Source organism: Aplidium turbinatum, chromosome 1 (assembly GCF_918807975.1).
Source record: "Aplidium turbinatum chromosome 1, kaAplTurb1.1, whole genome shotgun sequence".
Taxonomy (NCBI): Eukaryota; Metazoa; Chordata; class Ascidiacea; order Aplousobranchia; family Polyclinidae; genus Aplidium; species Aplidium turbinatum.
Window position 1 is genome coordinate 14,704,381 of NC_137472.1, and position 121,896 is coordinate 14,826,276.

General features: G+C 36.7%; 6 protein-coding genes across 6 annotated transcripts; all 6 read left to right on the top strand.

Annotated features, from left to right (window-relative positions):
- The first annotated feature begins 35,094 nt into the window (after positions 1–35,094).
- Positions 35,095–38,838, top strand: LOC145775180 (uncharacterized). The gene is made up of 3 exons (XM_082586419.1): positions 35,095–35,368; positions 37,369–37,814; positions 37,884–38,838. Exons 1-3 carry the CDS (start codon positions 35,095–35,097, stop codon positions 38,634–38,636), a joined length of 1,473 nt encoding a protein of 490 aa, XP_082442545.1. The 3' UTR covers positions 38,637–38,838.
- Positions 38,839–53,075: 14,237 nt separating this feature from the next.
- LOC145780671 (uncharacterized) lies at positions 53,076–63,654 on the top strand. Its single transcript, XM_082592317.1, has 2 exons — positions 53,076–53,901; positions 60,331–63,654. Exons 1-2 carry the CDS (start codon positions 53,076–53,078, stop codon positions 61,002–61,004), a joined length of 1,500 nt encoding a protein of 499 aa, XP_082448443.1. The 3' UTR covers positions 61,005–63,654.
- A 9,862-nt stretch (positions 63,655–73,516) lies between these two features.
- On the top strand, positions 73,517–87,970 carry LOC145780746 (uncharacterized). The gene is made up of 2 exons (XM_082592412.1): positions 73,517–78,326; positions 85,614–87,970. Exons 1-2 carry the CDS (start codon positions 77,477–77,479, stop codon positions 86,741–86,743), a joined length of 1,980 nt encoding a protein of 659 aa, XP_082448538.1. The 5' UTR covers positions 73,517–77,476; the 3' UTR covers positions 86,744–87,970.
- Positions 87,971–91,658: 3,688 nt separating this feature from the next.
- On the top strand, positions 91,659–96,071 carry LOC145780840 (uncharacterized). Its single transcript, XM_082592523.1, has 2 exons — positions 91,659–92,232; positions 94,693–96,071. Exons 1-2 carry the CDS (start codon positions 91,659–91,661, stop codon positions 96,069–96,071), a joined length of 1,953 nt encoding a protein of 650 aa, XP_082448649.1.
- Positions 96,072–107,051: 10,980 nt separating this feature from the next.
- Positions 107,052–107,639, top strand: LOC145780930 (uncharacterized). The gene has a single exon (XM_082592640.1). The coding sequence runs from the start codon at positions 107,052–107,054 to the stop codon at positions 107,637–107,639; it is 588 nt and encodes a 195-aa protein (XP_082448766.1).
- Positions 107,640–118,394: 10,755 nt separating this feature from the next.
- LOC145781012 (uncharacterized) lies at positions 118,395–119,522 on the top strand. Its single transcript, XM_082592753.1, has one exon. It carries the CDS (start codon positions 118,395–118,397, stop codon positions 119,520–119,522), a length of 1,128 nt encoding a protein of 375 aa, XP_082448879.1.
- The last annotated feature ends 2,374 nt before the right edge of the window (positions 119,523–121,896 follow it).

Sequence of the window (121,896 nt, forward strand, 5' to 3'; positions counted from 1 at the left end):
ATATTGATTACATTATGCATTTTGAAGAATTAATTTAAAAAAAACCTAATTTGAGGAATTTAGCCAATCTGGTAACCCTGCGACAGGGAAGCGAAGTGCCTACCGATTGAAAAGTTGCTTCCATGGATTAGTTAAAAGAAACGTAACTCGCGCAAACTTTGCTCTGCTTTTTTTCCTTAGTCTCTCACTTGTTTCTTAGTATAGCAAAAACGAGAGCAAGGGAAGCGATACGAATCTTCGCTTCCGTAAGCTTCCAACTTTTTTAAAATTAAAACCTAGCTGAAATCACACGGTGACATGAGTTAGAAACCGTTCTAATTTGTATTCAGGTAAAGAAATTACGAAACCGTTTTACCGAAAAATATAATTTTCTCTTTTTTCAATTTTGACAGGGGAAGCAATGCTTCCCTTGCTTCTATTGAGGATACGCCCCTGTTGTAGACCTAACTTAGGTACGTGAAGTGTGTGGGCTGCAACATTGCAGAGCAACAGGGTCGTAGCCAGCGCTAACAGAAGGCTCCAATTCTAGACAATGAATCAGTTCAGTAACGCACCCAGAAAAGTTTTTTTTTTGCAAGGGCTAATTAAGAGATGTCGTCCGAGTGATTTGCGACTATAGTGACAGTAACAAATAAGCCAATGCCCAGCCCTTTCATTAATATTTAAAGGCACTCACGGCGCACAACCCACCGGTAGCCGATACATTAGGATTTGTTCTCTCAATCAGATTAAAAGTTGACCTCATTAGAAGTGAACCCCATGCTACTAGCACCATCAGCATCCTCATCCCTACGTCCACTCTTGGTCTCTCGCAATCTTCTATAGATCACGATTTTTTTTGTCATGTAGCCTATGACAAAATAAAATTAGCTTTCCGTTTGTCAACACAAATAAGTGCGAAAACAGCAACTAGCACGAAAACAGTTTGAAACAAAACACTAATTTTGTAAACAGTAAATTTGATGTGGACATTTTTCCTGTTTACAAAACATTCAAAGTAGTTCGTATTTTCAATTGAAGTCCCAGATGCTTTTGTCTCTCAAATGTCGTAGGCTTATGCAGTTTTACATGTCCGTGTGATTCGGCATGGACGTACGGTACATCGGTATGCCACCAGACATTTGACCACGAGAATACGGAAGCATCTGAACTTTAGGGAGTTAAAGAAAAGTGCCATCAAAGACCATATCATGGAGTGTTCTTTTTGCGCAGATCGAAAATTCTCTGCTGACTTATTTAAAATTTTGCGCAAAGGCAAATGCCAATTTGACACCAAAATTCAGGAAGCACTGTTAATCAAACGCTACAATCCAAATTTGAACAAACATTGATTTGCTGGAGGCGCGTCCGTTCCCCTCAACATTTACTTGATGTATCACGTTCTCAGTGGTGCAAATTTTTATGTAGCTATTTATGTAGGTTAGTTGCCTTTTTCTAATGTAACTTTTCCTTTAAGAATTTGAAATTTATTGCATTTTTATAAATATTTTCAGATTCCTGATGAGGGCTTAAGTTAAGTCGAAAATGTTCGACTGTTAAAACTCTTTGTACAGTAAATATGTAGAATATATATCGTTATAATTTTCAGCCCTGTTGTATTGTTGTGTCTTATTCATATGTAGGCCTAACTTGTAAGCAAACGGTCGCCGTCGTCGTGTGAGCGTCTTGGGCCGATGGTTTATCCTTTTACCAACCCAGATTCACGATGTTTCCGGACTACACTGGAAGGCTAGTAGAGAGCAGCCAGTCTTTGGTTTCATCATCCATGACACGCAGACCTTCCACTCCGTTAGGTGGCTTGAAGATGGAGCAGTCATTGAAAATTGATTTGACAAATACTTTTGATTTAACAACAAGCAAACGGTATAAATGGGGAACATACAAAAACTTCATTTTTGGTGACCGGTTTGGGGGGGCTTGATCCCCCTTAGCCCCATGCTGGGTGCGCTGCAGAATCAGTTAATGTAGCAGGCCTAGCCAATGTTGTCTGAAATAAGCTATTACGGCAACTACGTTAACATTATTTCTGTTTTAAGCTAGTTGGCCACAACATTTTTTTATACCCTGACGCAGTAGGTCTACAAATTAGTGGTCCTACCGATATTTAAGTATCGGTGTTATCGGTTCAAAACAGCCAATTTTAAAGCTTGCAACTGTCATGCAAGGCCGATGAGAGGGGTCACGGGAGGTCTGGCGTACCCTTGAGAGCCCAGACCTGTGATTGTTGGGGGGCCCAAAATTGTAATTTTGTAGTTTACGTTCAACGTTCTGGTTATCTTCCAAGTTGTAGCTCATAAAGCGTACTACTGTATTAGCAAATCATATCAAACCTTCCGCTCAGAATATATCTAGTCAATTGTTGTTTTATGCATACTGAATGACCTCATAACGACCATTAGCTACTTCTGATCTATTTTAGTCTACAATAAAAAAAAATACTAACATGAATTTTTCATTACGCAAGGTCAATAGGCTGAGCACTAAGTACTAACTGCTCAGCCTGACCCGAAGGCTGAGCACTAACTCGAAGATTCTCAACCTTTTCATAATCGTGGCCAAATTTTATCCCAAGAATACTCCGTAACTAATTAATGGAATGTCTCACTAGTAAATTTATTAGCCTTTTGGACTACTTTCTATCCTATGGTAGCCTACGTATCAGCTTAAAATATTAAAACCAGACAAAATATAACATGTGGCAAAATGAAACAGGCACACTGATGTTTCAAGAAATGGAGGCGTAGTCTGGCAGCTATAGAAATGGGGCCTGTTTTGGTTTTATGTAGATCGAAGTGAAAATTTCGATTTTCGCCAGTTTGCCCCAATAAATTGTAAAAAAAATAATAGCCTGCCTTCTTAGACATTATAAAGAAAAACTTCAACGTTGGACGCACGGAATAGGGAGCCAATCGAGACTACCTTGACTTTTTAAATGATTCCTCACGTAGACTTTTCAAACTTTTCTTAGAAGTACGGTGTCAGTAGTACCGGGCCCAAATTATTCTCTCAACGGCACTGGTCATAGCCTCCACACTTCAACGATGCAATAAGAATGCGGCTACTGCCTTTCCATCTGGCTCTACGTATTAATGTGAAGACACATCTTTATCTCTTGAGGCGATGAAAACAAAATCCCGAAATTGAATGAATGTCAAAAAGGATTGGAGTGGTGCCTGTTGCCATGCCTTGAGCCTCGAATACCTGTTCTCGCAAAAGACAAGCTCAGACTTTGCATTGACTGTTGTGTAATAGCCTTGGCGCGGCTAGTTCTACCCAGACACGGATTAGCGAGCCAGAAATTCGGGAATTTTCTCAGTGAGCTCGTTGAATTACTAGATGTGTGCCAATAGGGCGATTGCCGATTACTATTTTTCACTGTGTAGACTACGGTAGCCTACTGAGAAAAAAAATCAAAATAAAGTGCGCAACTGCTTGTAATATAGGCCAGTGGTTCTCAACGGGGGCGTTTTGATGTTGTAGGGGGCGGTATGATTACCTCGGCTTAAGGGGAGTGTTTTGATTATTAGGGGGCATTCTGGTTGAACCCATCTACTGCCCAGCGTAACGATTTTGTCAAAGAGCTCGTATCTTCGTGGTAGTATTTCCTACCTCATACCTGGTGGAAAAGAGATTCAGCTGTGTTGTTCTACTACATACCAAACTGCGAAATCCACTTGACATATCCATAAGAATGTTTCTCACTGGCTTTACATCGGATGTGAATCAACTGGCACTTTCTCACTAAGCTCAAGGTTCACACTGACTAGGCCTATACTGTTATCATGCTCGCAAATATATGCTGTATATTTTTGCTTTTCATCAAATATAGGCATATAGTTACTAGTCTCTAAAACCCTTACAGCCTGTTTCACCCAAAAAGGGGGATCTTCAAAAGGTCCTTATTCTAAATCTAATAGAAATAGAATTCTATTTGAATAAGGACCTTCTGAAGTTCTGATAATCCCCTTTTAGGGTAAAACAGGCTGTAAGGGTGTTAGAGACGGGTAACTATAGGCTAGCCTATATTTGATGTAGCCTACGGTAATTCGCTCTGCTTGGCATTGAGCACTTTTTGTAGTATTAATAGTAGGCTGTTTATTGTTTTATATTGGCTTTTCGTAATTAATCGTTTTTGTTGGGGGCGGTAACATTTTGCCAGTTCATGAAGGGGGCGTTTGGCCAAAAAAGGTTGAGAAACACTGCTATAGGCTATTTAATTGACTCTTTATTAAGGCATATTTTTAACTTTAGCAACTATAAAGAGGAATCAACCAAATGTCTCGTGCCTCAGGATTTCACAATCATGTTTCAATAATTATTCATTTTACCTATAACTGAGTCTGAAGGCACGGTTTGCTTCCAATAAGATTTGGACAAATCGTTTAGTACGGTACTAACATATTATCATAACTATTAGCCTACTTATCTTCGCATCATGAAGAAAAAGTCCACACTTTCAAAGTAGGCTATTTCCAAGCTTTTGGATGAGACTTTAAAAACGCTCCAATATGGGGGCTGGCGGAAGCTACTATGACTTACAAAATGATATTAAACAAATTAGTCGTGACTTTGTCATAAGCCGATTTGAATGAAGCAGTTGAACAATATTTATGATTTTATTACAAGTGATAAGAAGGCTATTAAATATTGTTTACTTCCCCAATGTGTAGCTACAAACGACCTGTTTGAGCCTGATGCTGCGTTGCTCACCAGCCTATAGCCTACTGTACGGCAATTCGGAAGCAGAGAAGTAGCCTACATTGATAAGTAAGCTATTAAGCTACTGCAGAAGTTATCCTCTTACACGCCAACCAGACATAGCCTAGGCTACAAAGTAGGCTAATCCTTAGCCTACTCTTTCAGTTACACATGTGGGTTGTGAAAGAACTTTCAGCACGGTAAGCAAAAGTCGCCCACGTGAGGAATCGTTTAAAAAGTCAAGGTATTCTCGATTGGCTTCCTATTACGTGCGTTCAGCGTTGAAGTTTTTATTTTCATTTTCTGAGAAGGCAGGATATTCATTTTTTACAATTTATTGAGGCATAGGCGATAGGCTACTGACGCGAATCAAAATGTTCACTTCGATCTATATAGGATAGGCTACGTAAAACCAGGGGCGTATCCTCAATGGAAGCATTGCTTCCCTTGTCAAAATTGAAAAAAGAGAAGCTGATATTTTTCTGTAAAACGATTTCGTAATTTCTTTACCTGAATACGATTTAGAACAGTTTTTAACTCATGCCCCTGTATGATTTCAACTCGGTTTTAATTTTTAAAAAGTTGGAAGCTTACGGAGGCAAAGATTCGTATTGCATCCCTTGCGCTCGTTTTTGCAATATGAAGAAACAATATGTTTCTCGGCAGCCGATTTGTAGCAAGAATTGACAGCGACAGACACGTGTTTCGCCCATGAGGCTGGGCTCATCAGTATCGCACCGTATTCTGCCACAAATTTATTCGACCACCGCTTTACCAGTCAGTTTAACTCTTATCTTTGTGGAAACAAAGAAAGAGCCAACATGGGCGAAACACGTGTCTGTCGCTGTCAATTCTTGCTACAAATCGGCTGCCGAGAAACATATTGTTGATTGGATGGTCTGAATGGCTTAGCGTGGAAGCTACACCGTTATGGTTGGCGAATCGCAGCTGCTCGCTGTACTAGTGAGTGCTCAGCCTTGTGCTGATAGCCGGGAAGAACGCCCCTTTCTTCACAATGAAGAAACAAGTTTGAAAGAAAGGAAAAAAGCAGCGCAAAGTCTTCGCATTTTACGTTTCTTTTAACTAATCGTAGAAGCGATTTAAAAACTACTTCCACAGTCGCAAAGTTGCCAGATTGGCCAAATTCTGCGAATTAGGCTTTTTTTAAATAACTCTTCAAAATGCATAATAATCAATATTTCTCTAATATCGTAACTTTACCAGATGAAACCATATTCACCATTGTTCAATACATGGTCTATGCTTGTTTAATACTCGTAATGTGTCGGATTAAAACTCATTCGCTACGGTCCTTGTATAGGCTACTTGCTATTTTTTGGGCTACTTTCAGATTTATTTTGGCTGCAATTTATTAAAATCCGCTACAAGTCATAAAATATATGTACATTTTATTATTTTTGATAGAAACAGGTAAACATATCCGTTTTGCTTTTTTGTCTAATATTTTCTTTGTTTTGGCCTTTTTTGTATTATTTTGGCTTTAGGACCTTTTCATAGTCTGGCAACTCTGCTCAGCTGGATATTGTGGAAGTGGGCCATGTAATGAGAAAATCTAGGTAAGTAGGGCACTGTTATGGTTATAATATCGGCCTTGTAACCAAAAGTTTGAGCCAAATGTTGACTCTACACTGGTATCCTGGCTGGATAGACTTTGGCATAAAACAGGATATGTGAGGTCTAGGCTAGACTTGACTGTAGCTGAGTTTTTGGTGTTCTCTAATTTTAACCGCATTTTTTGCCCGTTCGTGTGTGAGATCTACCTTTAATAAGTTAATAGCCAGTTTTCGAAATTAGCGTATTTTTACTTTGGCAAAAATGTTGCCGAGGCCAAACGGCAAAAGTTGAAATTGCCTCGGCAATTGTTGTGAAAAAATTGTACCAAAACATGTGAAACGAGAAGCGAAAAATATAATAGACTAATTCACAACCGCACTGTAAAATATTTTCTCTTCACTGCATAAGTTTTGAAGTTCACGTGTTTACGAGTGATAATATATTGATAAATGCCCTTTTTTGACGGCATAGTAGCTTTCTCCTGGCGATTGATCAACCGTAATTGATGTACTGGAAAGTTGCTTAGCTTAAAACAATATAGAAAAAACACTTTATTTTGGAAAACATTTTGGTGATTTCATATGCCCTTGCAAAACACGGTGGCTCCAAGTTTATTGTGACGTAACGATTTATTGAAATCATCGTCCCTTGGGATCTTAGTTTATCGCGTACGGAAACAACATTCCGTGATTCATGGAAAATATTGTGTTCGATTTGTTGCTTCTTTATTATAATTTGGGAACTTCAAAACATGTAAAAATTTATCTTAAATAAGCCCACTTGTGCCTGAAATATTATCAGACAGTTTGTAGCCAACGTTGGGCAAAAGTTCTGTTCATCTGTGAACTTGGGTTGTTTTGTCAGCCAGTTCGGACTTATCTAGTAAGTCAATATTATAGAATTCGGACAAGCAGCTTTAAAGAGATTGCTTCATGTGAGTACCGTACAAATTGATTGCTAATTTGTAAATTTAGCCTTTGCTACTGTATGTGTTAATAGTCTGACGTATCTAAGCTGAACATATCTATCACTATCAGTTTTGTACGCGCTGTGTTCACTTGTAAAAGGGCTTACTTAATGACACAGCTTTATTGTGCATGATCTACGTATTTTCGACGTATCGTAACGCGTTAATTTCATTTGTTATAGCTGAATTGTAACCGCATTGGAATCCTGTGTAAAGAATTTCAGACTGTTGCTGTTGTCGCAATTCACCGGCTTACTTGGCAAAAATTGGTATGGACATTTTAATTATGTGGAATTTATTGCTGATTTAATTCACACTATCTGTCCGTAAAGCGCTAAAAGTCGACGCATATTCACGATGGATGTAGCAATGTAAAAAACTCACATTAATCATTATTGCCTTGTACTGTAGTTTTAGGCAAATGCGTGATTTGTGCTTTTATGTTATTTCAGAAAACGACTTCTTTTGACTTTTGATCACACTCCTGTTCTGATCACTCGGGATTGTGGTTCGAGAGACTGTTGACAAAAACGTCAAGTATCATTGTAATTTCGCTCCAATTAAATAAACTATTTCCATTTATATTCGACAACAGTCGGATTGCCTTTGCGGTCGAGCCCAGTGATAGAGGATAATATCACACGCACTGTTCGATTTGTTGTGATGTAACAATACCAAAAGTAGCGATAAAGCGAGCGTTAATTTACATTAAATAACTCAGGGGGGGAAGTAAGTTAATTTTGGGTTGATTCAACGTTCGAGTCTGCACAAATCGATCTAATTTTCCTGTTGGGTTATATTGCGTAACAATGCCCAATAAGAAATTTACGTTTGTTTTACATTAATTCGACACCTAGCGACGTTGAATTATCATAAAATAACGTTAATAGCTCAACCAGGTACAGGTAACAAATTAATAGCTCCCTGCCAGAAGATTGCCTCGATTTACGTAGACTATAGGCCTACACTAACATACTTTCGGCACAATTAGGATACTGCGAGCAACACAAAGTCTATTTGATGAAGAACTAGCTGTCAGAATCGAAATCATCAGATGCTATATCGGAGGATGAGATTGTGACATCATCACTGGAATCAGACACATCAAGAGGCTCATCACTTGGCTGTAAATCTACACTGTCTTTGCCGATCGCAATAAAGCGTCCATGTTTTGCGACTTTCGTGCTTTGATACCCATTCACACGCCTCTTTCGCAGAGCTCCATCAGGGTGTTGACTAAGGAACAAATCTATGGCTGCGGCATAACGACTGGGGAAATGTCTAACTCTAACCTTACAAGCGCTCGTGTGGCCTCGGCATTTTTATTGCCGACGCTATTGCGCCATTCATGCATCTGCTTTGGCAATCACCTCGGCAATTGCCGAGGCTAATTTCGAAGACTGAATAGCTGGTTATCTGCTAATCAATTTCATACAAATATTACCCTAAAAGTGTTTCCAGAAAGCACTATAATCCATTATTTGAGTGTAATTTTGCAAAAATTTTCCGGGGGCACGCCCCGGACCCACTAGAAAACATGTGCCTTTGGCACGCTCTATTCCCCCACGAGTTTTGTTGATTCCCTTGCTCAACCAACCAGGATACGCCACTGTTTAAAACCAAAACAGACCCCATTTCTATTGCTACCAGACTACGCCTCCATTTCTTGAAACATCAGTGTGCCTGTTCCGTTTTGCCACGTTATTTTTTGTTTAAAAGGTTAGTGAATTTACTAGACATTCCACATGATAAATTAGTTACGGAGTATTCTTAGGATAACATTTGGCCACAATTATGAAAAGGTTGAGAATCTTTGAGTTAGTGCTCAGCCTATTGACCTTAGGTGATAAAAAATTCATGTTAGTCATTTGTTTTAATGTAGAAAAATAGGTGCTCTTCTACAAGACGCCCTGTTGGTCAACCGGACAAAATGATGACATCATAGTACGTCTCACACATTGGAATGGACTATTATGAAGTAGGAAATGCGGGGTGGAAATGCAATGAAACACACCAGAAGGAAATTGTCTCCCATTTACTGATTTGTTTTTCAATTTAAACAAATTTGCTATCGTTGAAAAGCACAAGCATAGATCTAACCAACTAAGTTAATACCAAGTCCCAAAATACTACTAGCTCCATCTTAAACTTGACCAAATTCAAACCATTATCAAAAGTTTATTTGCAATGAAAAAAACATTAAGCGACAACCAATTAAAAGAACATGTTACTGTTTATTGAAGGGCTAACTTTCATTTTTATACCTCATTTAATATATGAGCAATCGTTGTTTGAAGACAGCCCCCCAACGAAGCTTTTGCCCAATGCATTTCAATGGCGAATCGATCGTCTTCCAGTTCACGCCCTGCGTGATCAATGGCGAATCGATCGTCTTCCAGTTCACGCCCTGCATGTTCACGATAATTAATTGTCTCGCATTTATTCATTTCTTGCTCAATTTCAACAGATTTGCTATCGTTGAAAAGCACAAGCATAGATCTAACCAACTAAGTTAATACCAAGTTCCAAAATACTACTAGCTCCATCTGGTGGCCACCTAAACTTGACCAAACTCAAACCATTATCAAAAGTTTATTTGCAATGATAAAAACATTAAACGACAACCAATTAAAACAACATGTTACTGTTTATTGAAGGGCTAACTTTCATTTTTATATCTTATTCAATATGCGCGTAATCGTTGTTCGAAGACAGCCCCCCAACGAAGCTTTTGCCCAATGCATTTCAATGTCGAATCGATCGTCTTCCAGTTCACGCCCTGCGTGATCACGATAATTAATTGTCTCCCATTTATTCATTTCTTGCTCAATTTCAACAGATTTGCTATCGTTGAAAAGCACAAGCATAGATCTAACCAACTAAATTAATACCAAGTCCCAAAATACTACTAGCTCCATCTGGTGGCCACCTAAACTTGACCAAATTCAAACCATTATCAAAAGTTTATTTGCAATGAAAAAAACATTAAACGACAACCAATTAAAAGAACATGTTACTGTTTATTGAAGTGTTAACTTTCATTTTTATACCTTATTTAATATATGAGCAATCGTCATTCGAAGACAGCCCCCCAACGAAGCTTTTGCCCAATGCATTTCAATGGCGAATCGATCGTCTTCCAGTTCACGCCCTGCGTGATCAATGGCGAATCGATCGTCTTCCAGTTCACGCCCTGCATGTTCACGATAATTAATTGTCTCCCATTTATTCATTTCTTGCTCAATTTCAACAGATTTGCTATCGTTAAAAAGCACAAGCATAGATCTAACCAACTAAATTAATACCAAGTCCCAAAATACTGCTAGCTCCATTTGGTGGCCACCTAAACTTGACCAAATTCAAACCATTATCAAAAGTTTATTTGCAATGATAAAAACATTAAACGACAACCAATTAAAAGAACATGTTACTGTTTATTGAAGTGCTAACTTTCATTTTTATATCTTATTCAATATGCGCGCAATCGTTGTTCGAAGACAGCCCCCCAACGAAGCTTTTGCCCAATGCATTTCAATGGCGAATCGATCGTCTTCCAGTTCACGCCCTGCATGATCAGTGGGCCCACAAGAGGGGGAGACAACCGGTGCATTGCACCGGGGCCCGGTGACTTCTGTGGGGCCCGACAAAATGTCTAAATTCACGCGCTAAAAATGTTGAATTCAACGATTTTGCATAAAATATTGTTGTTATATTAGTTCCGTGTTTCGATTGGGCCCCCTCATGGGTATGCCTTTTTTTAAAACTACAGAATTTTTGAGTTCAGGGGGGCCCGACAAAATGTCTAAATTCATGCGCTAATAAGATTGATTTCAACAATTTTGTATAAAATATTGTTGTTACATTAGTTCCGTGTTTCGATTGGGCCCCCTCATGGGTATGCCCTTTTTTAAAACTACAGAATTTTTGAGTTCAGGAGGGCCCGAAAAAATGTCTAAATTCATGCGCTAAAAAGGTTGATTTCAACGATTTTGCATAAAATATTGTTGTTATATTAGTTCCGTGTTTCGATTGGGCCCCTTCATGGGTATGCCCTTTATTAAAACTACAGAATTTTAAATTTTTTATTTCAGGAGGGCCCGACAAAATGTTTAAATTTGCGTACTAAGGTCGATTTTGCATAAAATATTGTTTTTAATATTAGTTTCGTATTTCGATTGGCTAATCATGGATATTCCTTTGTTTAAAACTACAGAATTTCAATTTTTTAACTTCAGGGGGGCCCGACAAAATGTTTAAATTTGCGTGCTTAGGTCGATTTTGTATAAAATATTGTTTTTATATTAGTTTCGTATTTCGATTGGCCCATCATGAGCATTCTTTTTTTCTGAAACTATATAATTTTCAATTTTTATAGTTCAGGGGGGCCCGACAATATGTTTAAATTTGAGTGCTAAGGTCATGTTGATTTGGCCAGGCTAAGCATCGAATCAAAACTAGCCAAAACGATTGATTTTGACACAGCCATCAGAAATTTTGCTGGTAGAAAGGCGAGAAAAGCTCCTCTAAAACGTATAGGCTTTATGTGAATAGGCCAGTTTCAGAGTGTAGGTTTTATGTCATATTTCATTGTGTGCAGGCTGCCTTGAATTCGCAGTTTTTGTGGTGGTCAAACGTGTCCAACTGAACTTCCTCCTTTGGCTTGTTAAAAATGCAACACCGGGTCAAGTTAAATCATTTGCAAATTTTCATTGTCTATTGTAAACACTAGAGTTGCCAGATTTTTTTCCTCAAAATAGTGAACATTTTGAAAGCGCGCGACTGCATCCTCAAAGCAGTGGCGTAGCCAGGAATTGTAAAAGGGGGGGGGGGGGCGACGGCGTCTTCACCAAAAGCGACACCCAGTGGCGGGGGGTCTGGGGGACCTCCCCCAGAAATTTTTGAAAAATGACTTTGAATTTGTTGCATTGTGAGAGCATTTTCAACAAAAATGTGGGTATAAATATTCCTGTAAAATGGTGCTGTCTGGTGGCATAGCAAAAGGATAAGATCATGTTTTCTTGGGCATTTTTCAGTAATAGAGCTATGTTTTCTTGTTGCTAATTCCTGGCTGAGATATTTGAATGTTTGGTATTGGTAAAACTCGCTCTTTTAATGCAGTTTCTTTTAAAATTAGGCAAACTTTGTTTTAAAGACATAGAGACTGAAAGCATCATTCTCAATATAGTGACGTCACACGCGTGCCAAAGGGGGGTTGTAACCCCCAAAACCCCCTTCTTGGCTACGCCACTGTCTCAAACACATGCCAAAGCCCAAAATACGCGCAATTGCACCCTCTAACGCATGCCACACGCCTAAATGAGTGCAACCATGCCCAAATATGCAAAGAATTATTGCATAAATAATATGCAAAAATTGTTGCAATACGTGATGTTGTCTGACATAACAATTTGGTTCATAAGTGATACCACAGATGAAAATTAATAAAATTTTACTTTCTTGATCTTCTTTAGCAAGTATAGTGCTCTACCACGACCTACTAGAACACGGCCAAATATGTTGCTATTTGAGGAAATTTCTAAGAGTCTGAATTGTTACAATCACAGCTATGACAAACCTGTCATCTTCCCATTTCCAGAAGTAAGTAAAGTAAGCAATATTTGCACCTAGAAATATGTTTGGCTTGTTTAACCGGAGATTAGGTATGTGCTTTGAGCACAGTTTTCACAATAATGATGTAATAAGTAAGACTTTCAAACTGCAATTGCACCAAACAAACTACCTAGAAGTAGTATCGTTTGGTGCAATTGCATGTTGCATTTAATATATCAAGGATTTTTGTGGATTTTATGTTGTGGACTGTTCATTTGATCTGCCAATTTAAATTTTAGTTCTTTTTGTCTTAAGCCAAGTTTAATTTTGCAAGTAAAGTAGGCTATGGCTATTAGCGAAAGATCCTGCTATACAAAAAACCTAACGACTGTATGATGAGACTACCTCTAGGACGCAGTTGAAAAGTCTCACATATTTTACATTATTATTGCATAAATTGTGCTTAACGTATACATTATCTAATCTCCAGCAAAACAAGCCAAAAATATGTCGAGATGCAAATATTGCTTTTTTTACATACTTCTGTAAGTGGAAAAATGACAGGTTTGCAATGGCTATGATTGTAACAATTAAGACTCTTAGAAATTTTCCCAAATAGCAGCATATTTGGCCGTGTTCTAGTAGGCCGTGGCTCTACTTATCAATCACAGGTTGAATCCAGGTAATTGGCTAGCTAGTATCTTGCAGTGTACACAGCATATACCTACTGATGCTAAAATAGCAAGAAAAGAAACCCACGATTAGAAGCGCTAATTAGAACACTCCTACTTGCCTATGTAACTTAGTTTATTTAACATACTTTTCATGCGACTGCTGCCTTCAATAAAGATTTGTTTGCAGAAATTTGTTCTTTAAATTCTTAGCAGCTAAAAAGTATGTTAAAGAATACACACAATTCACTTTTAACAGAATAAACAGCTAAACGGTTTCGCTCAGTGGCGTAGCCAGGAATTTAAAAAAAGGGGAGGGGGGTGACGTGGCGTAGCCAAAGGCGACACCGAGCGGCGGGGGTCTGGAGGCCTTCCCCAGAAAATTTTGAAAAATTACTTTGAATTTGGTGCATTCTGAGAGCATTTTCAACAAAAAATATGGGTATAAATATTCCTGTAAAATGGTGCTGTCCGGTGGCATATCAAAAAGATAAGATCACGTTTTCTTGGGCATTTTTCGGTAATAAAGCTAAGTCTCTATGTTTTCTTGTTGCTAATTCCTGGCTGAGATATCTGAATGTTTGGTATTGGCAAAACTCGCTCTTTTAATGCAGTTTCTTTTAAAATTAGGCAAACTTTGTTTTGAGGCATAGAGACTGAAAGCATCATTCTCAATATCATGACGTCACACGCGTGACAAGGGGGGGGGGTAGTAACCCCCCCCCCTTGGCTACGCCACTGGTTTCGCTCATCTGTCCATATGTTACCCGTAACACTGAAAATTCTCTCAACATTGGTATTAGATACAGGGATAGACATTGCATACTGGACAAATTTTAACAACTTAGGTGCAGTTTCTTTCTGAAAGAAGTTAGTCCACTTTTCCAGCGATGATCTTAACTTATTAGCCACACCACACATGATTGAGTAGCTGGCCTACACAATCTATAAACAAACAGTTAAATGGCCAAACTTCTGGGCTGTTAGTTGCTCAGGCTAGTGGCTTTCAGTTTGTCAGCTACCTAGGCTGTACAGTGTACACTCCACTGTTGGACTTCGTGCTGGCCAAGCCCGGCTTTGGCGAAATTACACTGAGGTAGCATATTAGGGGTTTTTCCTCAAAGCACCAGACTCATGTGCTTTTACTCTCTAAGCAGCAGAAGTGTATAGTCACTGGTTAATCCATTGTAATTGGCTAAAATATATTGACAGAATTGTAGACAAAAATTAATTGTCAAAATAGTGAACATGTTCACTATCACTATTAGCAAAATAGTTTACAGTGAACATTTTCTTAAAATAGTGATTTGTTCACTAAAATAGTGAACATCTGGCAACCCTAGTAAACACTTCAGGGCTACTACTGTTCAGTAGCGTAGCCAGGAATTTTGAAAGGGGGGGGGGTTTGGGGGGCCTCCCCCAGACAATTTTGAAAAATTACTTTGAATTTGGTGCATTCTGAGGGCATTTTCAACAAAAATGTGGGTACGAATATTCCTGTAAAATGGTGCTGTCCGGTAGCATAGCAAAAGGATAAGATCATGTTTTTTCGGCATTTTTCGGAAATAAAGCTAAGTCTCTGTGTTTTCTTGTTGCTAATTCCTTGCTGAGATGTTTGAATTTTTGGTATTGGCAAAACTCGCTCTTTTAATGTAATTTTGTTTAAAATTAGGCAATTTTTTTTTTAAACTGAAAGCATCATTCTCAATATCGTGACGTCACACGTGTGCCAAAGGGGGTGTTGTAAATATTTCAAAATTATTTCACTGTTTTAATTTCAGTCTTAAGCCTGGGTTCTTTAATGTGAATATTTGGATGTGTAAGTTTTAATAACCAATTGATTGATCAGGTTAGGTTGCAGTCATGACACAGAAGGTATTCCATGCATTTTTCTGACATCTTGTCAATTTATGACACTTAAGCAAGCAGTGACAGTTATCATATTGTGTAATCATATTGAACTGGTACAATTTTAGTTGTATATATATATATATATATAGTATTGTTTAGTGTGATATTTTATGAGTTCAGAAAATGGTAAAAAGTATTGAAATATTGTTAGAATTGCTGAGTAAGAGGTCATTAACTGTTACTTTTTCAGTACAATAGTGTTCAAGTGTTTTTTTGGGGTATCAGTATCGTATCGTGGAACTTCTCTGATATACAGTAAAGTATTTTTGAGTTTTTAGGATTTGTTAAATCATTTTGCTATACTGTACATATTGGGATACAAGCAAGTTTCATAGAGGCAGTGCTGGAAAATAATTTTTGACCTTGTAGCAGGGCTAAATGTCATAACAGTCTAACAGAAATTGAAAAAAAAATTGAAAAGATTAGTGAAAGTGTGATGTTTGAGTAAAAAATCATAGGTTTTTTTTGTTGAAGTACAGTTACTTTTAACTCTAGAGTCTAGACAGAGTCAAAGTGTCCTAATTGCAGTGCAACTTGCTTTTTCCAGCACTGAAGAAAGGTGCTGATTTTCAAAAATATGCTTAGTATATATATCAACAAATATTTTTTTTATATTTCTTAAGTTTTCATTTGTTTTCGCTATTTATTTCTTCGCTATTCATAAAGGTAAAAATCCTACAACTTCTCTGGCCAGGCCATTCCAATGCTATTCTTAAATTTCAGGAACAGTGTCAATATTGACTCATAACAGGCGTTGTGTATGTAATGTATGCACTAAGCAGGATGTCTGTGAAGTCTTGATACATAATATAGCCTAGTGATAGATGTAGGTACATTCTGTAGGTAACTTCTGGGTACTGATCACTTGCTGTGAAAATGATGAGAAAGTGACTCTCAATCCTGCTTAAATGCAGTTTCACTCAGACAACCAAAGAAAACCAAAGGAGTGAAAATAAGAAGCAACAGCCTATTGATCTTGAAAAGAACTTTGTATTTCTTAATGTCATGATAGTGTAATTTCTACCATTCATCCTAAGTTTGCTCCTCTAGTGTCTGCAGATTTCAAGGTCAGAAACAGTATTGTATATATAATGTATATTAATGTAAAACTGTATGCACATTGCACACACAGGGGCACCGGAACGATTTTTGACTGGGGGGGGGGGGCAAGATTATGAAAAAGGGCATTTTTGCGGCTGAAAGGCCAATTTTTTTTTAAAGTTTCAAGATAAAATATAGCGATAATGTTCATCTATCAGCTCATTGTCGGGCAAGTTAATAATACAAGAGTCCGGTATACAAAGAACAATCACATACTGTAACCTACTGTGATACAGAATTTTGTGTCATGGATACTATTTTGAGGCAAAAATGAAAGATTATACCTAATTTGGCTAAAAGCGAATAGCAGAAATTGTTATATATATTGCAAAATGTGCAGTAGCTTACATGACCTTCAAAGGGCACCATTGTCTCCCATCCACAGAAAAATTGAGGGCAGGGGGGCATCCTTCCCTCCGCTTCTGGCGCCCCTGTGCACACATATGCAATGCTGTCAGCCATGCCGGATAGTATTGCCATTTCTATCTCTGTGTGTAACTGGTAGGCTATAGCCTATATCTGAGAGTTTAAAGTTGTAAACACCAATACTGCATTCTTTGTGAAATAATGGAGTGTTAAACCTAATCATTCTTTGTATTATATTTTAAACAGATCTGATTTAGAAATAGAAACACTGTCCAGAACACCATATGTGCATTGGCCTTGTGGATTAACGCCCACCGCAAATTTTGCTTCAGATTTGTGAGATATCATGCAACATGTCGTTCTGGGGGGCCCGGCAACAACATCTGCACCGGGGCCCGGCAGGGCTCTTGGAGGCCCTGATGATCACGATAATTAATTGTCTCCCATTTATTCATTTCTTGCTCAATTTCAACAGATTTGTTATCGTTGAACATTTTACTGCAGAATTGGTCATCTGTGCGCAATAATAGCATCAGGCTGCAATAAAACTATTATTTAGTGTTTTGTGTTGTGCGTAGCGTATCATGTGATCTGTCCCTCGCCAATTTGCGTTGGTTATCCTGCATTGAATTCGTGTGTCAGTTGTTGATGCCGGTGCTGTTGAGAGGTGTCGCTTGTAGCTTGCACCTTTAATGCAAAATTTTCAAATTCATTCATTTATTTCTCTTAGATGTAGCCTATAATTAGTCCTGATGAGGACACTATGATTTGGTGTCGAAAACGTTGGATTTAGTAGTTTTTTTTTGTGTGTTTAATAAAAAATGTTAAATCCACTAACGTTACTGAGTGTTATATGTATCTGGTACAACAAGTCAAGCTCTCTACCAAGGCTCAAACATAATATCTTGTCAAAACATCATCAAATTAATCGTCTGACCAATAAGTTTTCTTCATTAACTTTTGTATTCACCACATGCCTAGCAAAGGTGAACGAAGTTACTTTTTTTTTACTCGGGCCTCCCAACAATCACAGGCCTGGGCTCTCAAGGGTACGCCGTACCCTCAGTACCCCCCTCTCATAGGCCCTGGGTCTCCAAGCAAAATATTCAAACACAAACGGTTTTGGAACAACAAATATTCGTGCTTGTACGAAAAGCATACTATGTGGCTTCAGGCCACACCATCACTATTGATGAACACGAATATTCGCCATTTGTTGATAACGTACAGATCTGTTCGGAGGATTTGTTGAGGAATCAGCATCAAATCGGTGGACCTAGCCACATCGTCGCTATCGATGAGTCCTTGGTGTCCAGACGAAAAACGAGGAAATTCACAAGGGCGCCCAGTGCCACAGCAGTGGATCTGCCACAGCAGTGGAATTGACACCACAACCAGAGATGGGCATGATCTTGAAGATCACTTTTTTTTTGGTGATCTTGATCTAAGATCACTTTTTTTTGTGTGATCTTGATCTTGAAGAACAATAAGATCAAGATCACTTTAAAATTGAAGTTTACTTAGTAGATAGAGGCATTTTTTTAGAACTCGTACTGCACAAAGTAGTTAGTGGTAACTACTAACGTTAAGCCACTGTTAATATGATATGTGTCTAACAAAAAACGATTTAAAGTCTCTATCTAACCTGGTCAGTGTTGCCATTTCAAAATTGAAAAAGTTTTCTGTGTTGGTCATAATAAAGAAGTCAACTTCCGTGTACTTTATGTTGACGTATAATAAAAAATGATTTAACTTTGTTCACAATTTCCATGTGTGAATTAAAAGAAATGTTTGCTTTCTTTGACCCAATTTTAGATGCTTCAAAAGTCTAGAATGGCGGTGTTAAAAAATCTGGACTCCAGCCAACTTTGGTCATGCAAAGTGGTTTATTGCAGCAAATCAACCAGACCAAGACTTGTTTACGGTCTGAGTATGGAGCGGTTTGTCTGACCGCAAACCTCTGAACTTTTTTGATAGCAGACAACAGTATCAAGACTATCAAGGTTGCAAGATGGATAAATGGTGCAATAAACATTGACATATTACAGTGAAAGCTAAAACTACTTAGTAAGCCTAACCATGGCCACCTAAAGATACGGCCTGATTTGTCACATTTTGCAGAACTTTCCAGGTTTTTCTAACTTTGGGCGAAAGTTTAAATAATTTTTTGTAAAAATTAGATTTTTACGCTTTCTTTATTCTTTTCCCCAGATGACACAACAGGTCTTAACATCCTCACATGTTGAAAAACAAAGAAAATTTGATTTTGTAAATTTTAGCCAGACTGTTAATTTTCAATAACAGTCTGATTTTGCGTTTTTCAACTTACTTTTTCTCATTTGCTACTGCTTCCCCAAGGCAACAAAAAAGTTTTTTGTCATTAGGAAACCACAAAAAGTAAAAACATCTCAAAAAATGTCAGTCAAGCCCTAGCAGTAGCTGTAATCAAAATCTGCAAAATGTGACAAATCAGGCCGCATCTCCAGGTGGCCATGGCCTAACACGTATAAAAACTCTCACATGAACTAGACAAAAATTTGGTAAAAAATTATGCAGTTTAAAGTTTATTTATTTTTATTTATTATAAATAAAAAGTATACAAACAATTTCAAATTTTGCGACTTTTTCAGTAACTTACTACTGTAATTAACCTCGGCCTTGGGTGTGACGTTGCGATTCTACGCAAACTACGTCAAAAATTGATAGGCCTGATAGCAACAGTCACTAACTTATTACAATTCTTAGGCCAGCGATCGAGTAGTTAAAAGTAAAAGTTAGCAATACCAACTATATACCTTTACCCAGGTTGCTTATAGTGATTATTTTTTACTACATCATTGATCAAAAACTTCATTTTTTTTCAAGTACCGGTACACAAAAGATGATCTTGAAAGTGATCTTGATCTTCACGATCACATAGTTTGGTGATCTTGATCTTCAAGATCACCTATTCTTGGTGATCTTGATCTTCAAGATCACCAATACTGGTGATCTTGCCCATCTCTGACCACAACAACTAGTAAAAAATGCATGCAGGAAATAATGCGATGACGGAAACAACACGCGGACCCTAACAAAACACTTCTCGTTAACATATTCATTTTTTTGCCGCTTGAAAGTCAGACTACCTTTTTTTTTTTTTTTTATAAAAAATGAATTTTTGTAAAAACGTAATAAACGAAACAAGTCACATAGTTAGCGTAAAAAGATAAAACTTGCACAGGTTGTAATAACATTAGTGATAAATAAACTATTAATTTTTTTTTTGTAAAAATATTTACAAATTTGTGAAGTTGACGCAATTACCTCGATGGTCGCAAATACGCACACCGACCCTACATCCTACAAGCGGCTCAAAATATGTAGTGGCACAAAAATATGCATGTATGTAGCGCTGATGAAAGGCACAAAACATGTAAAAAAAGCGGCCAAAAATATGCCTACTGTAGAGTTTTCATTTTGCAGACTGGTATGTATGATAATATAATCTAACAAAAAATGTGCTCATATTTTGGTTGTACTGTAGCACATAACTTGATAGGCTATTGATATTTATAAACACAAATATAAAATTATTCGCGAACCTTCTTGTATCAGTAGTAGTCGCCAATAGCATAATACATTTAATTATTCTCCCTGGCCCTTCTCCACAAAAGCAAGTCTAAACAGATCTATCAGGAAGAGCAAACAATTAAGTTGACGATTCCGCCACGTAACTGAAACTAAAAGATGTTTGTAGGACACGACGTAAATTTAACTCCTATCGTGGCCTATAAGCAAGGGCGTCGGATTGATTTTTGACTGGGGGGGGGGGGGGCAGGATTATAAAAAAGGCACTTTTATTGTTGAAAGGCCATTTTGTTTTAAGTTTTAAGATAACAGATAATGATACAATAAGTGTCCGGTATACACAAAACAATGGCACGGAAGGGCATCATGCTATGTTATAATGATGTAGGCCTAACCTACTGTGATGCAAAATTTTGTGTCGTGAATATTATTTTGAGGCAAAAAATAAAGATTATAATTAAGCTTAGGCTGAAAGCGAATAGCAAAAATTGCTATATTGCGAAATATGCAGTAGCTTACGTGACCTTAAAAGAGCACCATTGCCCTACCTGCCCCCCATCCACAGAAAAATTGAGGGCAGCCCCCCGCTTCCGGCGCCCCTGCCTATAGTCACAGTGGCGTAGCTAAGGGGCGGGGGGCGGCTCTTTCAGACTACGATTTTTGATTATAATCTGATAAAAAAGCGCATTTCATTTTCACGTGCTTTTTCTTAAAGGGGCGGCAAAATCTGAATCCGCCCCGGGCGGCACATTCCCTAGCTACGCCACTGTATAGGCATACTTTATGACACAGGACAATTAACGCTTTTCTTTAAGTTTAATACAAAGATTTCCTTTCCGTTCATACGACTACAAATTTTCAACTGCCACACTTAAATCGAGATGATCTACGACAAAATGAGTTTAAAAACTTTCCCAATTGCAGCCTAGTAGGCTACAATATAAAAAGGTGTAGTTAATTGATAAAGCTAAGGTTAGCTTGAAAACAAAAATCTTTTACAGTTAAAATGCCTCTCATAGAAGGAATTCCTCTGCTTGGGAAGAAATAATTGTCTACTCTTGTATAGCGTTGATTAATCTATAAGGCGACTGATTGACAGCATGCATTACAAAAATATTTTCAAGATTTTCCAACCGTCTTGCTGAAACCCAATAGCGCTGAGACAATTTGCAACGTTAAGCGCCGAGAACAACATAAACTGTATAAGCGACAGATAGCAGGCCACGCTTATTCTTTCTACGCTCCTCAGGAGACTGGAAGGAAATCTTGCAGTTTTTTTTAATCACAACCACAACATTAACACAATCAGTGCCATGTCAAATAAGAAAACAACGAAAGCTCTTTGAAATTGTCTAAATGCTGAGATATTCATGAAAGAACGACGTCAGCAAACAATGCAATGATAAACAATGTAGCCTAAAACAAGTAACGAGATAAAAATATGAGAAAATTACAATAAATTAAAACCGTTTGCTTTCATGCCGAAGAAGCTTGCAGTTCATTGTTTGAAACACGCTAGTATTACAAAATCTTTTTCAGCAACTCTTCACAATATGCAAAAACCTAAAAGGCCTACAATATTTTTATCGCCTAAAAAGAGGACACGTTTCGCCAGCAAGTAGGCCTACAGTGCAAGTTGAGAAAAGACTAGCGTTTTCCCAAAGCAAGATCTATAAGAAAAAATGCACAATGCAAAACGTCCAAAAATGTAAAGTTGGAATTGATTTGCGGGAGTTCACCACCCAAAAAAAATTGATAAATATAATGTTATTTTGGTTACTTTTGGGGCATTTTTGATTGTAAAAGTGCAGTAGGCCTATACACGCTTAGTAGGCCTATCTCTAACCATAGGTTGCAATGTAGGTGTGGCCTAACCAAATCAGAAAATTGAATTTGAATAGAAAGTTTGGTTTTAAAATTAGTCTATTAGCTACCATTTCAAAAACATTCAGTCACGACCACAAACAGATTTCAATAATTTATTTCTTGAAAATTGTATAGCCTAGCTTAGTATTGTGTAGTCTTTCAGTAGGTTAAAACTTCGAAAACTTATTTGAGGTATCCCAACCTTCACCTATAGCATTTTTACGTACATTTCACTTCATAGGCTAACGTAGCCTAACTGAAAGCAGTAGTCTACTGAAATTTGTGCAGATATGTTTTTAGTATTTTTTTGTGAATTATTGTGGGGAGAAATTGACAATAGTTGTGTCTATCCAAGAAGGAATACTGCATTATTATTGAGAACCACTGTAACTACAAGTTGGTCAATAAGGTTCAGGAGCACGCATCTCATTGATGCACGGCATAATCTGTTTTGCAAGATTTTTTGCTGTTTTTTTGTTTTTAAATCTATTTTGCAGATTTTTTCTTGCATAAGCAATTCATGGGCCATATAAATTTTTGTGCAACGAAAATGGGCCACGAAAGAAAAAAGATTGAGAACAACTGGGCTAGCCTATCTCCATGAACACTGAAATTTATCAATTCAATTATTAATTAACTATACTATTTTGGTAACGACTAGAACATCTCACAACTAAGGCGAAAGAGCCATGTCCATTGAGTCCTGCCTTTGTCATGAGTTACCAAGGGGTGGGGGGACTTTTATACCAGTCCAAAGTATACAAGTCCCCCCACCCCATCTTGGTAACTCATGACAAAGACAGGACTCAAGCTGCGTGGCAGCTAAATTTTCAGCTCTTTTGGTGTTGAAATTTAATAAAATGTTTGAAATATTATCGGCAACACTGAAAAAACAGTTTCTAACGCTCTCTCGTTTGAAGCGAGCGCGGAAAATCCAAGCAAAAATTTTTGTCCAAGTTTGGCAGTAAAAATCTCAAAAAGTCTAAATACAAACCATATTTTTTTAATATATATTTTACTTCTCCATTGCTTTATCTTTGATTTAAAAGGTCAACGAGCATCAACGATGCCACCGTTTGCAAGATGTTGTGGTTTTTAGACTTGCACTCAAATATGAGTGCTGGTGGTCAAAGGGTTGTGTGATGTTCTAGTCGTTACCGATCTTAGTGAGCAGTGTTTACTTCGAAATATTGAATTTACTTTGCAACTTTTTTGTGGGACACAAAAAAACTTTTTATTTTCTTAATCCACTTCGGAAACTATGCATGCCCAATATCGCTTGTTAAGTGAATAAAATGTGGTTGAGCGAGCAGAGCGAGCGAGAAAACCAAGCAAAAATGAAAAAAAAACATATTAGCCTATAGGTTAAACAATAAATACTATTAATACTCAGCTTACAAAAAGTGCTCAATGTCAAGCAAAAAAGCTAAGCAGAGCAAATCACATCAAATTTAGATATTAGCCTACTTTCTAAAACCTCTAGGCTACAACCTGTTTCATCCTAAAGGGGATCATTAGAACGTCCTCAATCCTCATTCAAATAAAACTATTTGAATAAGGACTATTTGAATACTTCAAATATTTTATTTGAGCATTTTTAAGTGTCCGGAGTACCAATCATTTTTTTTTAAAAGGAGACAAATCATTTAAAAGAGGACATATGTTAGCCCGACAAAAACCAATGAAGTACCGTAGTGCTACCAGGGCGTGCAAACGCTTTCCCACCTCTCCAATGAAAACTCCAGAAAGACCTGGCAACACTGATTTTAGTGAAGAGTTTTTATGTTAAAACTAAATGCCCAGAAAAACTCTTGTGCCTATGAAATTGCTAAAACACCCTTTACAAAACCCAGGGATATCTAGAGAAGGGAATATGAAGGCTCGCAGCGATTGCCTTATTCTCATGACACTACCAGGGCGGTAGTTTGTAGTGCTTTAAACATGTAGTTTTTTTTAAAATCGTAGAAAGTTTTGTAGTGCAACTGGTACAATGAGCTACAGAAGACAGTTAGCAAATGTTACGTTGAGCATATTCAAAGAATAGGCTACTTGTCTACAAAGACAGTTGAAAAGTTGCCAGTAAGCTGTTTTTTTTTTACCAAAGCTTTTGCAGTAGGCTAGATGTTAAGCAAGTAGGCTATATATATGAGTAGTTGAATTAACAAGCAACCATGAGCATGCTGTGATAATTCAGGCCTGATGCTAATAGCGCAATGCAAGTTATCATAACAAGAGTTATTAAACTACTATCGGCGTCAATTGTCATTTTACGATAAACACAGATTATTTACGATAAACAAAAGCCCTTCTATTGTCAGACCTAATAAAAGCCTTCGTATCCCCTTCTTTAGATATCCCTGGCAAATCCATTAGTAGAGCTCAGTAATTAACACAACACAAACAAACGCAACTGGAACAATACCAAAGTAGAAGAGTGTGGTTAGGTAGAATAGGTAGGCTATGCTACACAAAGAATCAGCAAAGTAAACTTTACCACTGAGGAAAAATTATACTTTTCCAATCTTTCACTGTCAGTTGAGGCAATAAAATTAATATTAAATGAACGCTGTTGCTTATAAAATAATGCATCACGTTGTCAGGGAAAAGAGTGTAATCATTATCATTTATGTTTAATGTTTTTATAAATCGAAAAGCCAGAAAGCCAAGCCGTCATTATATGAATGAACATAAACGAAACACTGCTTAACACTAAAACCCTTTGAGAATTTGTTCTGTCGCCCGAAGTCCTGCAAGTATACGTCCCTGGAATTGGAATGAACTGAATCCGTGTTACCAACAAATATATGTAACATGCTCCCAAACCTAAACCAACAAACAAAAGAACTGACTTGACAAGACGATGAAAGGCAGTTATAAAAAACAGAAGATCTTTCTTGGCATAGCAATTGTTCAATCTTAACCACAATTGCACAAAACCTCCAAAAAGAGCTAGAGCCATCGCTATCTTGCCTGATTTGGCTGCAAAACCGCAGGTGATTACTAAACGAGCACTAAGATTCAATCGAAGCGCTGGAATACTAAATCCATATAGAAGAAATAGTAGAGAAGAAGCGTATGCCATGCAAATTAAAACGTTTAAAGCAGTTTCATTTTTGTCCGAGCTTTCTCTCCATATTTTCATATTTCAAAAACAAGCAGCAATCCAACAGAAGAATACCAAAGCGGCAATAATACTGTAAAATGCAAATAATCCATATATGCTCTTATTCTTGGACATAAATATCAAGTCCTTTGTTTCAAGCGTTGAATCATGTACGGTTGAATTGGTTTGGATATTCATTGCTGTTCAAATACGCAGAAACGTGTCTATAGTCTATCAGTTCACTGAACAAAGACAAATTACAAAATGTGGCCACTTTTATATCACCTCGTTTTCCAGCTTTTATCAAGCAAGTGTTATGGTTTCCATTTTCTAGTCTATTACAGTTGCTAATAGAGCTAATGAATATTGATGGCACAATAAATAAGTTGAATTACTGTTGTAAGCAAGACCCTTATTGCTGGGATGTATTTGACTTGATTGACTATATTGTACTTGATAATATAGTCAATGTCTTTGACTATATTGTACTTGACAGTGCCTTGTAGACCTAACTTATCCGTGAAGTGTGTGGGCTGCAACATTGCAGAGCAACAGGGTCGTAGCCAGAAGCGCTAACAGAAGGCTCCAATTCTAGACAATGAATCAGTTCCGTAACCCACCCAGAAAAATTTTTTTTACAAGGGATAATTAAGAGATGTCGTCCGAGTGATTTGCGACTATAGTGACAGTAATAAATAAGCCAATGCCCAGCCCTTTCATTAATATTTAAAGGCACTCACGGCGCACAACCCACCGGTAGCCGATACATCAGGATTCGTTCTCTCAATCAGATTAAAAGTTGGCCTCATTAGAAGTGAACTCCATGCTACTAGCACCATCAGCATCCTCATCCCTACGTCCACTCTTGGTCTCTCGCAATCTTCTATAGATCACGGTTTTTTTTGTCATGTAGCCTATGACAAATTAAAATTAGCTTTCCGTTTGCCAACACAAATAAGTGCGAAAACAGCAACTAGCACGAAAACAGTTTGAAACAAAACACTAATTTTGTAAACAGTAAATTTGATGTGGACATTTTTCCTGTTTACAAAACATTCAAAGTAGTTCGTATTTTCAATTAAAGTCCCAGACGCCTTTGTTTCTCAAATGTCGTAGGCTTATGCAGTTTTACATGTCCGTGTGATTCGGCATGGACGTACGCGTCGTATGGTACATCGGTATGCCACCAGACATTTGACCACGAGAATACGGAAGCATCTGAACTTTAGGGAGTTAAAGAAAAGTACCATCAAAGACCATATCATGGAGTGTTCTTTTTGCGCAGATCGAAAATTCTCTGCTGACTTATTTAAAATTTTGCGCAAAGGCAAATGCCAATTTGACACCAAAATTCAGGAAGCACTGTTAATCAATAGCACTAATACAATAAGCAGTATAATCCAATAAGCACTACAATCCAAATTTGAACAAACATTGATTTGCTGGAGGCGCGTCCGTTCCCCTCAACATTTATATACTTGATGTATCACGTTCCCTGTGGTGCAAATTTTTATGTATAGTCAATTGGGGTAATGCGCAGCCAATTTTAACAAACTTTGCTCTCATTTGGTCAAATTACACCTTAGACAAGCCAGTTTTAACTTTTTAAGTACCTTGCTACTTGTAGATCAATTGTACTAAGAAGTAGGTCAAGTGCGCCTTTTGTTTGTTTTCGAGCGAATTTTCGGCATCGCTTGCGCAATAATCGCTTAATTACGAATGCGCAGTGCGCGTTGGGCTAAAGCGCACCGCGCAATCGAATGCGCAGTTAGCCTGCATTATAACAGCTTTGTGCCCTTGCAGTGTACCACCAGGCAAAATCGGGAAAGGGAAATTTATCAGTGTTTAGTACACTACAGTACAAGCTTTACATGACAAGCACAGACCTCATTTATAGCACGAAAAGAGAAATGATTCCTCAATCCTCATACACACAAAGGTACAAGCTGCCTTTGCCGAGCAAGCTTCTAACTACGTTGATTCAATGTCAAGAAACACAGAGTCGACAAAATGTAAGATTTTGCTGACGCATAAAATGATTGACTAAACAAAGCGGCGTTCACAAATAACAACACAACGGGCATTATGTATATAGCTACTTTAGCATCAAAACAAATCAGTCAGTTGCCTAAAAAACTCTGTTTATGGCACAAATTACACTGGTCTACACAAAATTTCAGGTTTGAGTTTTGACAACTCATTTTAGCTAATTTTGGGGCGCTGAATCCGAAAATGAACTCAGATTTTCTCTATCACATCACGTTTTTGAGATATGAAATATCCCTAATTTTTGAAAAAAATCAATTTTTGCCCCCCTTCTGTTGTCAAAACAAGGAATTCTGATGCAATAAACACTGTTTTACTTACAATAATCTAGCTTTAATTAGCAAACAAGCATTCTATATTATATTCACACAAATTTGCGTTGTCTTTATTGAAATTTTATGCCTTGGAATAAAAAATAGGCATGCAAAAGAGCAACCATAATAACATCAAACGCTACATTATGCTGACGAACATGTCGATAGGACAGTGACAAGGTATTATCTGAATTATAGCCTACAGTTCACACAATATGCACATAGACATTCCAATGAAGTGCAGAAATTCTGAAGACACACACAGAAATAGCAAAGTGCCAAAATAAAGATTGACTCAAAGGGACTTGGGCAGGGCGAGTTCAGAAACAGTCAAAAAAAGAGCTTTCATAAAATATGAACTCTTCACTTATACGCTTAAAAATGCTCTTTTGGGGGACTTTCTTTTATGAGCAGCATCTGGAATTTCTCTTTTAAAACTCCAGCAATAGTCGGCCATCATATGACAATCCCACCGACCTTGATAACGCTCCTCCATAATTTTAATATCCTGGTGGAAACGTTCACCCTGTTCTTCACTAACTTTCCCAAGGTTTTCTGGAAACTCATCCGCATGGCTCTTCAAATAGTGAACTTTGATGCTCATCCTGCATCCCAAATCTTCAAAACTAAGCAGTAGCTCCATTAAGAGATCTTTATAATTTTCTGCTTTTCTGTTTCCCAAAAAATTTCTCACAACAGCATCGAAAGCATTCCAAGCTCTAGCCTCGAATGGCAACATTGATTTTACAAAATTTTCATCCTTTAACAATTGCCTGATTTGTGGTCCATTGAAAATCCCAGCTCTTTTTTTCTCTTCACTGAGACCAGGAAAAGCATAACATATATACTTGAAACACTCTCCTTCATGATCCAAAGCTTTTATATACTGTTTCATGAGACCAAGTTTGATGTGAAGAGGAGGCAAGAGGATCTTTTTGATATCAACTAACTGACCACGTATGATATTTTTGTCTCCAGGTGTCAAGGTGAGCCTTGGAGGCCACTCTTCTTTGTTCCAGTGCTGATCCTTGGCCCTGCTGTCCCAGTAGCATAGGAAACATGGGTATTTGGTGTAGCCACTTTGTTGCCCCAGCAAAAAGTTCACCATTTTTAAATCTACACAGATGAGCCAACCATGCTCATGGTACTTTAACTTTTCAAGAACGGTTTTGATGTTCTGATACTCTTTTTACATTGTCACCGAATGTCCTATCGGAATAGAACCGTACACGTTACCATTGTGAAGTAGAACACACTTCAAACTTCGTTTGGAGCTATCAATGAAAAGTCTCCATTCGTCTGCCTCATACTGTGGTAATCCCATTTCTAGAAGAAGCCCTTCTATATTGTTGCAATAAACGAAATCATTGTGGGAAGCAAAATATGGAAGCAGTTCTTCTTCTCGTTTGCGATAAAATGTCACGCTTGTACCAGCTTTGAGAAGTTTCCTTTCCTGTAGCCTTGATGCCAATAACTCCGCAGATTGCTTAGGCAAATACAAATCTCTCACTAAATCATTTAATTCCATCTGATTAAACTGGGAAGGCTTGTCTGACAGATCTTCGGGTGCTGGTTGAAAAATTTCACTTTCTCCTTCACTAAACGATGCTTCTGAAGAAGATATAGCCTCTTCATGTAGTTCTGGAAGTGATGTAAATACTGGCAGTGGCTTTTCATCACTGTGAGGAACTGGCCGCAATGCCGAATCCAGATTTGGATATTTCAAACGATGTTTACTTTTTTTGTTATACCCTTTCACACTAACAAGACAAAAATAACAATCGTCAACATGATTTCGTTGCTCTCGCCAAATCATGGGTATTCCAAATTTCATTTGTGAACCTTTTCCTTGCGACCAACTTCTCAGACATTCAAGGCAGGTCTTGCACACTATATGAGGAGCCCAGCTTTTGTCCTAGTCTCCCAACTTGACTTTAAAGTAAGCATGATATGCCCTTTTTACAAACGTGGTAATATTGCATTGTTGAGACTTCAACATGAAGCATCCACAAATGTAACAAAATATATCCGGATCATTACAACATTTTCTTCTTTTGCTGGAAGCAGACATAGCTTGAGATCAAATATAACCTTTCTTTGTTAGTAGTTTTCTAAGAGCAAGTTTTTCCACAGAAACACCACTATACCAAAAACTCTAACCGACTTGAACTCAAACTTATAAAGTATGAAAATACCTTTTCCTTCTACAAACCACTTTTCAGCTTGAACTCTGATGTTGGTATGTACAATGTACATGTGCTTTATGAAACTTCTAAATAAATCTTCCTTATTAAGCAAGAATTTATTACTAAGTCAAATCTACTCCCACCAGCTGTCTTCCTACGATATTCCATCTGCACAGAGATAGCAGCTGACCCACAGATAACGCCTGAGAAGCCAAGACAGGGAGTTCAAGCCAGCATGGAAAAACTCAACGCTACCAATCTCCACTATGTCCTATTACGATTATCATAATAGGAATTTTTTTATTTCAGAGGAAATCTGAACCAATTTATGAATTTAGTGTAAAAATATCTCTATGTTTGAAAGTTTATAGCTGTCAGAAAATAATTATATTTGACATTTTACTGCACTAAAAAGGGTAAAATTGGTCAATTTCATAAAATAATGGCAATGATAGAAAGAAAACTTGATGTGATCGAGAAAATCTGAGTTCATTTTCGGATTCAACACCCCAAAATTAGCCAAAATCAGTTGTCAAAACCCAAACCTGAAAAAAAAGTTGAAATTTGTAGACCAGTGTTATCATTATCAAAATAGCAAATAAAAATTATGGCTGTTTATGGCACAAATTATCAACAGGGGTTATTGTAACGTCCGCTTTGTCTATTTTATTGCAACGTTACAGTGATGTATTTTGTTTATCGTTGTTGACCTTTGCTCTATTTGAACTGTCTGGATTGCTAACAACAACACAACATATAAGTTTTAATTGAGTTTCACGTGTTCTTATTGTGCGTCTTTAGACAATCTTTTAAACACAGCAGGTAACTTTGAGATTTCTTAAATTTGCGACCGTCTAGAGAAAAGCAATTTTGTCAAATGAAACAAAACGATTTACAGTACAATTACGAATTCCCTTTCTCAAGGATTGGTAACTATTGAAAAACGAATAGGTCATAATGGTTGTATAATTCGATGTAAACTGACGTTATATCGTTGACTAATAAGTTATTGATTTAACGAAAACAAACCACAGGTGCAAACACAAATGCGACAGAGGCCAAAACATTATAAAAGAAAAAACAAAAACAGGTGGTTTTTTAGTACAGTAGACTTGCAAAGGAGAAAAAAGCCAAATAATTAACAAACGAGTCACAAATGAATGCAGAGGGCTTAACTAAGAAATTTGGCAGTAACAATTATCAATCAGTGGGGACATTCTCTTTAAATGCTCGAAACAGGAAATAATTTGTTTTCCTTGCTATGACTCGAACAGTGAACGTAACACAAACAATGTGATATTGTAGGAAGATTTAGATAGCCTGGAAAATATGAAGTTATACCTTCCGTAGTTCATCTTAACGCTGAATACCATACTAAACTGTTTTTTGTTTTCTTTAACATTTTTATCCTCTGGAGTGGGAAAGCGAAATGTATCGCTATACTTCGCATTAAGCTGCACCCCCGTGGAGTCGCTGGGATCACTGTTTCCGGTTGAATTACGACTAATTTTTGCTGTAGTTGTTGTTGTGTAAAACTTCAACATCTTAATAACACCGGTAAATTTTTAATTCTGTGCTGTAACTGTCCAAGCCGAGATGCTTAGCTAAGCACGCTTTTACTGCACCGGACAGCAAATCACTCGTTTTTTATATTGATTTAACATCAGCAAACGTTGAAGCAACGTCAAAAATGACTTATTTGCTGCCTGGGGAAACACAACAGACCGAGCCGCTATTTTGTATCACCGTCTGGCTCTCAATTTCAAAGCCTCACGTGGTTGCCACGCATTCACCGCGTGACTGTTGTTGCGGCCAAATGCGTATTTTTCAATTTTAAAGAAACAAAATTACTTCTCTATCATCTTTTAGTTTAAATAAAGGCTTGTGTGTGCATGATCGCTACACGTTGGAGTCGTTTGGATACAAGCGCTCTTCTCTTTGCAGCAGCGAAGTTAGAAATCCGACTTTCAAAGTTAAAATGAAGATAAAATAGGTGACGTATGAAAAGAAAGATTTTAGCCTGGATGCCGTCCAATCCTTCTTTTGACTTGGTTTCCACTAAACAGCTGGGTTGTTAAGCTGTAAATAACCAACTTTTAAATATTAAATTTCTTTGTTTGTTTCTTATAAAGCGCACCGCTGCGCATTATCGCTATTTCTTCTGCGCTGCGCATTACCCAGATTGACTATAGTTATTTATGTAGGTTAGTTGTCTCTTTCTAATGTAACTTTTCCTTTAAGAAGTTGAAATTTATTGCATTTTTATAAATATCTTCAGATTCCTGATGAGGGCTTAAGTTAAGTCGAAAATGTTCGACTGTTAAAACTCTTTGTACAGTATATAAATATGTAAAATATATATCGTTATAATTTTCAGCCCTGTTGTATTGTTGTGTCTTATTCATATGTAACTTGTAAGCAAACGGTCGTCGTCGTGTGAGCGTCTTGGGCCGATGGTTTATCCTTTTACCAACCCAGATTCACGATGTTCCCGGACTACACTGGAAGGCTAGTAGAGAGCAGCCAGTCTTTGGTTTCATCATCCATGACACGCAGACCTTCCACTCCGTTAGGTGGCTTGAAGATGGAGCAGTCATTGAAAATTGATTTGACAAATAGCCTACTTTTGATTTAACAACCAGCAAACGGTATAAATGGGGAACATACAAAAACTTCATTTTTGGTGACGGGTTTGGGGGGGCTTGATCCCCCTTAGTCCCATGCTGGGTGCGCTACAGAATCAGTTAATGTAGCAGGCCTAGCCAATGTTGTCTGAAATAAGCTAGTTGGCCACAACATTTTTTTATACCCTGACGCAGTAGGTCTACAAATTAGTGGTCCTACCGATATTTAAGTATCGGTGTTATCGGTTCAAAACAGCCATTTTAAAGCTTGCAACTGTCATGCAAGGCCGATGAGAGGGGTCACGGGAGGTCCGGCGTACCCTTGAGAGCCCAGACCTGTGATTGTTGGGGGGCCCGAAATTGTAATTTTGTAGTTTACGTTCAACGTTCTGGTTATCTTCCAAGTTGTAGCCCATAAAGCGTACTACTGTATTAGCAAATCATATCAAACCTTCCGCTCACGATATATCTAGTCAATTGTTGTTTTATGCATACTGAATGACCTCATAACGACCATTAGCTACTTCTGATCTATTTTAGTCTACAATAAAAAAAAATTACTAACATGAATTTTTCATTACGCAAGGTCAATAGGTTGAGCACTAAGTACTAGGCCTAACTGCTCAGCCTGACCCGAAGGCTGAGCACTAACTCGTAGATTCTTAACTTTTTCATAATCGTGGCCAAATTTTATCCCAAAAATACTCCGTATCTAATTAATGGAATGTCTCACTAGTAAATTTATTAGCCTTTTGGACTACATTCTATCCTATGGTAGCCTACGTATCAGCTTAAAATATTAAAACCAGACAAAATATAACATGTGGCAAAACGAAACAGGCACACTGATGTTTCAAGAAATGGAGGCGTAGTCTGGCAGCTATAGAAATGGGGCCTGTTTTGGTTTTATGTAGATCGAAGTGAAAATTTCGATTCTCGCCAGTTTGCCCCAATAAATTGTAAAAAAATAATAGCCTGCCTTCTTAGAGATTATAAAGAAAAACTTCAACGTTGGACGCACGGAATAGGGAGCCAATCGAGACTACCTTGACTTTTTAAATGATTCCATATCACAATGGTTCATATTCGCAAAGACACCGATAAACAATAAGCATTCGATGAAAGAATAACTTTTTCGTAACAATTAAGCCAGTATTTACAAGGTTGCAAACTTTTTACACTTCACAAGAGCATTGTCAGCGCATAAAAGAGCTTGCGCGATGCTCTCCGCTACCGCCGTATGAAACACGAAGAATAAGCGCATACAATTTCGTTTGTTTAAACTTAAAAGCATACGGCAATTGCCGCCGCAATCCAAAGGTTTGCTGATTTGGCGACGGCAATGTTTTTGCCGTCGTAGATGGAAGCTAATTTCGAGGGCTGCACGTGCTCAGTTGACCGACTTTGCCGCCTTCTTCGTGCAATTTCGTCTCTGGCAAGCAAATTTTTGCAGTATTTCAGAGTGACATCGCCGATCGCCATTTTGTGAACCAAAACTTTTCACCGGCGAATATTTTCACTAGCCAATCGGACTAGTACTGCAACATTTCTACTAGTCCGCGCAAATTTTCACTAGCCATTGGCTAGCGGACTACCGCTAAGATCGAACCCTGGTTACCATGAGCATGCCTAAATTCTTCCAACTAAACAGTCTTTACGCTGCGAGTCTACCACAAAACGTTAGACGTGCACAATTATTTTGTTTTCCTTTTCATCATTTCAATGATTAATGCTTTATAGTGATAGTAAACAATTTGACAATCTGTTGTTAACGGTTATGTATTTGCAAAGTTGATTTGCTATTCGTACAAAACATGTAAACAACGCAAACTTGAATTTTTCTTCATTGCAATGCCACAATTACAGTGCGAATATTCAGAAATAAAACATGAAAGTTTTTGATTGGAATATAGCTCAATTCAAGCTTCCTCAAATTAGGTTATTTCCAAAGTGTGTTTGTTGTTTTGCTGCAATTATTTAATTGTTTTCAGATGTATACTTGTGATACTTTTTAAGCTGTAATCTTTTAAAAAATATGAATCACCATCCGGGAATTATTGTAAAATTAGAAGATATTGTTGATTTTAGCACAAACGAAAGAACAATCTTTGCTGATAACAAATCGCCTGAATGTTATAAAAGGTTTTCTAGAAAGTCTGCTGTACAAAGTCACAAAGAAATTCATTTTGGTTGTTATGCTTATGAGTGTGATGTATGTAACAAATGTTTCTCAAACCATGGACATCTGAAAGAACATGAAAGGACTCATTCAGGAGCAAACCCATACAAATGTATCATATGTGACAAATGTTTTTCGAAGAGTTCTAATTTGACAAAGCATAAAAGAATTCATCCTGGTGAAAAACCATATGCATGTGATGTTTGCCACAAATGCTTTGTAGAAAGGGGTAATTGTATTTTCTTGTGCACCAATGTATTTTTGAGCATCATGCATGCATTTTCTTGAGCACCAATGTATTTTTCTTGTTTTGCAGGAACTATTTCATTTTTTGTGTTACTTTTTTAGCTGTAATCTTCTAAAAAATATGAATCACCATCCGGGAATTGTTGTAAAGTTAGAAGATATTGTTGATTTTGAAACAAATGAAGGAACAACCTTTACTGACAACAAATCGCCTGAATGTGATAAAAGGTTTTCTAGAAAGACTGCTGTACAAAGTCACAAAGAAATTCATTTTGGTTCCAATGCTTATCAGCATAAAAGAATCCATTTTGGTGAAAAGCCGTACAAATGTGATATTTGCAACAAATGCTTTGGGCAATATGGTGCATTGAAGAATCATGAAAGAACTCATTCTGGTGAAAAACCATACGCATGTGATCATAGGCGCCGACTTTTCAAAAAACCTTGGGGGGCGAGAAAGGTGATGACGTCATAACCGTAACGCTATTTTACTCAATTAAAATAGTCTTTGATTAAGCTTACTGTCTTGTTTATACTGACACCTAGGTCGCAAACCGAATTTATTAAAACCGCTGCTTGAAACGATTAGTTTTACACATGCAGGACGCCTAGACGTAAAAAATTGATATTGTTAGGTCATAATTGGAACAGTTGAAAAACAAGCCGATTAATTTCCTTTTCGTGCGAGGGCATAACAACGATCAAGACAGTGAAGTTATCGAAATAAAACGCAAAAAATCATGATCAGCTATCACTTTTATTAACCTCGTTTTGCTAATTACTTACCTTCAAAGCGTTAACAACGGCGAAGTGTTTTCTCTTGTTTTTAATCGAAAGTCTTTATAGTCGAATACTGTCGGAGTATAGGTCGAGATGTTCGCAAGTGATGTTCACCTCAAAAAGACAGGTTGAACTTATACACGGAACAAGCTGTTTTTTCCAGGCAGTTTACAAAATGAACGCATTTTTGCTGCGGGAAATTGCCGACGTAGATTACGGAAGGTGAAATGGCGTCGGCGGAAGCAAAGTTTTGAATACGTTTATTTGCAGTGATTCAACCTTAATTTTCAATTTTAATGATTTCTTGTCAATTCTAAACTTTATGCACTTGTTGAGCAATATGCAAAGCTCACGAGACAAAACAGCGGAAAGAGCTGTTTTAAGAGATCGATTTTTTTATTTTTGCATGTAAGATATAATCGTTCTTATTACGTAACATTCCATGATCGTTGAAGTCGATGTCAAACCTTAGCGGGCGCATAAAACGATGATGTCAGGTTAGCTGGGTGGTAATAGCGGTAAAAGACGTCGTTAATGCAGGCAATACCTGCAACCAAGCTCATTAAACACCTTTTCTTTTATCGGTTTTCGATTTAATTCTCACACATTGCGAACAAAACAATGCGTTCTGTTCAATCATAATTGATCTCACAGCTTTAAGACCTCGTTGAAAACAGCGCGTCTAATTTAGTTGGTTTACTTAATATTGCCGTGAATAGTTACGTGACTATTCCAACAGCGTAAGTTACACTACGATCTACTTTGAAATTTCCATACCTCATGTCAATCCCAATTCTTAGATGAACCATCGAATGGTAGTGTCGGAATAAGCTATTCGACTTATACACGGGTGAAGGAAATAATACCAATTTTCGGCTCAAAAGTAGGGGTTCGACGTATACGAGATTGACCTATACTCGAGTATAGGCTACACGGTAGTGCAGGAGTGTCATATTTCATATAGATGAGTGTATATTGATGAGTGTATGTGATGTATATATTTTCACAATATTTACATCAATATAGTGCTTATTGAAGCAAAACACGGATGACAGTTTTGAAAATTGCATTTTTTCTTTAAGCTGTATTCACGTAATTGTTCGTTGTGTCGTAGTTTCAACTCGATTAAGTTTGCTAAAATCGATTTCATATTTGAAGTCACAAAAAAATCTAATGGACGCTTGGATAACTCGTGAAATGAGAATAAACATTCAACTTCGCATTCGCTTTTTTGCTACCACGCGTTTTGACTTTGAAGTTGCTCCTAACGCACGGGAAGATAAGCAGTGTGTGACTGTGAACGTGCGCATCTCAGTAATTCACGTTCCAGAGAAAGCCATGCGATCAGCTGCTGTTTTGCAGTCAAGAGCAACGTTAGGCTGTGTTTCGCTTTCGGCATTCTTTAAATCCGTTTAAATGATCTAAATCTTTTTCGCGAAGTATTTTATCTTTGAAACACCACTTGTAATAGACATTTTTGTTGCCCCTCAACCATAAATTTACGGGGGGCGCCGCCCCCCGGCCCCCCCGGAAGTCGGCGCGTATGCATGTGATGTTTGCAACAAATGCTTTGCACATGGTGGTGATTTGAAGAAGCATAAAAGAATTCATTCAGGTGAAAAGCCATACAAATGTGATGTTTGTAACAAATGCTTTGCACATAGCGGTGATTTGAAGAAGCACAAAAGAATTCATTCTGGTGAAAAGCCATACAAATGTGATGTTTGCAACAAATGCTTTGGGCAAAATAGTAATTTGAAGACTCATATTAAAAGAATTCATTCTGGTGAAAAGCCATATGCATGTGATGTTTACCACAAATGCTTTGCTCTAAGCAGTAATTTGAAGCAACATAGAATAATTCATTCTGGTGAAAAGCCATACGAATGTGATGTTTGTACCAAAACCTTTGCACTAAGTGGTGATTTGAAGATGCATAAAAGAATTCATTCTGGTGAAAAGCCATACAAATGTGATATTTGCAACAAATGCTTTGCATGTAGTAGTCATTTGAAGAAGCATAAAAGAGTTCATTCTGGTGAAAAGCCATACAAATGTGATGTTTGTAACAAATGCTTTGGACAAAATGGTAATTTGAAAATTCATAAAATAATTCATTCTGGTGAAAAGCCATATGCATGTGATATTTGCCACAAATGCTTTGCACTAAGCGGTAATTTAAAGCTACATAAAAAAATTCATTCTGGTGAAAAGCCATACGCATGTGATGTTTGTAACAAAACCTTTGCAGTAAGTGGTGATTTGAAGAAGCATAAATTGATTCATTCTGGTGGAAAACCATATAAATGTGATGTTTGCAACAAATGCTTTGGGCGAAATGGTCATTTGAAGAATCATAAGAGAATTCATTCTGGTGAAAAGGCGTACAGCTGCGATTTTTGCCACAAAAGTTTTGCACATAGTGGTAATTTGAAGAATCATAAAAGAATTCATTCTGGTGAAAAGCCATATAAATGCGATGTTTGCAACAAATGCTTTGCACAAAGCGGTAATTTAAAGCAACATAAAAGAATTCATTCTGGTGAAAAGCCATACGAATGTGATGTTTGTAACAAAACCTTTGCACTAAGTGGTGATTTGAAGATGCATAAAAGAATTCATTCTGGTGAAAAGCCATACAAATGTGATATTTGCAACAAATGCTTTGCATGTAGTAGTCATTTGAAGAATCATAAAAGAATTCATTCTGGTGAAAAGCCATACAAATGTGATGTTTGCAACAAATGCTTTGGAGAAAATGGTAATTTGAAAATTCATAAAAGAATTCATTCTGGTGAAAAGCCATATGCATGTGATGTTTGCCACAAATGCTTTGCACTAAACGGTAATTTAAAGCTACATAAAAAAATTCATACTCTTTAAAAGCCATTTTGACACAAAAATTGCAACAAGTGCTTTTCAAAACCTTTAATCTTTTTAAAACCACTGATTAGTTGGTTAGGGTTGCCATGAGCATGCCTAAATTCTTAAACTCATTGCCTTAAGTCAATGCATATTTTGAAAGTAATTTAAGTAAAGGTGTTGAGGATACTAATTAAAATGCATGTGTGATAAACTTTATATAAATCCATCAATTATTCTGTTTCCTATTGATTCTCGTTTCTATGAATTGATAAATTATCGCTTCCATAATAAACTTGATTAAAAGAAATTAATTGCATATATAAATCTTTTAAATGGACTTCCATTCCAGTAGTAAGTGCCTCAGTATAAAATTAATCAACTCGTACGAATTTGATTAATCTTTGAAACAAACTCATCCCTTAGCTATTCATAGGGATGGGCAAAATAGAATAATTAGCTATTCTAGAATATTCTAGAATACTGAAACCGAATATAGAATACAGATATCTATTCTAGAATAATTGACAGTTTTTACCATTGACACATTTTAATGATTTTTATGACTTTACAAAAACAATGAACATCACAAAAATTGCTTATCGCAGTGTAACAAATTTAGGCTTTCTAAATTTTCACCAGTCAAACGAGATCTCAACTTGGTGGCAGTTAAACCTGCACTTGAAAAACATCTCTCTGAAGAAGCAGATGTAGTAGGTACACAAAAATATTTTGAAACTAACTGATAGAAACAAGAAAATTGGTTTTTGTTTTGCTTTCCATCAAACAAGGGCGTTTTGAAGAGATGTAGTGGATGCTTCAACAACGCGAGATATAGGCTATAGGTATCTATTTCTGAAGCAGGGGAAGCCAAATTTGCTGACTCATCTTCACTACTGCAAGCAGCATCTTCAAGAAGAATCCCACAGCTCAACAAGTCGTCCATGTCACTGTACTGGCATAACGGTAGTACAGGCCCGTAGCCAGCCGGGGGCCTCGCCCCCCCCCCTAAAAAAATGTTGCCCCCCTGGCAAAATCCCAACATTCTCGAGCAACAGCTACAATTATAATGATTTTGCCTAATGAAATGTTTTCGGCCCCCCTAAAAAAAGTTGCCCCCCCCTTGCTCTGCAGTAGTACAGTAAAAGCTAAGAAAACAAAGCCAACTACCCGTACGTACTTCTACGGGGAGGGTCGCTTATTCGCACACCCTGTGGTCGACGTTGCCCTGCATATGAGAGTGGGAGCTCACGATGCTGGATCCCCAGCGAAGGCAAGTCGACCGTTCTATTCTACCAGAAACAACTTAGGTTTGTGGTACCGAAATAGAGAAAAATCCTGAAAGCGGGTTAAGCTGTTTCGTGCCACACTTCCGCAAGACTGTGAGGACTACAAAGCGCTACAAAACTACAAGATCTCTTTAATGCGAACAATAAAACTTGTGCGTTTTTCCGACGCCGCATCGCACTGAATCGATAAACAATTCTACTTTCGCTGCAGCGAATTCGTACGAATCAAACGGACTAGTACGAAGTAGATCGTTAAAGCGGTTTCAATTATCCGATTTCATATGCATTTTGAAACCGGGTAGACTCTACAACCGGTTATTCTATATTCGGTATTCTATTTTGCCCATCCCTAGCTATTCATTCAGCACATGTTTTGAAGTTGTGAGTTAGTAACTATCACAACAATAACATTCAAAGTAAAGTGCAGTGCCAGCAACATTTTATGGCCATGCTTAGGGTCGTGTGAGCACCATCTCGGGCCACTTTGTAAAATCCAATAGTGGGTCCTTAGTGGTTTAGTGACTTTGTCTGAAATGTGTTCTTGAACCCAGAATGGCCCGTTTCGGCTAGTTCGATTGGGCTAGGCCGATTGGGCTAGTTCCCTATTTGGCTGCAGTCTATATCGGTTAATTCGTATTCAGCAATTTTTTGAAAATCAAACGATAATCCTTCTGTAATCCAACAAAATCCTTCTGTAAATTCAATGATGTCTTCTGTTTATTTAGAGAATTTTGTATTTACAAGAAAAACAAGTTGAAATGAAATTTAGCAAAAAATGGTTGAACTATTAAATTGAACTCAATTTATTTTTGAACTGTTAATGTTTGCTCAGATAAAATTGACATGCATCCTGCGTCGCCGTCTGCATGTAAACTTTGATTTTAGAATATATCATATGCATATATATTAAAATCCTCAACTATTACAAAATTCTAAACCCAACGACGCCTTTTGTTTATTTAGAGATTTTGTATTTTATTCCACATTTATCGTTTCTTTTGCCTTTGAGTGCCTTCCCAGACGGCAAAATCCGTCATTTTTACAACGATTCAACGTCTGCAGAACAAAAGCCGTGCGATAAATTAAAGCCTTTGGTTGCGTCATAATGAATTGTGTAATTACCACTCCCAATTACACGCGCCGGTATTTAAAAGAGAATAGCGGAGAAAAAAGTGTAAAGTTGTTTACCACAGAAATGCATGTCACCGCACAATAACGAAATTCTGGAAAACCTTTTCGAATGCGTTGATTAATGATTTTAATTGGGAAAGAAAGCCAGAAGTAGACATTTTTTTATTCAGGTTAAAGTGAAACCACTCTACGTTGGACTAAAGCGCAAAGTAACTATCAAGTTGCCTTGCAAAGCGGAAGATCAAAGTTTGCAATACCGGTCGTAAAGTTGATTTTTTCCCAAATATTAGGTTGTTGAAATCAATGCTTAATTACTCATAAGTCGTAACTTTCACGTAATGTATATAGGCCTAATTTTTTTTTGTAGTCAGAGTGTAAAGATGGAGGTTTGATATTATCGAATTGAATCGCCAGTTAGTACTCTAAATTGATGGACCACGTATTATCATAAAAAACTGTCGTTCGCTCATTTGCTAGTTTGACTATAAAGTAAAGGTGAGTCCCATACTTGATCCAAGCATCGGGGAACGAGATGATAAGGTTCTCATTATACTAAGCCTTCGGCACTAACGAGAGTAGGGTGGCCAGTTCCTTTCTCTCGGCCGCCTTTACTTCAGCAACTACGCCCACCGAATTTATTACACCCTGGGTAGAAGTGAGCGGTGTTTTTCAACAACTAGCTTAAGCCGTGAGTCGAACCAGGATTGCATGATTGGAAAGCGAGCGCCTTATCCGCTGTGCCATCCCATTAGTTTGACTATACTGTTATGATAATATATGACTTTGTTTTAGAGCATCAAATTTATGCTATTTCCGTAATTAATAACTCGTATGTAAGTTTTTACATGTATTTTGAACAATAACTCGCTCGAACAACTAACAAAACACTTCTATTTATATATCTCATTAACCTCTATTGTTAATAATGAAAAATGATGTTTTGATGTAAAAAACATATTTTGAACTAACCCAGACAACAAAATTCGTCATTTTTAATTTTTAAAAATGACGGATTTTGCCGTCTGGGAAGGCACTCAAAGGTAAACACTGGATAAAATGGAAGAATGCATAAGAAACGATATTGTAGAATAAAATACAAAATTCTCTAAGTACACAGAAGAATCGGACATACTCTGTTATCATTTTTAATGTAAAAATTCCTTTTGTGGTCCCTTTGTTTTGAACAATTCCAAACTGTGCTGTTGAAATTTCCGATTTTAGTTTTGGTCTCAATCTCATCATCATGATTCGGAGTAAGATCTTTGTTAAATGATTCACAAGGCTAATTGTTCTGTGGAGTGAGCATTCTGTTGCTCCGGTTTTCTTTGGTAAAGTTATGAATATGGAACGTACCATATCATGAGAGATGTTTCCAGTGTCATAAATATGATTTAAGATCTCAGTGGTTAGGTGTAAACCCCACTCATCTAAAGCTTCGATTATTTCAAATATAAAAGAAAATATATTGTGGAATAAAATACAACATTCTCTAAATAAACAGAAGGCGTCGTTGTCGATTTTATGTGAGCAAACAGTTCAATTTAATAGTTCAAACATTTTTCGCTAAATTTCATTTCAATTTGTTTTTTTTTGTCGGAATGCAAAAGAAACCATATTGTGGAATAAAATACAAAATTCTCTAAATAAACAGAAGGCGTCGTTGGATTTACAGAAGCATTTTGTTAGATTTCAGAAGGATTATCGTTTGATTTTCAAAAAATTGCCGAATAGGGAACTAACTGATAAAGACTGTAGCCAAATAGGGAACTAGCCCAATCGGACTAGCCGAATCGGGCTGTAGCCGAAAAGGAAAATAGCCGAATCGGACTAGCCGAATCGGACTAGCCCAATCGGACTAGCCGAATAGTAGCAGACCCTCTTGAACCATGGGTTTGTAAATTCTGATAAAAAACATTAGACTTTGACTCCACAATCTTTCAGGACTCCACATCGTCTTTGACTCCATCACAATGCATAGAGCTATGGAGTTTAACTAAAAAAAAGTAGAAAACTTATGTTTGTTGTGAGCATGCTTAAATTCTTCCAACTAAACAGCCTTTACACTACGAGTCTGCCACAAAAAGTTAGACGTGCACAAATATTTTGTTTTCATTTTCATCGTTTCAATGATTAATGGTGATAGTAGATAATTTGACAATATGTTGAAATAATGTTTGTATATTGGCAACTTATTTGATTTGCTGTTGGTACAGAACATGCAGTTGATAGAAAAAAATGCAAGCTTGAATTTTTCTTTATTGCAAAACCACCATTACAGTGCGGATATTCAGAAATAAAAGTATGGAAGTTATTGATTGGAATATAGCTTCCTCAATTTAGGTTAAAACTTCCAATGTATATATGTTTGTTGTTTTGCTGGAACCATTCAATTGTTTTCAGGTGTATTCTTGTGGTACTCTTTAAGCTGTAACCTTTTAAAAAATATGAATCACCATCCGGCAATTGTTGTAAAATTAGAAGATATTGTTGATTTTGTATCAAATGCTGATAACAAATTGCCTGAATGTGATAAAAGATTTTCTAGAAAGAGTGCTGTACAAGGTCACAAAGAAATTCATTTTGGTTACAATGCTTATGAATGTGATGGATGTACAATTGTACATGTAACAATGGCTTCTCAAAATCTGGACATTTAAAAGATCATGGAAGAACTCATTCTGAAGCAAAGTCATACAAATGTACCACATGTGACAAATGTTTTTCAAAAAGTTCTAATTTGGCGAAGCGTAAAATAACTCATTCTGGTGAAAAGCTGTACAAATGTAATGATTGCAACAAATGCTTTGCATGTACTAGTCATTTGAAGATCCATATAAGAATTCATTCCGGTGAAAAGCCATACAACTGCGATGTTTGCCGCAAATGCTTTGCATATAGTGGTAATTTGAAGAAGCATAAAAGAATTGATTCTGGTGAAAAGCCATATATACAAATGTAATATTTGCAACAAATGCTTTGCATGTGTAGTAGTCATTTGAATAGGCATAAAATAATTCATTCTGGTGAAAAGCCACACAAACGCGATGTTTGTCACAAATGCTTTGCACATAGTGGTATATTGAAGAAGCATGAAAGAATTCATTCTGGTGAAAAGCCATACAAATGTGATTTCTGTAACAAATGCTTTGCACAAAGTGGTGATTTGAAGAAGCACAAAAGAATTCATTCTGGTGAAAAACCATATAAAAGTGATGTTTGCAAGAAAAGCTTAAAAAAAATTAGGTTATTTCCAATCTATGCTTGCTGTTTTGCTGGAACTATTTAATTGTTTTCAGATGTATACAATACTTGTGATACGGTACTTTTTAAGCTGTAACCTTTTAAAAATATGAATCACCATCCGGAAATTGTTGTAAAATTAGAAGATATTGTTGATTTTGAAACAAATGAAGGAACACTCTTTGCTGACAACAAATTGCCTGAATGTGATAAAAGGTTTTCTAGAAAGTCTGCTGTACAAAGTCACAAAGTAATTCATTTCGGTTTTAATGCTTATGATTGTGATGAATGTAACAAATAGCCATAGACATCTGAAAGAACATGAAAGAACTCATTCAGAAGCAAAGCCATACAAATGTACCATATGTGACAAATGTTTTTCAAAGAGTTCTTATTTATAAAAGCATAAAAGAATTCATTTTGGTGAAAAGCCATACAAATGTGATGTTTGCAAAAAAAGCTTTGCACAAAGTGGTGATTTGAAGAAGTGTAAAAGAGTTCGTTCTGGTGAAAAGCCGTATACATGTGATGTTTGCAGCAAATGCTTTGCACGAAGTGATGGTTTGAAGAGGCATAAAAGAGTCCATTCTGGTGAAAAACCATATAAATTTGGAGCCTAACTAATTTCTCCACCAAATTTGGAGCTCCACCACTGGAGCCTAACCATCTTCTCCACCACAAGATGTCTGCTCTCCCAAACGAGCACCCCCATCGACTGAAATCAAGACACCCATTCGTGCCAGCCGCTCAACTTCTTATCAACGAAGCTGATGTGCAATACATCTCTGCGGCTGCTTGGGCGGACTATAAATGGAGTTCTGAATGGAAGTCAACAGCCACCAGACTCTATTCGTTCATCCCCGACGCCGACACATGCCCCATCGGCCTAACTCTGCCAAGACAGGCATCGGTGTGTCTCAACCGTCTCCATACAGGCGTCGGGCTTTTCCGCTCAACCATGCACCAATCGGGAATGGCCTCTTCCTCCTCCTATGAATGTGGTGCCGAGGAACAGACCTCAGACCACATCATCAATGACTGTTCCATCTTCAAGCCACCTAACGGAGTGGAAGGTCTGCATGTCATGGATGATGAAACCAAAGACTGGCTGCTCTCTAGTAGCCTTCCAGTGTAGTCGGAATGGCCCGTTTCGGTGAGTCCGATTCGGTGAGTCCGATCCCTTAACGGGGGATTTTTTCAATTTTTTTTTTTAATTATCGGGTACCGTGGCTTCATTATCATTGCCGTTTTAGGGTTAGGGGTTAAGGTTAGAGGTTAGGAACTCACCGAATCAGACTCACCGAATAGTAGCAGACCCCAGTGTAGTCCGGGAACATCGTGAATCTGGGGTGGTAAAAGGATAAACCCTCGGCTCCAGAGGCTCACACGACGACGACGACGACCATATAAATGTGATGTTTGCAACAAGTTTTTGCACAATGCTGTTATTTAAAGCAACATAAAAAAAATTCATAGGCTACTCCAGGCCTCGAAATTCGTTTTTTCTGACGGCGGACAAACGTGTCCGGTCTGAGCAGCTATCTCGGCAGACAAACTAAGTTTCACGGCGGACACACCAGTTTTAGCGTCGATCGTCATGCTTAACACTTTATCTTGATAATTCTTCGCCATTTGAGAACTATAGCTGCGGATTAGAAGGCTTTAATTTCAGCGAAGTCATTCTGAAAGGCTTTCACCAGACCAACGACGAGCGCTTGAAGAGTCAAAGCGCCGTGTAGCTGCTTCATACGCCGCATAACTGATTAACTTCCACCGAACGAGGTTGTGTGACTTCTTGCGTCACAATGCTCTGGGCACGAGTGGGAAAATTTCTGCACTAACTCTACTATTTTCTGCTGTGCAAAGTTTCACAAGGCTTTTTCCGTCAGGTTTATTTTTGCGTGTCAAGTGAGCAAAAGTGAATTTTCCCAGGGCCTTTTCTTAATGTAATACCCAAACTTAACAAATTTTGCTGCATCTTGCTGTAATAGCCTACTCGTATAATCTAATTTTGTATCCAACTTTGCCTTATCAATATTATTCGGAGATCAAAGCCAGACATTGTGACGTAAGACTTGAACTAAGTTGCGCGTGCTTAGTGTGGAAGTACTGGTACTCCCATCTATTCTTAGCGAAGAATTCACCTTTGTTACGCTGGTTCAATGTCAGGAAGAAGAAAAATGTCATCAATAGCTGAAGCAACATAAAAACCGAAAGTTTTCCTGCTTGAATGGAAGCTAAGGGATACAGCATTCACATTTTCCAGATGCGCGCTAGAATGCGCGGGAAATTGTATTTTTGCAACACTTGTTAATCGTGCTATGCAATGACAATTTGTATCGCTCCTGTGTTATTTCTCGGCGGACAAATATGACCGATCTAGATGGTACTTCCCGCGGACATCACATGCTGTGACGGCGGACATGTCCGCGGTGTCCGCCGTGAATTTCGAGGCCTGCTACTCTTTAAAAGCCATTTTGACACAGAAATTGCATCAAGTTCTTTTCAAAACCTTTAGTCTTTTCAAAACCACTGATTATTATAGTTGGTTATGTTTGTGTGCTGTTTACAGTTGCCAAAAGTTGAAAAATTGTAATGTTGTATTGTTCTGTCACAGAATATTTCTAAAGCAATTTACAGTAACTGTTGGCATTGAGGGTAGTAATCAAAGTGTATATGTGGTATAATTTTTTAAAGCTATGCTGTAGTAAGAATGATATCTACTTACAAAGCCATACTTGTGTGGTAAAAGCTGTGCAATATACCCTTAGATCAATTTTGGTACCCTACTCTCTATTTCTTCAATGCAGAATATCTGTATTTTCGTACGCTTTTTCGCATGCAAGTTTGCGTGTCTAAATTCTTCTGTCTAAACAGTCTTTACGCTGCGAGTCTACCACAAAACGTTAGACATGCAAAATTATTTTGTTTTCATTTTGATCATTTCAATGATTAATGCTTTATAGTGATAGTAGACAATTCGACACATGGCCCAATGTCCCCCATAAATGTATGGTTGAAGGGCAACAAAAATGGCTATTACAAGTGGTGTTTCAGAGATAAATAACTTTGCGAAAGAGATTTGAATCATTTAAACAGACTTAAAGAATGCCGAAAGTGAAAAACAGCCTACGTTGCTCTTGCCCGTAAAACAGCAGCTGATTGCATGGCTTTTTCTGGAACGTGATGGTGAATTACTACTGAGATGCGCATTGCGCAGGGCATGCATGCTCACAGTCATACACTGCTTATCTTCCTGCGCACGTGAGGAACAACTTCAAAGTCAAAATGCATGGTTGCGAAAAAGCGAATGCGAGTTTGAATGTTTATTCTCATTTCACGAGTTATCCAAACGTCTGTTGGATTTTTTGTGACTTCAAACATGAAATCGATTTTAGCATTGAAAGTTTATTTATCGAGTTGAAAGTAGCCTACGACACAACGAACAATTACGTGAATGCAGCTTAAAGAAAAAATGCATTTTTCAAAACTGTCATTTGTGTTTTGCTTTAATTAGGACTGTATTGATGTATATTAGGGTGGCTCATTTTCCTTGATATTCTTTAAAATGTTTGTCTGTTTGGAATAATGTTCCATTTTGCTTACTGATATTTGCAAACCAAAAATTTTGTTGGGTTTTGACCTTTGACCCTGGTTCACCCAAGGAGAATTCTGAATTTTTCCATAGAATTAGTAAATTTTGAAGTGGTTTAGCAGTATCTGATCGGGGGATTTCCCAAAATTTGATCACGTGATTTTGACGTCACTTCCTCTGTTAACTTCCACATGGAATATCTTCACCCTGCTCCAAGTCTAAGAGTCATTAATAGTGCATGCTTTTAGTGTCATTTTAGTTGATTTTACAGCTTTTTTTGCCGTCAGTGAATCTAATCGATAAAGATCATCAAACGATTCAAGAAACTGAAAGCAGTAGATATTGTATTCACTACACTGGGATGGAAAAATGCTGCAGAGCATACAACATGTAGGCACTGGCACACCCCAAGAAGTCATTGCCATTCTCTTGAGTGCAACGCATCAAAACAGCGCAATTTTGCTTAACATTCAAAAAGTAGGTAATGGTCATAGCACAGCTGCAGAGCTAACTGAGATGATTTTGGACACTTTGGACAAGTTTAATATTGATAGACATGTAATCATCGGTCTGGTGTTTGATACAACATCAGTTACACAGGAATTCATAAAGGAGTAAACTGTTTCCCTAGAGAAAAGGCACTTGGAAGTAGTCTATTGCAACTACTAACCCAAACCCTAGCTTGTCGACTTCATGTGCTGGAACTTTTGTGTGGAGCAGCTGCTGCTTTGGTGTATAGCACCACAAAATCACCAAATGAGGCAGCATTTAAAGTTCTTCTTGACCGCTGGCCTTCCCTTGACAAACAGGACTTCTATGTGTGTGAAGTAAAATGGGGAAGGAAAAAAATACATGTGAAAACACCAGTTCTTTTTGTCAAGCTGCATTACTTGATGCTTCTAAAAAAGATTATCAATAAATTTTGAAGCTGACTTTCACCTTTCTTGGTAAGTATCATGTTTTACTTTGTAGCCTCAACATTATTGCGGAAATATCACATTTCTGTTGTAATTAGCTTACGGATGATAATTGGTATTGCTGGAGGAATGTTACCAGAAGGAATGGTAGTTAGAATAAAGTCACCTGGTGCAAAGCATCAATCATCATGCACGCTGGATGGCGAAAGAAGCAGTTGAAAGAAGATATTCCACAGTCTCAACTGATGAAAATTATGGACCTTGCAAAGGTTCTATGCCTGTTCTATGTCAAGGCATGGTCAAGAGCAGCTTTACCCTTTCAAGCTACTGTCGAGAATTTGAATTTATACAAAATATTGCTTACCAATGTAAAAGAACATAAATCCGGGAGATTTCTACAATTCTGCCAATCCATGGCTAGCAAATTCGAAACCGCTTTTGGTATATGACAGAGCGTTTGGTCATCGTTTCTCTTTTCAGTAACGCTGGGGTGCAACAAAAGCAAAGTATGGCTAGGACCATCAAGAGATACAGCAAATAATCTTCGTTGAAAAGTGCTGAGCAGCAGATGCCTGCCATTATATTTTCCACCCAGCTGAAAGACTTATTTAGCCTACAGTCTCGGTCATAGGCGCCGACTTTTAAAAAAACCTTGGGGAGCGAGAAAGGTGATGACGTCATAACCATAACGCTATTTTACTCGAAATAGTCTTTGATTAAGCTTACTGTCTATTTTATATTGACACCTAGGTCGCAAACCAAATTTATTAGAACCGCTGCTTGAAACGATTAGTTTTACGCATGCAGTACGCCTAGTCGTAAAAATTTTGATATTGTTAGCTCATAATTGGAGCAGTTGGAAAACAACCAGATTCATTTCCTTTTTGTGCAAGTGAATAACAACAATCAAGACAGTGAAGTTATCGAAATAAAACGCAAAAAAGTTATGATCTCCAGCAGAGTGGAAACCCTCTATCAGTTTTATTAATCTCGTTTCGCTCGTTTTTCTAATTAATTACCTTCAAAGCGTTAACAACTGTTTTTTATCGAAAGTCTTTATAGTCTGTTATCGAATACCGTTATACTCGAGCATAAGTCAAGATGTTCGCAAGTAGTTTTCACCTCAAAAAGACAGGTTCAACTTGTACACGGGACAAGCTGTTGTCTCCAGCTCGGCAATTTTCAAAATGAACGCATTTTTGCTGCAGCAAAATCAATGCCAACAGTTTTGAATACGATTATTTGCAGTGATGCAAACTTAATTTTCAAATTTAATGATTTCTTGTCAATTCTAAACTTTATGCACTTGTTGAGCAATATGCAAAGCTCACGAGACAAAACAGCAGAAAGAGCTGTTTTAAGAGATCAATTTTTTTATTTTTGCTTGTACGATATAATCGTTGTTATTGCGTAACATTCCCATGATCGTTGAAGTCGATGTCAAACCTTAGCGGCCGCATAAAGCAATGATGTCAGGTTGGCTAGGTGATTATAGCGGTAAGAGACGTCGTTGATGCAGGCAATATCTACGACCAAAACCATTAAACACCTTTTCTTTTGTCGGTTTTCGATTTAATTCTCACACATTGCGAACAAAACAATGTGTTCTGTTGAATCATAATTGATCTCACAGCGGGAAGACCTCGTTGAAAATAGCGCGTCTAATTTAGCTGGTTTACTCAATATTGCCGTGAATAGTACGTGACAATTCCAGCAGCGTAAGTTACTCTACGATCTACTTTGAAATTTCCTCACCATATGTCAATGCCAATACTTAGATGAACCATCGAATGGTAGTGTCGGGATACGCTATCCGACTTATACACGGGAGAAGAAAATATCATCGAATTTCAGCTCAAAAGTAGGAGTTCGACTTACACACGAGATCGACCTTTGCTCGAGTATATACGGTAGTGCAGAAGTGTATATTGATGAGTGTGTGAAATGTATATATTTTCACAATATATGCATCAATACAGTGCTTATTGAAGCAAAACACGGATGACAGTTTTAAAAAATGCATTGTTTCTTCAAGCTGTATTCACTTAATTGTTCGTTGTGTCGATGTTTCAACTCGATAAAATATGCTAAAATCGATTTCATGTTTGAAGTCACAAAAAATCTAACAGACGTTTGGATAACTCGTGAAATGAGAATAAATATTCAACCTCGCATTCGCTTTTTCGCTATCACGCGTTTTGATGTTGAAGTTGCTCCTCACGCGCGGGAAGATGAGCAGTGTGTGACTGTGAGCATGCGTGCCGTGCGCATCGCAGTAGTAATTCACGTTCCAGAGAAAGCCATGCGATCAGTTGCTGTTTCGCGAGCAAAAGCAACGTAGGCTGCTTTTCGCTTTCGGCATTCTGTCCGTTTAAATGATCTAAATCTCTTTCCGAAGTATTTTATTTTTGAAACACCGCTTTGTAAAGCCATTTTGTTGCCCCTCAACCATAAGTTTATTGGGGTCGCCGGCCCCCCCGGAAGTTGGCGCGTATGGTCTCGGTTGCTTTTCAACGTTATTAATGAGGAGTCTGTCTTTCTGTCCAAACGGTCTTTTCTCTGAGAAAAAGAGATTAGAAAGGATTAAAGCCACACCAAAGGATGACTTTCTCAAGGTTGTGAATGACTCTTCAGAACGAGCTCTTGAGCTTGTCCAGGGGCACCGGAACGATTTTTGACTGGGGGGCAGGATTATGACAAAAGGGAACTTTTGTTGCTGAAAGGCCAATTTTTTTTTAAAGTTTTAAGATAATGTATAGCGATATAATGCTCATCTATCAGCTCATAATCGAGTAATGATACAATAAGTGTCCGGTATACAAAGTCAGGCATGGGAGTCGATAGTGAAAAAGTAAAAAATATTCCGATATTCGATAGTGCTAGAGAAAGTAAAGAATTAACCGATTTCGATACTAGAAAAAAAGTAAAGAATAAAGAACGTAGTAATCGATATTGAAAAAAAAAATATTCCACCACTCTTTCTGAATGCTCAAGGCAGATAGTTTTAAATGCAGTCATGCAATAATAATCCTTCTGAAAAGAGTCACAAACACAGTTTTAAATGCAGTCATGAAATGTGCCTAACTGCTGAAGCAAGCATTACCATTTTCTCAAAGTTGGAATCAGAGAGTTGAGTATGTGTTGGGCTCAACACCCTCTGACCCAAAGAAAACAGTCTTTCTACAGGTGACGATGAAGGCAATGTTTTATTGTACATTATGAAGGGCTTGTACAAATCCTTCGGTAATTCATCATCAATGTTGCACCATGAAAGCCACAAGTTTCTTACAGACTTGGAACCTTCTGCTAATCTCTTTTTTGCTGTCTCTTCAAATCTCCAGAAAAACGAATTTTTCTTTACAACTTCAGAGTTAGAACTCATTTCAGAACAAGAGGCTTGGGCTTGTTCAAATTCCAGAAGTGTATTTTGAACCAATGTTATAATTGCACCTTTTTCAACTTCAGGAGCCCAATTTAGACGGAAATTTGGGTGAAGAGCAGCAGCATCTTAAAATACGAAGACTTCGTCTCATTTTCAAACCTTGTGGTAAGACCTTGTTTTAGTTCTTGAACAAGTCGATTGCAATAAACCAAACCCAAATCAACTCGACAAGCCCACTCTTCCAGAACGTTTGTGAGTGTAGGCAACAAGTACCCAGCACATACAGAATTTTCCCCTTGCAGAATGTCCAATGCCATGGCAAGTGGCCACATGACACTTAAAAATTCTTTCAAGAAGCATTCTTCAGCATCAGTGATCGGTCCCACATCTAAAGCAATGAAAAGAGCTGTGAGTGCAAGCTTTTTATCATTAACAAGTTCGTGCACCCTTGTTAGGGCATCATATGTTGAATTCCACGTAGTATTGTTCGGAAGAAGAAAAAGTTTACCCAAAGCTTGACGAATTTGTCACAAAATAAAACTGACATTGATTGCTTATTCCACACAGCACTTAGTTTTTCTTGTTTTTGGCGGGAAGTCAATACCAACGCATTTTCGGCGCCAACAATCATAGTGGCGTGAGTCACATGACTGCAACCAGCTGATTCATGAGGAAACCTGTCCTACGTTAAAGTGTCTACTGTCTACCAATGTTATGACCACCAAATTGTAACTGAAAATTCCATGATGTGATAAAAAAAAATAGCTTTTTTGGAAAACTAGATATGCAGTAATTCTTATTAAGGTTATTTCCAATGTAGGCTATGTTTTTTGTTTAGCTGAAACTATTTAATTGTTTTCAAATGTATACTTGTTGTGCTTTTTAAGCTGTAACCTTTTAAAAATAATGAATCACCATCCGGGAATTGTTGTAAAAATAGAAGATATTGTTGATTTTGAAACAAATGAAGGAACTATCTTTGCTGACAACAAATCGCCTGAATGTGATAAAAGGTTTTCCAGAAAGTCTGCTGTACAAAGTCACAAAGAAATTCAATTTGGTTCTAATGCTTATGAGTGTGATGTATGCAACAAATGTTTCTCAAACCATGGACATCTGAAAGAACATGAAAGAACTCATTCAGAAGCTAAGCCATACAAATGTACCATAAGTGACAAACGTTTTTCAAAGAATTCTAATTTGACGAAGCATAAAAGAATTCATTCTGGTGAAAAGCCATACAAATGTGATGTTTGCAACAAATGCTTTGCACAAAGTGGTCATTTGAAGAATCATAAAAGAATTCATTCCGGTGAAAAGCCATACGACTGCGATGTTTGCAACAAAAGCTTTGCACAAAGTGGTGATTTGGAGAAGCATAGAAGAGTTCATTCTGGTGAAAAGCCATACAAATGTGGGGTTTGCAACAAAAGCTTTGCACAAACTGGTGCTTTGACGAATCATAAAAGATTTCATTCTGGTGAAAAACCATACAAATGTGATGTTTGCAACAAATGCTTTGGACGAAATAGTCATTTGAAGTATCATAAAAGAGTTCATTCTGGTGAAAAGCCATACAAATGTGATGTTTGCAACAAAAGCTTTGCACGAAGTAGTGCTTTGAAGAAGCATAGAAGAATTCATTCTGATGAAAAACCATATGCATGTGATGTTTGCAACAAATGCTTTGCAGAAAGCGGTACTTTGAAGAAGCATAGAAGAGTTCATTCTCGCGAAAAGCCATGTAGGGGAAGGTCGAGACCCATGATCATGGTGGGAGCTATAATCCACCCTCCCTTTTCTTTAATATTACTGTAGTATTTTTTAATATTTTTAGTATTGATTACTTTTAACTGTAGAAAATCATTTGGGGTGGTATTTAAGCCCAAACATTTCGATCTGTCTGCTTCCCCAAGGATTATTCTTGACCAAGAACCGATTGAGTTTGTTGAAAATGTTAAGTATTTAGCAGTGACGTTCGGTGGCTTAAACCGTTGGGAAAGCAACTTGGAAATATGCTGCAGCAAGGTAGTAGGCACGAAGGGCGTAACCGTCAGGCGAAGCCCGAAGGCAAACTTCCAGCGGGGGGTATGGGGGGGCCTCCCCCAAAAATTTTTGAAAAGCACTTCCAATTTGGTGCGCTCTGAGAGCATTTCCAAAACAAATGAAAAATAAAAATCTGTCAAATTGTGCTTCGCCTATGTCGTGATCATACATCCATTTAATGTTTAGAAGTCATGTACAATCTTAATTTTAAGGTTGCAGGACCAAAATCCTGTGTTAGACATGGAATAATAGTTGTCTAAATGTTTAATTCGTCATGAATGTTCATTCTCAGATATTCAGTTAAGCCTACACTACAAAAACTAAAACTTAGGCCTAAACATTACAACCGCAAGCAATTTGTACAAAAAGCTGGATAAGTTTGCCTCCTGTGTATAGAAGCTTAACAAACTAAATATTGCAAACTAAATTTCAAACTAAAAAAAACTAAATATCAAAAAACAGCAACAAGCTTTTTGGCATTATGATGCTGTGCGTGTACCGTGACGAGAGACTATTCTGACGAGTTAGTCTAGTCGCTCTAGCGAATGTACGCATTGACGTCACTGGGAAAGCACAACTAACCTACCATAACCATAACACATCTGATTGGCTAAGCAGCTGGTGACGTTTTGCAAAACGATTGAGGATTGGATGAAACAAAGGCGTTTTTTGACATTTTTGAATCTGGAAAAGCAAGTTTGATAGTTGCTTACCTGGAGCCTCAGTGATTGTTTCTGACAGAAGCGTTTGCGTCAATTGGCATTTATAGGCAAGACATGCGGTTTGGTGAGGACTTAGACTACTCACAAGCGTTACGAGTACTTCTAGTCACGAATACAGTAATTTTCAAGTTAAAATAGACGTGATAAAAATAATAAGAAGTTAAACCTAGAATTCAGTCATTATCTTTTGCAGTTTTTGCTAAGGTAAGCACTGCTTTCCTTGCTTTCCCTCACCGATCGTCACTGGTATTTAGGTGTGCATATCACGTCCTCATTATCAGATGACAAGGACATACTGCGACAAGTTAAATCTCTTTATTGTACTGCAAACAAATTAGAAAATAAATATAGTAAATGTTCACGAAGAGTAAAAAATGTGTTGTTTCGCTCTTACTGTACATCTCTTTATGCTTGTCAACTTTGGCACAATTATCGCCGTTCTTCGATCAATCGGATATGCCTCGCTTTACTAGTGCACGTGAATGTCAAGACAATGCAAATGTTACAACTTTTGATGCTCTATTGCGGAAAACAGTTTATGCCTTTGTGCAACGTTGTTACAAGTCTCTCAATTCTCTTATCATAGCATTAATGTCCTCAGACGCTTTCTATAAAACGACATATTTTAAGCACTATAATGATATGTTGCACATGTCATCCAAGTGACTCCTTACGTCTTGTCTTTTTGTGTTTTTTTTTGTGTTTTGTGTTTTGGTTTTAATATGGACAACCTTGTCTGATGCAAATAAATAATAATAATATAAAGTATTTATTGTCCATTTTTGACGTCATTATATTTTTTATGCTTGGATAACTTTCCCACAATCTTTTGATCAAAATTGTACAAAAAATGAAGGTGCAATGTGGATTTATAGGTTTTGTTTATACTGCTGTATCCCAAGCTGCAAGCTTCCCACTCTGTTGGTTACGAGGATTTAATTGAAGATGATATATGTATTTCTGAAGAACATCTCCAGTAGTTGGTCCAAATTGTCCTTCCTTAAAATGTTTTAAAGGCTGCAAATTAGCAAGCAAACTACCATTGTTCATTTTACTCTTCCTCAGCTCCATGATGGATAAATGAATACACACGGAATGTTAGACGGAAGTGTATATATACAATACGTTTATAATCATACAAGATACAAGTAGAAAATGCTAATTGATCAATAGTGAAACCTGAAATGCATTACAGAAGGTTATCGTAAAGTACAGCTGACTTAATTCATTTTTTTGCCACATGATTTAGATACATAGACTACATTATGCTGTTGCTGGGTGAGATATGCTATTGAAATTATGGCGGACCGTGACCATCTTGCACTTGATCAGAGCTCATTCCGATCAATAAAGCGTGTATTCTAACATCAAGTGCAATGGGTACCCAGATGTTAGCCACATTGAGATGATCGGTTCCACGTTATACTGTATATGACTCCAGGCATTTAACGTTTGTGGTGTCTAAGGAATACATCTCGTTGCAGGAATGAAGCGACTGCGACAAAATCATTCATGCATGACTGTTCGTATCAATTTTTTAATAACTTTTTTTCTGTTGCTCTGAGATACTTTTTAATATTTTTTTTGAACTCCTTACCCCCAAAAACCCCTTGACAGCAACTTTCACCATTTTTCTAGTATCATTTGGCAATAAATTTATAAAAATCAGTCATGCGTGACTGCATAATATGGGTACTTAAACGATTATAACTCTGGTACCGATTGTCCAATTTTAATAATTTTTTTTTAAATTCTTCAGCTGAAAAAGTGCTTTCAGATAATCTAGATATCAACATACTAGGTTAAAAGTAAAGGTATTTAAAAGTAAAGAGGTTTTAAAGAGGATTTTTAAAACCCCTAAAAGTAAAGTAAAAGTAAAGTAAAACCTTTAAAAAGTAAAGTAAAGCTATTTAAAAGTAAAGGGGTTTTAAAGAGGATTTTTGTAATTTTTATGAAAAGTTGTTGCTAAGCAACGGCGAATAACTTCCAAGACATTGATCAAAAAATTTTTTTATGCATATTTTTGAAATCAGCATTGAAAACCCATGCAGAAAAGTCACAATATAGAAGAAAACAAAAGAAAGTCCGGGGATTGGGGAGGTCTACTCTGCAAGGCATTTGACACAGTTGATCATAACATACTTTTGAAAAAGCTTTATCACTACGGTTTTAGAGGAAGAATCCATAACATATTAACTTCGTATTTAACAAACAGGTTTCAATGTATAAAAATAGGTAGTACAAAATCAAATTTTCTGGAAGTCAAGAGTGGTGTAGGACTACCACAAGGTTCAATCCTTGGACCATTGTTATTTTTGATTCATGTAAATGATCTTCAAAATGCATCTTCCTTTACAACAACTCTTTTTGCCGACGACACAAACTTTCAAATGAATGACCACTGCTTGACATCTCTTCAAAGCAGAGCCAGTTGTGAAATCGACAAAATTGATGTTTGGATGAAGTCTAATAAGTTATCTATAAATTTTTTTAAAACTTGTTATATGTTGATCTGCTATAACCAAAAAATCACACAAAATTTTAGTTTACACATTCAAGGAAATGAACTAGAAAGAAAAAATAGTATAAAATATTTAGGAGTACTACTAGATGAAAAACTAAATTGGAAGGAACATGTAAATAATTTACGTAAAAAGCTAGCAAAGGTTTGTGGTATTGCATACAGGCTTCGATACTGTGCTCCATTAACTGTATTAAAAATTGTGTACTTTGCTCTTTTTCAATCTAAAGTTCAATATTTCCATTAGTTTTAATATTCCATTAAAGTTATCAATATTCCATACCAAAAACAACCCATACAGCTGAGCTCTATCGTGCTTTTAACGTTTTAAAGATTGAAGACTTAATTAAACTTGAATATTGAAAATTTATGTTTAAAATTGTGCATGATATGTTGCCAAAATTGTATGATGCTTACTTCACCAATTTAGATAATATCCATAGTTACAACACTCGCCATTACAAAAAATGTTCGGTGTTTTTACCACCTGTTAAATTTCAAGATTGGATTCCGAAGTTGAGCCTTTTGTTGAAAATATAATAAGATTTGTAGAAATTTATAATGTTTTCCAAGACATCTGGCTATTAACACCTCCAAGGATTTGTTTTAGACCCACAGAAAGACATCAATAAATTTTGCAAATCGTAAATCGCGCAAAATTTACGCGATTTACGTTTTTTTTAACTAATTTGTGGGTCAATTTCAGAATGGCTTATTCTGTTGGGTTTTTGTGTAGTTATTGAGTATTTGTGTAAGTGAGTTTTTGGTGTTCCTATTTTAGCCGCAGTTTTTGCCCGTTTGTGTGTAAGAGCTACCTTTAATAAGTTAATAGCCGTTTTTCTGCTAATAAATTTCATACAAATATTACCCTAAAAGTGTTTCCAGAAAGCGCTATAATCCATTATTTAAGTGTAAATTTGCAAAAAATTTCCGAGGAAGCATGCCCCCGGACCCCCTAGAATACGCGTGCCTTCGGCATGCTCTAACCCCCCACCACTTTTATTGCTTCCCTTGCTCAACCCATAAGGATACGCCAATGCACATCAGGTGGCGATGGCTTAATCAAACACTTTGTTGTTCTCATCATTTCATCAAATATTTGCCCCCCCCCCCAATTTTTTTTTCTGGCTACGCCGCTGTATTCCGATATTCGATAGTGCTAAAAAAAGTAAAGAATTAACCGATTTCGATACTAGAAAAAAAAGTAAAGAATAAACAACATATTAATCGATATTGAAAAAAAAAATATTCCACCATTCTTTCTGAATGCTCAAAACAGTAACAAATTGAAAAAAATGCAAAGAAGTGAAAAGTACTTCCCACTGAAAGGACTAGGAGTAACAAAACATAGTTTTAAATGCAGTCATGCAATAATAATCCTTCTGAAAAGAGTCACAAACACAGTTTTAAATGCAGTCATGTAATGTGCCTAACTGCTGAAGCAAGCATTACCGTTTTCTCAAAGTTGGAATCAGAGAGTTGAGTACGTGTTGGGCTCAACACCCTCTGACCCAAAGAAAACAGTCTTTCTACAGGTGACGATGAAGGCAATGTTGTACTGTACATTATGAAGGGCTTGTACACATCCTTCGGTAATTCATCATCAATGTTGCACCATGAAAGGTTAAGCCACAAGTTTCTTACAGACTTGGAACCTTCTGCTAATCTCTTTTTTGCTGTCTTTTCAAATCTCCAGAAAAACGAATTTTTCTTTACAACTTCAGAGTTAGAACTCATTTCAGAACAAGAGGCTTGGGCTTGTTCAAATTCCAGAAATGTATTTTGAACCAATGTTATAATTGCACCTTTTTCAACTTCAGGAGCCCAATTTAGACTGAAATTTGGATGAAGAGCAGCAGCATCTTAAAATACGAAGACTTCATCTCTTTTTCAAACCTTGTGGTAAGACCTTGTTTTAGTTCTTGAACAAGTCGATTGCAATAAACCAAACCCAAATCAACTGCACAAGCCCACTCTTCCAGAATGTTTGTGAGTGTAGGCAACAAGTACCCAGCACATACAGAATTTTCCCCTTGCAAAATGTCCAATGCCATGGCAAGTGGCCACATGACACTTAAAAATTCTTTCAAGAAGCATTCTTCAGCATCAGTGATCGGTGCCACATCTAAAGCAATGAAAAGAGCTGTGAGTGCAAGCTTTTTATCATTAACAAGTTCGTGCACCCTTGTTAGGGCATCATATGTTGAATTCCACGTAGTATTGTTCGGAAGAAGAAAAAGTTTACCCAAAGCTTGACGGATTTTGTCACAAGATGAAACTGACATTGATTGCTTATTCCACACAGCACTTAGTTTTTCTTGTTTTTGGCGGGAAGTCAATACCAACGCATTTTCGGCACCAACAATCATAATGGCGTGAGTCGCATGACTGCAAACAGCTGATTCATGAGGAAACCTGTCCTACGTTAAAGTGTCTACCAATGTTATGACCACCAAATTGTAACTGAAAGTTCCATAATGTGATAAAAAAATAGCTTTTTTGGAAAACTAGATATGCAGTAATTCTTATTAGGTTATTTCCAATATAGGCTATGTTTTTTGTTTTGCTAGAACTATTTAATTGTTTTCAGATGTGTACTTGTCGTGCTTTTTAAGCTGTAACCTTTCAAAAAATATGAATCACCATCCGGGAATTGTTGTAAAATTAGAAGATATTGTTGATTTTGAAACAAATGAAGGAACAATCTTTACTGATAACAAATCCCCTAAATGTAATAAAAGGTTTTCTAGAAAGTCTGCTGTACAAAGTCACAAAGAAATTCAATTTGGTTCTGATGTTTATGAGTGTGATGTATGTAACAAATGTTTCTCAAACCATGGACATCTGAAAGAACATGAAAGAACTCATTCAGAAGCTAAGCCATACAAATGTACCATAAGTGACAAACGTTTTTCAAAGAATTCTAATTTGACGAAGCATAAAAGAATTCATTCTGGTGAAAAGCCATACAAATGTGATGTTTGCAACAAATGCTTTGCACAAAGTGGTGATTTGAAGAAGCATAAAAGAATTCATTCCGGTGAAAAGCCATACGACTGCGATGTTTGCAACAAAAGCTTTGCACAAAGTGGTGATTTGGAGAAGCATAGAAGAGTTCATTCTGGTGAAAAGCCATACAAATGTGGTGTTTGCAACAAAAGCTTTGCACAAACTGGTGCTTTGACAAATCATAAAAAAATTCATTCTGGTGAAAAACCATACAAATGTGATGTTTGCAACAAATGCTTTGGACGAAATAGTCATTTGAAGAATCATAAAAGAGTTCATTCTGGTGAAAAGCCATACAAATGTGATGTTTGCAACAAAAGCTTTGCACGAAGCGGTGATTTGAAGAAGCATAAAAGAATTCATTCTGGTGAAAAACCATATAAATGTGATGTTTGCAACAAATGCTTTACAGAAAGCGGTACTTTGAAGAAGCATAGAAGAGTTCATTTTCGCGAAAAGCCATGTAGGGGAAGGTCGAGACCCATGATCATGGTGGGAGCCATAATCCACCCCCCCTTTTTTTTAATATTACTGTAGTATTTTTTAATATTTTAGTATTGATTACTTTTAACTGTAGAAAATCATTTGGGGTGGTATTTAAGCCCAAACATTTCGATCTGTTTGCTTCCCCAAGGATTATTGTTGACCAAGAACCGATTGAGTTTGTTGAAAATGTTAAGTATTTAGGTGTGCATATCACGTCCTCATTATCAGATGACAAGGACATACTGCGACAAGTTAAATCTCTTTATTGTACTGCAAACAAATTAAAAAATAAATATAGTAAATGTTCACAAAGAGTAAAAAATGTATTGTTTCGCTCTTACTGTACATCTCTTTATGCTTGTCAACTTTGGCACAATTATCGTTGTTCTTCGATCAATTGGATTAGAATTGCATATAATGACTCATTTCGAGTTCTACACAATATGCCTCGCTTTACTAGTGCACGTGAATGTTAAGTCAATGCAAATGTTACAACGTTTGATGCTCTATTGCGGAAAACAGTTTATGCCTTTGTGCAACGTTGTTACAAATCTCTCAATTTTCTTATCATAGCATTAATGTCCTCAGACGCTTTCTATAAAACGACATATTTTAAGCACTATAATGATATGTTGCACATGTCATCCAAGTGACTCCGTACGTCTTGTTTTTTTGTGTTTTTTTTGTGTTTTGTGTTTTGGTTTTAATATGGACAACCTTGTCTGATGCAAATAAATAATAATAATATTAAGTATTTATTTTCCATTTTTTGACGTCATTATATTTTTTATGCTTGGATAACTTCCCACAATCCTTTGGTTAAAATTGTACTAAAAATGAAGGTGCAATGTGGATTTATATGTTTTGTGTTAAAAAAGTAAATTTTTTCACTGAATGTTTTAAAATAACTCATTTGTTATGCAAGAAATGTTCATGAACTTTTTTGTAATAGTAGGTGATGTATTTATGATGAAATTAAGCTGAAAGATTTTTAGATAGCAATGTTAGTTTTTTTTCAGCTGTTGTTTCATTTCTGAAACATCAGGTAGGGAGCCTTGAGTCACCTTGTGTTGGGACCTGCAAGCCATGACAAGTGCCTGTGATAGTAGATGTTAAAGTGTCATTTGACATAATTTTTTTGCTTTTCACACCTTTCCATTAAGATATATCACAATTCTGACTTTTGTTTTTGGAACTACAGACGAAACCGGTTAATCGAATCACCTATTTGCCAAACGTTTTGATACGATTATCCGATTGATTCGTTTAACCAATTTATTAAAAAAAAGGTTTATTGTGAATGGGCGTAATTGTTGAGATGTCTGCTAACTAGCCTGCAACGCACATTACAACTGATACTTCCTACAACTGTATTGTTTACAATTCTGGTTAAACTTTAAAGAGTTCACTAGTTCTGTGTTACATAACACTATGCTGTATTTTCCAGTCAGCAAAACTGGTCCCTTTTGCATTGATTTATCATCTGCAGACGTTGAAACAATGTAAAAAAGACCAGCTTTGCTGACTGGGAGAGCATTTATGATCAAAGCATTTTTTTGCAAACTGCCGCAATCGGACTTCTTTTAATCTCACCGATATCTGTGAGGTCACAACGCGAACTTTGATGTTGATGTTTTTGATTCAAGCGTGCTATTTTTAGCTCCGTACCAGCTGTGTAGTTTTGAGTATGGAACATGGCCTACGAAAATTTTAAAGAGTTTACTAGTTCTGTGTTACATAACACTGTGCTGTATGTTCCAGCCAGCAAAACTGGTCCTTTTTCCACGATTTATCATGTGCAGACGTTGAAACAATGTAAAAAAGACCAGCTTTGCTGACTGGGAGAGCATTTACGATCAAAGCATTTTTTTGCAAACTGTGGCAATCGGACTTCTTTTAATCTAACCGATCTTTGTGACGTCACAACGCGAACTTTGACGTTGACGTTTTTGATACAACCGTGCTATTTTTAGCTCCGCACCAGCTGTGTAGTTTTGAGTATGGAATGTGGCCTACGAAAATAGTGGTATGGTAGAAAAACACGGCTCACACTCATTGTTTGTTTTGAAACCGCAAAGTTTTTTTTTTCAAGTCTTTTGCGCTGTCTGGTAAAATAATTAATTTGCAATGTTCTTCAACTGAATGAAAGTGCACAAATGAAATTACGCACTGCATTTCACAACAGTAGGCTACTTTTTTTCAGCAATTTAAAAAAAAATTCTCCAAAGTTTTCTGGTTTAAACTTTTGGACATGCTTTCCAACACTTCCTTCTCAAGCCGAAATAATTTGTCCGTGTCCATTCCTTGGAAGGCCAGTCGCCGACGGATGGCATCAAAAGCATTTAAACTTCTTTATTGGGAAGTGTGATTATTCCTTTTGTGTGCTCTTCTGTTTTAATGAAGCCCAGCTGTGCGAAAATTGGTTCTTTGTAGTGCGATGTCTAGCACATAAGATTATGGCTTGGGATTACAGACACTTGTCTTTGTTTTGATCGCATGCGTATGTCTCACCCCTGCTTCATTTCGCCTTTGAACATTGCAGACAATTATGTGAAGCAAAAAAGAGACATTCTCTTTTCGTTAACAGGAACAATTATACGATTGAATGAATGAAGTATGCAAACTAGAAGCAAATCCTGATGCTTTTATCCGACTTATTCTTTTAAACGGTATTCGTTTAACCGATGTTTTTACTTTTAGATTTAATTATGCTATTTTACATGAAAATTCTGACAACTCATCCCAAGGAATCATTTGCAAATTCTCCATCGCTTATTTCAAAATTTAAAGCTTGGAAGCTGGCTTGAAGATTGATTTGACACATAAATAATACAACTACGGTATGTTTTAGAATTATATTTTTAATATGGTGAAGTGATTTCTTTACTAAAATACTACATTTTTTGGCTTATCGCAATTGTGGCTTATCGCTCCCGACACGTGTCTTATCGCTCCGCACATGTGGGGTGCGATAAGACGCTTGGCGCGTGTTTATGTTTTTGAGCTTAAATTAAACATTTGCTGAAATAATAACTTGTGCTTTTGCTGTAGAGTAGGTAGCACCACAAGGCATTGCAAAACCAATTTTTAGAGAAAAATATTGAGAAATGTAGAAGATATGCATCTAAAAGAAAAAAGTGGCTCGCAGGTTCCTACCTTCCCCTGCATAGTTTTTTGTATAATTAGCTCACCGTACGTTTATTCTTAAATGCTCGTGTTTTTGATTTTTCTTTTTTTGTATTGGTTAAAAAACCTTAAAAATCGCCGAATAGGGAACTCGCCAAAAAGAGCTCTCGCCGAATAGGGCACTTGCTGAATTGGACTCGCCAAATCGGACTCGCCGAAACGGGCCATTCCGGTTTTCAGATGTATAGTGGTGGTACTTTTTAAGTGTAACCTTTTCAAAAATATGAATCACCATCCGGGAATTGTTTTAAAATTAGAAGGTATTGTTGATTTTAACACAAATGAAGGAACAATCTTTACTGATAACAAATTGCCTGAATGTGATAAAAGGTTTTCTAGAAAGTCTGCTGTACAAAGTCACAAAGAAATTTATTTTGGTTCTAATGCTTATGAGTGTGATGTATGTAACAAATGTTTCTCAAACCATGGACATGTGAAAGAACTTGAAAGAACTCATTCAAGAGCAAAGCCATACAAATGTACCATATGTGACAAATGTTTTTCGAAGAGTTCTAATTTGACAAAGCATAAAAGAATCCATTTTGGTGAAAAGCCATATGCATGTGATGTTTGCCACAAATGGTTTGTAGAAAGGGGTAATTTGAAGATGCATAAAAGAATTCATTCTGGTGAAAAGCAATTACATGTATGCGATGTTTGCCACAAATGCTTTTGCACAAAGTGGTGATTTGAAGGTGCATAAAAGAATTTATTCTGGTGAAAAGCCATACAAATGTCATGTTTGTAATAAATACTTTGCACAAATTGGTGATTTGAAGAAGCATAAATTCATTCATTCTGGTGAAAAGCCATATAAATGTGATGTTTGCAACAAATGCTTTGCACAAAGTGGTACTTTGAAAAAACATAAAAGAATTCATACTCTTTAAAAGCCCTTATTATGTGGAGTTTGCAGAAAGTGAAGACAAGACAGGAAAAAATGCTCGTGAAAAAATAATACCTGAAGATTACCTGCCAGTAGTGAATGGAACAGTTGGAAACAAAAAGGTAAAAGTCTAAACATTATGTTTACAAAACCCTTTAGTTGATCTTATAATCGGAAATGTTACTGAGAGAGATTCTGGAGTTACTTGTTATTCTTGTGGCAAGAATGGTCACTTTGCTTGAGATTGTTCTGCAGATAAGCGACGATCTCACGATCACAGATACTACGAGCACGAAGAACCGAGGAGAGGAGGCAGGCGACGACCATTTGGAGTTTGTTATAGATGCGATAGACATGGACACTTCGCCAGGGAGTGCGTTGCTGACTTCGTACATTCAGAAAATAAAGTTTGCCGTGACAACCATTGCTACCGATGTGGGAAGATTGGACACATAGCCAGGAGCTGCTTTTTTGATGAAAAGGCTTGATTACAACTGTCACAGAGAACAAGCCTTAAAGCAGCCGGCGGCCATCGCGGCCATGGCTGCTAAGTAGTGCTTGAATGACCGCCGGTGCTACTTCCTCAGTCGGCCAAGTTTAGCCACCGGTTTCTTCTAGCCAATTATTTAATTTCGCATTAGAATGATCGTGGATTAAATGTCGAAAATATGTAGTATCAAAAAGTGACACAGAATTAGGTCAGCGCGTCATAATCACCACTCTTGTATTGCGCGGGAGCATTTGCTATTGTATGTAAATGGAATATATCCAGCTGCGATCACCAGCGCTGTAAGTCTTGTTTGACATTCCCGACGTTTATTTTAACGAAGTGTTAATCCGAAGCGCTAATTTACATCGGCTGGCAATATTGTCGTTTTTATATCGATTCAATGTTGTCGGACATTGAATCGTTGTTAAAAAGGCAAACTAGGTTAGTTGAAATCGGAGGGGAAAACACGTGTCTTCATAGTTGAGAAATGTTCCCGCTGTGGGTTAGTGACTTCACACCCCCAGTGGTGACATCATAACTTGGTATTTCTTTCGGTCATTGACCGATTTTTGTAGCAAAATGTCGGAGAAAAATATAGTTAATTCGGTGCAATAAAAGATGTTTGCGGCCGGGTGTTGCAAGGTTGAGTTTCGCTGATGAACGTTAAAGAAACGTTTGTCTGTTCTAACTTTTCTCAGATAAAACACGACAACGTTTCTCAGCGAAACTTAATGTTGTAGCTAGTCAGGAAGTGCAAATTTTGGTTGGTATCAACTACTTGAAAGGAAATGTTTTCATCAGAAAAAATGACCGAATTTTTTCAAGTCATTTCGGACAAATGACCGAAAAGTCTCAGCGAAAAAAAACAGCATCATAACGGAATAAATAGTCAGGTTTTGTGAAGGCGGTAAGCTATGCAGTTGAAACAATCTACTGAGCTGCGAGAAGTTGCAACAATTTAGTGTTGTTAGATGGTCCCGCAATAGCATGTGACAGTGACAATCCCGATAAAGCAGTTTTTGCGTGGTACAACGATTCTATTGCAGGACGCCGCCCAGACTTCAACAACGCCAAGTGAACATTTTAATGCTGTAGCAAGTTTAATTCTATTTACTTGTGCTATCGTTATTTGTGTTTTGGCCTCCAAGCACGCAGATTTGGCCGCCGAGAAGGAGCTCTTGGTAGGCCACGATGGCTGCCGGAAAAAAAATACGAGTTTTAAGGCCTAAGAGAAGGTCATCTGGCCAAGGACTGTCCGGAGAGGAAGTGTTTCCGATGTAAGAAGATGGGTCATCTCGCTCGTCGGTGCACTGAAGACATTGAGGACGGTGGAAACTTTCGCAGTAAACATGATAATTATTATTTTGAGAAACGCTGTTGTTGATAGATCATACAACGATGAACTAATGAGTCGTTGAAGGTAACTTATGAGAACTGTTTTATTGAGTAATTAATTGTTTTGTAGTGTGTTTTGTATTGATTGTGTTGTTATATTGTTTGCAACAATATTCTAAAGGGGGGCGTATGTCACAATCCATGTGCAAGGCCTCGCGACGGGCTGCTTTGTATCCTAACTAACGTGCTGTTTTGATTGTGGAATCCTTGAGCGATGTGTTATTATCGATTGCTGACCTGAAGTGACCTCTGATTGCAAAGACTTTATTATGTAATGTATTTCCAGAACATTCATTCAGAACAAACCTAGAATGTTCTTTTGTTTTTCACAATTGCCAAATGTTGTTTGTCATGACGTCATAAGGATGTTTACCAGTAGATCTGTGATTGCGAAATCTTTATTATGTAACGTACTTTCTAGAACCTTCTACCTTAGGGGACAATCTGGAAGCTTCTTTAAACTTGCTTGTTTGCGTTTAGTGCAACTTGACGGAACAATGAGTCCTTATGATGTAACATTATGTAACCTTCTCGAAGTTACTAGACCAAACAGCCTTCTATAAATAGTGGTGTAATTTGCGTAATCATTATTATTATTATGAGTTGATTATGAGAGTTGTGTTATGAGTTGTGGATTGGTAATAAGTGCAGAGATTATTGTTGATTGAGATTTGCAGTAATTGAATACAAGTAGATGAGAATTGATGCTGATATAAATTGTGTTTGAAATTAGAGTTATTTGAGAAGCCATTCGTTATAAAGTCCTTCAAGAATTTTCATTATCAATTCACAAGTAGAACTCTTTGACATTTAATTGACTGCCTTTCGGTAATATCCCATTAAACTACGTCATTGAACCTTTCCAAGTCTCTTTCCTGGTAAGAGATAGAAAGAAACTGTGACATGTAGTCATACACACAAATTAAAGTTATCACTTTAGTGTGTTTTACGATTAAACCAACACTACAAAAACTAAAAAAACAACTCTCCTGCAACATTTGTAACATGTTTTAATCCAGTAGAAAACAATATTTGAAGTTTAAATACTATCAACAAAAAGTAATTTCCATGCAATATCATACAGGGCAAGTTTGAGAGAAAAATAATTTTCAGGGTTTGGAGAGTGTTTGGATGAAAATTTCAAAAAAGTTATATAATATTAGAGGTTTTAAAATATGCTGTTGTATTCTAAAATCAGGGCTAAAGTTGAAATTATAATACATCCTTCCTTTGTCAATAAATATTTTGAAAGTAATTCAACTGTTGGTGTTGACACTGTTGAGGGTAGTAATCAAAATTTATGTGTGCTAAAATTTGTGCAAATCCATCAATCATTCTGCTTCTTATTGATTCACATTTCTATAAATCAATAAATTATTGTTTTCATGATAAACTGGATTGAAAATACATTTAATTGCACATAGAAGTAATGCTCGAAATGTACTTTCATTCAAGTCTTGAAATGTTGTTTCTCAGAATAAAATTTATCAACATGTACAAATTTGATCAATTTAAACACAAACTCAATCTTTAACTGTTTAGGCAGCAAATGCTTTGGAGTTATGAGTTATTAACTTTAAACTATCACAACAATAACATTCAAAGTAAACCGCTGTGCCAGCAAAATTGTGGCATACTGAGGGCCATGTCAGCACCATCTCAGGCCAGTTTGTGAAATCCAATAGTAGGTACTTATTTTTTAATGACTGTGCCTGAAATGTGTTTTTGAACTATGAGTTATGAATTCTAATCAAAAACATCAGACTTGACTCAACAATCATTCAGGACTCCATATCATGTGTTATTTCATCACTATCTAAAAAGGTATGGAGTTTAATAAAAGATAAGTAGAAGACCTACGTTTTATTGAGTTTTCATTTCCATCGTTTCAGTGCATTGTCCATGTCCAACCGGTAGACAATTTGTTGTTCATGTCTGTATATTGGCAAAACTAATTTTCTGTTCAAACAGAACCAATTTATTTTTGTTGTTTTACTGGAACTATTTCATTTTTTCAGATGTATACTAGGGTGGCTCTTATTTGGCAAAAAATGAAAAAAATTTGAATTTTGTGTGGGACACCCTTTTAAAAGGTGAGGTTGTCAGAAAAAATAACTCCTGCAAAAAATTTTTGAATTTGAAATTGATTTAGAGGTGGCCCTCCCCCCCTAAAGTTTTGCTCCCTCCTCCAAAATACCAAATCTGCATATCTCAAAAACTGCTTGAGCTAGAGATACGGTTTTTGTGTCAAAAGATGCAGAAAGCATGATTTCCTATATGCTTTGTGAACAGTGATTGCGTCTATCTTGAGTAGAAAAGCAGTTATTTAGAAAAAACCTGTTTTCGGTATTCTAGCACAAAACAGTGCTAAACAAGTATTGTGGCCCAAGCTACTCAATAAACAAAGTTCATAAACTAACCGGTAAAACTGGTAAAGCAATAAACGAAATAAGTATTCCTAAACTTTTATGCATTCATGCATAGCTAAAATGCCCGTTTTGTATCATATTCCTTGGAGAAACTCCTGAGCGTGGAATCCGCTTTCAAGCTTCAGGTGCTATGCATCGCACTTGTTGGATGGCAAAGGCGATTTATGCAAAAAGCTTGGTGTGCATTTATGGTATCTGTCCGAAGAAATGGTTGGACTAGCCTTGTTTGACTCTCGATTGTCTGTGGAAAGTAAAAAGCTAATGGTGGCAACCATGTTAGATGAAACAGGAGAACTTCCACCAAGGAGACCAAGCATCAAAGTAGATGCGTTTCTTAGCAATAAGGGTCTAGAACAGTATTGCACCTCTAATTCAAAATGGCTTCTTCAGCTGTTGGGTGAAGATGAAGCAATAATTATACTTTCAAAGGATCCTGCTCATTGGACTGAAGATGGTGCATTTATTCAAGCTTTACACATGGCAAAGGGACTTTCAGTAGTCAATGACAGAGCAGAGAGAGGAGTTGCTCTAAGTCTAATCCAGGATTTTAACAAAATCTTAACTGAAGATGAGTACCAACTTCAGTTTCTTTTGCAAGTTGTTACTGAACACAGAAAACTGTTTCCAAATTCCAACAAGAACAATATTGTCTATTCTTCTTCGTTTAAACCAGGGATTCCCAACCTTTTTACGATCTCGTACCACTTGGACGCTCTGTACTGCCAAACGTACCACTTCTTGCAGAACAACTAATTTGATCGAATCATATTTTATTCAAAACAATAATATTGGCCTAGAATAATACTAAAATAACACTAAAGCACCACAACTAAATTTAATGAGATTTTTGTTTACTATCCACCAATTGGTCGATCCGCGGTGTAAATTTGCCAACAGCGCATCGAAAGTCATTTCTGGGCGCACCTATAAGTCGGTTTCGATTTTTTGACTTGATGTTCATCATGACCAAAAATCCCTGCTCGCATTCTCACGAGGAAGGGAAAATCAGTAGGCCTACCTGTGGAACAACATGGAAGCTAGCGTTGAATATGAACAGGCCATACTGAGCCAGAAGTTTATTGGAGAACATTCCGTGTAACCGTTATTAAACATTTTATTCCGATCTATTTTTAGCTTACAACTAGCATTATTCAACGCTATTTGTAGCCTAAGCTATAAAACAGTAGATGATAGGCTATCTATGAAGAGCAATTATTTGACATATCTAACGCCCACTGTCCCGCAGCGTTGTACGGCTTTTCAAAGCAACTGTGCTCTTTGTTGACAAATGACATGATCTGCATTTTGAAGATCGTAATGATGCGAAACAACAGGAATAGTTACGAAACAACAAGAATAATTACGTAACAATACGAATAGGCTTCGGGAAAAATTTTTTGTAAATAAAACCATATAAACAAAATATAAAGTTGTGAAAAAAACGGAAGTTACCCGCGTACCACCTGAAAAACCTTCGCGTACCACTAGTGGTACGCGTACCACAGGTTGGGAACCCCTGGTTTAAACCTTCTTTGTTACTCCAGGGGTCAAGGGCTCTGTCTTTTACCACTCTTGGGCAGTGGCGATGCGGTTTAGATGCTTGAGCAGGTGTCGAGCAGCAATCCTTTGATTCGTCCATTGATTCGTCATCCAGTTCAAGCAGACCACGCACACCATTTGGCGCAGTTACAGATGGTGTGGTCTGTGGTTTGTTCCTCTTTGCCACACTCACAGATTGCGGATGGAGCCATCCCCAATTTGTGCATGTTGGTGCAAAATAGTCTGACTCCAGTAGGCTAGCCCAGTACGCAGGCGGTTGAGCCGCACCCAGGCCTTCCTTGGCAAATTATGCATTCCGGTTGGATGGGGGCTGGTGTCGGAGATACAACTTTAGAGTCTTGAGGAGTTCTTCTTCCACTCTGAGCTCCATTTGTTGTTCTCCCAGGTAGCCGCGCTGATGGATTGGTCTTCAGCGGTTTTCATCAGAAGTTGTGCGTCACATACAAATGGGTGTCTCGATTTCAGTTGCCGAGGATGCTCGATTGCTCGCTCACAGACTCGTAGAGATTTGAGTGGAGCAAGTGGTTGGGGTTCGTAGTGCGGCGAGAAAGAGACAGGATGGCTTCTTTGCGACGAAACTCAGCTGGTTGGTTGCCTGCAAGGACAGGGAAATTGTCCAATGGTGTAGGTCGCAGACATCCTGTCACGATGCGCAAGGCAATATGTGAAATATTGTCGATAATATCGCTTCTTCCAGTATGATACTGACCAGAATTACATTTTGATATGAATATCGTTACCAGTGTTCCCTCTAAGGTGCAAAAATTAAGACAAAAAAACGAAATTTTGTAGACGGTTTCGTGGTCACAAAAAAGGTTGTAAAATCAAGATTTGGTCAAAGGCGTTTTTTCTAAATAACTGCTTTTCTACTCAAGATAGATGCATTCAATGTTCAGAAAGCAGATAGAAAACCATGTTTTCTGCATCTTTTAACACAAAAACTGTATCTCTAGCTCAATTGGTTTTCGAGATACGCAGATTTGGTATTTCGAGGGAGGGCACAGAACTTTAGGGGGGGAGGGCCACCTCTAAATCAACTTCAAATTAAAAAAAAATTTGCAAGAGTTATTTTTTCTGACAACCTCACCATTTGAAAGGGTGTCCCAAGCAAAATTCAAAAACTCAATTTTAAGAGCCACCCTAATGTATACTTGTGGTACTTTTAAAGATGTGTGATTTTAAAAAGTATGAGTCATCACCGGGGAATTGTTGTGAAACTGGAAGATATTAATGATTTTGAAGCAAATGAAGGAACAATCCATGTTGATGAAAAATCGCCTGAACATAATAAAAGGTTTTTTAGAAACTCTGTAGTACAAGGTCACACAGAAATTTATTGTGTTTCCGATACTTATAAATGTGATGGATGTACATGTAAAAAATGTTTTTCAAAATCTGGACATCTAAAAAAACATAAAAGAGCTCATTCAGAAGCAAAGCCATACAAATGTACCATATGTGACAAATGTTTTTCAGACAGTTCTAATTTGGCAAAGCACAGAAGAATTCATTCTGGTGAAAAGCCTTACAAATGTGGTGTTTGCAACAAAAGATTTGCACAAAGTTCTCATTTGAAGAATCATAGAAGAATTCATTCTGGTAAAAAGCCATACAAATGTGATGTTTGCAACAAACGCTTTGGGCGAAATGGTCATTTGAAGATTCATACAAGAATTCATTCTGGTGAAAAACCATATGCATGTGATGTTTGCCACAAATGCTTTGCACGAAGTGATGATTTGAAGATGCATAAAAGAATTCATTCTGGTGAAAAACCATACAAATGTGATGTTTGCAACAAATGGTTTGCATGTAGTAGTAATTTGAAGAATCATAAAAAAATTCATTCTGGTGAAAAACCATACAAATGTGATGTTTGCAACAAAAGCTTTGCACAAAGTAGTGATTTGAAGAAGCATAAATTCATTCATTTTGGTGAAAAGCCATATAAATGTGATGTTTGCAACAAATGCTTTACACAAAGTGGTACTTTGAAAAAACATAAAAGAATTCATACTCTTTAAAACCCATTATTATGCGGAGTTTGCTAAAAGTGCTTCTCAAAACCTTATCGTTTGAAAATTCATGAAAGAATTGATTGTGATGAAAAACCATACTGATTATAAGATATACGACAAGTCCAATTGATGTCAAGTTAGCTTGTTGTGTATCACGATTTCGAATATTGAATTCTCTTCAGCACAAATTTATAACAGGCATAGTAAAATCTTCAGTAGGTCAGTAAGAAAGCAGCAGTTAAGTTTAGAAAGAAGCCAAGGATAGTGTTTTTCGGTTGCTAAGAAACAAATAAGTTTAGTCTGCGAGCAGTAGTGAGAATATTATGCAAATTTATGAAGGAAATTAAGTCATACATTAGTAAAACGGAGTGACAAACGCCAGGGAGGGATTCTGGGGAGGCAAGCCATCCTCGCACAAAAGTGACACAAAATTACCCTATAACAGATTAAAATGACAGTCACTATCAATTAAAATGCAAAAATATTGAAAAAGGCAATATTACGCGAGAGAATTAGTAAAATAGAGTGACAAACGCCAGTTCTCATTATTTTTGCATTTTAATTGATATTGACTATCATTTTGATCCGTTATAGGGCAATTTTGTGTCACTTTTGCGCGAGGATGGCTTGCCTCCTCAGAATCCCTCCCTGACGTTTGGTTCTCCGTTTTACTGATGTATAACTTGATTCCCTCCATAATTTGCATAATATTGTTATTTTTGCTCGCAGACTAAATTTATTTGTTTCTTAGCAACCGAAAAACAGTATTGTTGGTTGGTTTCTAAACTTAACTGCTCAATTCTTAAATTGACCTACTGAAGATTTTACTATGCCTTTTATAAGGTTGTGCTGAAGAGAATTCAATATTTGAAATCGCAATACACAACAAGATAACTTGACATCAATTGGACTTGTCGTACATTTTTCTTGAATTTGTAATTATTAGCCAGTAGTGCATCCTATAGATCCGTAATTGGGCCTCTCTCTTGCACCAGTTTGTTGGACATGCAGTTGTTCTCTTGAGTTATATTGCCCTTTTCATTATTTTTGCACTTTAATTGATAGTGACTGTATCATTTTGATCCGTTATAGGGCAATTTAGTAGAGTTAGCTTTCCTTTTATAGTCGAAAAGTGGTTAATTGCATGGTTACTTTGCCCAATCTCTTATAAATGTGTTTAACCAGATATTGTATCTGTTTTATGAATTTACCTAACTCGATTCATTCAATTAAATGTCATACAGTTATTCGATTTTTGCAGTTGTAAATGCATGTGTTTTGAGATTTAGAAGTTATGTTTGGTAACCTTGTCGTTTACAGCACTAACAAAATTGTTTTATAATTTGTAACCCAAATTGGATTTCTATACTTTGTATCAACTATGTATCAACGATTATAATTTCCTTAACAATAATTTGTTATGAATTTGTCTGTTTGATGGCTTGCACATAGTGATGGTTTGAAGAGGCATAAAAGAGTCCATTCTGGTGAAATCTATATAAATGTGATGTTTGCAACAAATGCTTTGCACAAAGCTGTTATTTAAAGCAACATCAAAAAATTCATACACTTTAAAAGCTATTTTGACAACAAGTGCTTTTCAAAACCTGTAATCTTTTTAAAACCACTGATTATGTGGTTATATTTGTGTGCTGTTTACAGTTGCCAAAAGTTGTTTATTGGTGAGAGCCTTTTTCGGTGAGAGCCCTATTTGGTGATTTTTTTTTAAATTATCTGGTACCGTAGCCTAATTATCATTGCCGTTTTAGGGTTTGGGGTTAAGGGTTAGGGGTTAAGGGTTAGTGGTTAGGGTCTTATTTCAATGTTTAGCGACATTAATACGATGTAAAAGCTGCAATAATAATTAGGCTACGGTACCCGATAATTTTCAAAAAAAAATCACTGAATAGGGAACTCCCCGAAAAAAGCTCCCACCAAATCGGACTCACCAAATAGTAGCAAACCCTACGTATGAAGCCATACTTGTGTGATAAAAACTGTGCAATACCCTTAGATTAATTTAATTTGGTAGCCTATTCTCTATTTCATCAATACAGAATATCTGTATTTTCGTACATGTTCAAGCATGCGAGTAGTCATGCGCACGAATAGAAGTGACCACTTTACTGTGTTGTACGATGAAATTAACATTGCAAAAACTGTTTATGGTTCTCCTGCAACATTTAACGTGTTTTGGTGTCGTAGAAAACAATATTTGAACTTATATGCCATAAGCAAAAAGTAATGTCCATACAATACAATGTAATTTTAAGCAAAAATTGATTTTCAAGGTTGGAGGAGAGTTTGGACAAAAATTTCAGAAACTTTATATCAGCAGGATTGATCTTAACTTTTTTTTCACTAGCCCACCGGACTAGTTGCTCCCTGTTTTCACTAGCCCGCACGATTTTTCACTAGTCCGACCAGTTTACTGACTTTTCACTTGTCTGATGACGTATTAAGATAAGTGTTTTGGCTTAGACTGAAACTAACTAAAGTAAAGGCTTTCAGATTTCAGTACGCACAAGAGAGCAACAATACGCATAAAAACATCTCTTTCTACAGACACAAACAATGCAATTTTCAAATATAAAAAGTATATAAATGTGGCATGCGGTGTGTGCTTAATATTTATTTATGTTTTAATATTATATTGCGTGCATCTGTAGTACGAGATGACACGCCACTCGCCAGAGTGGTACAATACATAATATTCGTTTACTGTCAAAAGAAGTGGACTATTGGATGGATTGCGTTTGGTTAGGCCTCTACCGTCAGATCTGTCTGGCTTGTTGGGTCAGCATAACCCTTTAGGTCACGGAGGCACACGCGTTAGACAACTACCCAGCTAACACTAAGCGTTAGACACTTTGTAGTAACGTTGAATCAGCATTTGATCACGATATATGAACAAAAAAACGTTAATTTGTTTCGCTATCTGCTGCTTGCTGGGATGCTGGCTTCTACGTGCTGGCGTGCTCACTACTACCACATGTCGTGTCTAGCAAAGTTGCGAGAAAAAAGTAGTCACATGCTCAGTTGACCGACTTTGCAGCCTTCTCCGTTTGCAGTATTTCAGAGTGACGTCGCCAATCGCCATTTTGTAAACCAAAGCTTTTCATCGGCGAATATTTTCACTAGCCAATCGGACTAGTACTGCAACATTTCTACTAGTCCGCGCAAATTTTCACTAGCCATTGGTTAGCGGACTAGCGTTAAGATCGAACCCTGATCAGAGGTTTTGAACAAGCTGTCTAACTGTCTCAGAAAGTTTTGAAAATAATTTTACCTTTTGCGTCATCTTATCTTTGTGAATGTGAATTCACAAATGCTATGGTTACAATAAAAACAAAGTATCGTTCTTGAGTTGAAGTCGAAGATGAAGTTCGAATCTCCGATTGAGTCTTTCAAGTATTATACCTCGTTTGGATATGCTGTGCTCAAATGTGCAAGCTCAAGGCTCGTGCTAAATGTAGTATTCTTTCTAATGCTAGCTACTGTTTATGACTCAGCAAGCAATAAGTGACATTTGTTCGTTACAAGGGAAGAGGAAGGGGAGTAGTGGTGCGTGTGGGAGACACAATTTTTTTAAATGGTCCTTGAATCTCAAAAGGTTGAGAACCTATGGTTTAACTGATGCCATAGATATACCTTGTCGTTCACAGAAGCAAGATTGTGTTGTACAATTTGTAACCCAAACCGAATTTCAATACTTTTTTAACAACAACTTTATGTCTGTGACAAAGAGTATATTATCGTTAACCATAGTTGGTTGTGTATTTATGTCTGCTATGCTGACGGTTGTTATGAGTATGCCTAAATTCTTCCTAATTAAACAGCCTTTACGCTGAGAGTCTATCACAAAACGTTGGACATGCACAATTATTTCGTTTTCACTGTTTCAATGATTAATGCTTTATGGTGATACTAGACAATTTGACAATATTATGTTGTTAACGTTTGTATATATATAGACAAATTCGGACAGAACATTTAGGTGATACAAAAAAACGCAAACTTGAATTTTTCTTGATTGCAAAACCACCATAGCTCAATTCAAGCTTCCTTAAATTAGGTTATTTCCAATGTATGCTTGTTGTTTTACTGGAACTACTTGATTGTTTTCAGATGTATTCTTGTACTTTTTAAGCTGTAATCTTTTAAAAAATATGAATCACTATCCGGGAATTGTTGTAAAATTAGAAGACATTGTTGATTTTGAAACAAATGAAGGAACAATCTTTGCTGATATCAAATTGCCTGAATGTGATAAAAGGTTTTCTAGAAAGTCTGCTGTACAAAGTCACAAAGAAATTCATTTTGGATCTAATACGTATGAGTGTGATGTATGTAACAAATGTTTCTCAAACCACAGACATCTGAAAGAACATGAAAGAACTCATTCAGAAGCAAAGCCATCAAATGTACTATATGTGACAAATGTTTTTCAAAGAACTCTAATTTGACAATACATAGAAGATAGAAGAATTCATTCTGGTGAAAAGCCATATAAATGTGATGTTTGCAACAAATGCTTTGCACACAGTGGTGCTTTGAAGATGCATAAAAGAATTCATTCTGGTGAAAAGCCATACAAATGTGATGTTTGCCACAAATGCTTTGGATATCGTGGTAATTTACATAGACATAAAAGAGTTCATTCAGGTGAAAAACCATACAAATGTGATGTTTGCAACAAATGCTTTGCAACAAGTAGTCATTTGAATAGGCATAAATTAATTCATTCTGGTGAAAAGCCATACAAATGTGATGTTTGCAACAAAAGCTTTGCACAAACTGATGCTTTAAAGATGCACAAAAGAATTCATTCTGGTGAAAAGCCATATACATGTGGAATTTGCGACAAATGCTTTGCAAGTAGTAGTCACTTGAAGGATCATAAAAGAATTCATTCTGGTGAAAAGCCATATAAATGTGACGATTGTAACAAATGCTTTGGCCGATATGCTCATTTGAAAAATCATAAAATAATTCATTCTGGTGAAAAGCCATACAACTGCGATGTTTGCCACAAATGCTTTGCACATAGTGGTACTTTGAGGAAACATAAAACAATTCATTCTGGTGAAAAGCCATATACATGTGATGTTTGCAACAAACGTTTTGCACAAAGTGATGCTTTGAAGAAGCATAAAATAATTCATTCTGGAGAAAAGCCATACAAATGTGATGTTTGCAACAAATGCTTTGCACGAAATGGTGATTTTAACAAGCATAGATTAATTCATTCTGGTGAAAAGCCCTATTCTTGTGGCGTTTGCAGCAAATGCTTTGCACATAGTGGTAGTTTGAAGAGGCATAAAAGAATTCATTCTGGTGAAAAGCCATACAAATGTGATATTTGCAACAAATGCTTTGCACAAAGTGATAATTTGAAGCAACATAAAAAAATTCATACTCTTTAAATTCCATTTTGACACTTTGTTTGCAACAAATGCTTTTCGAAACCTTCTAGTTAGGAAAGTCATGAAAGAATTGATTGTGATGAAAAACCATACTAATTGTAAGATGTTTGTAATAAATGCTTTGCTTATTCTGGTATGTCTTTGAAGATCTCTAGTTTTTAACTGAGGGAGGAGATCTATGCTGCGACGATCCTTTGTCCATTACTAGCTGGTCTATCTGCACTGTATCTTGAAGTATAATAGAAAAAAAAAATCAATTTTTTTTAAAGCCATGCAAATGTGATGCAAGTAACAGACAGTTTTGTTACAATATCAACACACCCTTTTTCAGAAAGCACTGACTGAAAAGTACATAAATGTATAATGAGATGGAAAGTTAAATGTTGTGTCCTCCAAATTGTAATTGAAAATTCCATAATGTGATTGAAGAATCAGCTTTTTTGGAATAGTAGATATGCAATAATCCTTCAGACCAGTGGTCCTCAACTTTTTTAAGAAGCGACTCCAATTTGAAGGAAAGTGAAAACAGCGTTGATGTGTAATTTTTTTCTTCTGTGTGGAGAAAGATATTTCATGTATCGTAGGCTAAAATCGATTTCATTTTGTTTTTCATGTAGTCATTGTACTGAGCTCTGCTTCACTAAGCCATATAGTTGAAAACCGGATAAGTAAATGTATAACAAAACTTTTTATTGTTGGTTACATTGAGTGCATTGACAACCAAAAGTATCCATTAGCTGAGGATATTCATTAGCTGAGTGTTTTCTTTAAACGAGTTAAAAAGTGTTTGGTCAACTGCACAGCTTTCAGTTCATTTACACCCTCAAAATTTACAATTACTTCCAAATGTAATAAATTACACATTTCAATTACAAATTTAATTGTTGCAATATTTCTGTTCGTCGATGTTTTTTTACAGTTTGATTTTATCAAAGAAAAGTAGAATTGAGTTTGATAAAGATTATGTTGCTCTGTAGAAGTACATTTTGAACCCCGCTATAAATTATTGTTTTCATGATAAACTGGATTGAAAATACATTTAATTGCACATAGAAGTAATACTCCAAATGTAGTCTTGATATGTTGTGTCTCAGAATAAAATTTATCAACCTGTACAAATTTGATCAATTTATAAACAAACTTATTCGTTAATTCAGGCTGCAATTACTTGTGGTAAGTATCACAATAATAACATTCGAATTAAAGTGCAATGCCAGCAATTTTTTTGGCATACTCAAGGCCATGTAAGCTAAACACTATCTCGGGCCACTTTGTGAAATCTAATTGTAGGCCCTTAGTTTTTAATGACTGTGCCTTAAATGTGTTTTTGAACCATGAGTTGTGAATTCTGATCGAAAACATCAGATTTGACTCAACAATCTTTCAGGACTCCACATCGTCTTTGATTCCATCACAATGCAAAGAGGTATGGAGTTTAGCGAAAGAAAAGTAGAATTTAAATTACTTTTGAAATCGTGTTTTTAAACTCGTGTTTTTAAAAGATGCGTAACAATAAATTTCCCTTAGAATGTGTTTTCTATAATGACGTTAAAATGGGGTCTGCTACTATTCGGTGAGTTCGATTCGGTGAGTTCCTAATCTCTAACCCAGTGTTTCTCAACCTTTTTTGGCCCAGCACCCCCTTCATGAACTGGCAAAATTTTTCGCCCCCAACAAAAACGATTAATTATGAAGAGTGAATATAAAACAAAAAATAATATTTATACTACAAAAAGTGCTCAATGCCAAGCAAAAAGCCAAGCAGAGCGATATAAATATAATTACATCAAATATAGTTATCAGTCTCTAAAACCCTTGCTAATAGAAATATAATTCTATTTGAATAAGGACCTTCTGATGATCCCCCTTTTAGGGTAAAACAAGCTGTAAGGGTTTTAGAGACTAGTAACTATATATATTTGATGAAAAGCAAATATATATTTGAAGCATTGGCATACGAAGCCGAGCAACGTGATCAAGTTTAACATCTTCAAGTTTATTACATTTACATAAACATAAAACTACGCAACAAATTAAGTATCGAACGTTTTCGACATCACAAGATGTTTTCTTCAGGAATAATATACATACAAATTAACTACATCTGAAAAAAATACATACAGTGGTTAACTAAATCTATATACAGAAAAAGACAAAAACTGCACAGTATTTCTGACTAGCTCAAACTCAACGATATAGGCTCCACGAGAATCAAAGGTAACTGCATCAAAAAGTGTTAAACAGATCACATGATATGGTAGAAAGGCAAGGTGCGAAAAAACTAATTTTAAAATACAGAGAGCAAGAAAGACGAGCCGCAAGCATACAATTGTCTGTTCAAAAGTGGATTGTGACGTTTTATGTACAGGGCTTCCAAGATCTTAGTTTGATACTCAGACCTGCCTCTACACATGATCTCAAACTGCTTGATAGAAACGTTATTTTGGCATTCTGTATATGAAAAAATGTGATCTTTAATTGCGCTTTTCTGTATAGAATTCAATTTCAGGTGTTCCCCAGCTCTAGTCGATAAATGTTTTGTTGACATACCGATGTATGTCAGGCTTGCATCACGCAAACAACTGAAATTTTAAACGACATTAGAACATAGAGCAAACGGCGTAGGCGACTTCAGCTGAAAATATCTGCCTACTTTGAACGTTCTATATACAGGGTAAATGTCACAATCAAATTTCTTTTTGACAATTTTAGCTAGATTTTTTGAAAATCTTACCGAATCTTTTCCCAAGAATGGTATATCAAAAAAGTTGCTAAAATCGTCTTCTTCGGGTTTATCTTTCGGTTTATCTTTCGTTTATCTTACCCGTCATGCTTTTTTGATAAAATATTAAAAACTTTTTTGGATACGAAACCGAAAGATAAACCCAAAGAAGAAGAATAAATGATAAAAAATATTTAAACATGATGGCATAGATGCTCTTTGCCTTCAAATCTAAAGGAAATGATGCAGTAATGTGATTTCTACCACGGTAGCACCAACTTGGTATAGAAATCAGTGGATGATGCAACATCCAACTTGATCTTGAAATTAATGGATGATGCAACATTCAAGCAACAACAGCCCTAGTGCATTATTTTATTGAGTTATGCAAGCATGTACTGTGAGTGAAAGGCACTTCATTCGTAAAATGTAGTTTTGAGGTAAAATAAGCATGAATCTACCTTTTTTGCATCTTTTTTTAAAAAAACCCAAAAAAACCCGGGTTTTTCTCAACCCTGGTTTCTTTTTTGGGATTATTTCTCTTTGTTGTATGGCGTTGAGGTATTCTTGGTCAGTGATTACCCTTCCTCGTCTTGTAAAAAAAAGTAGTGCTGGCAGATCTTTTTGTATCGTATTTATTATCATTAAAACTGTTTTACTTCTGTGGCCTTATTTTACTTTTTTGCATAAATTGTCTTATCTGATATAACTCTAATTTCGATCACAACTTATATATAATAGCACAAACTTTCATCAACTCGTATTCAATAACTTCAACCCTCAATCAAGAAAAAGGTCAAATAGAATAATTTCTAATTTTTATAATTTTGTAATATAATTTCTATAAATTGTATAATTTCTAACTTCAACTCTCAATCTAGAAAAAGACCAAATGTATAATTTCTAAAGCCAACAGAATCTAAAAAAAAAAAAAATCTGTGGAATCTGGCATTAAAAAGTCCAATCTGGCAACCCTAGCCCATGTGCCGCAAATGAAGATCTGACGCAATTGAATCTTGATGGCGTTGTTTCGTCAAAAAGAAAGTAAAATAGAGAGATTTGGTTTGTTTCTTTTGATATGACGACAGTATCTGCTCTTCGCTGCAAATCAAGAAAAAATGGCGTTAGTAGGATTTCTGATGAGTCAGCACAGGCAAAGTCAATTTTCCTAACAGCAAACTGGTTAATGGAGTAAAATTAAATATTAGATTTAGTTACATTTGAAGAGAAATTTTTCTACGAAAACAAAATAGTAAGATGTTACATTTTCTATCATTGCAAGAATGATGCTAGTGCTACAAAATTAACCAGTTGGAACCTACAATATTTTTGTTTGTTTATTATAATTTACACCTCCGCGCATTCGAGGCCTTTTAACTGTTACGCGCATTTGTCACTTTACCTTATATATTGTTAATTTGAAACAAATGAAGGAACAATCTTTGCTGATAACAAATCGCCTGAATGTGGTAAAACTTTTTCTAGAAAGACTGCTGTACAAAGTCGCAAAGAAATTCCATTTTGGTTCTAATGCTTATGAATGTGATGTATGCAACAAATGTTTCTCAAACCACGGACATCTGAAAGAACTCATTCAGAAGCAAAGCCATACAAATGTACCATATGTGACAAATGTTTTTCAAACAGTTCTAATTGTTCTAGTTGCTAAATTCGTGAGTTTACTTTGCCGTTTTCTTCATGTTCGCGCCAGCAATGAAAAATAAATTGAATTGAATTGAATTTACATAGACATAAATAAATTCATTCTGGTGAAAAACCATACAAATGTAATGTTTGCAACAAATGCTTTGCACGAAGTGGTGATTGACGAATCATTAAAGAATTCATTCTGGTGAAAAGCCATACAAATGTGATGTTTGCAACTAATGCTTTGCACGAAGTGGTGATTTGATGAATCACAGAAGAATTCATTCTGGTGAAAAGCCATACAAATGTGATGTTTGCAACAAATGGTTTGCATGTAGCAGTCATTTGAAGAGGCATGAAAGAATTCATTTTTGTGAAAAGCCATATTAATGCAGAGTTTGCAACAAGTGCTTTTCAAAACATTGTGGTTTGAAAAGTTATGAAAAAATTGATTGTGGTGAAAAACTTTATCAATTGTAAGATTTTTTTTTGTTTTATTATCTTTATCCTGTATTACGGAAAAGCGGACTTGAGCGCTATGCATCGGTGTACGCCTTTCGACGTACACCTGACCCACGCTGCATCCGACGGCAATGTCTATTTCCGGTTGTCTACTCTACTTATGACTTAAATTTGGTACTACCCATTACTCGAAATCGATCACTGGGTAGAGGCAATTATCGTAAAGTTTCTTGCCCAGAGAAACAACAGCAAGTGCGGGTGGCTGGAGTCGAACATGCAGGCTCTCGACTGCGAGCCCAACGCACTAACCACTCAGCCACTGCAATGCGATGAATGCTTTGCTTATTTGTGGTGCTTTTTGAAGCATAATAGAAAAAAAAATCATTCTTTTCTGAAGTCATGCAAATGTGATGTAATACCAGTAACAAATATTTTTCACACAGTAATAGTTTGGAATTGCACATATGAATTCATTCAGATGAAAGCCCACTAAAGCTATACAATATACATGCAAAACATTCTTTACCAAAAAACACGTACTCAAAAGTTTATAAGAGGGTAGATTCAGATGAAAAGTGAAATGTTATGTCTACCAAATTGTAATTGGAACTTCTGTGGTGTGATCAAAAATGTAGCTTTTCTTGAATGCGTAGTATGGAATAATCCTTCAGACAATTTGTTATTTTTTGTCATGTTAAATAATCAAGCATCTATTAAAAGTGCAAATACGACAAAAACTTAAATTATAGCTGGGGTGGCCAGTTCACTGATTTGTTTATCAAAATGCATATTGTCACTGATGAGCAAGTAGAGTTGGCTTTCCTTTTATAGTCGAAAAGTGGGTAATTGCATGGTTACTTTTCCCAATCTTTTATGTCTTTTACCAGATATTATATGTGTTTATCTGTTTCATCAATTTACTTAACACAATTTATTCAATTAAATGTCATACAATTATTTGATTTTTGCAGTTGTAAGTGCATATGTTTTGAGATTTAACCTTGTCGTTTACAGCACTAATATATTTTTGTAACCCAAATCAGATTTCTATACTTTGCATCAACTGTATGTATCAACGACTATACTTTCCTTAACAATAATTTGTTATGATTTTGCATGTTTGATGGCCTGGGTTTTTTTTTTCGGTCATTTATCGGTCATTGACCAATTTTTTAGGAAAATGTCCGAAAAAAATATAGTCAATTCGGTCAAAATGTCCGAAAAAATATATAGTCAATTGACTATTATGACCAAAAATGACTAAAAATGGCCGAAATCATTAAAATTGACTGAATTTTTTCACGTCATTTCGGACAAATGACCGAAAAGTTTCAGCGAAAAAAAACCCAGTTGATGGCTGCTATGCTGTATTGCAATTGTGTGTTTTTGTGTTATTTCATGTACACTGATCAGTTGGTTATGTTTGTGTGCTATTTACAGTTTCCAAAAGTTGTAATTGTAAGGTTGTATTGTTTTGTCACTGAAGTGAATATTTCTAAAGCAATTTAAATATTGGCGTTGAGGGTAGTAATCAAAATGAACGTGTGATATAATTTTTTAAAGTTATGCGTTTGTAAGAAGGATATATACTTATGAAGCCATACTTGTGTGGTAAAGGCTTTGCAATTCCCTTAGATTAATTTAATTTGGTGGGTCTGCTACTATTCAGTGAGTCTGATTCGGTGAGTCCGATTCGGTGAGTTCCTAACCCTTAACCCTAACCCCAAACCCCTAACCCTAAAACGGCAATGATAATTAGGCTACGGTACCCGATAATTTTAAAAAAAAATGGAAAACCCCCTCGTTAACGGGCGTTAAGGGATCGGATTCACCGAATCGGACTCACCGAAACGGGCCATTCCGTAATTTGGTAGCCTACTTTCAATCTTTTTTTCTTGACTGTGTCTGAAATGTGTTCTTGAACCATGGTTTGTCAGTTCTGATTAAAAACATCAGACTTTGACTCCACAATCTTTCAGGATACCTCATCGTCTTTGACTCCATCGCAATGCATAGAGTTATGGAGTTTAACTAAAAAAAGTAAAAGAACTGCAGTATGTTGGTTATGAGCATGCCTAAATTCTTCCAAGTAAACAGCCTTTACACTACGAGTCTACCACAAAACGTTAGACATGCGCAATTATTTTGTTTTCATTTTCATCATTTCAATGATTAGCCTAATGCTTTATGGTGATAGTAGACAATTTGGCAATCTGTTGTTAAAGTTTGTATTTTAACATATTCGGACAGAACATGTAGTTGATAGAAAAAACTGCAAACTTAATTTTTTTTTATTGCAAAACCGCCATTACTGTGTGAATATTCAGAAATTAAATATGAAAGTTTTCGATTGGAATTTAGCTCAATTTAAGCTTTCTCAAATTATGTTATTTCCAGTATATTTTTATTGTTTTATTTAAACTTTTTAATTGTTTTCAGATGTATATGTGTTTTACTTTTTAAACTGTAACCTTTTAAAAAGTATGAATCACCACCTGGGAATTGTTGTAAAATTGGAAGATATTATTGATTTTAAAATAAATGAAGGAACAATCTTTGCTGATAACAAATCGCCTGAACGTGATAAAAGATTTTCTAAAAAGTCTGCTGTACAAAGTCACAAAGAAATTCATTTTGGTTTTAATGCTTATGAGTGTGATGTACGTAACAAATGTTTCTCAAACCACGGACATCTGAAAGAACATGAAAGAACTCATTCAGAAGCAAAGCCATACAAGTGTATCATATGTGACAAATGTTTTTCAAAGAGTTTTATATTGACAAATCATAAAAGAACCCATTCTGGTGAAAAACCATACAAATGTGATGTTTGCCACAAATGCTTTGCAGAAAGGGGTAATTTGAAGAGGCATAAAAGAATTCATTCTGGTGAAAAGCCGTACAAATGTGATGTTTGCACCAAATGGTTTGCACAAAGTGGTACTTTGAAGAAGCATAAAATAATTCATTCTGGTGAAAAGCCGTACAAATGTGATGTTTGCAACAAATCGTTTGCACAAAGTGGTACTTTGAAGAAGCATAAAATAATTCATTCTGGTGAAAAGCCGTACAAATGTGATGTTTGCAACAAATGGTTTGCACAAAGTTGTGATCTGAAGAAGCATAAAAGAATTCATTCTGGTGAAAAGCCGTATAAATGTGATGTATGCAACAAATGGTTTGCACAAAGTGGTGATTTGAAGAAGCATAAAATAATTCATTCAGGTGAAAAGCCATATGTATGTGATGTTTGCCACAAATGCTTTGCACGAAGTGGTTATTTGAAGAATCATGAAATAGTTCATTCTGGTGAAAAGCCATATAAATGTGATGTTTGCAACAAATGGTTTGCACATAGTGGTGATCTGAAGAAGCATAAAAGAATTCATTCTGGTGAAAAGCCATACAAATGTGATGTTTGCAACAAATGCTTTGGGCAAAATAGTCATTTGAAGACTCATATAAGAATTCATTCTGATGAAAAGTCATACAAATGCGATGTTTGCCACAAATGCTTTGCACATAGTGGTAATTTGAAGAATCATAAAGTAATACATTCTGGTGAATAGCCATATAAGTGTGATGTTTGCCACGAATGCTTTGTACAAAGTAGTGATTTGAAGATGCATAGAAGAGTTCATTCTGGTGAAAAGCCAATACAAATGTGATGTTTGCAACAAATGCTTTGCATGTAACAGTCATTTGAAGATGCATAAAAGAATTCATGCTGGTTGAAAGTCATACAAATGTGATGTCATACAAACAATCATACAAACAAGAGTTTTGCACAGAGTGGTGATTTGGAGAATCATAAATTCATTCATTCTGGTGAAAAGCTTTATGCATGTGGAGTTTGCAGCAAATGCTTTGCATGTAGAAGTGGTTTGAAGAGGCATAAAAGAGTTCATTCTGGTAAAAAACCGTGTAAAAGTGTTGTTTGTAAAAAATTTATTGCATGTAGTAGTTATTTGAAGAATCATAAAAGAATTCATTCAGGTGCAAAGCCATACAAATGTGATGTTTGCAACAAATGCTTTTGGGCATATGGTGAATTGGAGAGTCATAAAAGAATTCATTCTGGTGAAAAGCCATATATATATGATGTTTGCCGCAATTGTTCTGCACGACGTGGTGATTTGAAGACGCATAAAATAATTCATTCTAGCGAAAAGCCGTATAAATGCCTGGAATGCGGTGTTTGCCACAAGTGCTTTGCACATAGTGGTAATTTGAATAATCATAAAGTAACTAGAGATGTACCGATATATTGGTATCGGTGATATCGTCCATTTTTTCAGTATCGGTATCGGCATCGGTATCGGCAAAATTTGGCCGATACTGTGGCCGATACTAAACATGTAAAATAAAGGCGTTTGCTGCGGATTTTCTGCAGAAGCAAAGATATAGATTTTTTTAAAGTAGTCACTTACGTCACATTGATGTAGAAAAATAACAACCTGTTTAAATTTTTGATACCTCACACTCCCATGACTTCATGCGCGCACCTTTTGGCATTGTTTGCGTATTATACAGTAATTCTTCCACTCAAACAAAACGTTTTATTTCTGCAGTGTTGCGTTGTTCGATTCTTAAGTTGTGAAGGAGACTCAATTTCTCCAATATTTATCATTTGTGTTTTATTTTTTACTCTCAGCAGAGGGTAAAACCAGGTCAAGACTACCCAGGTAGCAAAAATGTATAATTTTGCATCGTTTTTATGTTGCTAAACGTTTAAAAAAACATGTAACTTGGTTGCTTTTAGTAAGCTAGTTTTATCAGTTTGTGATTTGATTTCCACCTTTCGTTGTAATAAACTCACCAAGCTTAAACAATGTCATGGCAGAGTAAGTTGGCTCAAAATGAAAGCAATGGGACTACGAATCCTCACTAAAATAATCAATATATGGTTTTGTTGCGCCTAAGATGACAACCTCATTGTGAAGAAAGGAGCAATCTTCCTGGCTATCAGCACAAGGCTGAGCATTCACTAGTACAGCGAGCTGTTGCGTTTCGCTAACCATAATGGTGTAGCTTCCATGCTAGCCATTTAGAGTTAGACCATCCAATCAATTAATTGACAAGAATGACATCGACAAGAATTGAAATGGCTAGTGTGGAAGCTACACCGCTGTGGTTAGCGAATCGCAACTGCTCGCTGTACTAGTGAGTACTCACTACTCAACCTTGTGCTGATAGCCGGGAAGAACGCTCATGTTTGCTACAAGTGGTTTTCAAATCCTTGAGTTTTGAAATGTTATAAAAGAATTGATTGTGGTGACAATTTTTATCAATTGTAAGCTGTTACCAATGAATGGTTTGCTCATTGTGGTGCTTTGATTCATTATAGAAAAAAAAAATCATTCTTTTCTGAAGCCATACAAATGTGATGTAATACCAGCAACAAATATTGTTCACCATAGGCGCCGACTTTTCAAAAAACCTTGGGGGGCGAGAAAGGTGATGACGTCATAACCATAACGTTATTTTACTCAATCAATATTGTCTTTGATTAAGCTTACCGTCTTTTTTATATTGACACCTAGGTCGCAAACCGAATTTATTAGAACCACTGCTTGAAACAATTAGTTTTACGCATGCAGTACGCCTAATCGTAAAAATTTTGATAATGTTCGTTCATAATTGGAACAGTTGGAAAACAAGCCGATTCATTTTTTTTTCGCGCGAGTGAATAACAACGATCAAGACAGTGAAGTTATCGAAATAAAACGCAAAAAATCATGATCTCAAGCAGGTTGGAAACCCGCTTTCAGTTTTATTAACCTCGTTTTGCTAATTACTTACCTTCAAAGCATTAACAACGGCGAAGTGTTTTCTCTTCTGTTTTTTATCGAAAGTCTTTATAACTTAGTCTTTTATCGAATAGCGTATATACTCTAGTATAGGTCGAGATGTTCGCAAGTGATTTTCACCTCAAAAAGACAGGTGCGACTTACTGTATACACGGGACAAGCAGCTGTTGTCTTCAGCTCGACAGTTTTCAAAATGAAGAACGCATTTTTGCTGCGGCGAAAGCCTTGCTGACGTAGATTACCGAGTGTGAAATGTTGTCGGCCGCAGTAAAAGTTTTGAATACGTTTATTTGCAATGATTCAAACTTAATTTTCAAATTGTATGATTTCTTGTCAATTCTAAACTTGATGCACTTGTTGAGCAATATGCAAAGCTCATGAGACAAAACAGCAGAAAGAGCTGTTTTAAGAGATCAATTTATTTTCATTTTTGCGTATAGGTTATAATCGTTCTTATTACGTAACATTCCATGAATGATCGTTGAAGTCGATGTCAAACCTTAGCGGCCGCATAAAACAATGATGTCAGGTTGGCTAGGTGATAATAGCGGTAAAAGACGTCATCAATGCAAGCAATATCTGTGACCGAAACCATTAAACACCTTTTTTTATCGGTTTTCAATTTAATTCTCATAACATTGCGAACAAAATGTCAATGCGTTCTGTTGAATCATTAAGTGATCTCACAGCGGGAAGACCTCGTTGAAAATACCGCGTCTAGTTTAGCTGATTTACTTAATATTGCCATGAATAGTTACGTGACTATTCCAGCAGTGTAAGTGACTCTACGCTCTACTTTGAAATTTCCTCACCGTGTGTCAATGCCAATAGATGATTCTAATAAGCTATTCTACTTACACGCGGGAGAAGGAAATATCACCGATTTCAGCTCAAAAGTAGGGGTTCGACTTATACACAAGATCGGCCTATGTCCTATACTCGAGTATATTTGGCTTTCTTTTAAGTCCGTTTAAATGATCTAAATCTCTTTCGCAAACTATTTTATCTTTAAACACTACTTGTAATAGTCAATTTTGTTGCCCCTCAACCATAAATTTACGGGGGGCGCCGGCCCCCCCCGGAAGTCAGCGCGTATGTTGTCCACACAGTAATAGTTTAAAATTATATGTAGGAATTCATTCAGATGAAAGCCCACCAAAGTTATACATGCAACACATTCTTTACCAAAAACCACCTTCTGAAAGGTTTATAAGAAGCTAGATTCAGATGAAAAGTGAAATGTTATGTCTACCAAATTGCAATTGAAACTGCTGTGGTGTGATCAAAAATGTTTCTTTTCTTTGATACTTGGTATGGAAAACGGGATGAGTAATTGTATAACTGAAATTTTACATAGTTAGTTACGTTGATTGCATTGACAACCAAAAGTATTCATTTGCTCTAGACTTTGAGTATTTACTTTAAACGAGTTAAAAGCAGAGTTTGATCTACTACACAGCTATCAGTTCATTTACACCAGCGTGGTCCAACTTCTTTTCATCACAGGCCAAAAACGATTTTTTGTTTATCGTGCGTCCAATGTTTTTAAATAGCCATTCATTGGCTTATTGCTGGCAAATTATTCATAGCATATGGCATATATGCTCATTTTATGAAATGTACACCTTTGTTCAGCTAGTTAGGAAATAATTTCAACACCAAGATTTTGCAAATTTGCCACATAATTTATTGATCAATGTGATGCCTGTGGTTGAGGTTCTTCCTCGACAATAGTGTTGATATCGACTGGATTTGTAGTTGTGGCCATTCGAAGATAAGCGTGAAGTGCCTCGTTTCCAAGTTGATTTCGATATTTGGTTTTAATATTGTTCATTGCCGAAAGCGTACATTCACAAATGTATGTACTTCCAAACATCGAGTACAGCTTGAAAGCAGTGTTTTTTTAAAAGGGGAGGCCTCTTCTTTGATACAAACTTCCAAAAGCTTGCAGGATTTTCCATTTTCTTTGACAACAAAAACGGATCGTTCGGAAGTTCACATAATTGGAGTTGAAGCTCTGGGGGCTGTGCACTAACTCTTTATGCCCATGGGATTGTTGAATAGCCGAAGTGGAATCTTGAGCTTGTAAAAGTCCGCAAACCCGCTGCTAAAGTCATTGATCAGCAAATCCATAGTATATATAATTTAGAATTGAGTAAAATTGGCACTTGGGTTTTCTTTTTTGTTGACAGAGATAGAGGCAAAATGAGTCAGATCGTTTCTTTCCAAACAATCCTTTAACAAGCCCAATTTCAAGCGGAAACCTTCTGCATGAGCCACTAAATTCGAAATGCTCTGTCCTTTTTTTTGCATACTCAGATTTAGCGCATTCAAGTGATTTGTTATGTCAGTTAGAAAAGCCAAGTCATTTAGAAATTCATTGCTTTGAAGCTGCACTTGAAAGGCATTGGTATTTTCAATTTCCATACACTTTTCCTCAAACAGTGAAAGAATTTCTTTTTGCAGTCCAAAGAAATATTTTAACACTTTGCCTGTGCTCAATCATCTGATACTTGTGTGTTGAGGAAGGTCGCTGAATTCAGGATTGACTTCCTCCGAAAATGACATGAATCTTCAATGCTGTTAAGTTTTACTACTGCCATGGCTGGAACAATTGAATTGTTTTCAGATGTATACTTGTGGTACTTTTTAAGCTGTAATCTCTTAAAAAAATATGAATCACCACCTGGGAATTGTTGTAAAGTTGGAAGATATTGTTGATTTTGAAACTAATGAAGGAACAATCTTTGCTGATAACAAATCGCCTGAATGTGATAAAAGCTTTTCTAGAAAGTCTGCTGTGCAAATTCGCAAAGAAATTCATTTTGGTTCTAATGCTTATGAGTGTGATGTATGTAACAAATGTTTCTCAAACCATGGACACCTGAAAGAAGATAAAAGAACTCATTCAGAAGCAAACCCACACAAATGTGCCATATGTGACAAATGTTTTTCAAACAATTCTAATTTGACAAATCATAAAAGAATCCATTCTGGTGAAAAGCCATACAAATGTGGTGTTTGCAACAAATGCTTTGCACAAAGTGGTAATTTGAAGAATCATAAAAGAATTCATTCTGGTGAAAAGCCATATGCATGTGATGTTTGCAACAAGTGCTTTGGACGAAGTGGTGATTGGAAATTGCAACAAGTGCTTTTCAAAACCTTTAATCTTTTCAAAACCACTGATTGGTTGGTTGTGTTTGTGTGCTGTTTGCAGTTGCCAAAAGTTGTAATTGTAATGTTGTGTTGTTCTGTCACTGAATATTTCTAAAGCAAGTTAACTGTTGGCATTGAGGATAGTAATCAAAGTGAATGTGTTATATACTTTTTAAAGTTATGCTATTATAAGAATGATATCTACTTACAAAGCTATACTTGTGTGGTAAAAGCTGTGCAATACCCTTAGATCAATTTAATTTGTAGCCTACTCTCTATTTACTCAATGTAAAATATCTGTGTTTTTGTACGTTTTTGAGCATGCACGTTTGCACGTATTAATGCGCACACATAGAAGTGACCACTTTACCGTGTTTTATGATGAAATCAACACCACAAAAACTGTTTACGACTCTCCTGCAACATTTGTAACGTGTTTTACTTTTAGTACATTAGAAAACAATATTTGAACTTTAAATGCTATATAAACAAAAAATAATGTCCATGCAATTCAAGGCAGTTTTAAGCGTAAAAAAATTTTCAGGGTTTGGGAGAAACATTGGATGAAAATTTCATAAAATTTATATTAGAGGTTTTAGAATATGCAGTTGTATTTTAAAATCAGGGCTAAAGTTGAAACTAACACCCCACTTAAGTCAATAAATATTTTGAAAGTAATTTAACTATTGGCATTGAGGGTAGTAATTAAAATGCATGTGTGATCAAGTTTGTGTAAATCCACCAATGATTCTGCTTCTCTTTGATTATCATTTACATAAATCAATAAATTATTGTTTTCATGATAATCTGGATTGAAAGTAAATTAATTGCATATAACAATCTTCCAATGTACTTCCATTTTAGCACTGAAATGTTGTGTCTCAGTATAAAATTAATCAACATTTACGAATTTGATCAATTTAATAAAACACAAACTCATTCTTTAGCTGTTCAGGTAGTAAATGCTTTGGAGTTAATATGAGTTAGTAACTATCACACCAATAACACTCAAAAGGTGTGTGTGTAAGCACCTAAGCACTGTGTCTGCAAAATGTTGTGGCATACTTAGGGTCGTGTGAGCACCATCTCGGGCCACTTCGTGAAATCTAATAATGTGCCCTTAATTTTTTCTTTGCCTGTGTCTGAAATGTGTTCTTCAACCAGTTGTGATTAAAAACATCAGATTTCGATTCCACAATCTTTCAGGACTCCAAGCCTTAAAGCAGCCGGCGGCCATCGCGGCCATGGCCGCTAAGTAGTCCTTGAAAGGTCGCCGGTGCTACCTCCTCAGTCGGCCGTGTTTGGCCGCCGGTTTCTTCTGGCCAATTATTTATCTTTGCGTTTTATTTATAAATGTAATTTTTTCGAATAATCGTGGATTAACTGTCGAAATATATAGTATCAAACAGTGACGCAGAATTAGGTCAGCGCGTCATAATCACCACTGTTGTATTATGCGGGAACATTTGCTATTGTATATAATGGAATATATCCACTATCCAGCGGCTATTCCCAGCTACAAGTCTTGTTTGTAATTCCCGACGTTTATTTAACAAAGTGTTAATCCGAAATGCTAATTTACATCAGTGGCAATATTGTCGTTTTTATGTTGATTCAATGTTCTCTGACATTGAATCGTTTAATGAAAAGGAGAACTAGGTAAGTTAACATCCAAGAGGAAAACATGTGTCTTCATAGTTGAGAAATGTTCTCGCTGTGGGTTAGTGACTTCACACTTTCAATGGTGACATCATAACGGTATAAATGGTCAGGTTTTATGAAAGGCGCTATGCAGTTGAAACAATTTACTGAGCAGCAAGCAGTTGAAATAATATCGTGTCGTCAGATGGTCCCGCAGTGATAAAGCAGTTATTGTACGGTACAACAATTCTAGGACAGCAGGACGTCGCCCAGACTTCAACAATTCTAAGTGACCATTTTAGCATTGTAGCAAGTTTAATTCTGTTTATTTGTGCTGTTGTTATTTTGTATTTTGGCCTCCAAGTGCGCAGATTTGGCCGCCGAGAAGGAGCTCCTGGTAGGCCACAATGGCCTCCAGAAAAAAATACGAGTTTTAAGGCCTGGACTCCATATCGTTTTTGACTCCATCACAATGCATAAAGCTATGAAGCTTAACTAAAAAAAGTGGAAGACCTACAGTACGTTTGTCATGAGCATGCCTACATCATTCCAACTAAACAACCGTTACGCTGCCAGTCTACCACAAAATCTTAGACATGCACAATTATTTTGTTTTCATTTTCATTGTTTCAATGATTAATGCTTTATGGTGACTTAGCTAATTTGACAATCTGTTGTTAACATTTGTATGTTGGCAAAATTGATTTGCTGTTCAGACAGAACATGTAGTTGATAGAAAAAAATGCAAGGTTGAATTTTTTCTTATTGCAAAACCACAATTACGATGCGAATATTCAGAAATAAAACATGAAACTTTTCAATTTGAATATAGCTCAACTCAAGTTTCCTCCAATTAGGTTTTTCCAATGTACGTTGTTGTATTGCTGGAACTATTTAATTTCTTTCAGATGTATACTTGTGGTACTTTTTAAGCTGCAATCTTTTAAAAAATATGAATCACCATCTAGGAATTGTTGTAAAATTGGAAGATATTGTTGATTTTAAAACAAATGAAGGAACAATCTTTGCTGACAACAAATCGCCTGAATGTGATAGAAGGTTTTCTAGAAAGTCTGCTGTACAAACTCACAAAGAAATTCATTTTGGTTCTAATGCTTATGAGTGTGATGTATGTAACAAATGTTTCTCAAACCACGGACATCTGAAAGAACATAAAAGTATTCATTCAGAAGCAAAGTCATACAAATGTACCATATATAACAAATGTTTTTCAAAGAGTTCTAATTTGACAAAGCATAAAAGAATTCATTCTGGTGAAAAGCCATACAAATGTGATGTTTGCAACAAATGCTTTGCACATAGTGGTTATTTGAAGAAGCATAAGAGAATTCATTCTGGTGAAAAGCCATATACATGTGATGTTTGCAACAAATGCTTTGGACATAGTGGTCATTTGAAGAATCATAAGAGAATTCATTCTGGTGAAAAGCCATATACATGTGATGTTTGCAACAAATGCTTTGCACAAAGTTCTGATTTGAAGATGCATAAAAGAATTCATACGGGTGAAAAGCCATACAAATGTGATGTTTGCCACAAATGCTTTGCACATAGTAGTGATTTGAAGAAGCATAAAAGAATTCATTCTGGTGAAAAGCCATACAAATGTGATGTTTGCTACAAATGCTTTGCACGAAATGGTAATTTGAAGACTCATAATACAATTCATTCAGGTGAAAAGCCATACAACTGCGATGTTTGCCACAAATGCTTTGCACATAGTAGTAATTTGAAGAATCATAAAATAATTCATTCTGGTGAAAAGCCATACAAATGTGATGTTTGCCACAAATGCTTTGCACGAATTAGTTATATGAAGCAGCATAAAAGACTTCATTCTGGTGAAATGCCATATGCATGTGATGTTTGCAACAAATGCTTTGCATGTAGTAGTCATTTGAAGAATCATAAACGAGTTCATTCTGGTGAAAAGCCATACAAATGTGATGTTTGCAACAAATGCTTTGGCCGAAATGGTCATTTGAAGATTCATAAAAGAATTCATTCTGGTGAAAAGTCATACCACTGCGATGTTTGCCACAAATTCTTTGCACAAAGCAGTAATTTGAAGAAACATAAAAGAATTCATTCTGGTGAAAAGCCCTATTGTTGTGGAGTTTGCAGAAAATGCTTTGCATATAGTAGTCATTTGAAGAGGCATGAAAAAGTTCATTCCGGTGAAAAACCATATAAATGTGATATTTGCAACAAATGCTTTGCAGAAAGTGTTACGTTGAAGAAGCATAAAAAAATTCATATTTTTTAAAAGCCATTGTTATGTGGAGTTTGCAACAAGTGCTTTTCAAAACCCTGTAGTTAGAAAAGTCATGGGAGAATTGATTGTGTTGAGAAACCATTCTAATTATAACATGTTTTTCAATAAATGCTTTGTTTATTTTGGTTCTTTCAAGTATAATAGAAAAAAATCATTCTTTTTTTTAAGCAGTTTTTTTTTCATTCAAATCATTCTTTTTTTGAAGGGTTAATCAACCTTCATTTTCGGTTTGATGACAAAATACCATGGTTTACTATATTACAGGCCTCCCAGACGCGCAGTGTCACCTAAAACTGGAGGCGAGTGTTTTAAAATTACGTTTAACGTGTAATTGGTACAGACCAAGGCGAACTTTCTTAAGGCCATGCAAATGTGCAGGCTGGAGGCAAACATTTTTTTTTTGTATTTTTGCATATAACGTTTATCAAAGTTGAATATTTTCCCAAGCAACGAAATAATACTATTGAACAACTATTTAATAACTTTACAGTACTTTGTCCCCAATAAGACCAACAGATGCATAACAAAGCATTGGGATAAAGTAAATATTAGAACCACTCTTATTCGTTGGCAAGATTCGTGCTATGAGTTTTCACAATAGACTGTATATTCGTAATACAGTATAATACACAGCAATGGCACTCTAATAAATTAGTAGCACACACATGCAATTATGTGAAGGGGGCATAGGGGCGGATCCAAGATTTGACTAAGGGGGGAAGGGAAGGTCATATGACTTATAAATTGAGGAAAACAAAATTGGAATTTCGACTTTACGACAATTTTAATTGTAAAAACAAGAAATGTTAATTAAAAATTGCAAAATGTGCTGGATGTCCAATTGTCCAAATAAAAAGGTCTTCACCCCCTCCCTCTTGGGTTCGTTACTGGAGCCGAACCGCTACGAAACTAGTTTCAAGCAAGTAAAACCTCCAATGGTATGGTGCACAAAGCACTACGAAAATAGTTTCCAGCAGGTAACCATAAACAAAAGTGTGGTTAACAAAGCTCAGCAAAAACTTTTTCAGGCTAAAATGGTCGAAACAGTGTTAGTTTTAAAGCACTATGCAAAACATACTGAAAAAATTAAAACAAAATACACCAATCGTTCAAAATGCACAGTAACAGTTGGAGACAAGAATAATGTCACACATAAACTAATACACAGGATAATAAAATAAAAACTTCCAACACCGAAATAAAATGAAATATGTTAACAACCAATGGCAGTAGAAATAGCACAAAACTGCAGTAGGCCTACCGTACATTCAATGTACAAAACAGATAAATATTTTCAATTAACTCAATTTCATAATTCTTTGCCTGACTTCTTTGGTAGAGGTCGGAGAGTACAAGCAACAATAGTTTTTGAATAGTATATTGGCTAAAGTGATAGCGTGACATTTTTTCACATCAAATTGGTACTGTTCTGCAATAACTGTCACTACATCACGCAAGGAATTTCTGCAACATTGATCTACTATTTCATGGAACAAATTTAGCCATAAATAGTCCACTGGCACACAGAGTCACCTGGAATGCACAGACCACTACGGTTTAGGTTATCAACAAAACTACCATAGTATACTTTTCATAATAAAAGTGACTATCTTCAGTTGGGTCATCACTCATCATCCTTTCGGATTATACACCCACTACCCAGCAATGTAGATCAACCCCATAATGGAGTCGATTGAAAGTGATTTTTCCATTTTGGGCAAATGGTCCAAAATGCAGCACAGTTGCTCACTAAGGACAAAGTTACACTTGGAACAAGAGTGTCCGCTTTCTAATTGAAACAAATGTTCAGCTGTGCTTTCATTTAGTCTCAGCAACAAGTTTGTTTTTGAAATAGCCACTTTTTCCAGAATCTGTTGAACCGTGATGAAATATGTTCCACCCGATCCTTGGTGAAGCTTACCAAATTCTTTCTCAATGGGATCAGAAGAAAAACAGCCCAATAAAATCAGGGATATCTCGACACTACGGGATGCGAAACCCAAAATCTGCCCGTCCAACTGAAGGGCTAATTATGCTGTCTACATTGTATTAAATAATGCCGTGTTACTGCATGAGAATGTTTGTGTTGCACTGGCTGTTTTCACTTGATCGTTTCATTATAGTGGTACCGGTATTTGTTATGTTTTTAACAAAAGTATTAATATTTTATAAGTTTATTTCCTATTACACAAAAAAATACATAAAAAACAAACAAAAAAACAACGGCTATTGCTGTATTGTGCATTAACTTGGCGAGCATGCACACAAAACAAAAATAATGCACAACAATATCATTGAACAATTAGATATTATAACTACAAACTGTAATAACAATCAAGTGATGACATGAATTCAAAAATTCGCAGTCTTGCGTGAACCACCACTCATAAGCTTGTGAATTGTTCTTGTGAGCGTTCAAACGTTTTAGTTCAATTTTGGCGAAACAAGTTTTTACAATCAATTCAAAGTTATAGTGGCCTATGGGACAAGCCTCATCAGCCTGCAAGCCCAATGACGTCTCTGCGGCTTTCTTAACAGCTCGAACAAAAGCAGAGTGTGGGTTTGGTAAAGTGAAATTTTTCACAGAATGAAGATTCCCAGGCATAAGGAACCCGCAAAGATGGCTCGATTAGTTCGCAAGCTTATGAGTGGTAGTTGACACAAGACTGCGAATATTTGAATTTATGTCATCACTTGATAGTGGTTACAGTTTGTAGTTATTGGCCTAATATCTAACTTTCCAATGATATTGATGTGCATTATTTTTGTTTTGTGTAGGCTACATGCTCGCCAAGGTAATGCACAATACGGCAATAGTCGTTGTTTTTTGTTTGTCCATTCTCCATGTAATGGGCAATAACTTATGAATTTATTAATACTTTTTTAAAAAACATAACATATAGCCTACCACTTTACTAAAACGATCAAGTGAAAACAGCTAGTGCAAAACACATTCTCATGTAGTAACACGGCATTGTGCAGTACGATGTAGACAGCATAGTTAGTCCTTCAGTTGTACACCAATGGACGGGCAGATCTCGAAGTTTCACATCCTGTCAAGTGTCAAGATATCCCTGAATAAAATATATTCAAATTCTTCCATTTGCAAGAAATATTTGCTTAATTCCACGAGGCCACCACAAGTTTGCATGAGACCTTCTGAAGTATCTCGAGTTAAACTTTTAATACGCTTAGATCCTCCTGGTTCAAGGTTTTCGGCAAACAAACTTATTTCTGCCAGCTTGTGCAAGTTTTTATGTTGTGGCGATGTTATGGCAGCTCTCAGTCCATCACGCATCAGCTGTTCCGTCAACAAACAATGGACATTAACAATCTTCCAAGATTCTAACATTTTTTCCAAAAAAATGGTAGTGGCATCAGCAATTTCTATATCTGGATGGGATTTTAAAGCAGAGACTGTTTCATCACAAAATACTTGCAGACATGTTGACACTTTTTGTCTTTCAATTGGTTTCGGGCTTATTGCTTCATATGACAATTTTGACATTTTTACAGTTTGTTTGCTTTCAAGAAGATACAACTTTTTTATATCAGCCCATCTTGCAGTTTGTTTTTCTCCATTGATGGAAAATTCTATTTCCTGAGTAGCTTCTGTGATCCAATTGTTTCTAAAGTTTTTTAACAAGTAAACATAATCAAATAAAAGAAACATAAAATCTTTAGTACGCCATGGCTCGCTGCTGCTGGTATCGAACATTTTAAAGAAAGCTTGATTGACTCTATTGCCATCACAAATTATTGAAACAACTCTGGCCCCAGCTGTTTTAAGTTCAGCAAGTAACAAATTGTTTTTTTCATACAGAAAAGTGGCTGTCAGTCCCTTCACAGGTAACATATTGCAGGGAATTTTTGGTCCACCAAACAAGCATACTACCATAAAACTTAATACATTGTTGGCTACCATAACTTTTTTGCGTTATTAACCGCTTTTCCAAAAACTATACCTCCTTGATATTGAAACATAGACTTCACATTAATTTCATCCAAGATTAAAACACAAGTTTTCTGCCTATCTGTTAAGCTAGAAAAGACAGCAGTAAATAAGGAAAAGTCTTTTAAATTTTTAACATCCGATGTTAATGAAGTCAAAGTTCGTACTCCTGGAAGCTGAAAATCTTGACGCAATCTGTGGTATGTGGTTCGAGAGAGTGCAAAATACTCAAGTCCACGAACTAAGATTTCATTTGAGTATTTCCTTTCTCCAACACTTTTTGCACCCATTGAAGCAATTTGTTCCTGTATGATGTGTTCTTTTGTGGATTACTCAAGATTGTGCAAGTAACGAATAGCTTCATCAATTTGGGAGAATCGAGTAAAGCTACATATTCGGTTGTGAGAAAGAGTGGATATAGTGCACTTGATTCCATGATGAAAAGTTTCAAACGACAACTTTTTATTAATCTTTAAAACACAAGTAAATATATGTACCTTTTCCCGGTAATAACTGCGTGGACTGTATTAATATTTGACTGTCTAAAACGTTAACGAGTAATTCAAATCCACTAAAACTGTGAGTTTTGATAGTACTTTTCAAATTCATAAAATCTTTGATAGTGTCTGCTCTTATGAAAGCACCAAGCTCATCAGCAAGTTTGTTACGTGCTTCTGCATCAGCTTTGACTGTTGATCTTAGTGGTGGAGGTTGCGTGGGTAGCAAACTTCGTTCAACGCAAGTGAAAATGAAAGGTGGATTTCTTGGTCGAACCTTACCATAACTTCGCACTGTTGCATAGTTTTTGGACCAGTGCCTCACACACACACTGCTGTATCTTTCTTTTCCGGTATGTTATCGTCTGGTATAATCTGCAGCCATCTTGTAGCCATCAATGTAGGGCCCCATATGTTTTATTGTTTTGATTGTGCTAGCACAGCGTTTCTCAGCCATGGAATCATTTTGAAATGGGCCGCAGACCTATTTAAAAAATGCTAGATTCATTGAAAAGTTTAGTTTCATTTGTTTCACTGTACCGTATTTTACGGACCATAAGGCGCACTTTAAATTCTTTTTTTTCCTCATAAATTGATCGTGCGCCTTATGGTCCGGTGCGCCTTATGTATGGATCAAGTGCGGTAGTGCTTTATTGCCTACACTCAAAACCAGTACCGATACTACTATTATATATGGTCCGGTGCGCCTTATGGTCCGGTGCGCCTTATAGTCCGGTGCGCCTTATGTATGAACAAAAAACTAATCAAAGCAATTTATTGACAGTGCGCCTTATAGTCCGGTGCGCCTTATGGTCCGTAAAATACGGTAGTTAATTTTATGCTTACAGTGCGTTAGTTTAGTAGTTTTGATATTGGTAACATTGAATGATGCTGCAGTTTTTTACTACAGTACAGAGCGGCAATTTTTGTTGTAATTATAGATTCGGTGGCGTGTTACAATCAATGCCTTGTATTGCACCATATACGAACCTTGATTTTAAGCTACTACAACAGTGTGAACAGGATAGTGGGTCACAGAAATTTCTGCTTGATAAAAATGGGCCACAAAAGAAAAAGAGGTTGAGAATTACTGTGCTAGCATGTGGCTTTCGTATATTGCCAGAAATGACAATTCATTAATTAGCAATGTAAAACTCAATTGAAAACTCAAAGCTCACAGCATATAACTGCATATTTGTTTATGAATATTGTTGAATTGAGTGCAATGCATACATTTTCATGTTGATAAGGTTTAAGTTTCTTTTGTTGACATTTGGTTAAATCGCAATTTTGCATGCTTTCTAAGCAATACACAACCTATAACAAAATCAGTTATTTTATGTTTTCAATATCTAGCAACATTTATTGTGTGTAGAAGTAGGCCTAGTAGGTTTGACAGTCAGAAATGTAAAAATGGTTGCAAAACGGTAAAATGATTGGCCTGTATCAATTCCACGTCAAACGTAATTTTAAAACAGTCGCCTCCATGCTTGTCTGGGAGCGGATTGGCCCGATTCGGTGAGTCCGTTTCCTATTCGGTGATTTTTTTTTTTTTTTAAATATGGGGTACCGTAGCCTAATTATCCATTGCGTTTTAGGGGTTCAGATTAGGGGTCAGGGGTTAAGAACTCACTGAATCGGATTCACCGAATTGGACTCACCGAATCGGACTCACCGAATAGTAGCAGACCCGTCTGGGAGGCCAGTAATATAGTAATCCATGCAAAATACGCTTGCGTTGCTTGATACCTTTTCATTTTTCAACTCGATCATTAACCTTTAACGCCTTAGCAATCTTTTTAGCCCCAGTATTGATCATGTCACTGATAGCAAGATTAACCTTCTTGTGTTTGGTCGATACATTCAGTAAGTAATTTATTGTAATCTTTGGGGCTTCACTTTGTATTAGTTAATGGTTTTATGTGCTAATATCAACAGATCCTTATTTTCTGATATCGACAGGTTTTATTTGCTGAAGTTATTGACATTCTGAATATCATTAATCAGTTTGTTTTGAAAAGAGTTATAAACAGGTTTGAACCTAATATTATGAACCATCTCGTATAAATCATTCTCAAATGGTATTGAAGCATCATGCTGTGGAGGTGTTCGTTCAGTCATAAAGCCAAAGCTATTGAAATGCTCAAACTGAGAATCATCCTGGTTAATGTCGAAGAAATAGGCCTTCCACCATAAACGTTTAATAAAATTTTCAACCTTGCTTAACATCATATTTAAGTACCGATCTTTATTTGGTATTGCAATATTTTCAAACAATAACCAAAGTTATTCTTTTCTAGATCCATAATAACCAGATCGCATTGTCAAAAGAGAGTGCTCAACTAGCTCAGTACTTGGGGCAATATTAAACAATGAAAACTCTTAGTAGGCAACGTTACTATAAAAAGTGCTCAATGCCAAGCAAAAAGTGAAGCAGTGCAAATTACATCAAGTATTAATTTGTAAAACCTCTACAGTCTGTTAAAAGGTGAATCATCAGAAGGTCCTGATAAATATATAAAAACAATAAATCGGTAATTTCTGAAAAGAAATTAAACATTATATCCTTAATTTTAATCTGAAAAAAAAAAACTCCCAGAATTTGTGCCATTTTGTGTACATTGATTAGTGGTTATTTTTATGTGTTCATGCCAAAAGTTGTATTGTAATATTGTCTTGTTCAGTTATTGAATATTTTGAAAGTGATTTAATTGGCGTTGAGTCAATTCAAAATGTAAATATGTGTGATAAAATTCATGCAAATCCATCAATCACTCTGCTTCTCATTGACTTCCCATTTCTTTAAATCGATAAATTATTGTTTTCATGATAATCTGGATCGAACATCAATTACATATAAAAATCTTCCAAGTTTACTGTAATTAATTTAAACATTTTAACCTTTACTTTGTGTATTAATAAAACTGAAGAACCTACTAAATAGGCCTAGTTGATTTTTTATTATGAAGATATTGTATTGTACGTTACTGCTAATCATGTTAATGTAACATAAACTTTTTTCTTTTTTATATATATACAGTTTTCAAGTATTATTTTAAATGTTGAAGTAAACATTTGTGCTGTCAAAAAATGAAGACTCATGAAAACTTATCATTTTTTCAAAGAAAGGCCCAGGCATTAAAAATTATTGACCAGTACATTGATATACAACAGCTTCAAGAAGAAGTTGGTGCAGGTGAACTGAAGGTAAATGTACGTGGAATGGCCCGTTTCGGCTAGTCCGATTGGGCTAGTCCGATTCGGCTGTTACTCTTTTCGGCTACAGCCTGATTCGGCTAGTCCAATTTGGCTAGTCCGATTGGGCTAGTTCCTTATTTGGCTGCAGTCTATATCGGTTAGTTCGTATTCAGCAATTTTTTGAAAATCAAACGATAATCCTTTTGTAATCCAACAAAATCCTTCTGTAAATCCAATGACGTCTTCTGTTTATTTAGAGAATTTTGTATTTACAAGAAAAACAAATTGAAATGAAATTTAGCAAAACATGGGCAAGCCTTTTGAATTGGATCTTACTGTCCCCACAGCATCAGTATTGTTTTCACATAGTTTGTCAAACAGTTTTGTAGAAGAAAAAAAGTTATCCATGCTGATGCAATAGCCTTGTCCTAGCAACTTATTAGCAAGAGTAAAAATAGATTTTGCACCAACACTCTCTTCACTTTGGTATTCTGAATGGTATGTTGTCTCCTTTCCCGTATACACAAAAACGTCCCAAATGTACCTGAACTTGATTCACAAAGTTCATATGATTTGATGCCATACCTTGCTCGTTTGGACGGAATATACTGACGCCAACCTAACCTTCCTTTCCATAACATGAGAGATTCATCTATTGAGACATTTTCTTCTGGCATATATACCGATGAAAATTTGTTTTTCATGTGTTCCAATATTGGCCAGAGTTTTGACAGCTTTTTAGGAATTGCATTATTATTTACAGTGTTATCGGAAAAGTGAAGAAATTTTGAAAGCAAAATAAATCTATTGGAGGACATAACTTTTCAAAAGAATGGTGTGTCAATGGAGTCCTTCTTGCTGAAATACAATTCTTCTTTAGGCTTCGGAACGATACCTTGCAGAAGAAGAAGAGCAAGGTACACTCTAATCTCATTAGAGTTGGTATCTGCCCATGACTTTAGAAGAGACCTACGTTTCAGCAAACTTCCACGCTGCTCTATAAACTGGTGTGCGTATAAATTAGTCTGTTCGCTTATAAGATTCACGATATTATCATCAAAGTATAATTCAAAGAATGAAAGAGGGTCTTCAGTGTTTTCAACATCTTGTGTCATCCCAGGATGGCCGGAAAAAGCAAACCTATTCCTGGTGTGGCCAAGGTTGCGTTTTCCAAGTATCAGAACTATTCACACTGGGAATCATATTAGTTCCTCCAGTAGGTCGACCTTGCAAGATACTGTTGCCATATACATGTCCACGAGAGCTTCCACTAGCTGCAACATCAGGTGAAGTTGAACTATTCAAGGACAAATCATCAAAGCTTGAACTTGTTTCGCTTATGGAGTCACTGGATTCTATCCCTTGCAAACAAGGTTCATCCGCTTCAGATTCACTCGAGACTTCTTCAGAATCTTCGAGGAGGTCTAATATATCATCATCCGAGAGGTGTTTCCTCTTACGAGAGGTTATGACACAATTATATTTAGTGCACCTAGATATGAAACCTGATAAAAAAAAACTTGTACGATAACATAGGCTACTGGACACTGGTACAGCTAATAGATATGAAACTTGATAAAAAAAAAACTCGTACGATAACATAGGCTACTGGTACAGCTAATTGTTATACGTTCACTCATTTTACAATGTAGGCCTACCAACAATCTTTTAGTTACAACCTCCTCTCCTAATCCTGCCTTCTAGCTTCCACCTGCACGTTTTTCATGTTCACTTTTTTGTTCAGCTGATTGGAAACATCCTTTTCGCTTGACCACGATGTATTTAGTCTCAAAGCAGTCATACTACAATGATAATAATTTTTGGCAAGGGACTGTCGTACAATAGACTATCTGCTATCAGAGTGAACGTAGAGAAAAATTTGAAAAACGTTGTAGATATCACTGTTATTGAACTTCAAAACTACTCCAAATTCACACATAAAGTTAAGTATACATGAAGACGCATTTAAATGTTTATGTACATTACAATGATGACAAAAGTGTCTGTCATACGCAGTACCAATGTAAAGTGTCTGTGTCATACGCACTGATGCAATGAATTTCCATAGCACTGATCAGTGGCGGGTGAAAACACCATGACACAAATGAGTGTCATACGCGCTTAACTGGTTAATGATTTTGAAACAAATGAAGGAACAATCCATGTTGATGAAAAATCGCCTGAACATGATAAAAGGTTTTTTAGAAAGTCTGTAGTACAAGGTCACACAGAAACTTATTGTGTTCCGTCAACCGGGGTTACTTTGGAGTAACCGGGTAACTTTGGACAATTTTTAGATTTTGTTCATTTTATTATAAAATCTGTTGTAAAGTGCTGAAGTTGCAGTAATTGCATGGAAATGTCTTCAAAAATTATCTGTGTTCATATTTAGAGCATTTTATTGAATTGTGGGGTAAGTTGATTGGTGCAAATTTATAAGAATAGCCACATCATTAAAATATCATTTTTTCTTTGGCCCCAAAATTAGCCGTTAAGCTGATCAATGGCTAGTAACATACAAAATTAAATGTTACCCATATGTTAGTAATATCTTAGCCTTCATGTTGCCCCAAAACAATGATTATGTGGGAATGTGTTACAAAAAATATTATTATATTTTTGTGTTGTGCTGATATTTCAGGCGAAACTGGGTAACTTTGGACAAGGTTTACAGAACTTTTCCATGTGTTTTCCCAGGTGTTGTTTTCCCAGATTATTTATGTGAAGGCTATTTATGCAAAAAATGCTATAGAAGTGCTTTAAAAATCAGGTTATTTATGCAAAATCTGTTTTCCCAGGTTATATATATAATACATAGTGTGGTAGAAAAATAGTGAATGACAGCAAGATTATAATGGTAAGGACATATAAAAGGAAGCCAGGTTCGAGAAAGTACCAGGATTACACAGAGGAAGGTCTGGAAAAGGCTGTTGAAAGTGTTAAAAGGAAGAAAATGTCATTGAGAGAAGCTGAGAGAAAGTTCAAAATTCCCAAATCAACATTCAACAATATGTAATAAAGTGAAAGATATACATACAAATAAACCAGGAAGGCAAGCGGTGTTTACCATCGAAGAGAAAAAGGAAATAGTGGAGCATTTAATAACATGTAGTGTGTGGGGACAAGGGACAACCCTTTTCACCACTAGAAGTGCGCATGTTAGTTAAACGAACACTCGATATGGAGGGTCGTCACGAACCAAGGTTTAAAGATATCTCACCGGGCTACGATTGGTATGCTCTCTTCATGAAGAGGCATTCTGAATTGAAGGTTTACAACACGCCAAACATAAAGTCACAATGAGCCGCAGTAGATTGTGAGTTGATGAAGAAATATTTTGAGAACTTGAAAGGAACGATCGAAGGAGTTAATCCAGCATGTATCATCAACTACGATGAAACAAACTTTGTTGACGATCCTGGGAAGAAGAAGTTCGTGCATAAACGTGGGACAAAATATCCTGAAAACATATGCAACTACTCGCGTGGAGCCATATCCATAATGTTTGAAGCTGCAGCTGATGGCACTGTTTTACCGCCATATACAGTCTACAAGGCGGAGCGACTGTGGGATCTTTGGACTATGAACGGGCCATCCAATGCTCGGTATGGAACTTCCAAGAGTGGGTGGTTTGATTCGCATAGTTTTACAGAGTGGTTTAAAACTATTCTTCTCCCATACTGCAAAAAGCAAAATGGACAATGTGTCGTTGTTGGAGACAACCTGTCCAGTCACTTGTCCCTTGACGTAACAAAGTTGTGCGACCAGAATGACATCCAGTTCTGCTTTCTTCCTCCAAATAGTACAAATCGTACTCAACCGCTGGATGTCACCTTTTTTCGACCTCTAAAGGGAAAGTGGAGAGATGTTTTACGAATTTACAAAGAAAAATCAAGAAGCAAACTGGTTTAAAAATCTGAATTTCCCATGTTGTTGAAGCAGCTACTTACAGCGGTTGGAATGGACAACAACAACAATGTAGTTCAAGGATTTAAAACATGTGGTATTGTTCCTTTTAATCCAGAAGTTGTATTGAAGAAAATGCCAGACTACGAAACCACTAAAACTACACCCACCTCTGTCAGTAACGCTGTTCTCGAACACCTTTCGCAAGTGAGAGCAGAAAAGAAGGCTCAAAAACCACGCAAGAGGAAGTTCAATATTGAACCTGGAAAATCCGTATCTTTTGAAGACCTGCAGGAACAAAGGGGCAGGACAAACAAATGAAGAAGAAACGAAGGAAAAGTAAGCGAGTGCCCTCAGAATGTTCAGAAAGTGAAGTGGAAAAAGAAACAGTGATCATACATAATGACACTTCGGATGATGAGGATGAAGTAAATGAAATTGAGAAAATCAAAGTTGGAGATATCGTAGAAGTCACGCAAGGAAAATATGCCAACTACGTCGCTAAAGTTTTGTGAAGATCCTTAAGTGGAAAATGGGAAATTCATTACTATGAGAAAATTTATGAGGCTGGCAGTACAAGGAATCAGCAACATCATTTCTATCAACTTCGGCCACATGATTATGATTCAAGAGATGAAAGTGAACTGCAAGTAAAGATCAATGTTTACTATGATGATGAAAAAATGTATTTGCTTGACTGATCTAATACCCCATCATATCGACAAAAGTCCAATTTCTTTTATTATGTTTGTGTTCTTTGTTCATTGAATTCAATGGTGTACAATTAACTACAATGGTGTATCATCATGTGTTTGTATATAAGTAAGTCTAATTATTACACTGCTTACATTTGATTTATATTGCAAAAGAAGGTACCATTTTGAATTGCTTTATTACCCTATCTACTGCATAGTGCATATATAACAAACAAACTGTTCAGTTTCCAACACGTTTTGTTCCCACCAACCTCACTAAAATACGTAACACCCTGCTCAATTATTCTTGTAACATTTACATAATTTTCAGTCGTCCTACTTTACCCCTAGGTGGGCTTAACATTGATCATAATATCTGTTTGCTATGCTTTATAATGCAAACTTGTGATCGGTCCAAAGTTACCCCACAGCTGGGGTAACTTTGGACAGTCAGAAATAAAAAAAAATAAACAAACTCATTAATTTTTTCAGTTTATTTTTCAATCCATCCTATGGATCCGTAATTGGGCCTCTCTCTTGCACCAGCTTGCTGGGCGTGCAGTTGTTCTCTTGCGGTATATTGCCCTTTTCATTATTTTTGCATTTTAATTGAAATTGACTGTATATATCATTTTGATCCGTTATAGGGCAATTTGTTGTCGTTTTTGTGTGAGGATGGTTTGCCTCCCCAGAATCCCTCCCTGGCGTTTTGTCACTCCGTTTTACTAATGTATGACTTAATTCCCTTCATAATTTGCATAATATTGTCACTACTGCTCATAGACTAAATTTAGTTGTTTCTTAGCAACCTGCATATTTACTTTGGAAACATACCCCTCTTTATTCTGCATAATTAAAAAAAAGTTATCTGAATTGGCCAATGGGAAGCAGAAATATGGGCAGTTTTGTACTCTCCCCTAGCGCAATACTGCTTCTAGTGGCCAACACATAACAACAATTATCTCCTTAAATGTTCATCCAATTGAAGCAAAAACTGGTGTCTAACCCCCATTTTCAAGGGTGGTGAGTTCGTTTTTGCTGCTAGTTTTAAAGGTTCTAGCCACTAGGTAGCAGAATACCTGCTTTTCATAAGTTTTAAGTAGAGATGTACTGATACCAATGTTTTGGCCGATACCGATATCACTTTTTTAGGCCGATACCGATACTGATACCGATATTTTGGCCGATACTTTGGTGTAAGAAGCAATTTTGGTATTTGCAAGGAATTATATCAAATGCTAAGTTTTACCTTATTTGCATAAAAACTATTAAAAAAAGCTTTCAATTGGCATAATTTATTAAAGATTCAAGAATCCAATCTCAACCGCATTGTTGTGTCATAATAGTAGGTTTTAGTAATGAAAGGCCACCGTGATTGAGGCTGGGGTATAAGGGAAGAAACATTACATCATAATTGGGGTTTCTTAAAAATTAATAAAGTGTTTGCGCAAACTCTCCAAATAGGCTATCATAATTGATAATAAGATGTAAAATGTAAACCAAGTGATTTGTGTAGTCGTACAAAAACTATTCGACTAGTAATGTGCAACCTAAGGGTGCTTGTCGTTTGGTTGAAAAGCTTTTGCCAGGCCAAGACCACCCAGGCAGCAAAAATGTACAACTCTGCATCGCCCCCACATTGCCAAACGTCCAAAAAACCCATGCAACCCGGCTGCCCCCAGTAAGCCGGTGTAGCAGTCCAAGAGTTACTGTAGGCCAAAAGTTACAAGGGTTGCCAAATATTTCATATTTTATTTTGAAAAATAATTAAATTTTTAACCTCTCAAAAGGTCAGATTAATAATTATAAGTATTTTGTAATGTTAATTGACAAGCTTGCACCAGCGGCTAACAAGTCAGCCTTCAAATGCAAACTTTGCACGATATATTAAGGCCTGTAGTTTATTAAATGCCACCGATTCACGTATAGCCACAATTCAAACTTTGAAATGTTTGGAGCGATGATCAGTTAAATTATTTGTTTCAACAGCGCCATATAGCTTACTACGAGTCAATAAAACACTCATAACACTACATTGTGAATCGTAGGTTGCATCATAGCACAATCAGGATCACAGCAAAAGACTATAGGCTAGGTGGTCATCTAGTCAGTCACCTCCCCACGCAAATTTATTTGCCAACGCACGTAAGGCATGGACACAACCGCAAATTATAATACAAACAAATCAGGTTAAAACGATAGCCTACTTAAATTGTTAGGTTACAAATTTAAATTTCATTACAATACAGCAACATATTCTGCTACAAAACTCATCTTTTAACTTTCGTCTTATTTTCGCTTCATTCCCAACTATGTTCCTGCTATAAACTATGTTGTTAAGATGCAATGGTGGATTGGATAAGTTTTCAAGTTCAACATGTTTCCAATGTCGAAATCATTTATACAAATCTGCTGCAAGCGTCAAATCTGACAACCCTGTTTTAGTAACTTCTGGACTGGCAGTAACGTTCAGACCGCGTATACGCGGTCCAAAAGTTATGGTAACTTTCAGACCGCAGTAAATCCTGGACCGTTACACCGGCTCCACCAGTCCGCAATCCAACTTCCACCCCTTGCCGCAACAAGCCCTAACAATGTCATGGCAGAATAAGCAGGCTCAAAATGAAAGCAATGGGACCACGAATCCCCACCAAACTAATCAAAATGGTTCCACTGCGCCCAAGACGACAACCCCACCGCAAAAAAAGGAGCGCTCCCCCTGGCCACCAGCACAGCAAGCAGCCGCGACTCGCCAACTGCAACGGTGCAGCTTCCATACCAGCCACTTCAATTCTTGTCGATGTCAATTCTTGCTACAAAACGGCTGCTGAGAAACATATAGTTGATTGGATGGTCTAAATGGCTAGCGTGGAAGCCACACTGTTGTGGCCAGCGAACCGCAACAGCTCGCTGCAGCAGTGAGCGCTCTGCCTCGCGCCTACCGAATGGCCCGTTTCGGTGAGTCCGATTCGGTGAGTCTGATTCGGTGAGTCCGATCCCTATTTGGTGATTTTTTAAAAATTTTTTTTTTTTGATTTATCGGGTACCGTAGCCTAATTATCATTGTCGTTTTAGGGTTAGCGGTTAAGGTTAGGGGTTAGAGGTTAGGAACTCACCGAATCGGACTCGCCGAATAGTAGCAGACCCGCGCCGACAGCCCAGGCGCAACAAGACCATTTATTGATCAGCCCAGCGAGGTCCTGCAGTCCCACCGCCCCGAGCCCACCCATTCCGCATGGCATTGCCCAAGCCCGGCAAGTCCACCACAACGAAAAGTGGAAACCAAATCACAAACTGACAGAACCAGCCCACCAAAAACAACCAAGCCACATGGCTCCCTCAAATGCCCAGCAACGCAAAAACGATGCAAAATTATACATTTCTGCTACCTGGGTAGTCTTGGCCTGGTTTTATCCTCTGCTGAGAGTAAAAAAGAAATGCAAATGATAAATATTGGAGAAATTGAGTCTCCTTCACAACTTAAGAATCGAACAACGCAAAACTGCTGAAACAAAACGTTTTGTTTGAGTGAAGGAATCACTGTAAGCAAACAATGCCAAAAGGTGCGCGCATGAAGTCATGGCAGTGTGAGGTATCAAAAATTTGAACATGTTGTTATTTTTCTACATCAATGTGACGTTAGTTACTACTTTAAAAAATCTATATCTTTTTTTATGCAGAAAATCCGCAGCAAATGTATTTTTTTACATGTTTAGTATCGGCCAAATTTTGCCGATACCGATGCCGATACTCAAAAACTGGCCGATATCACCGATGCCGATACCGATATATCGGTACATCTGTAGTTTTAAGCTAATGTAACTTCTTGGACTTGACTTCAAATATGCAAAGTTTCAACAAATGCAACTCATTGAGATGTATATCATTGAAAACAAACAAAGAAAGAACAGTGCAACAGCAACATCTATTGTAATTGTGATAGATATTAGGGTGACCCAAAAAAAAACTAAATTTCGATTTTTAAACTTTTTCTTATTTAGACCTCTGCATTATGGTCCAAAATGACACCTTACCAAGTTTTGTTGAGATTGGTTCACATTTGACACCCTAGCAGTAGGCCGCTACCCCCCGCCGGGTCAAAATCGGCCAATCTGGCTGTATCTCAGCAACCGGTAGGCCTAGAATGCTCAAACTTGGCTTTGAAGAAGCAGAATGCATAGTTTCCTATCTAATTTCCAGAGGGTTTTGGAGTCTAAGCCATTTAGTTTATGAAAAAAATGCAAAAAACACATTTTTGACAAAATGTGGCCCCCATAAACGTGTAATGTTTAACTTTTAGTTTAATATACAACACTAATTGACTAATGACACAAAATTTAAAATACAAGCAACTTTTGTTTAATCATAGACAAGCTTTATTGCTTTTGCACTTTGGTTTACCACTTAACTTTCAACCACTTCTTCTTCTTCACAACCACTGACCAGTGACCACTGTAATTACCCATTAAATAATTCAAGACAGTTTTTTTTTTTCGTAGTAGTTTACCACTTAACATTTCTTAAAAATGATTTCGTGGTTGTGTCCAGCTTTTTGGTGGACAATGACTTCTTGGCCAAATCTCAAACTTTAGAATGGTAAGCATGAGTGACTTTGATTGCTTTGTCCAACTCTTTCTCACTACTTGGAGCAGAAACCCTTTCCTCAACATCAGTGACCATGCCCAAAACTCTCTCCACAACATCATTTGTAGCGGGCATGTTCTGTAGCAGAGCTTTGAATGATGAAAACTCCTCCATATGGCGCCAAGATCTGGGACTTTTATGAGTCAGACATTCAAACTTGGGAAAAACTCCAATGAGTTCAAAAGAGTCTGGTCCGATCAAGTCCGGCAAGCGAGTGCAGTTTAGAAATGCATTTGAACTAAGTCCTTACCAATAACGACTCTCTCAGAACTTGATCGAAATGTTTGCATCTTTTGCCACATTCGGACCTTGGTAGATATGCTCACACGATCACTTGCAAAAGCAAACACAATGTGGCGCTCAATGAGGTACCACAGGTGCAGGTTGAGTTTCGTGCCTGCAGTAACACTCAGCCATTTCAAGAAAAAGGTGCAGGTAGCCTAAGTTGCTTCTTTTAGAGGTGAGCTGAACAAAACTTGGCAAGGTGTCATTTTGGACTACAATGCAGAGGTCTAAACAAGAAAAAGTTTAAAAATCAAAAACTTTTTTTTTTGGGTCACCCTATTGTACAGCAATAACCTTACACGAATTTCACATCATAAAGGTCACACAGGTAATGAAACAGTAAACTCGCAATTAGGTTGTCAGATACCATGACGCTAAATCTATTTTCTTGTTTCTTTGGTTTTTTTTTTTGGAATTCTCTACTACTTGTAAAATGTTTTCATATCGTTCTTCCTTGAGAGCAGTCCCATGAAAATCCTGGACCAGTTTGACTCCTCGCTCTGCTGTGTCATTAACCACACTGATGTTATTCACAATTGTTTTTGCAATTTTATAAGTCTCATTATCATCCCAGCTTTCGATAGGTTCACTTAAAAATGCTGAAGTCAATTTTCAAGATTTAAAAAAATGACCAAGAGTCTTCTCCAATATAGTCCTGGAGATCCCTGGATGTGTCTGCTGTGAGTTCAGGGAAACAAGGTTTTCCAAATCCAGAGTCAAACCTTTTTGTGCACACACCATCATTTTTAACTAAGATAATTTTTTGTGCCATCAGTTCTTTGGTTGAAGTTTTCACACTCTGACTGAAAAAAAACAACGGTACAAGCTCTTCTGTCAGATACCACATATGTTTTCCAAAACTTTTCAGAGCTACACCCGCAATGGCACCATTAATTGCTTGATAATTAAGGAAGGAGTGAATGAACAGTTGGTCATTTTTTGGAGCAGTTGATGGTTCAGGAGCAGTTAGCCACCACGGGATATAACAAAATACAACAAATTTCACAAAACGGTGAAGTTTCAACAATTGACCTCTTCCAAAGATTTTTCCTGAACAATAATATCATTTATTCATAAGAATATGCTTGCAGTACGGTATCAAATGTTAGTCTAATACACAGATAAATTTGCATAAAGGGTAAGGTTGTTACAATTTCTTGTCTGTGCTGATTTAATGTTCGTTTAGTATTGTTTATCTAATTAAACAATTTCTTAATTAACCATGGACACTGTGAACAGTGCTGTTTTGACCTTTCGAGTCTCTTCAGCATGCTGAATATGACCTAGAAGCAAAAATGCAGAATTTATTAATGATGAAGGTCACTTAACTTTCATATTATTATCACATATTTTGGATCCCAATAAGTCCAGCTTTATAGCGTATAAGAGCTTAGACATCCACCGCGCTTTGTGCAAAGCACCAGGTCTGTTGAATGATTTGAAAGTTTTTTTTTGTGTTGTCATTAACTCTTCTTTACCTTGGTGTTTTACTGTTGTTGTTTTACTGTTTCTTTAGCCGTGTGACCTTTATGATGTGAAATTGGTGTAAGTTTATTGCTGTACAATATCTATCACAATCATACGCGCCGACTTCCGGGGGGCGGCGCCCCCGTAAATTTATGGTTGAAAGGCACCAAAAATGGTTATAACAAATGGTGTTTCAAAGATGAAACACTTTGCAAAAGAGACTTAGATCATTTAAAATTAAACGGACTTAAAGAATGCCGAAAGCGAAAAATAGTCTACGTTGCTCTTGCCCGCAAAACAGCAGTTGATCGCATGGCTTTCTCATACGGTATGGAAATTTCAAAGTAGATGGTAGAGTAACTTACCGTATTTTACGGACCATAAGGCGCACCGGACTATAAGGCGCACTGTCAATAAATTGCTTTGATTAGTTTTTTGTTCATACATAAGGCGCACCGGACTATAAGGCGCACCGGACCATAAGGCGCACCGGACCATATATAATAGTAGTATCGGTACTGGTTTTGAGTGTAGGCAATAAAGCACTACCGCACTTGATCCATACATAAGGCGCACCGGACCATAAGGCGCACGATCAATTTATGAGGAAAAAAAAGAATTTAAAGTGCGCCTTATGGTCCGTAAAATACGGTACGCTGCTGAAATAGTCACGTAAGCCTAACTATTCACTACAATAGTAAACCAGCTAAATTAGACGCACTATTTTCAACGAGGTCTTCCCCGCTGTGAGATCAATTATGATTCAACAGAACGCATTGTTTTGTTCGCGATGTGTGAGAATTAACTCGAAAACCGATAAAAGAAAAGGTGTTTAAATGGTCTTGGTGGCAGATATTGCTTGCATTAACGACGTCTCTTTTCGCTATTATCACCTGACATCATTGTTTTATGCGGCCGCTAAGGTTTGACATCGACTTCAACGATCATGGAATGTTACGTACCGTAATTAAAACGATTATATCCTACACGCAAAAGCTCTTTCTGCTGTTTTGTCTCGTGAGCTTTGCATATTGCTCAACAAGTGCATAAAGTTTAAAATTGACAAGAAATCATTAAGTTCCTGTCTGTTGTGGTATTTAGATAGCTATGGTACTATTTTATTCGTATTGTGTATAATTGTACCGTACTATTGTCGCAACAGACAAAATAAAAGGTTTCTTTCTCTCTCTCCCTCTCTCACTGCAAATAAACGTATTCAAAACTTTAGTTTGACCGACGCCATTCCCATTACACACTCCGTAATCTACGTCGGCAATAATTTTTCCGCAGCAAAAATGTGTTCATTTTGAAAACTGCCGAGCTTTTCCCGTGTATAAGTTGAACCTGTCTTTTTGAGGTGAAAATCACTTGCGAACATCTCGACCTATAGCCTACTCCAGTATACACGGTATTTGATAAAAGGCTATAAAGACTTTCGATGAAAAACAGAAGAGAAAACACTTCGCCATTGTTAACGCTTTGAAAGTAAGGGATGCAACCTAGTTCGTACCCTGAACAGTTCGTACCCTAAAAAGATCGAGAAAAAAAATTAAAAAAAGCGGAAGTCACTGATCGCAGTTTCCGCAAAAATTTGAAAATTTTCCCCCTGAAAAGATCGAGAGAAAGATAGCACAAAGCCGAAGTCGCTGATCGCAGTTTCCGCTAACCCTAACCATAGACTAATCTATGCTCTAAACCTAACCCTCGCTGATCGCAGTTTCCGCAAACATTTTCCCGTAGTTTCCGCTAACCTTTACCCTAATTCTAACCATAGATTATTCTATGATCTAACCGTAAGCCTCGCTGATCGCAATTTCCGCAAACATTTTCCCGCAATTTCCGCTAACCTTTACCCTAGCCCAAACTATAGAGCAATCTATGCTCTAACTAACCCTCGTTGATCGCAGTTTCCGCAAACATTTTCCGCAGTTTCCGCTAACCGCAGTTTCGGCTTACCCTAACCATCGAGTAATCTATGCTCTCTAACCTTAACCCTCGCTGATCGCAGTTTCTGCAAATATTTTTCCTCAGTTTCCGCTAACCGCGATTTCCGCTAACCTAACCCTAACCCTTGAGTTTGTTTGCGGAAACTCCGATCAGCGACTTCGGCTTTTTTAATTTTTTCTCTCGATCTTTTCAGGGTACGAACTGAGGGTCCGAACTGTTCAGGGTACGAACTAGGTTGCACCCGAAAGTAAGTAATTAGCAAAACGAGGTTAATAAAACTGATAGCAGGTTTCCACTCTGCTTGAGAACATGATTTTTTGCGTTTTATTTCGATAACTTCACTGTCTTGATCGTTGTTATACACTCGCACGAAAAGGAAATGAATCGGCTTGTTTTCCAACTGTTCCAATTCTGAGCTAACAATATCAAAATTTTTACCACTAGGCATACTGCATGCGTAAAACTAATCGTTTCAAGCAGCGGTTCTAATAAATTCGGTTTGCGACCTAGGTGTCAATATAAACAAAACACTAAGCTTAATCAAATACTATTTTAATTGAGTAAAATAGCGTTATGGTTATGACGTCATCGCCTTTCTCGCCCCCCAAGGTTTTTTGAAAAGTCGGCGCCTATGATCACAATTATATACAATAGATGTTGCACTGTTCTTTCTTTGTTTGTTTTCAATGATATACATCTCAATGAGTTGCATTTGTTGAAACTTTGCATATTTGAAGTCAAGTCCAAGCGGTTATGTTAGCTTAAACTTATGAAAAGCAGGTTTTCTGCCACCTAGTGGCTAGAATCTTTAAAACTAGCAGCAAAAATGAACTCACCACCCTTGAAAATGGGGGTTAGACACCAGTTTTGCTTCAATTGGATAAACATTTAAGGAGATAATTGTTGTTATGTGTTGGCCACTAGAGGCACTATTGCGCTAGGGGAGAGTACAAAACTGCTCATATTTCTGCTTCCCATTGGCCAATTCAGATAATTTTTTTTTTAAATTATGCAGAATGAAGAGGGGTATGTTTCCAAAGTAAATATGCAGTTGCATCTTGTAAGCAGCTCCATCTAGTGGCGACAGTGTGAAGAAAATGCGGTTAGTCAACAAAATTTCATCACAATTTCAATTCTAAACAAGAGGGCAATTGACCCGCCGGAACAGTGTTCTTAAACCATGGGTTGTCAGTTCTGATGAAAACCATAAGATTTTGACTCCACAATCTTTCAGGACTCCACATCGTCTTTGACTCCATCACAATGCATAGAGCTATGGAGTTTAACTAAAAAAGAAGTAGAAGACCTACGTTTGTTATGAGCTTGTGGTGATAGTAGATAATTTGACAACCTGTTGTTAACGTTTGTTTGTATATTAACAAATTCAGACAGAACATGTAGTTGATAGAAAAAATTGCAAACTTAAATTTTTGCAAACTTAAATTAGTGGTAATTTGAGGATTGAGGTTTGTTTGTATATTAACAAATTCAGACAGAACATGTAGTTGATAGAAAAAATTGCAAACTTAAATTTTTTTTATTGCAAAACCATCATTACTGTGCGAATATTCAGAAATGAAACATGGAAGTTTTCAATTGAAATCAATTCAAGCTTCCTTAAATTAGGTTATTTCCAATGTATGCTTGCTGTTTTTCTGAAAGTATTTGATTGTTTTCAGATGTATAGTTGTGGTACTTTTTAAGCTGTAACCTTTAAAAAAATATGAATCACCATCTGGATATTGTTGTAGAATTAGAAGATATTTTTGATTTTGAAACAAGTGAAGGAACAACCTTTACCGACAACAAATCGCCTGAATGTGATAAAAGATTTTCTAGAAAGTCTGCTGTACAAAGTCACAAAGAAATTCATTTTGGTTCCAATGCTTATAAGCATAAAAGAATCCATTTTGATGAAAAGCCGTACAAATGTGTTATTTGCAACAAATGCTTTGGGCAATATGGTGCATTGAAGAATCATAAAAGAATTCATTCTGGTGAAAAACCATACAAATGTGATGTTTGCAACAAATGCTTTGCACATAGTGGTGATTTGAAGAAGCATAAAAGAATTCATTCAGGTGAAAAGCCATACAAATGTGATGTTTGTAACAAATGCTTTGCACATAGCGGTGATTTGAAGAAGCACAAAAGAATTCATTCTGGTGAAAAGCCGTACAAATGTGATGTTTGCAACAAATGCTTTGGGCAAAATGGTAATTTGACGATTCATAAAATAATTCATTCTGGTGAAAAGCCATATGCATGTGATGTTTGCCACAAATGCTTTGCACGTAGTGGTAATTTGAAGCAACATAAAAGAATTCATTCTGGTGAAAAGCCATACGAATGTGATGTTTGTAACAAAACCTTTGCACAAAGTAGTGGTTTGAAGAAGCATAAATTGATTCATTCTGGTGAAAAACCATACAAATGTGATATTTGCAACAAATGCTTTGCATGTAGTAGTCATTTGAAGAAGCATAAAAGAGTTCATTCTGGTGAAAAGCCATACAAATGTGATGTTTGCAACAAATGCTTTGGGCAAAATGGTAATTTGACGATTCATAAAATAATTCATTCTGGTGAAAAGCCATATGCATGTGATGTTTGCCACAAATGCTTTGCACTAAGCAGTAATTTGAAGCAACATAAAAGAATTCATTCTGGTGAAAAGCCATACGAATGTGATGTTTGTAACAAAACCTTTGCACAAAGTAGTGGTTTGAAGAATCATAAATTGATTCATTCTGGTGAAAAACCATACAAATGTGATGTATGCAACAAATGCTTTGGGCGGAATGGTCATTTGAAGAATCATAAAAGAATTCATTCTGGTGAAAAGCCGTAAAACTGCGATTTTTGCCACAAAAGTTTTGCACGTAGTGGTAATTTGAAGAATCATAAAAGATATCATTCTGGTTAAAAGTCATACAAATGTGATGTAATACAAACAGTCATATTATAGTCATACAAACAAGAGCTTTGCAGAAAGTGGTGACTTGAAGATGCATAAATTCATTCATTCTGGTGAAAAGTTTTATGCATGTGGAGTTTGCAGAAAATGCTTTGCACATAGTGATGGTTTGAAGAGGCATAAAAGAGTCCATTCTGGTGAAATCCATATAAATGTGATGTTTGTAACAAATGCTTTGCACAAAGCTGTTATTTAAAGCAACATCAAAAAATTCATACTCTTTAAAAGCCATTTTGACACGGAAATTGCAACAAGTGCTTTTCAAAACCTTTAATCTTTTCAAAACCACTGATTAGTTGGTTATGTTTGTGTGCTGTTTACAGTTGCCAAAAGTTGTAATTGTAACGTTGTATTGTTCTGTCACTGAATATTTCTAAAGCAATTTAACTATTGGCATTGAGGGTAGGCTAGTAATCAAAGCTTTGACAACGTCATCATTGGCGGTCGTAATTCTGAAGAACTAGAGAAGACCGCTGCAAAATTTCTACAATCCATGAAACGACGTAATATGACGCTCAATAATAACAAAACCGTCTATGGTGTGGAGAACATTAACATCCTGGGTTACTGCGTAGGAAATAGACAAATTAAGCCCGATCCTGAGCGTTTAAAAGCTCTTTGGGATTTACCACCACCCACTTCTAAAAAATCGCTACAGAGAACAATTGGGTTGTTTGCCTATTACGTTAAGTGGGTTCCGGGCTTCTCTGACAAAATACAAAGGCTAAAGGGAGTTGACGCCTTTCCTTTAAGCACGTTACAAATAAACGACTTTCAATTCCTCAAAGAAGCTATTGCTAATGCATCCCTTCAAGCGATTGATGAGAACTCACCGTTTACCGTAGAATGTGACGCATCAGATGTAGCAATATCGGCTACTCTAAATCAAAGTGGGCGATCGGTAGCATTTATGTCTCGGTCATTGCAAGGGAGCGAGCTACACTACCCTGCCATGGAAAAGGAGGCTACGAGTATTATTGAAGCCGTAAGAAAATGGTCCCATTTTCTGATTCAAAGGCATTTTACATTAATTACAGACCAAAAATCAGTAGCTTTCATGTTTGACAGCAAGAAGCGGACAAAAGTAAAAAACAATAAAGTGCTATGTTGGCGCCTCGAACTGGCATCCTTTTCTTATACCATTCGTTACCGTCCCGGCAAAGACAATACAGCACCCGACGCTTTATCGAGAGCATTTTGCGCAACGGTACCTGCGCGAAACATTAAATGTTTGATGGATATTCATAAAGAATTGTGTTGCCCGGGTCTAACTCGTTTGTTGCATTATGTGCGTTCGAAAAATTTGCCTTACTCGACAACTGATGTTAAAAGAATATGTGAATCATGCAATGTATGCGCTGAAGTTAAGCCACGTTTCTTTAAACCCGTCCAGAGTAATTTAATCAAAGCGACTCAGCCCATGGAGAGGCTAAACTTAGATTTTAAGGGCCCCTTACCATCATGTTCTCGTAATATATATATATTGTGTGTCATTGATGAGTATTCACGATTTCCGTTTTGTTTTCCCTGTGTTGATACGTCGTCTGGCACAGTAATCAAGTGCCTTTCTCAACTGTTTGCAATGTTCGGTACCTGTAGTTTTATTCATACTGATCGAGCCCAAAGTTTCATGTCTAGGGATGTTAAACAATTCTTGTTGGAAAGGGGTGTAGCTGTGAGCCACTCAACACCCTATCACCCGCAAGGCAATTCGCAAGTTGAATGTTACAACGGAGTAATATGGAAGGCGATACAATGTAACCTCAAGTCATTCGGCCTGCCTGTAAGCAAATGGGAAAATGTCCTTCCGAACGCCTTACACGCATTGAGATCGCTACTGTGTACATCAACAAACTCTACCCCGCATGAGCGATTCTTCAACTTCTCTAGACGGTCGTCACACGGGAAGTCCCTTCCTGATTGGTTAAGCACTCCTGGCCCAATCTTACTGAGAAAGTTTAACAGGTCTAGCAAACACGACGATCAAGTCACGAAAGTGTTCTTAACCGAAGCCAACCCATTATACGCTCGGATCAAATACAGCGACGGCCGAGAGTTTAACGTGTCTCTAAGAGACTTAGCCCCACATCCTGCTAATAATACCTCTTACGGGGATATTGTGGATTCTCCTCAATCATCGGAATATATTGTGGATTCTCCTCAATCATCGGACACAGAGGAAAAGTCATTCACACCGAGTGATAGGTTGCCTTGCAGTGGCGCTTCACCGGGAAATAATTTCGATCAA

What these genes read in the sequence shown, in the direction of transcription:
- LOC145775180 (XM_082586419.1), top strand. Translation starts at nt 35,095, where the DNA reads ATGAATCACCATCCGGGAATTGTTGTAAAGTTAGAAGATATTGTTGAT. An exon ending in TCATGAAAGAACTCATTCTG is followed by an intron (nt 35,369 to 37,368) that starts GTGAAAAACCAT and finishes GAATTCATTCAG; the next exon opens with GTGAAAAGCCATACAAATGT. An exon ending in AAAAGCCATACAAATGTGAT is followed by an intron (nt 37,815 to 37,883) that starts GTTTGTAACAAA and finishes TCTGGTGAAAAG; the next exon opens with CCATATGCATGTGATATTTG.
- LOC145780671 (XM_082592317.1), top strand. Translation starts at nt 53,076, where the DNA reads ATGAATCACCATCCGGGAATTGTTGTAAAAATAGAAGATATTGTTGAT. An exon ending in GCATAGAAGAGTTCATTCTC is followed by an intron (nt 53,902 to 60,330) that starts GCGAAAAGCCAT and finishes GAACTCATTCAG; the next exon opens with AAGCTAAGCCATACAAATGT.
- LOC145780746 (XM_082592412.1), top strand. Translation starts at nt 77,477, where the DNA reads ATGCATAAAAGAATTCATTCTGGTGAAAAGCCATACAAATGTGATGTT. An exon ending in TAATTTGAAGCAACATAAAA is followed by an intron (nt 78,327 to 85,613) that starts AAATTCATACTC and finishes AATTGTTTTCAG; the next exon opens with ATGTATATGTGTTTTACTTT.
- LOC145780840 (XM_082592523.1), top strand. Translation starts at nt 91,659, where the DNA reads ATGAATCACCACCTGGGAATTGTTGTAAAGTTGGAAGATATTGTTGAT. An exon ending in AGTTGTAATTGTAATGTTGT is followed by an intron (nt 92,233 to 94,692) that starts GTTGTTCTGTCA and finishes AATTTCTTTCAG; the next exon opens with ATGTATACTTGTGGTACTTT.
- LOC145780930 (XM_082592640.1), top strand. Translation starts at nt 107,052, where the DNA reads ATGAAGAAATATTTTGAGAACTTGAAAGGAACGATCGAAGGAGTTAAT.
- LOC145781012 (XM_082592753.1), top strand. Translation starts at nt 118,395, where the DNA reads ATGAATCACCATCTGGATATTGTTGTAGAATTAGAAGATATTTTTGAT.